Raw genomic sequence first — 142,623 nt, forward strand, 5'->3', positions numbered from 1 at the left:
GGCGTAATAAGGGTGAGCTGGAGGTTTTGTATAGGCGCTCTTCTGTTTGGAGAAAAAATACTCTAACACACTGAAGTGTATATTTAGGTGCTCTTTCAAAGCATAATGCCATGACGAGTGGCCTTTCGGGAAAGACAAGACGCGGTGTGCTGTAAGGGAATAAAACACGGTGGAAGTGTCCTTTCAGAAAAGAACACGAGCTGCTGTGTTCTATAAAATACCTTTACGATGGCCATTATGGAGAAGAATAATGTGTCCGTCGTGCAGGCTGGCAACTTGGAAAGACCTTTGGAGTTGTTGTTGGTTTAGAGCAGATAGAGAAGTGTTCTTTACTCATAGACTGAATCCAAAGCTGCAGCAGCAGAGCACAGGGAAAACTTCAGCCTGAGAATGCTGAAAACGTCAATGAAAGCTGGAAAATCTGCAACACAAATCATTTCAACTCGGAGTCAGTGTTCAGAAATACTCATACTACCCCAGCAGCAGGTTTCCGTTTGTGGGGACGTTTCAGCACCCAGGACAGCTCCACTTGCGAGGCAAACAGCAGATCAGCAGCGACACCCAGAGGGCGGAATATAGAATACAACAACAGGAGTGTCATCGTCCTCTTTTGAGCCTCGTTTTGACTTATAGGCCACGGATCATTTTAAAATAAGATGCTGCAGACTAACAGGTTGACTTCATTCTAAACTCCAAACACACATCACCGGGCAGTCCATAGTGAGTAACTCTGAGTTTACAGCAGGTAGTGGCTGGATTGGCCCTTTCAGATGAATAACAATAAGATTTTTTTAAAGATGGAAATAACCAAGTAAACAAGGAAAAGCAAGGAAAACAGATATCAGCAGATAAGGTTCTTCTGATGCTTTATGATCTGGCACCACGAGGAATTCTAGTGAGCTTCTGGAAACAAACAAATAAAATCTGGCACCATTCTTTAGACACTTGAGCCATTTAATTTATTATTACTATACCATTTGGTTTATTACTTTATTTTATTATTATTTCTTTATCATTTATTTATTTGGGGGGGGGGGGGGGGCGCTCCATCCTAATGAATGACAGACAACAGCTTCCTCTGTTGCCATAGAAACTGCTTTTGCTTTGCTTTGTCTTGGCTATATCTGTTGCTGCTACGCTGGCTTTTGGCCCGCAGACCAGTTCGGCTGGCTCTGCTGACATTACGAGCCCAAGCTGACATTTAAAATTCATCACCGGTGAGATCACATTCACTTACTGTAAAATGACAGCATGACAGGCCTTCTTCTGACTGGCTGCAGAATGCAAAATCCCAGCAAGGGTTACCCATGACAGACAGCATATTATGTGTCTGTGTGCTTATAAGAGCTAAAATGATGTTTGTTTTATGCATATGTCATTCATATCTTTTTATTTGGAAGCAATATGTAGATGCAGCTGCACAAATGAGCAAAGCGAGCACGGATTTGTGCATCAGCTGTGATTCAGGTATAAATAATCCCACCTTTGCAGTGTCATGTTGGGGTTGAACGGCAAACACAGCGAGGCTAACAGAAGAAATCATTTCTTTATTTAAGAGGTGTTGGTTTCTAAGAGAAACAGCAGCATTGTGTCTTGAGTTTGAACCACATGGTGCAGCAGGCAACTGAAAACACCAGCTGAGAAAATGAGCGCAAGGAGAAAAAGGAACAAAAGCATCAGAGAAGAATATTAGAAGAATAACAGACAGGGAGGCCGTGCTTAAAACCTCGGTCTGTTTTGCATTTCTGGCACATAACAGAGGACTTGAATGTGCAAGAAGACATTTGGATAGGCCTGCAGAGCTCTGGGAGTCTGTTTCGTGGAGGGATTTAAGCAAATTACATGATATGTACATGATAAACACTGTCCTCACAACTGAGCACGAGCAGCTTCGTCCTGTCATCGTGCTGTTTTGGCGCTTTTGGAGTAGTTTAACCTTGCCTGACTTCATGGGATTTTACAGAAAAGGAGTCACTCCGTCTGAAAGTTATGTTTGAACAATGATTGTGAAAGAAACAAAATTGGTTTCATAGACATAGCTATGTGGTGACATAGGCCTGCAAATTTTGACAGTACTGTTTTTGTCTTGTAACATGGTAGGAGAGAACAGTCCTGATCGCATTTATATTGTTAAAATAAAAGGCAAGCTAAATAATAAAACATCCACCATTCACATCAGCATAATGAAAATGAAATAAAGATGAAGATGAAGATAATTACAGGGTTCCACACCGTATTACATAATTTCTCAAATGCTAATCCTTTTTTAGAAGACGCCCTCTGAGTATTAATCATTGGATTTCCCAGCTTAATTCAGGTTCAATTCAGGTGTTCGTTCATGAAAAATCCTCAAGGGGACATCACAATCCCAGAATCTGGACTCTTTTATGCTTATGCTTTCGGATGGGAACGACATGGTGAAAATCAGACTGAGGGAAACTACTGGTTAATAAAATACTGTAGTTCATACAAAGCAAACGGTTTTTGGAAATATTAACTTTGGGGCACATTTGGAGAAAGATTTATTGACCTGTATTTTCCTAATCGCAAAAAAGTTTCTACTTAGATGTAAAGATTTCCCTCATAAATCAGTGCTAAACTATCTTTGGCTCCACTTTCTTTTAACCACAGAGACCCTCTTAAATATCTCACATCTTCTTTTTCATTACCTCTCTTTTATTTGCTTTCTTCTTCTTCTGGGATTTTTATCAGCTACAATAAATATCTTCTTTTGATTTTCTTCTTGTCATAAGCCATCATCTTCTCACTGACCCCTCCGTCTCCGCACTCTCCACATACAGCCTCTCTCAATCTATCTAACCTTATCTTAATCTCACCATCTTTTCTCTCTGTCTGTTTACTTGTCCCTTGAGAATCTGCTTCCACTGCTGTTTCTCTCACCCTCCCACTGTTTGGTTTGGACTTGCTCTGCTTTGCTGAAAATTCACAGAAGCAAATGCCCAAGGGCGCACACACACACACACACACACACACACACACACACACACACACACACACACACACACACACACACACACACACACACACACACAAAGTCTTAAAAGTATTATACCAAACACCGAGTTAGTATTCGATAGGGATCTATGCACCTGGGGAAAATGCAGAATGTTTTAGGGTATTGGCAGAAAATCAGATGTATTAAGCTTCATATTTGTGATCATGAGATTCAGTCATAGTGAATATATTACATCTTTTTTTCCTGGTGTCTAGCAGGGGAAGATGTGTGGGAGAAAATCAGGGGACTGAGTGCACAGTTCTTCAGCCCACGTAACTTTCTTTGCTTGCTGAGTCTCATTCAAGGCAGCGCACATACCCGAAGCACTAAAACATCTCCGTATATCCAGCGCCCTTGTGGAAATATCCAGTAATTATTACCGTGATTCATGGGTTTCGACACATACTTAACGAAGGTGTGTGGGCTTAGCGTTGTGCCACTAGGTTAAACCCAGGGCTTTCAGGGTCACAGAGGCAGTATACTTCATAAAAGAGTGTGTCACCATGGTAACTCATGTTGCAGACCTAACCTGCTTTGGTGCGGGTTAAGTGTGAGATAAGAAACCACTATATATAAACCCTGCTGGAAAATTGCTTCATTCCTAGAAGACCCCATGAACCTCAGTGCACGGATAAGAGGGCCTTTAGATTTTTGAGGCCACTTCAACACTTTGACTCTCCCTGACAAGGATCAATGAGAGGCAGACATTTTCCACAGTGGGAGCTTTATATCTTGCTTTGTTTTACCTGCTTTCAGCGAGCAATTTTAAAGCAATTTCATTGTCCTATAGGTCTCCATATAATCACCGTTGTTGGCTATTTTCTGACTTGCTCAACTTATAAATATTTCCATTTGTAAAGGTGTTGGAAGCAAGTTATGAATAAATCCAAATGGTAATCATATATAGTATTATCTATGGATCTTATACTTAGATGTCGTGCCTGTGCTAACATGATTAGTGCCTCAGTGCTGTCTCTCAGTTTTGATATAATTTCTCAATATCAGCCAACTCTTCTGTCTGCCCGTTGTACATGCCATGCAGGGGCCTGTCCTGTCATGATGGTTCCTTTGGCATGTTTAGGACTACTCAAGACTTGTTTACTCTCTGCAGTTTGCAAGTGAAAGGATAAGTTCTATTTAAAAACAATCAGACCTGATTCTCGTATCAAACACTCCACTCTAGGATATATTTGCTACATTCTAATATCTACACCACTTGTAGATTATTCTTCTTATGGTAGAATTATTTATTCCAATCATCTTTATTGAGACTCGGCATGTTGAACTGTTGTTGGAAAAGAGACCCTGAATGTTACAGGGTGTCATTAGTGAAGGAGGTAAATTTGAACCTTTGATTCTAAGAAAGGTCTATCTACAAGCTTTTAAAATGTAGGTATATACTCCCTTTTTAATGTGACTGGGTGGGTTTTTTCACCTAAATCACGACAAGACCTAAAAAAATCTAAATGTCATGAAATGTCACGCGTTATTTCTTTTCGTATGTCAGCTTTATCTGCACTTTTTGAAAGAAGGTTTAAATGTTTGCTCTTACAGATATATGTCCAAATAAAGTTATAGGTTGAAATAGTTTTTTAAGGTCTATGAAAGTATATTTTAAAAGCAGTTACACTGCACATATATCACATTTTTCAAAAGCTCACATACATAGCTGCACATTGCTAATCTGAATGAAAGTGAACAACACAGAGTCTTACGGGCTTGTGAAAACGTGTTCAACATGTTTCACTGCCAGTGATTCTGAGTTCATGTCAGAGCCACGGTCTTTTGACACTTTCTTTAGTCATTATTTCATTTAAATTTTTTATTACTTCTTTCCAAACTATCATCCTCATTTCTAGCACCCAGTGATTTATTTCCATTAGTGGGGGTTTGGTCAAATTACTACTCACAAATAGATCCCCTGCTCAACAGAGACATAAATGTCATAACTCCCATAAAAAATTGTAAGTGATACATAGCGCTTGATGCACTGATACTAGTGTTGAGCACAAGCAAAGCACCAGTCTTAATGGTCATTTATACAGTTCCATCAAGAGTCAGATCCATTAAGATCTGAATGACTGTGTATGTCATAGCAAATAAAATATGCATGCAACAAACACAGTGGAGGAAATAATTATTTGATCCCCTGCTGAATTTGTAAGTTCACTCACTTGCAAAGAAATGAACAGTCTCTCATTTTTATGGGAGTTTCATTTTAATGCAGAGAGAAAGAATATCAACAAAAAATCTGGAGCAAAAGAAATTAGATAAAAGTTTTGAATTGATTTGCATGTTTTTGAGCGAAATAAGTAATTGATCTGCTACAACACAGCCAGCATTCTGGCTCCCAGCACTGGCTGTGCACCGATACAGCTCACAGATTCCAGTCAATATCATTCAATTGATTCCTCAATTTAGATACTTCTGATCACAACTCGTTTTGTGTTATCTTTACAGCCCTGGTTTCAGATCCAGTCCCTTACCTTTTTTGGAGTTTGCATAATCTTCCTGTGTCTGCATGGATTCACTCCAGCTACTCCAGACATGTCCTCCAAACACATCAGGTTAATTAGTGATTGTAAACTGACCATAGATGTGAATGCTTAATTAGCTCTCTTAATATGCAGTGGGTCTACCAGACCCACTGCATATTTAGTATCTTAAAATGTTTAACTTTGTCGCAGTTTCAAGGAGTACAGACCATATTATTAGATATTTTATCTCTGTTCGGGCCCAGCACCTCCTGATCAGGATGATTTTCTAGGTTCCTTGGAGCCTGCTGTCCAGGCAACCAAAGCCATGTTAACAAGTCCCATGATCAAGAAGCGGGACTAATCAAATTTGACTTGGAAGACCATTCCAGTTTCTTCTTATCAAGATTAGCAGGAAAAACACCTGGACAACATCCAGGTAGGTAGTACTGGGCAAGTCCCCTCACCCACATTGGCTCCAGCTGACCACCACATACCTATTGGGTAAAACCCAAAGGATTGGGGATTAGGACATTTTTTATGAGAGAGCTGAGGCAGACTTCCTGTATAGGGGTTTTGCAGGCCCTGCAGATTGACAGTGTGATAAATGATAAAGCAGTTCCCAGACAGGCAGAAGGCAAAATATTAGGGAATGTGTGGGATCAGACAGGTGTTGGTGCTTGAAATGGAGCAATGCTGTGTGTGAAAATAGGAAGCAGGATGACAAAACACAGGCATGCTATAAACACACAAATACAAACAAATACACCCCCTCCCGTCCAGTGTGTCAGTGGGACCGAACGCCTTACTATATCTTAAAGTGAGCAGTGCCATATTCCCACATTACACGATGGGAGTCAAGCACCAATTTCCCCTTGTGAGTCACCGGGCGGTTAGCCAGAATCCCTCCAAGGTTGGCTAAAAGTCTTGTTCCATGAACTCCTCCCACATCAGAGTTTTGCTACAGCTACTTCAAGAGCTACACTCAGCTTTCATAGTTTTCTTACATACAACATATACATGAGCACTTTGGAAAACCTTAGTTTCAGTTTCCGAGGATTTTGATGTGATTACTGGCCAGATTTTACACACTTCAAACATATTTATTTCATTCATATTTCATGAACTGATTCTGGGCATAGGTGTGCTTTATACATAAAGGTGCTGAGACTATAGGTCATCTGCATTCATGCAGTAAAGTGATATTTACAGATCACTATCACTGTCAACTCCAGAGAGGGATTGACTTATAAATGCAGTTATGTTGGGGAGTTGGCCCTCAGGATACAGCATGTCTCAAACTGTAACATGAGGAAAATCCCAAGTCAAACAGGTCTGAACTTTCTGAACAGTGGTTTTTCTTTTGCCATCACTTGAGTTTGGTGTCAAAAACATTGAGACGAAAATACTGGGTGCATGGTGCTTTACTGTATGAAGGCATGATTCGGCAAAAAACAACTTTAAAGCCAAAATTCCTTCTCTCTGCTCAAACATGTTCACTGCATCTGCAACAAAAGCTGCTTCTTTGGCATTTGCTATTAACTCCATTGCATAATGCATGTTACTGACTGTTCTCCTCTTTTGGTTTATGGATGTTTGGTGTATGCTGCCATGATTAGAGGGAATTTTAAGGCCTTTGCTATAATTTTCAGTTAGATTTTCTAAGTACATCGGTAAACTCATTCAGGTGAGGATACGTTTTGCCTTGGTGTGAGTGCGAGCTGAAACATGCCAGTGCTCATTAAGTAGCTGTGAATCAGTGAGTAAAGGTATTACAATATCAGACAGGCTGCTACTTGGTTGGTATTAAATAAAAAAAAGCCTGATAAATGATATTTAACTTAACCCTTTTTATTATAACATGAAACAAAGTGGAAAAAATGAAAAGTGAGTCCTTTGGATACTCTGCATCACCTTCTACAGCCTGTCTTTGTTAGGCTCTAGTAAGCAGGTTAGCTTGCTAACTAGCTTCCAGTGTTCTTCCTTTACTGGCATGACAACCATTAAAATAAAACCTTTCTATATTATAACTCCAGAGTCTCTGCTGTCAGCTCACTTTTACATTGTCTGGGTCTGTGCAGCTGCAAGACGTTCTGCTGCAACACCCCCAAAAGCCCCAGCTGTCTTCATCTCCAAGCTGCCTGAGATGCTTACCTTTGTATGTCTGACGCCCTCCACACTCCTTGTGAATTTTATATTTCACATCTATACTGACTCTCACAACTACCCTTTGCTGCAGAAATGTCACTCTTAGACTGCTTTAGCATTGGTCACCATGTTTAAGACCCCAAAGATCACACACTGGAAGGATATAGCCCCTTCCGACCTGCACTATATTGACCTCGCTGTCTCTGATCATCATGCCATCTTTTTCTCTGTTACTGTTCTCCCGCCCAGTGTCAGGTGTATCATCGCATACAGGAACATAAAGTCTCTCGCAAGTCACTGGGCTTGGCTTGACCTCTGACCCTCCAGAGCACAATGTGGAAGGGCACGCTACGGTTCTGTGTTGTCTCTGTGCCTTGACTCTGTGGTCCCTTTAAAATCACAACAAATCCAAAATCTCAAACTCCCATCTTCATCCTGCTCTCAATTCCCAATATGAAGGCCTTTGGTTTGGGTTAAATGCACCTTCATCCACAGAAACTATACAAAAAAAACCTAGTTTATAGGTGTTATTAATGAATATGCTCAAGGCTGAAACTTCCCCTCATGTTTGCTTTCCTGTCTCAAAGTGTTTACTGAACTTTTAAAACATTCGTTTTCACTTCATTAAAAAAAATGTATGCGTGTCCTTAATTTAAATAGATGGAATGTATTAATATAGCACTTTGCTCATCTCATCCATGATGGCTGACACTAGAATCTCGTGGCCAAGATTCCAGCTCAAGTTATGAAAGCTCAAAAGGATTTAGACAAATACAAACCCTGATCTCAAAATAAAACAAAGACACTTGCCACATGTTGAGGAAAAAAGACATGATGAGTCTTTGTCAGCGCTGTGGTGAAAATCGCCTGAAATGCATTTGTTTTCCGGCACATTTCTTCACTCTTCTTCCAGAGAATAACGGTTTACATTTAAATGGGTCATAGCGATACAGACATTACAAAATCCTTCAAACTTAAATTAAATCACATGATTGTAACAAAACAGTGTCTCCTGCTATGAAGAAAAAAAGTAAGGTGTGTTGACTGTACTGTCTTTTGCTCTGTCCAGTTCACCAGTCGCTATATGTGGTGTACATAGTTACGCCAAATATAGTCTTCTCTGTCATTTCCATTTCTAAAGGATAGAAGTTATTAACAATCATTCAAGATCAGGTCTCTGGATAGATCAGACCTTGTGAAAATATGAGTTTCTTTTGTCTGATGCTTGGTGACATACATGTACATCCTAAACGTAATTATTTGTAATCACCAAGATTATTAACTGAAACTAAAACCAGAGGTGAAACAGCATTTAGTTAAGTAAATTGAAATAAAGTAAAATAACTAAAAACTAAAAAAAAAGTAGGAAATATTTCCTTCAAGTATCACAACTTCCTCGATGAAGCATTGATAGACACGATGTTGTGAGACTGGATGTTTACAAGTCTGCGATTCGACTGCTTTTAAAAGGTTCACTGTTTTTATTGTAATACCTGTGCTTATTTTCTTTTGCCTCTGACATATCCTCCAAACATTAATAATTAAAGTTATAAGGCGAGTAAACACATGAGTTTAAGAAAATACCATTAGCCAATGATACGTTTAGGGGAAAACATGATATAGCTCTGCGTCCAGCTGGTGAGCTGTCCAGAGTGACCTGTCCCCCGCCTTTTGCCCCATGGTAGCTGGGAAGCTGATAAGCATAAGTGAGAGCAAATGGATGTATGGATGGATGGTTGGACACATAAACACATAAGCACTCCTGCATTTGCTCAATTAGGTGGGGATTTGATATATTATCAATCAATCAATCAATGAATCACAAAAGAAGGGTAAAGCCAACCAGTTCAAAAAAGATGACTGAAAACTAAATAAACTAACTGTAAGAGTTAGTATTAAATTTGTTCCCCTAGGTTGTTTTCTTAAGAAGAGAAAACTCAGTTTGTTGGAGCAGGGCATGTCTGTTCATGTTGCTGAGTAAATATGATACCCTAAGCTGAAGTGTCTTAACAGCAGAGAATGAGGCACTGTGTGTTCCTTCATTCTGCCCGTGTGCTCTGACACCATAAAACAGAGTCAAACTAAACGCCACAGACATCTACAGTGGATCAAAGACAGCAGGGTGGTACGTATAGATAGACTTGTTTTAGCCCATGTAGTAGCTCTCTGTGCTTGGCTTTTATCTGATTCCTCTCATGTAAAAAACATTGATTTTCATGCAGGTTAAAATGATGGCTTTCTTATTTACTGAATGGAGACATGTTACTGCCTTGGTTTCTATTTTCTGGCTAGCTGCAGCAGAAGGTAAGTCTTTGTTTTGAGTTTTGAACAGTGCTTAAAAAGAAGTCCTCACGGGAACTTTTTTTTTTTTAAGATAAGATAAGACTTTATTGATCCCACAACGGGGAAATTTTTGCGTCACCTCAGCTCAAGTACAGATATATGAAGGAAATACAAAAATACAATTAAGTACAATCAATGAAAAAAAGTAAGATAATACACTATATACAATGGTAGCATACACAGTATGTGATTATGGATATAGTTGGAAATAGGGAAGACATAAACTATATAGCTTGGAAGGTCATGGAAGGTCCATTATGCATGAAACAGTATAAAGACAGTATAAAAGCCTTCCACCTCCAACTGAGGTAGTAGACTTTACTCCATAATATTTGTCTCTAAGTCAGTTTCCTGTATTTCTGGTAAACTATACCAAACTGGTCTTCTTGCCAGTGAATACAATAAAAATGACCCAATAACTGAGGACGGTATTTATCAAAGGTGTGATCAACCTAATCCCATTCATGCTGTTGATATTGCGGAAAATACTTTCCTGGCATATGGAGGCATTTTGATAACCATGTCTGGGAGAAGAAGAGCATCATCTGCAGATTAGCAACTAACTTGACGGCTGACAGTTTTTACGATGTCCTGTAAAATCTGGATCGTAACATTATGTGTAGCATCCTTGGAAGTATAAGTGAATGCAACTTTTCTGCAGAGCCTCAAGAACTGACAGTAGTTAGCTAAGCTTAGCTTGATGTCGATAAAACACAGTTAAACAAAGCTAGTCTGACACATGGTAATATTCTGCAATTACAACAAAAAATAAATAAATAAATAAACTAAGTGTAAAATTGTGTCTCTGGGACATCAGCCGAGTACATTTTTGTGATCTAATATCAACATAAAGTCTCTATCGTGCCTTTTAGTGACAATAATGAATATGTTAGGTTTCAGATGAACAAGATTCGAATGCAGGATTCAAAGAAAAACTCTATTCAGGTTGTCAGGAGTCCAGAACAGAAATCCAGAATGAGCCAAAACAAACATCAAGCAAGGATGGATACGCTGATGCTCTGACAAGGGCTGAAGAGAGACGACTATTTAAACACAATGAGGGCTAATCAGGGGAAGGGGACACAGCTGGAAGAAAACTAGACACAATATAGTCATAAAGACAAAACATAAGTGAAATTAAAAGTAAGATACACAAATGCACAAAGTAAAACAGAAAATACCAGGGGAATTACACACAAAGATAAGAAACCTCAAGCAGAGAAGACCCAGGGGCAGACTAGACTTATAAACTGAAATGCAAGAAAAACACAAGAAACCAGATATAAATAACTCCAAGATTAGCAATTCAAAATAATGTAAAATATTAATAATATGAAAACTCAGCTTAATGATAAAAAATCAAAAACGAGAGCATGACATTTTATTTATTTATTTTTACAGTTTTTAGTGGGTGGATATTATCTGTTTCACATTATCGACTAACAATTAATAAATTCAAATTTTAAAAAATGAGAATGAGACGAGAGAAACACCCTTCAGCCATGTTATGAGTGTTGATGTTTGTCCATCAGAGGGCACTCAGCAACGTCCCTGTTAGCAGTACATGAGCGCAAGTAAATAAGTTAATACACAAAGGAAATGTTTGGAGAGTCTGTGTCTGAAAAGAAAAAGAATTACTGAATGACAAATCACCAAAAATCAGTATTTGGAACAGCTAAAAGACAATTAAAAACTATTAATAACAAAAATCAAAAGAATAAAGTAAATAAAACTAAAATTACCAGAAAAAAACCCACATTCTGTCATCCTGTGCACTCAGAGTCAGCAGCTGATTTATTAACTTAGCATCAAAACGAGGAAAATCCAGTTGTGTTTAGTAGCCATTCAACAACTCTATTCCTTCAGCTGCTTATTTTATAGTTTATAGTTTTTATTACTTTTAACAGGGACATGTAATAAAGAGGTATCTGTTCCTTATCTGTGCTAAGCTAAGCTAACAGCCTGCTGGTCTTAGCTATCCTGGTACAAACTTAAAACAAGAAAGTGGCTTAAATTTAGCATTTACAAAGTCACAATCCTAAATCTTGTTTCCAGGCAATACTTCGATACATTTTCCTGAAATCCAATTAAACTCTAATCCAGACAGTGAATTCCCACTGAAGACTATTTCTAGTAAATATTTTCATTATAAATAAGCACTCTTTTAAGGATGACAATTATTAACTAATTAAAACATTGCTCCTGTTAGCATATTGAGCTAAAACATGGTAAATGGTAAATGGCCTGTATTTATATAGCGCTAGTCCCTAAGGACCCCAAAGCGCTTTACATATCCAGTCATCCACCCATTCACACACACATTCACACACTGGCTAAAACATGACTAAAAACGTTCAAGTATGTAACTTGAACAACTGATAACACTATGTCCTCTCTCTCTCTTTGGTATTTCAGCCAACCAGAAAATAGAGTTGAAGACTTTGCCCAACATCACAGCACAGCTTGGACAAAATGTGACACTGACATGTGAAACCAACTTAGATTCATCAAGTATTAAGCACTTGTCCTGGTTACTTCCTAGTAAAAATCAATCTATGTGTCAATATGATTATGGAAACACTGTGCTTGAGAACAGATGTGAAGTAATAAATGGGACTTCACTCGTCCTGAAACTCATCAACGTAAGCCCAGCTGATCAGGGATCATACATGTGCAAGCTACGCTCCAAAGTGGGAACACGAGAAAATAACTCTACTGTTACAGTCCAAGGTGAGCTCACTTTAAATAGGTGGTAACAAATTTGTGATTTCTTTTTATTCATTCTAAGAGCCTTTTGTCTTTACAGAGTCTTCCACAAGTTCTCCAGAGGACATCTCCACGACTCTCGGTCAACCGGAAACTCCTGGATCTCACAAAGCAAATTCAGGGTCAGGAAATTTGGTGCAGTCGATGTATATAATGGTGGGAATCATCATAGTGAATCTTATTATGTATTGTTAATGGAACAGAAGTGTCCATTTCAGAATTTTATATGACTCGTTTTTAATGTGAACAGCTATAAGTTGCAGGTGGTCGTGCCCCGGAAGCTCAAAAAGAGAATTTTTGAAATTCTTAGCAAATCTTTATCTTGAGAGAAGGATTGTAAAATCACCGTTTAGCTTAAATCTGGACTAATGAAGTGCTGAATGTCTTCATTTAAAAAATCACAGCACTGATTGCTGAAAACTCCCCACTTGATGGCAGCACAGCATTTTCTTTCCCTTGTCATGTGAAGCAGAGGCACAGTACACTTGAGCATTCGGCAGGAGCAGACTGAATAACTTTTATCACAAGTATCTAATTATTCCAGAAAACATGAACAGGTGAATTCACAGGCAGAAAAATCTCCACATTGCAGAAAATCCAGCTTCATTTTCACTCTTGTTTTACTGGCAGTTTGATGCTGACTGTGAAAAGGAAGGTTTGTATGTCACACCGCCACAGTCACATTTACTCAAATACTGCATAGAATTATTTGCTTGTCTGTTAAAAGTCATAATGTTATGTTATCATTTTTTATTTCCATATTACATTCAGCTCACAGTAAATGTGTAGTGATATGTACTCTAAGCTAATGTGCAGTGGATGATGTTGAGTCTTGCTTGGACACTGGATTTAGGGGGACTTGTATATAGGGTTGGAACTTTTTTAACATTTTTATTATACTACGCTTAAAAAACCGTGAAATGCTGTAAATGTGATGAACAATGTGTAAACCTTTTGAGAATAAAGCAACTAAACACCCCCCTGGTGCATTAGCATATTTGACTTGACATACCGTACACTCCGACTGTGGGTGTACATCTGCTGCTGCGACGCACGTGTTTGCTCTGCTATCGTGTGACTGCATGCGAGAGGTTTGTTTTGTCTTACGGGTTTCTCTGCTTGGTGGGAAAAGACAGAAAGAGCATTCTGTTTTCAAGCTTTTTATCTTAATTTCTTTTCTTCCTTCGACTTTTAGCACAAGAGCAGGAGTTTCCACTGGAATCGGATGAGTCTCAACAAATAACAAAAAGCCATTAACATAATATCAGCAGTCAGTGAGGAATGTTACATTCTGAGAAGTTACGTAAATAATAAAAAAAAGTAAATATGCTTCACAAAAACTCTCAATCCCAGGGCAGATATGTCAAAATAATAAGAGCTGATGCTGAGCAGACACGCAGCACAGATTAGTTTCAGAGGGGAGAACACAGGCAAGAGATAAAAGGCTTACTTAAGATCAATGAGACAGCAAAGCAGGCAGTAGAACTTTTCAATAAGTGCGAGTGTGTGAACACGTGCGTGTGTCTGATCAGGTACTCAGTGAATACAATCTATAGCTTTCATTTACATCTAATTTTTCAATGGCACACTTTGGGAAATGCAAACACAGCTGTGGATCAGCATGCAGCAGCGCTGTGTGTTCTTTAATCTACAGACTGATTTTGTGGAAGGCTCACAGAGGCAGAGGGAGAGTAGCTTAGGGAAGAGCCGGAGTCAAAGGGAATGGTTTCATGGAAAAAAACCCAACAACAATTCTGATGAACGCAGATTAGTGTCAAACAAACTTTAGGCATGTAAACTGCCTTATGCACTTCTCGTGAACCAGTTAGGTGCTGGTGTGTGGGAAAAAACTTAAAACTGCTCTTTCAGAGGGGTGTTCAGGCTTCACCTCACGAAAATCACACAAATGATGTTGTTTTTGTGTGCGTGTGTGTGTTTGTTTTTATAATAGAGGTACAAAGAACAATGTGTTGTTCACTTAAAAAAGTTTTAATTTTTTATTTAATGTTAATGCTTTATATTTACCCGCTGTTATTATCAGGAACATTTATATGCAAATGTATGTTCTCAGTCAGGGGAAGCTTGCTGGCATTTAGGCTGAATGTCCAGATACACAGAAAATTATAAATGTCATGTGTAGGTGTGTGTTTGCAACACGCCGCAATCCACAAAGTCATGAATGATGATCATCAAGCGATAGATAGATAGATAGATAGATAGATAGATAGATAGATAGATAGATAGATAGATAGATAGATAGATAGATAGATAGATAGATAGATAGATAGATAGATAGATAGATAGATAGATAGATAGATCAAGCATTTAAAGCACTTTTTAGTCACAGTAATTTAACATAGTAACAGCAATAACTTACTATACTATTTTTAGTAGCAGTATATAAGTTGCTGCTGCTATAAACCAAACAGTTCCTACCGCTGCAGGTTCAAGTCACTGTCAGGCATCCACAGAGTGGTTTTCAGTGACTATCTTTTCTCTTTCTGAGAGCAGCAGTCACAGTAAATTGTTAGATTAAAAAACTGCAGGCGACATGCTGGACATCTCCAACTACTCAATGAAGTAACCACCATTCATGTGCACGTTCTTTGCACCCTGTTGTCTGCAAACTCATGTGGTGGGCAGCATAATATCGGATCACAGCTGCTTGCAGAATGAAAGGGAGGAAAAAGCCAGTGAAACAAATTTGCTTTTAGCAGCAGTGCTTACGGTCAGCTCCAGCAGACCTTTAGAAACTGTGAGATTACTCTTTGGGTTTGCAAAACACAAGAAGATTAATTTGATTGTCTCACTATCAGGTAGAACTCAGTTTCCATGGTGATGCAAAGGCACTCAAGTCATGAGAGAAGTATATTGCTATTTCTCTAATTCGTTCCTTTTCATCCTTTGCTGCAGATGAGTGAAGCCTTCTGAAAGCCCAGCAATTACATATGCTTGAAAAGCTCTTAAATTCAAGGAGCAGTATTTGAGCAAACAAAGGTGAAGCTCATACAAGTCTGGGCATTATTTTGTAAGAGGATCAGTTACATTTACTTATACAAAGTCAGGTGTAGTTTAAGAGTCAGGCTGTACACAGTACAAGGATTATGGCTTTGTATAGGGTACTCTAAACTGTATTTTCTCGAACCTGTCGACGCTTGATCTTTTATTTTCACTTTCTTGCACTTTGCTGAAAACAATCGACAGCAGTGCAATTTAAACTTTATCACATAAAATACGGTGGAGCTGTTTGATGGGAGGTTGACCTCTTTTTGAAATTAGTTCCCTTTCAGTGCAGTGGAGGTGAACCACCCCCTATTGATAAACATCCTTAGCTTTTCATTGGCTGGAAGTTTCACGTCTCTAAAGTACTTTGGGTCATCTTGTGTTGTTTAAATGTGCTAAAAGCTATAAATAAAATAGACATCACAGTCATCACACAAGAGTGTTCAACGTGTATGTTTGTGGCTTTTTTCATTTCCCAAATATAATATATTTAACACAATTTAGTGGGTTACAGACTGAACTTAGAAGATCGAAACACAGTATCGATCCTGCACTTGTATCGATCTAAAACCTATACCAGTGCTGATATTGATACCACTGATACTTGGATTGATCCATCTCCATCTACTGGGGCAAAAAAAAATGTGGCCCACATGAAACTACCAAAAGTTATAGTTCCTTATATATCCACTTGAGCCTGTCTCCTAAAGTGAGTGAATACGGAGTAATTACATCAACAATTAAGGGCCTGACGACTCTGAGTGACAAGTGTGTGCTGTTTCATCCTATTCGGCTGTACTAAAAGAACCTCTGTGGAGTCCGTTATTCAGTTTTCTCTGTAATTACTTTTTGTTTTAAGCCTGTTTTATGTTAGCTAAAATTAACATCCTTCAATAATATCTCTTTTTTCCTTGAATTATGGATGCACTTTACTAATCGAGCGAGCCACCTACGCTTGCGTTGACTTGACTGTCAACATGCTCGATAAAAGCTTTGTTCGTTTTTTACTTTAGCTGATGTCTGACTTGACTGTTAGTCATATTCAGTTATTCTAACAGCAATAAATATTCGAATGCTATTTTTAAAAACAAAAACAGATTGTAATAACAAATTACCAAAATAACCGTTTCCAAAGCATTCTTGTCAAATGTTACCTGTCAGAAGGAGAAAATAAGATCCAGATGGGCAACCCAACTCCCAAATCTTCTAATTCAAATATTGTAGTGGATAGTATCTGATGTAGCAAATCTAAAAGAACTACACCCGTCAGTTTAATTCTAAAGTCATTAATAACTTGAACCAAAGCTGTTTTGTTTTTGTTTTTTTTTTGGTTTCTTGTCAAGCCAAAAAAAGACTAGACGGATTTTGATCATGTTTGCTGTTGTAAGCAAAGTGGCCAGGTAACCTTCTCCCGGACTGCCTCGTTTTTTGGGGGTTTTGTTGTTGTTGTTGTTTGTTGGTTTTTTCAATAAAGAAACAGGAGATTAGAAACCAATCTGTAACACTAGCAGCCGGATGTAGGCTGGACTTCTTTACAAGTGGCTTTACAAAAGAGGATTCCAGCTAACAGGAGATTAAAGGTGTGGCAGAAAAATACCAGTTTATACTTACAGAGGTGTACTTACAGACGTTAGCTACATTTTCTAGCTATCTATCTAATAAGTTGTTACAAAGTTACTAAGTTGCTAAAGCTACAGCCCCATAGACAGAGGCTCCATCATTGTAAACATTAGCTGCTGATGTGTTGGTTATTTTTCAAAAATTTATCTAAATCATTCACAGTCAGCTTGTGTTATCATATATTAGCCCGATGTTGCTTCACCCTACGTCATAGGCACAGTCAGGGCTGCTTAGAGGTGCTGAAGTGACAACATTTGATGACATGACGATGGTCGCTGGACTGGTTGAACCCAGATCTGCGCCCACAGCCCCTCCTTTATCCTGATTCTTAGAATAGCACGCTTCTCCAGGAGCGTCAGTGGTGCATGTTATTTACTCTCTCCCAAGAGATCACAGACTGTTCACAATCACTCAAACGTTGTGGTATTTCTTAACATCTAAACATTACGCTTGAGCAAACCATTTGCATGGAACACGGAAGTCATGTACCTCCTAAAAACATATTTATTTTAGTTCTGACTGCATCAGCACCTGTCTCTCTACATCATCAGTCATGAAATATTGAAGGTATATTCAGACAGGTGGAAAATTAAAGTGCCAGATTTCAGGCCTGAATTTTCAAAACCGCAACAGTAAGACAACCAAATCTACAGTACTTTAAGTACTAATTAAATTACCTTTGCCTTTCGAATGCACAGAAATATCACAGTTCTCTATCTCAGACTCTATTTTGTTAACAGCTTTACGGTCCAGGATAGCGAAGGCGAGGTACACCATATATGAGTTGCCAGTCTATCATAGGACTAACGGAGTGTAAGACATCCTTTTCCTCATCTCCTCCCACGGCCAATTTAGAATCAACAATTAATCCATTTGTTCATTCACTGTGTGTTTGGACTGTGGAAGGAAACTGGAGCACCTAGGAAAAAACCCACGCAGGAACACGGAACATCCAAAGGTTGAAAAAAAAATGATGAGATGTTGAACTCCATTTAACTCCTCCAGTTTTAGGATAGTGATCATGAACCACTTTCATGGCTCATGGATACACTTGAAAACATTTTTACTGGGTCGTCATAGTTGCATAAGCAAACAGGTCTAGATGTACGCTGTTTTTAATGTGCATCAATTCAACTACAGAACAGAACATTTTAACTTTGGTGGCTAAAAAAAAATCCATTTGACGATGATTGCAGGTGATATTTTTTATGAGTCACGGTGGAAATTTTGACATAGAGGTGAACATAATGCATCATCAGTAAAATGCTTTCGCCTGCAATTAAAAAGATAAGTGGAGCACAGCTGCAGGGCACTTATTTTATGTAAACGGTGGTTGCTCAGGCTCCTCCCCTTTTTTCCGTCTGTGGAAGAATCCATAACTTACACTTGCTGCACAAATTACAGGCCTACAGAGAGCAATGCGGGGGGAAATGGCAACACCAGCAACATAACACAAACTCTAATAGCTATTCTGCGCATTGCGCGGGACTCATCCAGTGACATTAATTGGCTTGATCGGGGAACGGGAATGTGTTGCGTGTCTGTACAAGTGCACGCATAAAGTTTCTCTTCCTCTCAGAGTACTTCGTCTCCCTATTGCTTAAACTGTGTCTTCAAAATTGAGCACAAATCAAGGGTTCAAAATGTGTAAGGCAATGACCTTACCGGTAATTTCAAAGATGAAAAAAACCCCATTACAACTGACTTTAAAAAATGTTGTTAAATCTTTGTGGAAACCAAAAACTGGAACGTTACTATACTTGTGGTGACCACCAGGCCTTATGGCGACAAAATGCCTGTGCCCTTGAGTTTAAAGGCATTTTTGAGACTCAAAATGTGGTTTTAGTGTCAGGGTTACAATTAGCTTATGGTTAGGGTTGGGCTAAAGGTTAGGGTTATTCATTCATTTTTGATAGTTAGGGTTAGGGTAAGTGGATAGGGAAAGCATTATGTCAATTAGATGTCCCCACTAAGATATGAAAACATAACTGTGTGTGTGTGTGTGTGTGTGTGTGTGTGTGCGTGCGTGCGTGCGTGCGTGCGTGCATGCGTGCGTGCGTGCGTGCATGCGTGCGTGTGTGTGTGTGTGTGTAAGAAGATATGTTCCTAAGACCACTCTGTATGAAAATGTGATTTTTTAAAGTATGCTAACTTTACTGTAAAACTTCATTTAGAATTTCAATTACTCGTCCTCCTATCTTTGTAAACACAGTACACTGCATATAATACACCTTGAAAGCATGTAAAATATAATTCAGGCAATTACTGTAGATAAATTATTTACCATTCAAGGAATTTGTACCTGCAGAGGTTTGAGGAAAACAAAACAGAATGGCAGCAATGCTAAAGTAAGCTGATGACCTTAAATGAACACACAGAATTCATTGTGTGATTCTGAGTCAGTCGGTCGACTGGTCACTGGTCACATTACTATCCATTATCTCGCTGCATTACACAGTCAAACAAAGCCTCGAGTCACGTGTCCTGGAACCCAAACACAGACTCCAACCACTACACCTTCTCAACGAGGTTCACGACACTCGAGAGTTTTCACACTTGTGCTTTGAAAACAGAGGGTCAGTGTGTGTATGTATGGGTGGGTGGGTGCTTTCCTGTGTGTTTGCAGAGTGCAGCCGGCAGCCCAGTGACATTAGGACCTAAACTGGAAAAATCAGCCAGAAGTTGAGAACAGCTGAACTGAGCAGTGAAGAGACACATGTCAATGTCTGTGTGCGCCATAGCATCAATCCCCAAGAGCTACACAGCTTTTAAAAAAGAAATGATTTTATAGATAGTAATCACTCAGTATGTGATTATATTTTCTTTTCATACACTCAGAAGTTTGATCTAATATTTTTTTTCTTTTTATCATGAGCAAACTTAATAAAATCGGAGATTTTTCCAATGGCACTTTGATTTCATGAAAACCTTTGACACTTTAAAACAGCAAAACGGAAGCACTGAAGCATTTACAGAATTTGACCATTTTTTGCAGGTCCCCATCGTAAACAGAATAAACTATTCAACTGTGATGTTTACATTCAATGGCCACTTCATTAGGTACACCTGGGTTGGCTGCCTATATCTCCGTCAGTATAGAGCAAGTAAGGTGCTGGAAAGATTCCTCAGAGATTTGGGTCCACATTGATATGATAGCATCACACAGTTAGTACAGATTTGCACATCCATGATTTGACTCTCCTGTTCTACCACAACTCACGGGTGCTGTAATTAATTGAGATCTGGTGACTGTGGAGACCACTAGCACTTTATATAGCCTCTGTAGAAATTATCCACACCCTCAATTATCTTAACTGCACTACTGTATAGCTCTGTGTAAATAATCATTCTGTACATACGATAATTTTTAACCCTACAACTGTTTACAACTTGCATAGTTCCCATTTCTGTATAACTGTATATCTCAGATTTCTGTAAAGTTATTTCATATTCTGTATAGTTTTTCATATTTATATCCTGTTCATATCCTGTACATAGCTTACAGCCTGTACATACTTATAGTTATAGAATATTCACAAAATACTTCATACCATGTACCTTATAACATACCATAATAGACCCATTTCTGTAATATACTTACATATCTATATTATTGCTAATATATATTGTAATATATCTATATCACTAAAGCACTTCTGGATGGATGCAAACTGCATTTTGTTGCCCTGTACCTGTGCATGTGCAATGACAATAAAGTTGAATTCTATTCTATTCTATTTTAATACAATGAACTCACTGTCATCTTCAAAATCACTCTTTGAGATGATTTGGTCATTAGGGGATGGCCAGCAACAAAATGCTATGGTGTTTATATGATGCTCAGTTGGTGCTAAAGGGCCAACTGTAACCCGCACCATTACACCACTAGGCAGAATGGATACACGCTTCCATCTTTACATCAGATGCTGACCCTACCATCCAAATATAAAGCAAAAATCAAAACTAGTCAGACCAGGAAACATTTTTCAGTTTTTTACTGTCTAATTGTGGTGAGCCAGAACCCAAATGTAACCTCAGCTTCTGGTCTTAGCTGACAGAAATAGCACCCAGTTTCCTCAAGGTTAAACATGTTGTGCACTCGTGGATGCTCTTCTACATACCACCAAGGTATGGTTTTTCAAAGTCAATTAAATAATCTTTATTTCACATTGTAATTCTCAACTTGAACTTTGGGTTGTCTTGACCATGTCTAAATCCAATCAGTTGCTGCCATGTGATTGGCTGATTTGATATTTGCATTAACAAGAATTTAAACATGTTTACCTAATAGTGTCCAGTTTCCCTAATTATAGAGAAATTTTGTGACAAAAAAATTATGCATTTTTAAATTTTACTTCATTATCATAAAATCGTGACTTAAAACTAGAAACAAAAAAATGGCAGTACTGGTAGAATCTTCATCTATTTGAGTCATGCTGATGCAAATACCACCAAGGTCACTCAATGCTTGGAGTTATCAGTACTCCAAGAATGAAGTCACCTTGAAGAAGGCCTTGGGAGGCACAATGCAAATGCAGGGCTTTCTAAAAAAAACTGATGAGACAACATGTTTATCTTTCACGCTGTAAAATGTGCTTAGAGACTGGAAGAATCTTACATCGGTGTGGTGATTCACGGTAGTTCCCAATGAGATTTATTATTCAACATTTCCCCCAACATAGCTTGTTGCATAAGACACTAATGGATGACTGGTGAGCGGGTCATTGATGTCACTTCAAATTTGCATAGTGTTTAGTTAGATAGCACATAACCCTGACTGAAGGATGTATATCACCAGAGGGAGACAGAAAAAATATCTAATTGCAAAAACAAAAGCTTGGCTCACAAAAGCGCCTAATGTCCACAGATGCTAATAATCAGCTGGAGAATTTTAACCTTGATTGTATAACAGATTCACAGTTTTTTGGGGTATGCTTTTCAGTCCTGTAAAATCTCTATAAACTCTTAACCTGCTGTTTGAACTGTCAAGCTGTCAGCGTCGCTATGCTCATGTGTCCACAGTAAACTCTTCTAACAAAATGTTTGGAGTTCAATAAACTCATTTGGTCTTCTATGTGATGTTATCGAACAAGACAGGAGAGTCGTGCTTTCGGCTGCACCAGCACTCCTGCTGGTTTAAACCACAGCAAGTAGAAGTCAGCAGAATAAAAACCTCCGCATGCAGTTCTGTATTCTGTCTGTGCAAAGAATAAATGAAAGGTTGCTTGTTCACCTTTCACAGGAAATAAAGTTTAGATGAAACATGTATATATGCACACTGACTTCACCAGAATCACAAATAGACAGTTGAGAAACCTGCCCTTAGTTTTATGTGATAATACATAAAGATGAATTTGAAGATTCTCCAGCATTCACTCACACGGCATTCAGTGGTGGCCTATGTGCAGTACCAATACAAGAAATTAATTCCCCTTGCGGTGTAACATCCTGATAGATCTAAAGGTCAAGTGCTTCTTTGTGCAACATTTCCAGAGCTTCCCATATCTATTCTGACTCATTTTTATTGCTTCTTCTATATGGCTTCTGCCGGTAAACTGCAAGCACTGCCCGTGCTTTCAAGGATTGTACATTTAGATAAAGGTTTCACAAGCAGCAAGAGAGAATAAAAGGTAAGCTCTTCTCTGTGTGCGCATGTAAATACATTAGAACGGGGATCTCAGAATCGTATAGCGCACCATCATGCTGAGTGGGCCGGACTACTGGACTACATTTAATAACTGAGATGTCATAATATAAAAAAGTGCTTTTTAGGACACAAGTAGCTGTCAATCAACTGCAATTCATGGAACACACAATACATCACAGTTGCAAAGAGTTAAATTACTGACTGCATTAAATGAAAGATGTGAAAAGCTAATAATGCGCAAAGTTTTCAAAGGTTTTTGTTAGATTGAGAAGAAGAGAAGATTTTGAGTTTAGTAAATGCAGAAACTAGGCTGGGAAGCCTGACTGTAACCACAGAAGAGAAATCCAACATCTGGTGAACTTTTCTTTAATTTATCCCCATGACAGCTTCAAAATCACACTCACAACTCGAATTTTCACATTTAAAGAAAAGGGTAACAGCAATGTGAGGGGCTGAGCTGGTTAAGAAGAAAGACTCAGTTATAGTTTTGATTACAACCTTGGTACTAGTTATTTTGTATTTTTGTACAGCACTTACATAAAAAACAGACAAATGGGGGTTTTATTTAAAATTCAAAAATAAGTCACTCAAAATTTAACTGAATAATAATAATGGTCCCTTAAAAAAGGCCAAGTAAACAGAGCTCAAGTCATAATGCCAACTTAACATAATCAAACTGTGCGTTGTGCATGTCCCAGCTAATGCTTCATAAACATAGCTTGGTTTTGTTAACGTCTGTTATTCTAATAAGCAGCAGAATTAATCAGAAATATGACGTCGAATTTTAATAACCATCCAGACAACATTTGATTATATGAAAAACGTGTAAAATGTAAAGCAGCAGCATATGCTATTTTTATACATATATCTTCAGTGGGACATACATATATATATTTCACATAGCATGTGAAGCAGGTTTAACTCCATCTTCCCTCTGAACAACTTAATTTTGCATTTTGCAAATTTCATTAAATTTAGATTTCATATGTTTCCATGAACCAGAGACAAAACTCAAAAGACAGGTGGAGGACTCCCTTGAATGTGAAAGTCTCATATTTATATTGGGAACCTAATTATCTTTTTTTAAATGAATTATTTTCTGGCTTTGAGACCTCAGGACATATTTCACTTTCAATCCTGTGTTTAATTAAATTTATCACTTTATTAATAACTGAAACTGAAATTAGTTTTGGACTTGCAGCACTAATGAAAAGGTCATGTAGCTTAGAGCTTAATTATCCCATAGTTGTCAGAGAGTAGTTTCTAGCACTTTCTATCAGTAATGCGGGAGCTTAATAATGCTTTTCACAAAGATCAGTTTTCTAATCTTCTCCCTGGTGTTTTAATGATCTACTCTTAGTTTATAAAAAATCGTATGCATTTTTTGAAGCATAAATATATTTCTCTGCTCGAATATCAGTTATTTCCATATCTTTTGTATTACATATTACTATTCAGAAATCCTTAAAATGGCACATCCATCTTTCCTAGTTACATTCCAAATTTATAAATATGTTAATATTTCCAAAGTTGTTTCAGCAACAAATCTCTTTTTTCAGTTTATGGGCAATGTAAGCTTCAAGTTTTATCATACTGTAAACTAGATTTAATGGTTACACTAGATTAATGGGTTTTAACCTCTAATGGCCACTTGAGGCTCCAAAAGGAGTCAAATCTCAAATAAAAAAGTTTGCAGGACTAAAAAGCATGTGATCTGGCCACCTTGATCATGAGGCGTTCCAACACAGGCAGCTGTCAGGGACTCACCTCCTGCACTGTGTTTGTGGTGGTGGCGTTGTTGGATCCTTTTTCTTTTCTTTTTTTTATCTATGGTACGATCGTTATAGTAAAATGACCATAAACTCAAGTCAAGCCTATAGTCCTGTAAAGGACCAGAAGTCTTTTTGCAACCCCAGATCTTACCACTGATGGGCTTCAAATATAATTCAGGTGTAGCGCACTTCTACATTGGCTTCATTTTCCAAACCCATATATTTCCATATTTTATACTGTGTTTGCACGCCACCCCAGTATGAAACATACCGACACATTAAAATTAGCCGTAACAGCAGAAGAACAAATTCTGAACATGCATCATTGAGAGACGTGAAGGTGAAACTTTCAAAAGCTCATTGATCAAAGCACATTCCTTTACAGGTCTCTACACGCTGAACATGACAGAGGTCAAGAGTTTCAGGCCTGATTGAATACCAAGCTTTTACGACCCTTTCATTAGGCGGACACTTAAAAGACTCACATGGTTTGTCGCTCAAGTCAATCTGGTTTGAGAGAGAAACCATTAGAAGACGTGGCCTGCTGTTTATATGTTAAACTGATCTCCCGAACACACTGAAGTCAGTTTAGGTTTAGAAATAGCATTAGTTTAAGTGACCTCTTTAGTTGACATCGGGGGGGATCACAGCTAGAATGGAGAAGCTCTGCAACTGTTGCTGCAACCACCACTAAGAAGCTTCACCTAAAACAACCCCACATACACTCTATGAGCAGCATTTTAAAGAAAGCTGAATAAAGTTTGAAATGAGAAACTGGGTCAGGAATACATAAACATTTACAGCAGCAAATATCAAGCAGGAACAAAACTGCCTTCACACACCAGGGTGCTCAGAGGGGGAAAAAAATCGATGCAGATTCTGAAAATAATTGCACACTTTCACTCGGAGGTCACTCTAATGCGATATTCTGAAGTTTCAATAAATCTAGTTATTTTCTTCCCTCTGTGTCCCCAGTGCCTACTGGCAGAGCATATAGTAGTTTCTGGCTAAAAAAGTAACACATATTTAAAAATATATATATAATATATATAATTCCAGAGGTTTTAAGGAGGTGTTGTTTAATATAGCAGCTACTCTAAACTCAACACTTTTCATCAAGTGCTGAATCCCGAAACCTCCAGCGAGAAACCTGCACACAATCCTTCAAATTAAAAAGATGTTTGCCGCAGATGGTCTTCTGATGCTTTGGACACAAGGGACAAAAAAAGGCTTAGGAGCTCATAACCTCACAGTACTGAGCACAGAGGAGCATGTCTGAAAAGGTCTTGGCTTATGAAATCTCTCTAAATCTCATTCTGAGATCGTGTTACCACCCTTTTAGTTAACTCGTTAAAGTCAAATGTGGGCCACCGACTCGCACCTGTTTAATCAGATTAAAAATTCTGTAATTCCTCAATAACCTCCATTACTGTGAACTTAGAGTTATTTAACTTTTTAATAGTTATTCTTTAAATAACAATGAATAATCTTTGCTGAACGGTTATTAATGGCATTGTGATCCATTTTCACCCACTCTTTGGATATTTACTGAACTTGATGTGTTTATAATTTTGTAAATTCTGCATTATAAAAGGTGAAACTGATTTCCACTGTGGATTTGCAATTTTAATGGCTGCTTCAGTTTAGCCACCAAAACTTATACTTGGACGTTTTAACAAAAGAATATCATTTGGCTTAAAATACAACCGTTCACATGTTGTAAAATGACACACAAATGATATGCACTGCAATAAATTGCTCTTATATGAAGCATCTGCGGTGAAAGTGGCATTGGTGACAGGTGCTCCATGGCTCCGTTGCCAAAGGATACCTTGTGTGTGTCTCTGAGATATCAGCGGCTTCAGCAAAGCTCCAGGGTTTGATGCATTGGGAATGAAAACAGGGACAATGATCAGTAATGATAGCTTTATTAGAAAACAACAATCATATCCAGCGATCAATGTAAAGACTTAAAATAATATAAAGTAAAGTGCTTTGAGTGCTAATGTCATTAGAATGTAACTGTTATTGTCTTGGTGCAGTACATACAGTACAGGGTGGGCCATTCATATGGATACACCGTAATAAAATGGGAATGGTTGGTGATATTAAAGTCCTGTTTGTGGCACATTAGCATATGTGAGGGGGCAAACTCCTCAAGATGGGTGGTGACCATGGTGGCCATTTAGAAGTCGGCCATCTTGGATAGAACTTTTGTTTTTCCAATAGGAAGAGGGCCATGTGACACATCAAACTTATTGGTAATGTCACAAGAAAAACAATGGTGTGCTTGGTTTCAACGTAACTTTATTCTTTCATGAGTTATTTACAAGTTTTTCTTTGTTCACAGCCATTGACATGTCGAAGAGGTTAACACGTGAGGAGCGGATCGAAATTGTGTTGATATCTGGTGAACGCAGTAACCGGGTCATTGCAGCAGATTTCAATGCAAGACACCCTACGAGACCACCCATCTCCCATGCTGCAGTTAGCAAACTGCTTGCTAAGTTTCGTGAAACTGGTCGAACATCCCTTCGGCGGATATTAGCTACTCACAAATGGCACCCTTACAAACTCCAGTTACTGCAGCATCTCAACGAGGATGACCTAACACAACCACCGCTATTGGTCTGACACTAACCCACATTGGATGGATCCCTCCAAGACTGTTGGAACAACAAAAGTGATGGTTTAGTGTAGTATATGGGGTACAACAATAGTGGGTCCATTCTTCATCAATGGAAACCTCAAGGCCACTGGATATTTGAAATCTCTACATGATGATGTGTTTCCCGCTTTATGCACTGAAGCTGGCACGTTCCCTGAGATTTTCCAGCAAGAGGGTGCACCACCACATTATGTGTGCCAGGTCCGAGCATTCCTAGATGAACAGTTTCCTGGAAAGTGGATTGGTCATCGTGGGCCAGTTGAATGGCCCCCAAGGTCTCCCGATCTGACCCCCTTAGACTTTTATCTTTGGGGTCATCTGAAGGCAATTGTCTATGGTGTGAAGATACGAGATGTGCAGCACCTGAAACTACGGATACTGGATGCCTGTGCTGGCATTTCTCCTGCGGTGTTGCTATCAGTGTGTGAAGAGTGGGAGAAGAGGGTTGCATTGACAATCCAACACAATGGGCAGCACATTGAACACATTTTATAAGTGGTCAGAAACTTGTAAATAACTCATGAAAGAATAAAGTTACGTTGAAACCAAGCACACCATTGTTTTTCTTGTGACATTACCAATACGTTTGATGTGTCACATGGCCCTCCTCCTATTGAAAAAACAAAAGTTGTATCCAAGATGGCCGACTTCTAAATCGCCACCATGGTCACCACCCATCTTGAGGAGTTTGCCCCCACACATACTAATGTGCCACGAACAGGACTTTAATATCACCAACCATTCCCATTTTATTACAGTGTATCCATATAAATGGCCCACCCTGTACAATCCTTAGCACACAATATAATCCTTAAGTGATTCTATGATTCTATATTTCTAAGTTTAATTTGCATATTAACATTTTTCTGAATATGCAGAATTTTCATATACTACCTGTAACATTATTCTTACAAAGAAACTTGGCTATTTTCTCAGGAGAGTGGCAGGTATTTCTGGGCAATATCTCTATATGGATTTTATTGTTATCATTATTTTTATTAATTAATCTTTTTTTTTTTTAAAAAAGCCTGAGTCACTGCTTACAAACAAATTCAGAGAATAACTGAAGACAGCTGTCCTCTGTTGTCATCTTCAATCAGAGGGACTAAATTGCAAAATTATGATTTTTTTCCCCACATATAATGTTTTTTATATTTCTCTTTATTATGTGCCTTATGACTGTAACATGAACAGTTTGTGAGCTTACTCAATATAAAAAGCACAGCGGGCACTAAATGTACTCATCAGCTCACTCCCTGTTGTCCAGCTGCCTTCACCTTTCAGTGCTGAAGGTTGCGTAACGACATCCCAGTACACCCAGTCCAAATGTTATTAGCTGTTTCTCAGGATGTTCAAAGATTTGTTGTTGAGTGCATGCAAACACATATTACACACACACACATGCACGCTTGTGTGGATGCCTGCCATCCAGTGGGTTTTTGTAATGCTCACTCAGCCTTGCAGACATCTGATGCATACAAAGGCTCACCTTCAATTATTGCTAACCTTGGCGGGAGAGACATAACTGCCATTGGTGCCTTGGCTGATGTTGAAAAAGAACAATCAAAGCGGCACTGACTAATTCCTAGAAAGTATGAGTGATTCAGAGAAAAAAATCATTAACTGGATGATATTTTAGATATATCCATGTACAGTAGAAAAATCATAATGATACAGATGAGAGCTTTTGCCTCATGGTAAACAATGATTGCTCAGTTGCTGAGCAGACCTGCTGCTACGGCGAGATATAATGAGACCGCTCGCCATTTGGTATGTTGCTTCTTCCCCTTCCACCACCGCACCTTTCATAATCCAGGACATGCTGTTCCAGAGTCAAAGGACAGTCAGAGGACCTGTAGCCAAAGTTAAAATCCCAAAAGCCACTGAATGAAAAAGATGGATTAAGAGAATGATGAGGTGGAGGTTGGTGTATGTTTTCTGTTCTTTTTGCTGGAATATGTGAACGGTAAAGACGTGTCTGCAATCTGCTGTAAATAAGGTGATCCAGAAGAATTTAGGAACAAATTAAGACAAAGGAGACTGATCGTGCTGTCCTGGAACAATAAAAAATGAATATGCATCTATGCTCTGAAAAAGCTTTTGATTTTAAAATAATTCAGATATGGTCATATTAGGTAAGTATCCATCAAAAAATGCTCTGTCAGATCACTCCATTGCCGTGGTCATTATGCATGTGTGACGCTCTCTTTTGTTTCAGATGGATGATGGAGCAGTATGTGCGACCAACCCTTTGTGTTACCTGTATGTCAGTGTATGCGTTTGTTTAAAAAAAAATAATGACACAGTGCATCAATGTTGAAGCCCTGAAAGAAACTGGTCTGAACAATTGTACAGTTCCTGCACACAAAAACTAAACCAAAAAAAGCTTTAAAAAAGCTGGACTGCTATTACGATCATCCTGGATATCGATCAACTTCTTCTGCAGAGACGATCTTATCCCTCAGGTTCCCTCAGGAATTCCAACTCTACAAAATACTGCGGGTGGTGCCAACAGATCAAATGGTGCCACTCTGCAGGAAATAAAGAACTGATTTACCTGCCCATACTTCATACTTATAGTGGAGACACTCTTAAGTTCACACAGTATTTCAAGGTCTGGAGATCTTGATTGGACCATTGCAGCACCTTGATTGTTTTCTTTTTCAGATATTCTGTTGCAGATTTGTTCCTGTGCTTGGAATCATTGTCCTGTTGCATGAGTCAATTCCAGCCAAGCTTTAGCTGTCAGACCGATGGCCTCACATTTGATTTTAGGAGACTTTGATATACAGAAATCTGAATAGTCAGCTGAGTGACTGCAAGGTGCCCTGTTCCCGTGGGTGCAGAACAAGCCCAAATCATGACCCCTCCACCACCATGCTTAACTCTGGACCTCATACCAACTGTTAAGTACCAATAGGGAATAAGTAGCACAGACACAAAAAAATGTGCTAACATTCAGCCTTGTGACCTACAGCTACCTTTTACCTTTGGGTATACAGCACTGGAGTTATATGACTTTGGTTTAGTACCACGGATGAATGTACTATGAGGGCACATCTTCTTCAGAGACTGGATAATTTGGTATGAGGTATTTGTGCTGATATGCTGTGTTTAGTTTTTGCAACCTTGTCTGCCCAAAGGACATCGCCATATATCTTTTATTTTGTGTATTTCGTCTGTATAGGATAAGAGCATGCTAATCAGATTATGCCAGTGCCTGACTGGTATTGATGTGGCAAGTCTAAAGCATTCAGATCATTGGCTTCAACCTGAGGATTGCACCCTATATATGGAGACAAGATGACCGCCACCTGCTGAGGATAATTTGCCTCCCTTTCACTCAGCCAGCCACAACGGTGGTTATGTAATTGGAAGTTTGATCTGTGTTTAGAAGGAAGTAAGTAGGGGTGAGCTACTATTTTTTTTCTAGGTGTTCCTTATATTTTTGTTAGACTAAGGAGGTAAGCTGTTGAAGTTTGGTTTGCTACATTTGCACAGGTTGGCTGAGCTTGTGTTAAATGGTGCAATTTATATATCATTTTGGCCTTAGCTCACCCTGATGTTATCTTACACTCCTCTGTTTGTGAATTCACTGAACAATAAATAAAGTTGTTCTTTTTTTCAGCTATATCAACATCTATATCGTTGCTCCCATCTAAATTTATATTGGCTCTTACTACGAGCAGTTTTTTGGTACAGGTTCTGGCATGAAGTGCAAACTTTGCAACTGTAAGTACAGACTACGTACAGAGTACGTGCGTATCCAGCAATGGCACTGGACCAGTGTAGTGTGACAAAGAAACATCTTGTGAAACATGACAGTTTGAGTGTTTGACTGATGGGCGTGTCAATATGACACACCCTGCTGAACTAACAGTTAGAAATAAACAGATAGGCATTAGATATATTATGTACCTTATGCAACTATTATATTATACTACTTATGCAACTGAATTAATGCTCCTGATACCTTTCTCAAAAACTGTTTTGGAAGTTAGGGGAACATTGGGTAACATCGCTCTAAACTGTAACCTTCATTTTGCTTTGGACAGTAAAGGCAGACATGCTGGGCAAACCACAGTTACATGTCAAAATAAGGGTTTTTTTCTTCTTCTTCTTTTATAGCTGAATAATATCAGAGTAACCAGTGTACAAAAATCAGAGTTGCTTAACAGAACACCAGATCCTGTGACCATATGAAAGGCCATGTGCTCAAAAAACAAATTGTTCCTTCCACTGTGACAGTCAGTCAACAGAAACCAACGCCTCCAGGCGACCACCAGCTCAATGCTACATCACTGCTGGTGCTGCTACTATTCTCACATCTGTATCTAACATCCGAGAAGCCTGGAGTGGATGTTTAAAAAAGCAAACAAAAGTAAATCATATCTAAAAATGGATCATGCTGAAGAAAAACAGACCAAAATAAAGTTACTGTTCACGGTCAAGACTATAAATAAAAACTACACTAACTTCCCCAGCTGGTTTGAACTCTCGAATTTAGCATTTTATCAGTATTTTGTTTTTTTAAGCTAGAAATGATCAAAGCTGCCAAAACAAAGTTATGCATCCACAGAATGGAAAAGCCCAAAGACCAAAGCTATTTTTGCACCAATACTCACCAATGAAGTGAAAACCTGAGCAGAGAGAGACATTGCATTCCATCTTTAGAGAAATATGATCAATATGGACATCTAGTCTAAATGTAGCATCCCTAATGAATAAAAGTAAGATCATAAACTGTACTTAAAAAGTATTACAGTTAATATTTATTGCAAAAGAGAAAACGGTGACAGTGTGCTTGTTTTATTTCCTGAATTAGCCAGTATATTACTGGTTATTAACATTCCCCTTTAAGTAGAGTGCAGTATGCATTACAATCATGATGTAAAATCAGTAAACTCAAAAATGACATGAATTGACAATTTATTTTGGATATTTAGAGTGAATTACACAATCCACATATTCTTTTTCAGTCATTCTGTTGTGCATTTGCTGCTGTGCTTGTGATCATTGTCCTGTTTATGTCCTAATTAGAGTCAACCTTTAGCTGTCAGTCATGTGTCCTCACAAGAATCCTTACAATTGAGTTTATGGTCAAAGCTCATTTCATCACACCTCCACTACCGTGCTTCACAGTTGAAATGAAGTGTTTGCACTGATATGCTGCACTTGATTTTCTCCAAATATGCCGCTTTGCATGTACAAACATCTCCAGTTTCCTCTCATGTTTCCCAAAGAAATTTCTCCAGAAGTCTTGCAGTTTGTTCAGATACAACTTTACAAGCCTTAGGACTTTTGGCAACGTTTCCAAACAAGCTAAAATTGTTCAATCTTTTTCTAACTGTCCTGTCATGAGCTTCGACATTTAAAATGCTAACTGAGGCCTGTAGAGTCTGAGATGTAGCTTTTGGGGTTTTTTACTATTTCTCTGAGCGTTCCACAGTCTGACCTTGTGGTTAATTTGCTGGGACATTCACTTCTGGGAAGATTGTGTTAACAGACAACTGAATGCATTAGACTGGCACACTGTGAAAATTATGCCTTTATAGAGGTGCTCACGCTTGCTGATTATCAGTTAATGATGTGCACTTCATTATCACCAACTGGCTGCTAGTTAATTCTTTATACTGCTTCTTATGGAAGCAGTAAGGTTGTACTGAATGCCACAGAATCCTGTGACTACTTTCTTTTTCTTATACCAGTAAATTTAAATTACAATACTTCAGTGAGGACAAATAAAGTCAAACAGTGTTTATTTACAGTGATTTATATTTTTCATTATTGCTCTGTTCTGAGATCTGTGAAGAAGATAAAAGACCATCAGTACCGAACAAAGCAGCGATCAGGTACAATAGATGTGAATAAGTCAGTCACAATATTAGAAGGACAAAAATGGGTAGCAAAGCAGCTTGCATGTGCACAGCAACTTTTAGCAGGCTAAAACAATTTAAACATTATGCTCCATATGAGACTTGCCTATTAGACATAGAAAGCTGATCTGTCAGAACTGTGGCTGATATCGACTTTGTAGTTGCCTAAATGAACTCTAGAAGGCAGACCAAAAGCCTTAAATGTTTTTTCTGATTCTGGTGCTACAACAACTGAGTATTAAGTCTTTTATGTTAGAAGAAAAATTCCACTTGAGTGTGAACAATTTATAGTATAAACTCTTTTACAACAAACTTTTAGCAAAAGATGAAAATGATTAACCTCCTTGCTGCAAAGGGAAGTATTATTTTTCAGATAAACAGATGTGTTGAGATATTTGATGTTGAGCCAGCAGTCAGGAATGCTTTCTGCACTGCACACAAAAACTCTCAGTGAAAGTATCTCAGTATCACCTTTTTTTTCTCTTACTGGACTTGATTTACATGTATCTCTGATTGGCTGGTGCAGGTTCAAGATGGAGCCACTGCTCCCTGCTGATTGGCTGGGAGCAGAAGGGGGCAGGCAATGTGTGTAAATAAATGAGCAGTGTAGCCTCACAGGCAGACTCACATGCCAACCACTTCCCTCTTCATCATTGCCATCAAAACACCTTCCAGGCTAAGGATCCACAGCCAAAGAGGAGAAGAATAGAGGGGTGAAAAAAGGCAAATTCTTCCTGTTACACAAAGAAGCACATCAAGATGTCTATTGAAGTGAAAGAGAAGACAGAGGTGCGTCTGGTGTTTTTGGGAGCAGGTGGAGTGGGAAAGACAGCCCTCATCCAACGTTTCCTCAAAGATACCTTTGAGCCAAAGCATCGGCGTACAGTGGAGGAGCTCCACAGGAAAGAATATGAGGTGGGGGGTGTCAAAGTCACTATCAACATCATGGACACCAGTGGCAGCTACTCCTTCCCTGCCATGCGCAGGCTCTCCATCCAGAACAGTGATGCCTTTGCTCTGGTCTACGCTGTGGATGACCCTGACTCTCTGGAGGCAGTCAAGAGTCTGCGGGATGAGATCCTAGATATCAAAGAGGACAAGTACACACCGATTGTGGTGATAGGGAACAAGATTGATCGTAACAATGAGCGACAGGTGTCCAGCGAGGACGTGGAGTCCACTGTGGAGTTGGACTGGAACCACAGCTTCTTGGAGTCTTCAGCCAAAGACAACATCAATGTCCTGGAAGCTTTCAGGGAGCTGCTCCAGCAGGCCAATCTTCCTAGTCGGCTCAGTCCAGCACTGTGCCGGAGGCGGGAAACCTTCCCCAAAGACAGCAACAAACGACCTCCTATGAACAAAACCAACAGCTGCCTCCTCTCATAGCGATATTGAGATGCACAAAGGACAAAGTGAGACTGGGGGGCAGAAAACTGTTGTAAATAGATTTAAAGTTCCTTGTTTGCAAGGGTCAGATTTGGACAGAAGCAAAACAAGAAATGCTGTTATACATCTTAAGCTTCATGTGAGACACTGAGTCAGTAAAATATTTGTCCATCAGTCTTGTAAGCACTGCAGTTAGCCCCACAGAGGCACTGACAGCACAGAGATGCTGCAGCGAGGACCGACATGTGATGATGTAAACAAATACGACCTTAAAGACAGTGTGGAATGTGGCTGAGCTCGAAAATACTTACTGTGAATGTTAAAAATGTAAGATATGGTGACAGTGCAGAGCTCATTTTACATACAAATATATGATAATGTTTGATTTGGGGCCTTTATGTTACTGCTGTTTAAAAAAAAGTGCAATAACTGTGAAACCATATAAATGCAAAAGTGTTTTTGTGTCTGCATATGTCAGTTTTATGAATCAAGTGAACAACTAAGGACAAATTTAAACTTTTTTTCTTGTGAATGCTTGTGCAACCTGTTCTACAGCTCTTAGAAGATTGTTTGCAAAACAGCTAACATTTAAATACACAGAGCACATTCACTGCTGGTTCTCTCTACTTTGATGTTTATTTATGTGAGTTTGTCTTAAAGAATAAGTGCATTGCAAATCTGAGCATAAAGGGTTTTTTTTGTTTTTCTTTTCTTATTAATGTGGTATTTTCTATTTATTGTGACACCACAAAGAGCCACAAAGGCATGTTCGATGTATTTATTCAGTGCTTATTTCAAGTTAAATAAAAGATTTGAATTTAATCCTGTCTATCCCGACTATTTTATCTTGTTTACTGCTGTGACTTTGTTATTTGACAGAGCAGCAGAGCAGACAAACAGGAACGGTATGAAAGTTACTGTATAACTAGGGGAAGTTTTCACAGTCATAAGTGAAAAGTTATGAATCTAAAAAAAGCAAAAAATTAAAGTCTAACACGTGAAAACAGGTGACCATTAAATAAATAAAACAACTTTATTTTGTATGTCCTTAAAAAGATTCACACTGCACAGACCTCCTATACTGTTTCTCTTATAATAAGAATTCAAATCAATTCAACATCAATCCATCAATTTTCTTCTGCTGTCCTGATTCAGGGTCTGGGTCTCTTTATTCCAACCAAACTGGTGGGGTGAGACTGTCTAGTCTGTTGGCCCAGTTATCACAGGGCTAATGGTGCAGAGACAGCCACTGCCACTCACATTCACACCTACAGAAACTTTGACCTAACATGCAAATTTTAGTACTGTAGGAGGAAAGCCCAGGCGCCCAGACACTAATTCTTGTTGCACACTTCAATGCATTTGTGGCAAAACTTACAGACAAACTATACCTCCCTTCTAGAGAATGGGGCTGGTCTAACCAGATCTGTAAAGGTTTTTTCATTTGTTTTTTTGTTTTTTATAAGACGGAAATGTAAAAAAAACCTGCTGAATGTCTTACAGTTTGTTCCTAAGACCCTAGAAAAGTTATGTTGGTACTGAGTGGATTAAATCAACTAATAGGATCGCTTGGTTGGTCTTTAACACAATCTCAACGGCACAAGCTCTGTTTTGTGCTGCATTGCCCTCTGGTGGTGCACTTGGTGATGTGTGCATTGTTTGATGACTTCACTTTATTAGGTACACATTGTGAGTACTGGTTTGTACCCCCTTTCGCCTCGAGAACAGCTTTGTGGCGCAGATTCAACAAGGTGCTGGAAACATTCCTCTGAGACATGACAACATCACATAGTTTCCCATAGGTGATCTATTGGATTGAGCGCTGGTGACTGTGGAGGTCATTTGAATACAGGGAAGTTGGAAAGAAAAGCGTCTGGACTTCTTTGAGTTGCTTGAAGACGTTTCACCTCTCATCCGAGAAGCTTCTTCAGTTCTAAGGGTCAAATGGTGGAGAGTCCCAGATTTAAACCCAGTGGGAGTTTCCTCCCAAAGAGGGACAAAGGACCCCCTGATGATCCTCTACCTAATCACATGAGCCAAGGTGAGAAAGCGGGTGTGGCTCACACCTTGGCTCCTTAGACTACGATGACCTGGATGACTGAGAACCTTCACAGACATGAATACAGGGAACCTATCATCATGTGCAAGAACCAGTTTGAGATCATGATAGTTTTATAACAAGGTCTGTTTTCCTGTTGGAAGCATCTGTCAGAAGATGGGCGCACAGTGGTCACAGGTAGGCCGTGGCGTTTCAACTATGCCGAAATATGGCAAGAAACCTTTACACCACCATGAACTGTGCCAAATCTAGCCTTATTTCATAACTGACAGGATGGCACTAGTATGGTCTTCTGCTCCTGTAGCCCATCTGCTTCAAGGTTTGACATGTTGCACGCTCAGTGATGCCCTTATGCACACCTTGTTACTGTTCCCTTCCTATCAGCTCGAGGCAGCTCGAGGCAGTCTGGCCATTTTCCTCTGACGTGTGGCATTAAGGTATTTTGCACCCAGAGAACTGCCGCTTGCTGGATATTTGATGTTTCTTGGACCATTCTTTGTAAAGTCAAGAGATGCTGCACAGGAAAATCTCAGACCAGCCCGTTGAACATAAAAAAACAATTCTTAACCCTGTTAAAACTTCAGCAGGTCATCTTGAGTTAATGCCACGTCACTGTCTGATTAGATATTTGTGTTAATGAGGAGTTGAACAGAGACACCACTGACTATGTCTCCAAAACCTCCTGAAGTGCAAAATAAAATCTAGTTACTAATTTTATTATCTGAAGTAAAATTAGTTACTGAGATTAAATCTGGATGAGTAATGTCTCACATGTTTTGTTTAGCTGGATTTTGTGTCTACTGTGTATACTGAAACATGCAACAAAAGCTGATAAAGAGGTTTTCATTCCAACCAAACTGGTGGGGTGAGACTAAAATCTAATCCACTGCTTCAAGAAATTCACATGATGACTTGACTAAAGAGCTTACTCCAGATGGTTCTCTAATTCTCCACTCTTAACAATGGCAGCAATGACAGGACAAAGTTGCCTAATAAAGCATGATAAAGTATCATGCTATTTAATGTTCACTTTTCATGTTCTCTAAAAGAACTTCATACACATTGTTAGCATTTCCTGACTGTTAAAAGGCAACACAGGCTTAGAGAAAGAGACAAAAAGGTGCACTTCCTTTTTCCAAAAATGCTCAGATAAGGTACATTGTTTCCTCAGAATGAGACAAGGAAGTGATCTGTAATTATCAGATCTTTAGTTCCTCTTAGTGCCTTGTTTAAACTCACAGCTGCCTTCAGCTGCTCCACTGAGATTCACAAACCCATCTTTCTCAGCACATGGACGAAGACCCGGGAGGGGGGACCCCTGCCTTTTAAAACTCAGGTGCGATTTAAACCTCTTTACTTAGGTTGCTGGCAGAGCACAGGGCTCAGCTGTAGATAAGGGTAAAGGAAATGCAAACTACTCAGATAGGATTACTGCTACTATAGCAACAAGTAGAAAAGTCTGATTTGTGAGTATGACCTCTGAAATCCCTACACTGCCTGGCAAAGTGTTTGTCTCTGCTCCTAGACTTGGTCCAAGCTCCTCAGTGCTGTTTATATACCTGAGAAGTTTTGAACAAGTATAGGATCTCTGACGTCCACATCAGGTGTTTTTAAGGAAGCGGTAAGACCTAATGGCAACTGCATACTGGATCTTTATGCTAACATTTGAATCACAGTGCATGTTAAAAGTAACTGAAAGCCTTCTCATAAAGCTGTATTCAATTTTATATTTGTCTCTGCAAGATTGTTTTAGCAGGATTCATTAAATATCCAAACCGAATACATATAAAAACCCAGAAAAGCAACGAGAAATCTGGTTCTTTGTAGCCAAAAACTACAAATGGAACAAAATGTTAGCTTTTCCTTGCTGAAATAGAACATTTGGACTTCAAATGTATCTGTAATCTTTAAATCTCTCTGATTCTGACAGATCAGTTTCTTTTATTACATATTAGTTGAATTCAAAACTAAGGCCCACAAACCAAACCTGGTACTTCTTAAACTTTAATCCAGTCCCCATATCCTGTTTTTCCAATAAATTTTGTTAAGCACCACAACCTATAAAACTAAACAGACATTTGCACCTCTACAGCATCAGTAAACTAGCTGCTATGGAACAAAAAGGAAATTCTGTGACTATTTTGGTTTTCAGAGAATCCAGTTTGATTTCTGAATCCACGTCCTTCTTTGGAAACAGTCCTGGACCACAAAGGCTTCAGAGAGGTTCTGAAGTGAAAGTGATGGAGCTGTAAAGGGTAATGGCTATGCCATATAGTACAAACAGTCTACATAAGGTTCATAGTCAGGCAGTATGTCAAGAACACAGCTAAAGATTGATTTTCTTTTTTTTTAGAACTTGTTTAATGGATGTTTAATGTTTAATGGACGCCCCATTGTGTTAACTGATGTCAAATTCAGGCTTGTGACTTTATAAGCTATGTGGTAGCCTTTAAGCAGAAATGTAATATGGATGCAATTATTTAGCTTGAGTGTTATAACATATGTTATAAAGCTAATAAGCGTTTTTTTGTTTTTGATTGATGCAGCACAAATTAGATATGATTTTCATTACATGGTGCAGCCTTTAGAGAAACAGAACAGACTCAAATAATCTAGAATGTATAGATAGATAGTAGTTTAAGGTGCACATGTTTTGCAAAGGGAGTTATTCAAATAACTTTTTTTTTCTTCACAAAAGTGGCAGATGCTGTGGATTTAATTAATTTAATTAATAATAAAATTCCTTATTTGGTAGAGATGAGGCAGAACCAGAGGCAATGTTTTTTTTAATTTCACAAACAGTGACAAACACAGTACAGTCTGACAGAAAGGTGGGGTTGGGATGGGGAGGGGTTCAGGGAAACGGTAAATACAGAGGATTTCTGAAACACGCTGTGGACAGAAATTTGAGCTGACATGGTAATGGCATTTTTACCCAACTCTGTGCACAAGAGTGCCCAACCTTATCAAATAACATCCAGCATCTATAGCAAACCTAAATGATAAGATAAAACGAGCACAGGTGTACAGTACTGCTGTATGGAAGACATTCTCGAAGTATTAGGGTGTGCGCACACAACAGTAAAACATCTTCATAAGCACAAGAGCAAATAATTGTGCATTGGCTTCTAAAGTATATTTCCCTGAGCAAAAGGCTCAAACAGCATAGAAAATAAAGTCATTTTCACTCAACCTTCACTCTGAAGTTTTCCCAGAGGCCATAATCACTTGGAGACTAACATCAGAACTGTGCTGCTGTGTCGCAAATCATCTTAAAAATTAGAAGGCAAAACAAATGCACAAACAGGGGACACCTTACAAAGATGTCAGTATGTTGCAAAACTGTCTATCCAAGTCAAGGCTTCAATACAAGCCATCTAAAGCACAAATTATCTGTACTTTTAATTACACAGAGAACAATATTCACCTTCATCAAAGGCATTCAACCAAACCATCGCAGCTCCCTGCATCAGTTGGCAATAGTGTGGTGCACACCTCCCTTTAGCTATGTCATATGTAGTGCATTGTCACAATCAGGTAATAGTTAACGGCATTTCAGTCGATTAATAAAGCGAGAATATGATAAAGGCTCATTTCGCCCACAGCAGCTTGCAGCGGTGGTATGAAGCCATTCGCTCTTAACTTCCTGCTGAGAGTGCAATACAACAAAAGTGAGTGACATTTTAACCTGTGGTGACGACATTCAAAAACATTTTCATTTCCCCAAATATTTCCACAGAAGATGCAAAGAAAAGCTGCATAAAAATGATCATTTGAGAACTACAGTTTGTATACTTGTTCTTACTCATTAGATGAAACATGCCTCGTTCAGTGCAAAGAAATCAGTGCCTGAGCAGCCCTGATCACAAGACCTGGCAAGGTGTTGGTTAGTAAAGCCAACAAATTCTTGCCAGCTCTTCTCCTTTGCAGATTAAGCTCAGTCACTAGACAGGAGGTACTGTTAGAGTATGACAAAATAATACCAATGCAAAGCATCTTTTGTTCAAGTGAAATGAATGAGAGCAGCGAGACGTGCCTTAAAAAACTGAAACAGGTCTTGTTTTTTATAATATCCACGACACGCCCGAAAACGTATCAGTTTTTAACAAGTGAAATATTTTTTAATAACTTCTGGTAAGAAGATAAATAACTTTGGGCAATTTATAGAATCGCTTCAAATGACTTACATTGCTTTTTTTTTTTAACATGTATAACACAGGAAATTATGACTTGCTCTCTATCACTGACAACCTCTGATGCCACTAGTCATCCACAGTGATGTTGCGGAACAAGTAAGCCATGGACTCGCCATTGTGGATCCTGCGGATAGCCTCAGCTAATATCATGCTGACATCCACAGTTTTGATCTTTGGACACTGCAGCTTCTGTACTTCATGGGGAACTGTGTTGGTCACCACAACCTGAGGACCCACAGTAAACACAGACATTTTATACTATGAATATATTATTTGTAATATTAGTTTGACATATAAGTAACAGAGCTGCTTTAAAATGACTTGAAACGCAAGTATCCAAACATGGGCATGCACTTGAAAAAAAAAATGAAAAAAAAAAAGAAGAAAGGGGTGTGTGTGTGTAAGTTTTACTTTAAAAAAGGGACAAGTCAGTAAAGACATAAACTGGATCCAAAACATAATTAAACACTTAAGCAATACTGCCATTGACTCAGGTCTGTTACTTAGATCTCAGTTTTGTGAAAGACAGATGTCCCGAGTTCAAAAAGAGGACAAAATACTTGTACAATGAATAGAAGATCACAGGTATAGTGTTTCCTAGTTGGCATCCCTGACTTTTCTTTCTTTCTTCTTCGTGCAATCAATCAGAAAAGTGCAAGAGGCACAGGATCAATATTCTGATTCTGTTGTTTGAATAACTTATTTCTATAATTCTTAATAAATGAGCACTGCAGCAGTTTAGGAAACAGCCCCACACTGAGTTTGCCACCTTCACACTCTGCAAACTTTTAAGATAACATTTGTTTGTTTGTTTCCCCAATAGTATTAATATCAAAGTAAAGCAAAAACTTGAATCTTGACTCTGTAGGATAATTTAGTGGCTCTGTTATGCTAACAGAGACATGGCTTGGACCCACTTGTCTCTTTTTCTACCCTGATAAGAATGGTTGTTTTTTCATCCATATGATAAGAGGAGTAACTGAACAATTTGACAAGTATGAAAATAATGTGAATAAGCAGCTGTGGTTTTCACACTTACTAGACATCGACCCAGATGAACACAATTCAGATTTTGACTAATGTGTTAGACAGCACTGGAATTATTGAAGCTTTTCTGGTAGTACTACAACACTTTGCTACAGGGTGGCTATAGTAGAGTAGCTAGAGCAAGTCATTAGAGGGTTGGTGACTCCAGTCTGCACACCAAAGCATTAATGGGAAAGATACTGAAGCCTGAGATGCATTCATTGGGGTGCAACTGTGTATGAATATTAAATATAAAGTATGAATAAGTGCATGAGGCATGTATGTTTTAAGGGCTTAGGGTAGAAAAGCACCAACTACCAGTCCTTTCACCAGTATGTGGATCAAGATTAAAGAGACTAATAGATCAATTAATAATTAATAGATCTCAGATCTCACTTGTTTGTTTTTAATAAGTCATAAATGTAGAGTAAACTGCAACTATTGTTTTCTAGATAGGTCAGAGGAAGTGAAAATGAAAACTTCTATTCAGCAGGTCATGAAACTCCTTACACAGTACAGGGAAAAAATGCCCACTACGAGGAAGCATCTCGTTTTACACTCTGTTTACAATGAACAAATGATAGCCCGTAAAAAAAAGAAAAAAGAAAAAAAAGACCTTTTACCACTTCTCCTTTAGCTTGTGTGACAGTTTCGTTCAAATACATGAATAACCAGTTCTCGCGTGGGTGGGGGGGATCAGTCCTCACCTCATCAATGGCTGATTCCTCTATGAGACGTGGCGCGTCAGCAGAAAGTAAACCATGTGTGGCCATAATATAAATTTTATAGGCTCCTCTCTCTTTCAGGATCTCGGCAGCAGCGACAAAGTCTCCTACATCATCTATGATGTCATCCTGTCAGAAAAAAAAAAAAATACAATCTGTAGTTAAAACTGCATCTCCCTTTTTCTTTGTGTTTTTTTTCCTATGATTATTGGTGATATACTTGCGGCACTGCTCACAAGCAGTGTAATGATATACAAAATATACAAAAACACTGTCAACAAGAAAAGATTAGGAAGTGTCAAAACTCTCACATTGCTCATTGTTCAGAAAGATAACTGGATCATATTTACCATTAGAATTAACTTCCTGCTTTTTGACTATGCACAAAGAACAAATATTGATCAAACAAAAAAGAAGAAGTTAAAACTTTGTTCCCGTTTTAAAAACAAAGAAGGGATAGCGTCTGTATCATAAGTGCTGGGTACCAAATGATTCAGGAGAAAAACCAAAAGATCCATTATACCCCTACTAATCACACTCAAAGACTGAATTTGATCATCTTGTTGGATATTTTACTTGATTCTAGGGCTGTTCATATAACGATATATATCAGATGACGATATAAAAACATCTAGTTTCATTTTACACTATCGTTTGTTTCGTGGTGTCGCAAAATAAACTGTTTACAGTAATATTTTTTCATCGTTTTGATGGTCACTGTAGTGGCTATATTAATTTCTTAAAGTTCTCTCTTTCTCTTATATTTAATATAACCACACTACGGACGGACAAGCGACTGTTTTTGTGCGTTGTCATTAGCAACAACGACGGTAAAACCATCGCGTGTCAGCTTGTTTATTTTCCATATAAACCTTTCACAATAAAGCTCAAGATCCTGTTGAGGCTTTTCAAAATAAACCGAATCACCTGAAAGAGTATGCAGTGTTTATAGATGGGAAGCAAAAAAAAAAAAAAAAAAAAAAAGAGTCGCCAGGTGCTAAAAAAATAAATAAACTTTAGACTCAAACGTTAGAACAGGCTTTTCCTCGCCCGCAGCACGCTGTGTAATACATACTCTGAAGGATTAACACACATCATCACCATGGACTTGCATCAGAAGGAGATCCAGGGCTTCTTCAGCTTTCCCGTGGACAACTTGCGTGCCTCCCCTTTTTTGATTCAGTACATTCAAGAAGAGGTAATGATCCCTGTCAGATCTCTGCTGTGTGTATTCTAGTGACCTGTGGATCACTCAGTCCGTTACAACTTATGTCTAAAAATGTATAGTTTCATACATCGGTTAAAACACTCGACTCCAGGTACACGACGCCCAGCTGGAAACACTTCACATGTTTCAAATGTTGCATTTTTGTTATTTATATCGTTATCGGGACAATAGATGTCTTATATCCGGATATGAGATTTTGGTCATATCGCACAGCCCTACTTGATTCTATCATTATTATTATTAGAAGATTTTTTTTTTTTTTTTAATGTCAGTTTTCCCATTTTTTGGCTTGGATTAGATCTTTTCACATCCTTTAAAACAGAATTTGATAACTTACAACGAATAAGGAAAAATAAAAAACAAAAATATGTAGCAGAAGATGAAGAGCATACGTAACCAAGTAAAGTAAGGACAGTGCAAAACCAGAATTGCAAAAACACTTGGTGCAGAATGCACTGGATAAATAGACACACCTAAAGGAAGTGACTGGCAGACAGTAAGCATATCACACTTCAAAAAGAACTAGCCAATCATTTTAAAGAAAGCTGTAGTGTTGCATTGGTAGATTTTATCAAGAAAGAGGGCTGAATCATCAGCTAAAGTTAGCCACGGAAGCTAATGGAAATGATAACTAAGGAAGGAGAAGCAGAAATGACCTACCACGATGATGGCAATCCTTCCTCCCACATCCCCAACCACAGTAATGGGAGGTTTCTCTTTGGCCATCATTACTGGAAATGAAAAGAGCAGTTTGCCCATGAGAGCACTTCCAGGAAGTTATGCGTACAGTTTCTCACTTAATCAAAAATAAATCTCAGTAGATTGGGTAAAATGGGTTGAGAAAATTGTTTTTCGATTTAAGCTCATTTTCACTCCAAATCATTGTTTTTTCCATTGCATGCTGTGAATGATTCGTAGAAATGCTGCATTCAATTTAAATTTCAAATGCACTTGATTACACTTTCCCTCCATTCTACCCCTCCTACCCCTAAAAGATTAAACTCAAATGGCAAACATAGTACAAAACATGCCATGCAAAGATCAAATGGCCTAAGGGTTTTCTGCCCAGAATACCCAATCAGAAGACAATGTATACAACCGCCTTGACACACATGTTAGGTTGCCAGGCTGTGGCAGGCATGTGGCAGCACTCTGTATATGAATCAAATAAGCACCACACAGTCTTATTTCACATGGGTCAACAGTGGCAAGCACCGATGAGGGTTTCTTCATCCACACTTGCCAGTGTTCTGGGATCAGTCTTCAGTGGAACATCAGTGCTGCTACTTTTACATGCACGCCATAATTTTCCACCCTTTAAAAAAAACTTACAGTGACTTGGATATAATTTATTTCTATTAAGAAAAGCTCTGATTATCATCAATACTGTCACTGCATCAGTGCTGACGTCCACTATAACACTTCTGGTCTCACATGATATATCACATATCGCTATGTGTTAATAAAACATGAAAGTGCTTCATCTTGTGGCAGATCTTATCATGTCTCTAATTCTCAACTGATGCATTAAAAATTATCCTCAGATAAGGATTGATGCAGTGTACTTAAAGTGGAGAACCATCAGTAACACTCTGACATGTAACCCAAATCAAAAACAGCTGTTTTCTGATTACAGGTATGCATGTAAATGCAGTCATTTAGAGGGTTTTGAGGAAACAATCAACTGATAAACAATCAGCCAGCCAAGCCGATTGTGCAGGAAAAGTATAAAGCAGCAGAGAAAGGTGGAGGCATGCCTTGCAGAACATTTTGCTGAATACCGTGAGTCCCACAGCATCAGAAAACCTGGGAGTGTCACATTCAGTCTTTTATTGCTATCAACCAAAAACAGCAAGAGCCATGTTGTTAGCGGTACACACACTTAAAATACATTGTCTCGACAGTTTGTTGATGTGCTACAACATTGTCCTGAAAAATGTCTGCTCAGAGGTTTCTGAAATTAATTTCAGATGTCTAAAACGTATTGATACTTTGAGTTATCTGTAGAAAATGTTAAATCAACAGGTTGGCATGCCCAACCTGTCCAAACGGCCTAACAGAGTTAAAGCTTTGCATCACATTAAATATGCCACCCATCAGATCAGCCAGTAACCCATATACAGGAAGTCTGGACCGGTTCTTAGTGTAAAGGGTCAGTGGCTCTGAGCCTATGGGTATTACATAGTTTTGGAAATGATTTGAGCGAAAGGAGATGGGGTACATCCTGGTTTGTGCTTTGCCCTTGCTAAACTGCTTCAATAAAATATCCTGAATTCAGAAGTCTAAATTTCAGACATTTCTGTTTTAACTCTTTACGTAATCTTGTGAATAAGCAATAAATCTTTTAATACTTCTTACATGTTACCCTCAGGCCTTAAAATTAACAGATCCCTGGGACCTATATTCTTTTCCTGGCCACCAACGTACAACCTAGCAAAATTACCAAGAGCAAGCATCACAAGAGGAGAGCTGCCATTAACCAGTGTGGCTGACAAATGGTACTTAACCTACAAGGCTACTCAGCCAAGCAGGATAGACACTGGGAGCACCACCAGCTCAAGAACCAAGGTCTGCATTATCTGTTGGGAGCATTGCTTGGAATCAAAAACATGGTCCCTTTAAAAGAAAAGCTGGTCCAGACCTGTAGGAGTAACTGACCGATCCAACACTATTCAATAATAAAATAGGTTATCTGATCCAGCATATTAAAACTGCTACGATTATGCTATATGCTATAATTCACTAACCGTCCCATTCACAACATCTTTTGTTCCCGTCGCTGGATGTTAGATTTCAAATGCATGCGTTACTGTTTTATGACATGCAGTTATGACCAAATGTTAATCAGGTTTTTAAGGGCGGGTTTTTTATGGGTGCACAATGTGTTGATTGGCAAGATGAGTCCAGATGTTCAACTACAAAATAAAAACAGAAAGAATGTTTGGTATGGTTCTGGTTTGATTTATGGATTTGGAGTTTAAAAAACAAAATAAAGTAAAATAAAAATCAGAACACAACAAAAAAAAAAAAAAGAGGGTTTTGACCATCTTGTAGAACTAGCTGTCTGGAGTCACAGAAATGTGGCATAATGCAAACAGTATATCGAAACTGAAATTAACTGGTCTTTTAATTCGTTTGAGCACTAATCATCCACTTTGTTTTTACAGACCTGAATCCAGACTGTATTTTCACAAGATGCAACACAAACCCTTTGTTTATACATGCAAATTGAGGAACCATTTGAAGAGGAATCATTTCATAGTCAGATGTAAATTAATTTTACGGTCGTACTTGGAAGTTCTATGCCAGGGAACGGAGCTTGTTGTTTGCCTGCTATTGTCAACAAATAAACACCACGTTAAACACAAATGCACAAATATTTGACACGACACAACACATGACGCCAGGACTTGAAAAATCCTCTGCTCGGCCTGACGGGAATTTAAAAAGCGACACAACAAATCAGACTGATTCTAATAAGAAAAATTAAGGATGAAGCCATTTGTGAGTTGCAGTTCCAAAAGAGGATTTTTTAAGTCAAGGTTAAAAGCACAACGCTGTTGGTTTTTTGTTGGTTTTTTTAAACAAAATAATCAACTAAATATTGGACACAAATTTGGAGTCATTTGCCAACGACACACTTATTTGACATTACTTCAGATTCAGAGTTAGCACTATAAAAGCTTCACCCAGTCACATGTATTCGCACCAAAAAAAAAAAAAAAAAAACCAGAAAGAAAAAAAAAAAAGATAAAATTAACGTGGCAAGAAACAAGCAGAAGACTGCGCTTTTATGATTACATTGTAGTTTACACTTTGTAAGTTAGGAACTGCAGCTTGCCGATGCAGCATGAGTCAAAGTAGCTCATCTGTAGAAACGAAATCATGCACTAACAAAAAATAAATAAAAAACAAAAATCAGTTACTTGCAGTATGGCTGATGGTATGAGTGAGAAACGGCAGAATCGTCAGCTCAAAACAGGTTAGCATGAGTAAGAGCTGTATTTTGTCTGTTTTCCCACAGAAGACATTTTAAACTGCTACAGTAGCTAAAACACAGGTGAACTCTACCATGACTGCATCCCACTGACTTTGATGCTGTTGCGCATGTTAGCTAATTGTCATAGCTTCCTGTGACGCTTAAGCCATCATTAATAAACTCATCAATCCACCTGTGCTTTTTCTGCTTCTAAATGTCTGCTGTGAAAAGGTCTGTTAAATTATAAATACAATGAAGTGCTAACATTAAAAATTCAGACAACTGAAGAGTTAAACTAGGAGAAAATTCTCAAAGAAACAATAAATAATGCAAATCATCAGTGCTGGTAATATCTATGGAGCACTTAAGCTACAAGAAAAATTATAAAAATTAAACATAAATGCTTTTCATATGGGTTTTCTTACAAGGAAGCTCCAGGCCTGTGTGTCCTGTTGTGTTGCGTACACATGGTGGGGAGTGTCTTCCATCAGCCATGTCAGACTCTGAACACTGAGCCTCGCCGTGGATCACAGCCAGACCGAGACGCAGTCTTTCTGCATAGGACTGAGCCCTAAAAATAGTAATAATAATAATAATTAACAATTAGTCAATAACAACATTATTATTATTACCAGTAACAACATGTATATATATGCACGTTAGTTATACATATGTATCTAAATATGCATGCATAGAATAGGACAGAAATTATTTTTGCAATATATATCTGATGTAAAGATTATCAGAAATTATCAGTGGTGTATTGCATCAGTTACCTTTTAGCTGCAGCAGGGGACTTTGCCACAATGATGGCATTTCTGTAATCAGGGATCTGGCAATAAAGAGTGAAAACAGTTTTGTTAGACTTATTGATGGAGTTCTGGACTGAGTGATCCACAGGTCACTAGAATACACACAGCAGAGATCTGACAGGGATCATTACCTCTTCTTGAATGTACTGAATCAAAAAAGGGGAGGCACGCAAGTTGTCCACAGGAAAGCTGAAGAAGCCCTGGATCTCCTTCTGATGCAAGTCCATGGTGATGATGTGTGTTAATCCTTCAGAGTAAAAGACATCAAATAATCAAACTCAAATAAAGATTCTTTGAACAAATCACAGATTGAGGTTTTCTTTTTTGCTATTTTTACCTGCTTTGGCTAACATGGAAGCTAACAACTTGCACACTATTGAGCCCCTTTTTCTCATCTTGCACTGCTTGCTGTAGGGGAAGTAAGGAATAACTCCAATGATGTTCTTTGCACAAGAGGTCTTGAGGGCATAAGCCATGACAAGCAGCTCCATGATGGCTGTGTTCACATCCCTGATTGTAAAAAAAAAAAAAAAAAAAAATCAGATGACTCTGTTTGGTGATAATCTAATAACCTTTTTAAATGTTTGGCACATCCTACTATACTCACCGTGGGATGGTCTGGATAATGAAGATGGTCTGTCCACGAACAGATTCTTTTACATCCACTCGAGTCTCTGAACAGAGAACATACTTCACCAATACTTTTTAATACACATTTGTTGTTTATTTGAGCAACAGAACACGGGATGTTGTACATTTACGTCTCATGACCTAAAAACTGATGAAATCTTGTAGCTCTATTACATGAACAATGTGCTATTTTTGATGGATTCCATTAATTTCTGCAACAGTCGTGTCGTATTAATATCCATGCCCTACTCCACAGCAATCCTGTGCCAACAACTTTTAATGCAACTATCAGGAAAGCTCTGCTTTCCCTAATGAAACAGACAGTGGTACAGATACTGATAATCTGAGCTAAAATGTCCTAGATCAATTTCTTCATTGACCATTCATACTACACCAAAACTAGTAAATAATTGATAAACACATCAATAACATAAAAGTTCCTGATTTTCCACTATCTACTATAGAAATGTGATTCAATGGGACTACTGCAGGAATAAAATAGGAAGTTTTCTGTTAATTAGCAAAGGCTTTCTATTTTATAACAACAGGACAGCCTGTTCGTGAATAACCAGAACTCTTCCTGTAATTTTACACATTATATTCTAACAATTTAACTGTACACGACAAACAGTCGTGCTGACAGATTTCTTTCGTTACAACAGCAGCATTTCTTTATCTTATAGAAAAATGAACCATGTTATTGAAACTACATGTATTGATCTTATATTAAGATATGTCAGGTATTATATAAGCTTAAACTTCTTTACACTGACAGTAAGCAGTTTTGCTTGTTCAGATTCAAGGTCAAACTGGGCTGTAGTGTCCCATGATATAAAATGAGTTTGGCATCCCTGATCTAGAGGATACTTCTATTTATATAGCACCAAATCACAACAACAGTTGCCTTGGGGTGCTTTATCTTGTAAGATAAAGACCCTACAATAATATAAAGGAAAGTCCAACAATCAGATGAGCCCCTAGGAGCAAGCACTTGGCGACAGTGATCATTGGGAGTGAGGTATTAAAATAAGAGGGGAAAAGTCATGGACAAGCTGTTTATAAAGTCACTTCTGGTGAGAAATCAGCTTATCAAGCAGAACAAATTGAAATACCAAGTCTGAACTGAACTTACACCTGTCCCTGAAAATTGCACTTACATTATACATTTAATAAAAGGAAAAATTCAAATACCAATCTGAAACTGACCATTTCGAAACAACAAATAGTGATTAAAAATATCAACTACAGTAACTTTAGCACACAATCTCTAACTACCCTCACCTACTTGTGTATCAGATCACAAGCCTACATTTCAGATAAAACCTGACCAGAAACATTTGGAATAAAATTGCATATAAAGCCATAACACCCTGCTCACCTCTGTTAGACTCCTGGAAGACCACAGACTTCCCCAGCTCCACACCCAGACGCCTGTGAAACATGAGCACAACATGGCAACCTAATGGTCATCTGCCAGCTGCAGAGTTTCAACACACAATATCAGGCTTTCACCACACGACTAATTCATTCATCCACGCATTACAGACCACACTCACTATGCATGGTAAAGTGTCAGCAGTGAAGTTTTTCCACAATTATCACCGACCAACAACCTAAAGAAGCACTATTAGTGGCATTAAATATTAACTAGCAGTCAGTCTTAACACTAACGGTTCAAAGCATTACTTACTCTGTTATTTTCTTGGCTAATTCTGTGCATGCTGCAGAGGAGTTTGCAGAAAATACTCGATAAGCACTTTTAGCGACATTCATTCTGGTGTTTAACTTGACAGGCACTGTCAACAGCTCAACCTTATTCCTTCTAACCACTTAGTTTCTTGTCCTTTTTTCTCTGACGTAGTCGTTAGCTTGCTCGCTCGCTAGCTGGCTCAAATTAGCCTGCTAGGGGAGCGGATGTACCTAGTGATGGGACGTTCTGTATCGAGGCTTCGGAGCGTGTGTCGAGTAATGGTGGGGGCGTTTCCGCGAAGCGCGTATCGAGGCTTGCTTCATTTATGGGAGGAGCTGAAAATGATGACGTTCGAAGCCTCGCTGCCCGGCTGTACCACGTGACTGGTTCATGAAGTGGTTCGAACTTTGCCGCGAGCTATGACAGCGATATAAACCCCTCAGACTTCATTCAAAAATGTGGGTGTTTGATGGAGAGTTGCGGTTAGAGAGAGTTTGGAGACCGTTTGGAGGTTTATGAGAGTGAGGAGAGAAAGTCAGGAGAGAATGGAGCCAGCTAAGAAGAGGAGGATGTCCTCCCCTGTGAGGGAACATTTTGATCTTATTCCTCCCAACAAGGTATGTAAATTTCTACAGAAGATGTATTTTCATGATACTGATGGTGCAATACAATTTATGTTAAGCTGTCTTTACTTTTGTACAAGGTGAAGTGTTTGCTATGTGCCAGGGAGCTGGGATATAACAACAACACCTCATCCATGCTTAGGCACTACAGAGCTTTGCATGAGAATAAGGGGAACACCGATTGTGGAGCAAGACCAGGTGAGCCATCAAATGCAATGATAATATAGGATGCAGTAATGTTACTAAATGATATAACAATATTATACAACTGTAATAAGTTACGTGTGTGATATTTATATTTGTGCTTTGTTTTTATTGTCTTTCCTCAGGAGAACAATCTCAAATAGATGAAGACCTGGTCAGCATGGTGATTGAGGACTCACAGCCATTTAGCATTGTGGAGGACAAAGGATTCAAAAGACTTGTTAAATCATTAAATCCTAGCTATGTTCTCCCCACTAAAAAGGTCGTAAAAGCAGTGAAAATTTAGTTTTTACAGAATAAAATGTGAACAGGCAGGACTGAGGCTCAAAGCCTCAGTGTGTAGCTGTCCATACCTCAACGTTACAAAAGCACAACTACTGTCCACACCCCAACCACACCTCACCTCACAGTAAATGATCATTTCCATTTCAAGCATTTCCAAATAATCATTTCCCATACTGCCACTATAAATATACACAGTATACTGCCATCACTACAATATACATGTTTTACACACTCCTTTTGTTGTTGACATTTACAGGCTGTGTGCAAAATGCCACACTCTTCAAATTCATGCCAGCTATTATTTTTACGTCCAGTAGGTGTCCTGCTAGAGCAAATGAAGCTTCATGAAGCTTCGCGTTGGGGTGAACCAATTGGATGAAAAGCTTCAGTGCTTCATGGGGCTTCATCTGCCCATCACTAGATGTACCCAGAATGACCGTCAGAGTGCGGCACAAAGTTAGCTAAAACATAGCAGTAAAATAAGCATTGCTTATTTTGGTTTGTCAAATTATTGTCGCAGTTTTCGCCGGAAGTCTACTGACACCTGCCTCTCTCTCAGGTAGCAATGTAGCTTATAATGTTAACTACGGAATCCCCGTCGGGTCAGTCTTAACCGCGGATCAAAAAACATAAGTTCAGTTGTACTGAATGTCAGACGGCGGTTTTCTTTAGGGATACTAATAATCTGGTAATAATTTGGTTAACCAAGAGATTACATTTATTAAGCAATAGTTTAATAACACACTGAAAAATATTCTGTTAAAAAAGTAATTTATTCAGAGCCAAAATATAGTTGAGCAAAATGTGAACATAGTCAAGTGACTAGATGAACTCGTCATTTCATATTATTGCATATTGTCTATGTAAGATTATATTTTTCAGTTTTTTTAAACACTTAACTGTTTTGGCAGGCCAAGTAGGTTAAAGCTTTAAAAAAATTAATTACGGAGTTCAATTATTTACTGTACTACGGTCAAAGTAGCATAAAATATGTGTACTCCAGCAAATTTACAAACTTTCTAATTGAAATAATAATAATTCATATTATTTTATATTCATATACTACAGGTTTTTAAATTTTGGTTAATATATGATATATGAAATATGTTGTTGTCATAGATTAATCATAGTGCGATTGTCAGTCACTTAAGATGAGATGACCATAGTTTACTGCCCAAACTAAGATAGCGAACTGTGTGAAAGAAAGCAAAAAGAAAATAAAGACACTATAAAGCGTTATTACCACAACTGTCCAGTAGATGCCACTAACGCTGTACTGACTGCAGTTACAGCAGTTATTCTTTTGGATGATAATATTATTGTTTTTCTTAAGAGGGTTAAAGGTTTGTGAAAAAGGGTCTGAATTTACTGTGGGTGTGAAAACCACTAGAGATTCAAGGAGTCATGAAGTGTTTACAGAGGTATGTGGATTTGTCTACATAAACCTGTAAAAATAAAGTTTTTTGATCCCAAAGTTTATCCACAATTATACTCTGACCTGGGGCCACAGGTCACAGCATGCACATGAACAACATACCATCCTTTAATTATGTGGCTTCTTGTACACCTTACAACCATGACGGGATGCAATATCTTGTAAACCACTGGTTTAATGTGATGCTTATAATTACTGTTATAACTTGTAAGACAGTGGTGGCAAGGCAGCCATGGTGGTGCTGATCTTTGGACAATGTAAAGGAGCAAATGTAAAGCCCTGACTGTACGCTTACACGAGGTTGACGAGTAGCCTACACGGTTAGGATCGTGCGCATAGTCATGATCTTGACGAGCCAGCTTGAAGGTCACATGCCTGCATTATAATGAGCTTCACACATGAACTGATGGTGCATGTGTCACGGCCTGGGCTCTATAGCTCCTCTTCATACCCCCCCGGCTCCAATCAGCATGCACACCTGTGGCTCATCATCTCATCACCGGAAGCATCACTCTGCAGTCTCTCTGACAAACCATTCTGCTTGAAGCACTTACCCATCACCTTGTTGTCTACCTGCCCAGCTCAGGCCACTTGCTCTGATTGCCTTCAGTTCCATTCTGTTGCCTGCCCAGCTCACTGCGTGTCAAGTTGTGTCCTGTGTGCTCTGCTTTTGATCACGAAACCCAGATCTCATTGTAATGTTTCTCACTGCACACCTTAGGAGCAATAATTCCCCGTCTCCCGTGTTACACTATCCCCCTGTTCATTTCCCCTGTTTAATTGGCACTGCTTCTGCAGACGGGGTAAGGGAAAGCTATTTGAATGGTTGGTTATGATACATCTACCTTAAGTCTACTTTTTTTTTCACCAACTTGAATGGCATACTATCAACTCTGTCAATGTTTAACGCAGAGTTGTACATTGTACCTCCCCTTGTAAGACAGTTGATATTACCTAAGTCACAGTGTCTGGTCTTGTGTTTGCTCTCCTCCCATATTTACCTCCCAGATTCCAGGCTACCTGGGTCCTGGTTGGCCAATTCATTATAAAACAGCAATAACAACTTACTCAAGCTTTTTTTTAACACATGGAAGCGATATATCCTTATACTGATAACACCAACCACAGCAAAGCTACACATGTTTGCTTTTGAAGGAAGAAAATGAAAAAGTTAAAGCACAAAACACCTTATTATTATTAATATTAATATTGTGATTTTTATCTATGCATTTATTTTTTCATTTACATAAAGGGAGCTTGTGAGAAATTCAATATCATTCCAGGTTATTCTCCTGGAAAGTCTGCATGAGGGACTCTAGAGGTAAAACAAGTTAAGAGTGCACCTTTATCTTATTTTACCATGCTGACATTACACTGTATCTGCGCTCACACATTATGTGCATGACATATCCGGCTCCCTTGCTTGGGATTTGTTTCTGATCTCATCGTATTTTCATTAAACACCACCTACAAAGGTGAGGCGGGCAGAGGGAGAGAAGGGGAAGAGAAGGAGGGAGGCAGGGAAGGGAGAGTGTATAAAGAGAGAGTACAGAGGCTCCTCCTCATTCGCTGCTGCGTGTGTTTCTTGTGTGATTTTTTTTTTCCTAGCCCGTTCTTCACTCACACTCTCGCTCAGCAGAGATTCAGAGGTCGGGAGCAGAGATTCTCACAGGGACAAGGGGTGGAAAACAGGAAACTGCTTTTCCCTTCTGCCACCACATAGGAGACACAAACAAGAGGAAAAGACATCAACAACAACAACAACAACAAAAAGGTACAAATTGTGTTTATTTGCCTGAGGGGGAGGGGTGCTCTCATCAGCCCTGCCTTCTGCATGTGCTCAGCTCACTACACACTGTGTTTCCAGATGGAGAGGACGCAGGGAGACGGAGAGGTGGACCACCTGGAGCGGCCAAGCCCGCTGACTGACAAGGAGAGGGTGATGATCCAGGCCTCCTGGGGAAAAGTCTACCAGAACTGTGATGATGTCGGGGTGGCCATACTAGTCAGGTATTTCCTTTTCTATGTATGTTTGAGGAAATATCTAATTCACACCAAAATAATAAAAAGAGTACTGTGAAAAATGTTATCTATAATTAACAGGAATGTTATATTTGAACTATTTTAACATCCTTTTTTATGGCTATGCATCTATTTACTCACATGCTGAGTAAATATAGCACAAACAGTGTAATATCACCTATTTTGAGACTTTGGTATGAAAGTTCTTTCCATCTTTATTATATAGTTCACCACACGTAAGTTAAGGTTTGCCTTTTACCCCCTTTTACCGTCAGCGCACCAGCAGGAGCCAATAAAAAAACAGCTGATGCTTGTTTGTTCCCCTGTGCAGACTTTTTTTTTTTTAAAAACTTGCTTCCTCAAAATCCAGGATACGCTCAACTTCAATGAGCTTGCTGACTTTTACAGGTTTTACAGTCATCTCTTTAGATGTGACGCTCTCTTAATCCTGTTTGTTAAGTTGTTAGGGCAGAGGTCAAACATTTAAACCCCATCTGTGCCCATGAAAGGGGCACACTCCCTCTCAGAAGAGGTTCTGATTGAATGCCTGTATAGAGGGCTTGGCAACCTATGGCAGCATGACTCCATCACCAGCTGTAAGACATTTAAAATCCTCCTCTTTTCTCTATCACAGTGGATACATACACAGCAGGTATTCAGTCTTTCATATATTTACTACATCATATTTTATTGATTTGCTGGTTGATTCCTGCACTTACCACACTTTCATTTTTTCACATTGAAAGTTAAGCAAAGCAAATGTTGCAAAAATCATCCATGTGCAGGGATTTCGCAGAAGTGTGACGGCTTTGAATGGAATTCTTGTGTGACGATGCACGACAGAGCATGCCTTTATAATCCGTTCTGACTGCAGGAGGTGAAAGTTGAGAGGGAGTGTAATACTGTATTTATACAATCACCATTAGTAATGTAGTTTTCACAGATTGTTGAAAAGATGGAATTTAGCTGCTGCGCTTTCCTACAGAAACAGAACATAGTATAAAAAAGTATTTAAAATATGTCCTTTCATATTGTCTTGCTTATATTCCATCACTAATTTCCTGCGACCTTCGGGAATTTGATTAATAAAGTCCGATTGATATCCGTGTCCTGGCAAAAGTCTCCTTCAGCCAGCGAGAAAAGATCCTGCCACCGTGTCCAACTTCAAGCCTAACGCTGCAAATCCTTCAAACTCGTCGGCTTTATGGTCGTCAGATAGGATCTAAAGTAGCAAATCTCAGCGCTCTGTCTCTGAAATGAAAAACTTTCTATCACTTCAGCTCTTCATTTAGTCTCGAAATAAGATAAGGAAGGATTAAGAACCAATGACCATATGAAAAACTAATGAGGCTATTTATATGCAACCACAGGTCACATGCAATTACAAAGACAGAAAGATTAAACAGCACGGTTCATTATTTTGCTCTGGCACTTGCAGAAGCCCATACACCCAGGATTGAAAAATGAATGCACCGCCTCCCAACCTCCTTCCCTCAGACGTTTAAGTTCACGAGTAAAACTTAAATATCGAGCCATATGTTGCAGATCTGACAGTGTAAATCCGCACTTCCTTTTTCTGTTAGTTGCTCTACAGACAGGGAGGAGATGGGATATCTCGATCCGATAGCCAAAAACCAGATGCTTTGGCCCTCTTCCCAGACTGTGGGAGGGGGTAAGTTTTTAGGTTCCTCATTGTTAATTCACTCTGATACTTCTGAGTGTCAAAGAAAACATCTTTAAAAGGACTATTTGCTGTCTTCAGAAAGAACGCAGCGATATTAAATTCTCGACCCGGAGCTTAAACTGAGATGAGAAACTGAGTATTCCAACATAAGTATAACTTCGTATCTGTCTTTGCTGGAATTATAATTTCAGTGTCACTCAGAAAGAAAAGGAAGTATCAGGTGTGATCATAGCAACCTTAGTAAGCATGGAATACCCACACCCTCATCTGTAATAAGCATGTTACTTTTTTTTGGAAAGTATGCAGGATCATGTTTTTTTAAGTCCTGACAGGAACCAGAGCAGAACTAGAAACATCAGCCAACAGGTTCCCAAACGAGGAGCGGCGAGGGTGGGTGGCTTGAAAACAATGTGTATGAGGAGACAGGTTTCATGTTCCTGATATTAATTTTGTCATTCCATCCCAAGGAATGGGTAAAATAACAAATATTGACATTGATAACAGGACTGGAACTGTTTTTCTTTAAAAACAATAGAGTTATTCATCACACTGGGTTTTCAGGTACGAAATAGGGATACGCATATGTATACTACCTTATAAGTTGAATGGCAAAGGGCCTTAAACTGCAAATACAATAAGAAGTCTCCATCCATTCATTTATCAAAGCAAAAACAGTTATGAAACAGAGAAGCTCCCAGAATATCAGAGTTAGTGCACGCTTTGGGATTCTTTATCTGATGCTACAAGATTTACTTTCCTTCTCCAGTGTGACATATTAATTGGTTTGGAAAGCAAAGGAAGCTATAACTTCATTTATGATGATAACTATTTCATATTTAGTCATTTAGTCAGTATTCCTCATTTTTATTTCATAAACCTAACCACAGCTGTTGTTTAGTACAACAGAACTTGTGAAATCACTGTGTAAAGTATCTATTTATTCAGCTCTTTGCCATGATCACAGCTCTGCAGCTGGACTCTTCCCTTTAGGTTGTAAATCCTTTGCAAATATATGGAAACCACACTGCACAGTATCAGTTTAATGCAGTTATTTTACACTAAAAGTATGCAGCACCCTTATACATGCGCTAGTGTTTACTCGTGTTATCTTGCCAACTTGACAAGGGAACGTGGGTTTATAGGATGAGGCTGCAGGCAGAAGGAAGATGAGAATAGTACAGCAGTTACACGTATGTATATATATCGTATTTTTCATTTAGCACTCCTCCTTTGCAGATTCTTTGTCAACTTCCCCTCCTCCAAGCAGTTTTTCAACCAGTTCAAGCACATTGAGGACGCGGAGGAGCTGGAGAAGAGCGCCCAGCTCAGGAAGCATGCTCGGAGAGTTATGAATGCCATCAATACACTGGTGGAAAACCTTGACAACTCAGATAAGGTGGCGTCGGTGCTGAAGCTAGTGGCCAAGGCCCATGCACTCCAACACAAGGTGGAGCCTGTGTACTTCAAGGTAAAGAAAACAGTGCGTGAACAGCTGTGCAGAAAGCACGCTCCAAGACATTAGTAGAAAAAAAAACTGTCTTTCATTCTGCACCATGTGCTTCTGTAGAGTCACATATTTACAGTCAGTCAGTTTAATAGGTTAGCATAAAATGATCAATAAATCATTTTGCATTCACAGGAAATGATACAATGTGAGACAAATGTGATAAATGTCAAGCATACGACGCATGTCATCACCCCCAACCAGTCATGATGGCCGCCCCTCCCTGAGTCTGGTTCTGGTAGAGATTTCTTCCTGTTAAAAGGGAATTTTTCCTTCCCACTGTTGCCAAGTTCTTGCTCAGAAGGGATTGGTTGATTGTTGGGGTTGTCTCTGTATCATTGGGTTTTTACCTTACAGTATAAACCACTTTATATTATGTTCGTCATTAAACTCCTCTTTCCTGCCATAATTTTGTGACTTGGTTTTGCTCCCTCTCCTTTGATTCTTTTATGTTTTTTCTCTAGCATGTAGTTTTAAGCAGATACATAATGCACAGTCAATTGTTGTGAGCTCGTGAACAGAAACCAGCTGCACACCGTTTAATATGATGCACCACGCAGCTGTTTGGACCAGGAAACCAGATTAATTAGCTGAGAGCGCCAGAGACTGCTAGCAACCCTTCCCATCTGAGATTCCTTTGATTCAGTATTGAAACATAGAGTTATATGAAAAAACTGACACTAAATAAGAAGATAAGAGACAGCTAGTGTATTTGCAAATTTGATGAACAGTTCCATACATCAGACCAAAGATAACAAGCACAACTCAATCCCTTGCAGTCTGTATATTGTACATATTATGCTTTCGTTGCTTCAACTGTACAAAAACCCGAGACTGGGGGTCAACATTTTCAGGGAAAAACAAGTCAAAGCGCTCCATCAATGTCCTGAGCACATTTGTTTGTGTCTTACTCAGATTCTGAGCGGTGTAATCCTAGAAGTCCTGGGAGAAGAATTTCCAGAGGTCATCACACCTGAGGTGGGCGCAGCATGGACAAACCTCTTGGCCACGGTTTACTGCAGTATCTCTGCCATCTACAAGGAACTGGGCTGGGAAAAGCTCTCAACCTCGACTGGTTGAACGTTTTAAACTTGGACTACCCATATGGAAAAGAAGTAGTAAAATTTTCTTAGAAATATACACGCTCTCTAATAGTAAAAGTTAGTTTTATATACATACATATCGTAATACTATGATTTACTCATGATTGTGTCCATTTTCTGTTTTTCTGGTGTCGTAGTTTGAATTTTTTTTAATGTTGCATGAGAAAAATGTGAAATGGCCACTTTCATATGTAAATTGATGGTATAAAATATAAGCCTTGAGAATTACACATATAAAACAAACATTTACTCGTTTTTTGTTTGGGTTTTTTTTAATTTTCTATTTCTTTTCCACATAGGCAGGCATGCGGGGAAACCTTCTGATTTCCAGGCTTCATAGGACATTAATCAGTTGACTCTAATGTGAGATACAGCTTGATGTAATCTAAGATCATCATGGGACGTCCACTCTTACGTGTGGTTAGTAAAGTGGGTTTCTAGTGTGTATAAGAGAGGGAGAGACAGAAAGAAAGAGAGGGAGAGAGGGAAGAATAAAAAAAATCAGCTCACCTTCTTACATTTGTACTCTTGTAAAAAGCTAAACCATTAAAAGGAGAGAGAGCAAAGAGGAAGAAAATGCAAACATAGACCCACCAGTGGACTAGAGGTCACATTTGACTTGGATGTGCCTTCTGCTGAATGTGTATATCTCGAAACAGAAATGTAAACAGCATTCTTTCTAAACAGTATGATGTCTTTCAGATGTTTAATCTTATCAGTCTGTATCCACTTGTAGCCACTTTATTAGCTCTTAAGTATACGAGACGTTTTTACATTTTTACATTTAAATGTGGCGATTGTACATTTTTCATCATGGCTCACGTTTGTATCTGTAATTGATTCAATTTTCAAATAAAAAGAAAAGCCTCTGTTTATCTGCTGCTCCAATGTGACCCTCCTGTCACTACACACTCGTGGGCATACCGACAAAATTACACCTTTCTTTTCTATTCCTTGCCCCACTGCTCCCTTATTCTGTGCTTGAGTCAGCAGTGCTAAGTATAAGTGGCTTAGCTGCCGACAGTCCGTATTTATACCCTCATTTATCCCACTATGTGCTCTCTTTTCATAATATATTGTAGGAACACTGGACTTGGCCTGCGGAGAAGTCATTAGAGGGTCTGGTTTTGGTATATTTAGAAGCAGTCCCATGATATGTTCTAAACATTCGATGTTTCCCAAGTTATGTTTGAGCACAATAATATTGAACTAGATAATCCACTTATAAAACAATGTAAGCTGATTGGTATGTTGATCTTTAGGCTCATGTTGCGAAGCTACCCTGTTGCCCCCGTTACATAATTCTGCCTATCCTCAACTGAAAAAAAGACAATATACTGATGAGATGGATTTAGCATGCTGTGCTAATGACATGGTGGTAAGGGTGGGCTGTTTTTAGAACAGCAACTCACAGCATGCTCTGTTTACCTCGTAGTCCTGCCAGCGAGATCTAACCCCCCCTCCTTGATCCTAGCTAATCCTCCATGGTAATCTCCCCAATCATGTGTGAGCGCCAAGGCAGGAATAGTCAGATTGTTACACCACAAACTCTGCCTTTTACCATTCAAGCCTTTCAATGGCGGAAGACGGTTCAGTGCTCTGAACCACCAGCGTTCCCAAGGCAGGAGATCCTTGGGGTAGAGCCATGTGTACGACTATGATGGTCCTCACCACCATTGCTCTCATCCTACGACAGAGGTTCTCCAACAAAATCAAACCGTGAGTCTAACTTTATAAACCCCCATTTGAATTTTCACATCTAGAAATCTTGTTTTATTTTTGCATTTAACCCCCTCATGTCAGTATTTGCTTTAGCAAATGCCTGAAAGAATAAAGAGGAAATTTACTTTGAGCCATTGGAGAAACACATTAAATAGCTCATTAAATAATTGACACAAAAACTATACTTTTAGCACATAAAAGCCATATCTGTTTCATATGAGGGGAACAGCGTGAGAGACTGGTTTTCATTGATTCGAAATCAGCCATGTGATTATTTTAGGGCTTGCTTCGAGCAACAGCGTGGTGGATTAAGTGGCTGGCTATGTAACGACAGTGTATTCCAGCTTTTTTTAATGGAGACATGAATGGAGGAGGAAAAAAATATCAGTGCTCTTGAGTTTATGGCTACTAATTGACTTTAAGTGCAATCATCTCAGGCCCCTGGCCCTGCTTACCCACTCACACTGCAATAGCAAACAACGCCAACGGCTACAGCACCATGGAGCATGGCAGCATCTAGCTCACTATTAAGACTGAAAAAAGCAAACAGAAATAAATGAAACAGGAAAAACTGTGCGCACATTTTCCATCATCCAGATCTCAAGATTTTATCATGATAAAAGTGTACATTGTGCTCTTGTTATGTATCACCTCCCACAGGCAGAGAGAGGAGTTTGAGGAAGACGTGCCATACATGAAGAGCAACGGAGCAACAGAAACAGAGAAATGACTGGGTAAGAAAACGCAAACAAATGACCTGAAGGGAAGCATACTGAGAAAATGCAACACCTTTTCTTCAAATTCGAGAACATGCGAGCGACAGATTAAAAAGCGGCAGACAACAAGATCCGATGGCTTCTTTAGTGCTTAGCGCTGGCCAGGTTCCAAAGTTTTAGGATTTACAATTCCCGTAATTCAACTTACAGCCCAGGTTGTTAAATGCTGTTGAAACTGTCAAACATGCATGTCATCCTTCTACTGGCCTGACATGAGATAACGTCCACTGGGTGTTGTTATTGCAGCCTTGAAAAATGTTCTCTGTTTACAGGTTGTTAAATCGCAGCAAACCTCCAGTGCTCATTAAAACACTGTTTTTAATGAGGAATCATTCAAAAACGATCAGGATTTTCAAGGAAGTTTTCAAAATCCTGATCTTTTTTGAATGTGCTTGTGATGAAGATTACACAACATGTTTTGTTCTAGGATTTGACAGTGTTTATACAGTCAGTTTTTAAGAATCCAAATCACACTACAGAACTCAACATATGATATGTACAAAACATTTTTGTTGTAAATCGAAAAGAAAACTCAATTCATTAAATAAAAACATTACAACATAAGACCAACACACCAAAATTGAGAATCACGACGGGTGACGGAAAGACAGGCTGACAATTATGAGGAAATGGTGTGTGTGTGTGTGTGTGTGTGTGTGAGAGAGAGAGAGAGAGCGAGAGAGAGAGGAGAGGTTTACAAAGGGGCTTCAGACAAGTGGAGAAAGTGGAGCAGTGGAGCATGTTGGAGAGGCACAGATGCATAAAGAGCCAAGACGCCTGCCCCACATTTGGCTTTTAAGTACTCACTGCTACACTGCTAACACTAAATGATTCAGAAGCAGAAGAAACAATGCACCATCTCTTTAGAGGGTTATTATAAATACATTGCCTTCCTGGAACCGCAGTGTTAAATGCGAATGTGAAAGATCGCTACATAAAATAGTAAACCTGTGCCCCACTGCAGGATGGAGGTTTCATGTAGGTCACAGGCCACCTTAGGAGAGCGCTTTTATGAGGGCAATTGGATTTAGCTGAGTCAGGATGACTATTCCTTCTAAATCATTATTGGCCAATGCCATTCATGACTTTGCAACTAACAGCATTTCAGCACCAAACTGTGTGTTCGCAGTGTTTACAGTTCCAATTGCATAAGTGGAGGAATTGTTTTCCTCTCCAGTGCAGATGGACAAAGTCTGAAATGTCATTGGCGTTTTTTTCTGAACTTCCAGCCATTACTTAGAATGTCATTAGCCATTGCAAACCGGAATTGTGAGTGGAAAACCTCTTCCCACTTTAGTTTATTTTAATTTAGTTTGCTTATGTGTGTCAGATACACCGTGTAGCATTTGATTGCAGTAAATTATTGCCTATAAATAAACTCTCTTTAAAATTTGCAGTGATGTCACGCGTTTCAAAATCATTATAGGATCATTTCCAACAGGAGTGAACTGAGGCACGCACCCTCGGTTAGCTTTATCACAGGAGATAATGAGAGAAGTCATAACTTACGTGCATTCTGACACATTCCTGAGTCGATCTAGTCTAACGTGTGCTGGATTTGGGCTGTTCAGTCTGTTATGATAGAGGAAGGAAAAACCCCACTGATAAATCAATTCTGCAATAAAAAAGAAGAAAAAAAAGAAAACATTCCGACATTTCTGACATTCCAGACGCGATATTTTAAACATAGATTGAAAGATCTGCCAGATCCTCTGTCATCTCTAGAACACCTGCAAACGCTGTGCTGTAGTGATGAAACTGAAGGAGGTTTCGTAACTTTTGTAAACCTTCGAAAGATGCACGAAGAACAGAGATGCCTGCCTCACATTTGGCTTTTGAGGACTCACTGTTACTACGCTAAATGATTCATGGGCAGAACAGCAATCCATCATCTCTTTGGAGGGGTAGTATAAATACATCACCTTCCTGGAACCGCACTGTTAAATGCCGGTGTAGAGGAGCTTAATAAAGTAGTTGACCTCCATAATGAACCACAGCATGTTAGCTTCATGAATCATCTTCTGGAGACAGCTGTTTTCCCACATCATTCATGACTTTGCATTTAATATTTACATTTTTTTCCCAATTGCTTGCTCATCCTCCCCTGCAGATGTCATTTGTTAAATCTTAAGTTGAATAAGCCAGAAAACAAGTCTTAATTTATTTTGTGCTTCTTTTTTTCAGTGGCCTCTTGATGTCAACACTTGTTCCACTGATGCTACAGGACAGACTTCATGTAATCTTCTTTGTATTCTCTCAGTGATCTGATTCTAATTCATCTGCATTTGGCAGCTCACAGTAAGGCTCCCACCGGGAGTGAAAAAAATAAAATAAAATAGAGGGCTACAAAAACAATGAGGCTTGTTTTGATCATGCCTCCCCCCTATCTGTCCAACAGATGTTCGTTTTACTGAAGAGGAAACAGCAAATGAGTGAACATGGGTATGTTTCAGCTTGGAAGATGAAACTGGACAAAGGCTGAATTTACAACATTGCTACTACTGCTGTCTGCTTTAGAGTCAAAATGTATCTTTAGCTTGTGAATTTGATCAGATTTCCAGGGTTTAAAGTAACAAAAATGTGCCTCCACACAATAAAATGCCACAATGTTCTTCTCTGATTGTCTGATGTTTTGCTTTGACATATAAAATTATTTTCCATAAGGAAAAACAATAGAACAAAACATTTTCATACCCTCCAACAATATTACATTTTAAATCTCGCGAAATGTATGTTTCATTCACACATGGTGCAAGTAGCTTCTAGACCAGAGAAGTGAATCCAAGGCCATTGCCTTGGAATCCATTGCCTTAAAGCTGCATTCTTTCTAGTGGCCAGCAGGGGGCGACTACAGTGGTTGCAAAAAGACTTCTGGTTATGTTCCTGTGACCACTTGCAGTCAGCTGCCAACTTTAAACTAACTAACAGGAATAAGACGGCAATAAAACAGTTTGTCACTGAATGGGGTCAAGTTAGCAGTTACGTTCAATCTGTTTGTGATCAGCTGTGATAAATCTGTGGAATTACATACACAGAAATTCAATTTAACGATTAACGTTCAGAGTTCAGCAAAATTTTCTTCAATTTGAAACTGAAAATTTACAAATTCCACGAGAAAGTGGGAGGTAGTTACTCCAGGACTGGCAATTTAACTGCAAAATAGCATAGGTGCTCACTATATTTGAGCATAATCAGCTATGTCCAACCAGCTAATAACCACCCACATGACAGATGAGTTGTACTCATTGGAACAGACTGGCACAGACTGATTGCAAGGCAATTATTTGCAAACTTTTACCAATTTGTAATTACAGTCTGTGTGGTTTGGAGCATGATTGCTTGGAGACAGGTCGCCTCTCACCAGGCAACCTGTTCAATCGCCTCCTGATCAAAAGTAGTCACTCAGAGGTTGAAGGTGTTGCATGCTCGAACTACATGCAATCAATTGCTGAATGTGAAAGAATTCAATGTCCTTACCAGGCAACCCCAGTTTTTTTTTTTCCTTTTTCACAAGAAGGTTGGTGTCCTGTTTTTACTCTATTGTTACAGAGCTGTTAGAAGTCCTCAGCTCTCTCACTCGGCCACCGACGTAAACATTTTACTGATAACTTTATGGGTTCAATTAGAAGTTTAAAGTCATGCTGAATAAAACATGAAGTTCACTGTTTTAACATTATTATTAAAATGCTACCAGTTGTAATTGACTTTGTTAGCTGAAGGGCGTACACTGTCCTCGGTTTTATTGTCACTGCCACCCCTCCTTCATGAGCTGCTAAACTTTAGGCTTCATATGGAGTTCACTAACCAGTATGACTACTTACATCTTTTACTGTAAATAGTCTCATCTCACACTATGGTTAACCGTAGATTACATAAAAGATGGACGCCTGTTTGGAGGCCTGAAAACAGCTAACACCACTCAGGGCTAGCTAACTTGGTGAGCAAAGTCCATTGACATGCTAATTTTGGCTATTGGAAAACTAGGCCTAAAACAAAATGTTTTAACGAGAAAAACTGAACAACAAACTCCATTATATTTTAGTGCAACTGAATGCTGATCAAGACCAACCATCCATGCTCCCATGTTTTGCATAACTTCAAGCCTTAGCAGAATTTTAATGGGAACATTAGAGCAAAATTCACATGTCATGAATACAGAACTTAGCTACAGTGGCCCAAATGGTTTTTGCAAAAGGCTGTAAACATATTTATATCGGTGGTAAAACTGAGCATTTTAACATGGTGTATCTGCAGATCGACTCACTTTTGGAGTCAGGCTCTATTGGCTCAACCAAGGAAATGCTGTGCTCAGCACTTCTGCGTTGGCATTATTTTTCACCCCCTAGACTGCTGCTTGTGATTTTCTCAGGAAATTAATCCTTTCACATATTTTAATTAAACTGATTTTTTACTTTATTTGCAATCAGTTCTTGTGGGGGTTTTTCTCCAGGAGAAGACTGCAAATGTAACACTTTCATGGGTAAATCATAGCATGACACATACATTTTTTTCCTGCTTCTTTTCCATATGGTTTGTGTTAAATTGTTGCACGCAGAGGGCTAGACCTTTGGCAGGATGCATCTCAGCATTTCACAAGTGGCCTCATTTCTTCTGAAGTATTGAGTTTACGTCATATGTTGCACTGTATGTGGCATGTAAACATTAAAGCTTTATGCTGTTCTCCCAGAGGAACACCAGCAACTAAATATAGCATTAAAAGGCATTTATGCTCTGCTGTGTGCCACTGAACATCAGGGAGGCTTCTCTGTCATATGCACTAATAATAACTGTTTCATACTTAGGTGATTTATTAAAATGGTTTTCATATCATACAAGTATTTATTTTCCACTCGGTCAAAGTGCTTTTTTTTTTGCCTTCTATCAACATTTAAAATGTCAGCTGACATTACAGTAAACAAAGCACTCCTGTAAAGTATACCGATCACATGATATGCACAGCAGATAATTTGGAAAATAAATAAATTGTTATTTGCACACTTGTTATTTGATATTTACTTTATCAAAGGCAAATTGCCATAGATTATCACTTGTGTGCATTAGTCCGACAGTCTCGACAAAACTGCAGAGTCAAAATGAGGCCTGTCCACATTTGCCAGCAGAGGAAGGAAACCTGTCTGTTAACAGCTTCTGTCTGACTCACCAATTCAGCAAAAATGAAACAATATCGAGCATGTACAGACTTCATGCGCTAAAACTGTTTTGATACTACAATGAATAGGAAACAAAATCAGGTCTAGTTGTATGTAACTCTGTAACACGATGAATGATGGCTTTGAGGAATGTGCTTACTGTAAGACGACAGTCCTCCTGCACCTTCAAACACAGTCCACACAAATCATCACAGAAAATAAACTTTACAGTTCAAGTAAATGTTAAACATTAGATCAATATTGGAAAATGCCATTAAGACATAAAGCTCACATTCAGCCATTGTCTTTTATTTATCCATTTCAGAGCTCATGGGAGGGAGAGAGGCGGACTGAATTCGAACCCAGCGCTAACCACTGCACCTCTGTTCCACCCTACATGAAAATTAGTATTATGTATGAGCACATATGCATGTATAGCTTCAACACTGTGGGACAAACTTCCCTTTGCCATCAGAAAGGCACAAAAACTCAGTTTAAAAGGCTTTTAAAAATCTACTTGTAAACTTTTAAAGATGATTACCCTTTTTTTCATTTTTTTTTATAATGACTTTTATAAAATTTCAAGTTTAGGTTAAACGTACTCTTCTAGTCAATTTGCAAGCTGTTTCTGAGAACAGAAAAGGCTTTAGAATATTAATAGTATTAGTAAACTGATTTTAAAATATTACTCAGCTCTGATTTGCCTTGAGTCATTTTCTAAGCTTTGATGCCACCTGCTGGTAAACCACTTTGGCAGACCTCACTAAGCAGGCCCAAGCACTTTGGTTAAAAATACCAGCTCATGTTCAAAACGACTAACTTTAGTGTTTTTAGACAGCACAAATCAAAAGCCTTTTTTCAAACGCCTTTCCCCGAAGGCTTCCTTGAAACTACTCTACCCATAATGCACCTCAAACAGTAAACAGGAAACGTATGTTTTGCCGGTCGGCACGGTTGTGGCACCCGCTACTCCAGCACTGAGTGGCCCAAACACCGAAGCTGGTGGTTTACTGCTTATTTTGTATGTAGCTACATTTAATGCTAATCACAAGCCTAGCGCTGGAACACTAGTTAGCTTTTGTTTGCAGTGTAGCTAAGGTGCAACCCTCTGTGGAAATGGGTTGTGTGGGGGCGGTGCGATTTGTTTTTGTTTTTTTTTTACCGTTAGTCTGCTGGCCAACTTTAAGATGCTAAACGCTAAACACAACGAGCTGTATGAATACGTGACTATTTAAACCACAGTAATTAAGACGAAAGGCTCCAGTCGTGTTATGTTCTTGACAAATGCTAGCTAGAGTAGCTGAGCGGTTGCCAATAGAGACAGGAGGCGCTATGTGTGTTCATTTTATGCTGCTCTTAAACCCAGAGCTGCTAACAGTGACGATGAAATGATAAATAAATAAAAAATGGCAGTAAAAATGTATTCTGCTCGGTTCTGTTGCACTGTTAGCTTGATGACTACCCTTACACTGTAAACCCACCAGCACAGATTGAACATGGTAAGTCAAACTGTGCTCTCCCTCGACATTTTTTTTTGTATTTATTCATTGACGATGTAACGGGGTTTCATAATCTTCGAGGATCATTTCATTATCATTCACTTTTTTCATGATTATCTGCTAAATTAATAAACTTATTTTCACTGCTATTTTCAGGCTACAAAGCCGAAGGGGAAAGCCTCGAAAAGTAAGTTAAACTTGTGCTATTTGAATCCTACTAACTTTCCTTCTTTTTTTTAATTTTTAATTTTTTTTTAAATAAACTTTCAGGAGTATCAAAAATAAGGCCTGGGGCCCAGAATCAATTCGACAAAAAAGTTTAAACGGTCTTGTACCAAGTAGTGATTTCCGATGTTTCTGTGTATTTGTTTTAATGTGTAATGTATTTGCTTATATTGAGTGTAGCTAACATGATTTATTAAGGGGTTATGTATATAAAATAAATAAAAACGCAGTGTCTTTATATAACTATTATTTTGTATTTGTTGCAATTTCTGCTCCTTTCTTGGCCAGATTACTCTTTAAAAAGACACTTTTAATGTCAGTGAGACTTAGCTGGATAAATAAAGGCTTCTATATAAGTTAGTTTGCCCAAAACTGATTGCAGCTTCTACCTTGTGACAGGAATGTTGTTTGTGGCTCCAAACGACTTGATAGCAATCATGAAAGATATGTTTGACAGACAACAAGTCATTTACAAGAGTTTAAAAATGATGAATCTCTTTTGGTACAACACTGACCCGCTGGGTGGCTTTGAACAATCTAAAGCACGGCATAAAATTAGACTTTTAACTGATTTACAGCTTGATAAAGACCTCTCCCATGGTCATTCATACTACACCAAAGTAATTAAGTAATATATAGACAATTAAATGGCAGAAAAGTTAAACTTTTGTACAGTGACAGTTAGGGGAGTTTCACTGGTCTGGTCCACTTTATATTAAAGTATGTTGTATCTGGCACACAATTACATCCTTGTCCCTCGTGATTGTACCTCAGCAAAACATTGATTGTAAAATGATAAAAGCCTATTTCTACATTAAAATATAACCCAGTGTGTGTCTGTCCTGCTGATCCAAAATCATTGGATCATGAGATGTCGTACCACGACAAATACAGATATAGGCAGCAGCAGTAGTATGCCTCTCCTGCACCTTGCTGAAGTTGACTGTATACCTCTGTTGCTTTTCTAAGGTTCATTCAGGGATGATTTGCTTGACAGCTTGCTTGATGATGACAGTAAGTGAGCGCAGTTGTGCTGTTTTATCAGAATTAGTGTCTATCTTTATGTTAAAGTGTGTCATAATATTTTCTTGAATTAATTTTCCAACTAGAGCAGCCAGTAAGGACGAAAGCATCACACGATGGACCTATGTATAGGTAAGTTAGAAGGAAGATTTGTGAATTGCAATGTGCCAGCTGTAAATTATTACTCCTCTTCATGTTCTGTTTTCTTTTCCTGCTCATCTGCTACTGATTATATCTTCAGCACGCTAGCACAGGAGATAAAAATGGATGGTGCGGACACTGAGGTATGTAGGATAATATGCAAACTGGGTCATATTCACCCCGTTTTTTTTTCCTTTTGTGTTTATTTTGTCTTTTTATATTTTCTTTTGTCCAAGGACTCGGATGTGTCAGCGGCTGATCCCGGCGACATACTCAAGAGCATGAAGGTGGGTCATTAATTGAGGTTGCGGCGGCAAAGATAAAGTTCACACTGCACGTTTCACTTTTCCTCTCTGTCCTCGTGCAGGACATGGACGACATGGACGCTGACCTCTTTGCATCAAAGAAGAAGCCCAGTTCGGCTCCCGCGCAAACAAAGCCACTTGTTAGCGAAGGACCAAAGAAAGACTCTGCTGTGCTCGAGAGTAATGCAAAACCAGAGGGAGCAGGTAATTCAGTGCAGAGTGTTCTCGCATAAATTACTTTCTCATTATTAGCTCCACATTATTACCAGCTTTGAAGTTTTACATTAATAGCAGCGATCAGAAAAAGGCTTTTGTCTGCCTTTGCTTCCCTCAGATGAACCCACCAAAGAGGGGAAGAAGCCGAACTCTGCACCTTTATCCTCAGCGCGGAGTTATAAGAAGTTCACCTTCTCTGGTAAGCGAGTCTCCCCCCTCCCTGTCGTGACATCCGCTTCCTTGACTGAGCTTTGTATAAATGAACATGGTGCAGATGTGTTGTTGACTTGCAGCTTTGCTTTGTTTCTCTCAAAATGTTGCTTTAACTCAGACAGTGGTGGTGAGGATGAAGGTGTTGCTCAGACTTCGTACGCTAAAGGTACATTAGTGTGGTTGATACGTGTTTAGTCCTGTACTTGCAGTTAAGTCACATCAGTGGGTGCTTGTGGGTAGTATTTAACAGTGGAGGTGTACACTGTAAAATGTTTGCTATTCCAAATCGAATCAACAAATCTGGAAGTATACGGAAGGAATTAGATTTGCATACGCTGACACCCAAGAACAATGATCCAACTAGCAGATGGAATTGCCCTTCAGTTATTCCAATATTATATCTATACATGTAAAGGGGCAAGTATAAATAATAATTTGAACTTGTGCCTATGGATAAAGCTCATATATCCAAACTTAATGTCACAAGTTCATCTGCTCTCTTTAATTCTCTCTGCCACTGAAGTTTGTGGTGTCGTCAGAAGTAAAATGTTGTTTTTGACGGTGACTATGAACTAAAGCATAGAACAAATTACAATTAAAGAGATTTTGCTCAACAATGTTCAAAAACTTTGAGTGAGCAATCGTCAGAGATTGTTGACAGACATGCAAAACACCTAAAACAACTGATTTCTGCAAAGAAAAAACTAGATTCTGTTTGATCTAGCTTGTGTACACTTACTTTTTTCACAACAGACTATTTATATTTGTATTTTGTTCAATAAATGGTAAATGGACATGATCAGAAATATTACCCAGGTTGACTGTGAGTTCGTGTGAACTGTAGCCTCAATTTCCTGTTCTTAGCTGACCGAAATCACACCCAGTATTGTCTTCTGCTGTAGCCCATGTGCTTCAAGGTTGGACAGGTTCACTCAGAGATGCTTTCTGCAAAACTGGGTTTTTCAAGTTATTTGAGTTAGTGTTGCCTTCTTATCAGCTCAAAGTAATCCGTGTGCTCTCATCTGATCTCTAGCATTAACTACTCTAGATTCAAAGTCACTTAAATCAGCTTTCTTTCCCATTCGGATACAAAGTTTGAACTTCAGCAGGCCATCTTGACAACATCTGCCTACCTCAATGCACTGCCATGTGATTGGCTGATTAAATATGTGTGTTAATGAGCAATTGAAACGTGTGCCTAACAAAGTGGCCACTAAGTGTATGTTTCACAACTGGGAAATGTGTCAGTTAATGAATCCAGTTCAACAAAGTACAGTTTCAAGTTATTGTATTGGTATAGCAGATAAAAATAATAATAATAAAGTAAGTATTTAAGTGTTTTATTGCCCTTTTACACTCTGGGGCCCAAATCCATTATTCATAATATAAAGACTCTTATTTTTTGCAGATCTAGACGACCCCCTGGATGATTTGCTTCCAGGTGACTCAAAGCCTGACTTGAAATCTAGCTTCTCCAAACCTGAAAAATCTGTGCCATCTCCTTCAGCATCTCCCATTCTAAAGAATGAAACGAGTAAGCCTTAAACTTACCAGGATCCTTTAGTTTCCTTTCTTTTTTTAAATAATTGCCAAATGCTGAAGGCTTGTGTTTTATTCTTTGTTGATCAGCTAAGGCAACAAAGAAAGGCGAGCTCACGTTTGAGGATGATAAGGATGACCTAATGGATACACTCGGATTTGACAGCAATAAAAACAATCCCAAGAAAAAAGAGACACCGCTTTGGTCTCCCAAGGAAAGGTAACAACTCTGTTTTCACTTTTTTTTTCCCCTCTCACTCTCGTTGTTGTCCTTATTTATAGCACTCAAATGATGAATAATTACTGTGGTATTGCTTTGGGCTGCAGCTAAAAACATAACCAAACTCTGACTTTACAGACTTTACTAGCCTCAGTCTGGTTTGTTAGCCTAGCTGCTTTTGTGCGTCACCTCTGTTCCCTGTTGCTCTCAGAGCCGACGCCCCTCAGAGACCTCGTACCAGAATTGATGAGATTCTGGAGAGTTTCACGTCACCGCGTCTTCTGGAGCGACCACCAACGGGCGAGAGGAAGGACGAGCTTCAGTCTCAAGAAAAGCCGCAACAGGAGAAGACGTCTGCTGGGAGAGGTGATAGAGCACCATAGTTTTGTCCTTAACTTGGCTGTAATTAAATACTATCTTAAAAAAATGAAGTAGCTAATCGTTTTCCCAACTATCAGAGCCTCGTTTAGATGATGACCTCACATTTGGATCCTATCAGCCCACACTGGGATCCACTTCTGAAGGGCGTCAGTCTCGTAGACAGTCTGTCAGGTGTGCCCAGGTTTTGTTATTTACAGTTTGCTTCATGCCTACAGCTTTCAGCAGGACAGAAGTAATCTTTTTTTTCTTACGACCAGATTTTCTACTGAGGACATGAGTGTGTCTACGCCAGAAAAGAAGCCAAAGCCCACCACTCCCACATCTTCTCGACAACGCAACTCAGCTGACTGGCTGGGCCTCAAGACAGAAGATGAGCCGGTCTATCTAGAGGAGGGCATCGATAAGACAAAGAATCCAGCAGAGGCTTCAAAGAGCCCCTCGTCTCCTTTACTGGAAAGAAAGCCCTCATTCACTGGTAGCCATTCCACATCTGTTGCAAAAACACCAGAAGAGAGCTCAGCCCCCGCTGACAATACCATTAAACAGGCCAAGCCTGAGGTTTCTAAGACCCAGAGGAAAGAAGGGGATGATGAGGATGACTGGTTAGCTGGGGCACTGAGCAGGAGGAAAGCTCTGTCCGCGTTAAACACAGAGGCAAAACCATCCAAGCAGGAAGAGTCTTTCACTGACTTCAGTGTTAGGTACGGTGCAATTTGAAGACAATAACAGAAATGCTACAGAGACAGAAAGAGCATGTTCTCAGTAATGATTGATAACCTGATCTCATTTTTAGTAAACAAGTAACGTCACAAACTCCCAAAAGCAGAGAAGACACGCTTCCTTCAATCAAAGAAACGAGGTAAGGGGTTTGTTGTGTAAGTCCATTAAATCCATGTTAACGTTTTGGCCCTTTTTTAAAAAAAAATGTTCCTTATATTTTATGTAGTGACACTTTTCCCGGACGCCTCGGTCCTGCTGCTCATTCCACGCCTGTCAGAGAAGAAAGGTCTAATCATGGTAGCTATCCTTCCATCTTATTAAAGTCACTGATTCAGATTGCCAGCAAATTTGCCCAATTTGCACATTTACAGCAGAAACCCTTTTGACCACTCCTCTCACACAATCATACTAGTTAATGTTAATCATTAGGCTGCTTCCCGTATACTTAAAAAAGCCATCTAATACCTAATCCTACCTTGTATCACATCATTTTAAAATAGAAATAAGTCATGAGCTCATATTTTTTCTAAACCGTGTCTTCCTTTTCTCATACTCTCTCCTTCTGTAGTTAACGAGTATACACCCACAGGCGAGTGTTACCTCCCCTCCACCTTAGCATCATCCCCACCAAACCCACTCCATCCATCAGCTCTTAGTTCGCCTTATCATTCAGTTTACTCTGCTAGCGATACTGATCCCTTGTTAGCCTCTGCTGTTAGCATTAGCCAGCCTCAGCTTCAGTCCAAACCCCACCACTTCCCATCCAGTACAAGATCCAAGGTGCTAACAGAGCCCACTCAGGCTTCAAATGAAACCTTGCAACAACTGCCTTTGCCCAGCCCCCTGTCTGCTGCACTGCCCGGCACAATGTGGTGTAGGTAATCTCAGGGAAACGAGTCAGTTCACTAAAATACCATCAGATTTCTCTCCAGTGCCTTAATATCAGATGTAACGCCTCGGTGTGGTTGTTACTCATGTTTTTTTTTTTTTTTTCCTGCAGATCCGCAGCAAAATGCAACGCTAAACACATCAGCTGCTTTCCCACAACAGGTACTGTTACCTTCATGCATCAAGGCTGACATAATTGTAATAGATATGTTTTACCTCCACCAAGGAGGTGATGTTTTTGGCACTGCTTCTGCGTGTACTTGTCCTTCTGCCTGTCTGTGAACACGAAAAAATGAAGAAAAAGTCTTATAACTTATAAAAGTGCAGTGTGTATTGTCAGCATATAGAAAATGCTGTATAAAGATTTAAAATAAGTCACTGTTGACCTTTACGTCATAATCTCAAATTATTCATGTCCAGTTAACTGCAAATCAGTACCTATTATCCATTACCTACGCCTACATAACAAAGGCCTGCAGTTTGTAGAGCAGTAAAAACAAGTGCAAACCTCTTTAAGTACGTTTAAAAAGAACAAAGAAAACAAAATGAGCGCAGAGGAACTACAACACCGTTCCCTTTGAAGTAAATACCACCCAAAGACAGGTTTGTAGTCTCTGAGTTTTTCTTGTTGTCGTTTTTAATGCTTTCTTCTTTGGAACAGGCATCATTTTCAGCCGACAGTCTGCAGCAGCTGCTTCTCCAAAACCAGGTAAGGACCTCCTCACTTCCAAAGACCTACTAATGGATGTAATCACCAGATTCATCCTTTGGTTTGTTTTTAATTTGGCTACTTTTTTTCAAAGCTGATGCAGACTCAGTTGCTGGGCCTAGGCGGTGTGGTTGATGCGGGACTCCTGCGGCGACTTAAAGAAAAAGAACAACCTGCAGACTATCAAGCTTTACAGGCCCGCGTCATCCAGTTGGAGGGACAGGTATGTCCTCATGTGGTGACAAGAAGGATGTGAGGTGTGATGGGGGGAGCATTGTTACTGTATTTTTTATTTTTATTTTTATTTTTTTTTATCTTTAAAGTTTATCGTGTCATCATTCAGGTCAAGACTTTGCAGCTGGAGCGAGACCAAAGCCAAATGATACTGGAGAGCATGCAGCAGCGGCACAAACAGGATATGGAGCTCCTGGAGAACGCACACAAGTAGTCCATTCCTAGACCACATCAATTTATCAATTCAGTTTAGCACATGAAACTGTGGAAGTCTTCTACATACATGTGTCTGTAACCCAAGTCTCTCTGTGTATTTTCAGAGGTCGTGTGAAACTGCTCGAGGATTCGGTTGCCCAGCGGGAGACTCAAGCGCGACATGAGTGCGAAGACCTGATGGAACGCCTGGCAACGGTAACGCGAGCGGCTGAGAAGGAACGCTCAGAGCTTCAGGCTCAGTACCAGCGGAAAATGGCCCAGGCCCAGCAGGAAAGAGACTGTGAGGTGGAGAGACTCAGAGACCTTCAGAGGTAAACGTAGGAAAACCTGTTTTATGGCAGCAGGTTGACTATGAAATGAAAGCAAGAACAAATTTTCTACAGTTAGCGACAAATTTACTGGCTGTGAAGTTGTAGTTTCAAAAGACAACACCATAGGAAAGAAAGAAAAGAAAACCAGCCTTCTTTGCTTTATTGAAATTGGTTTGGGTTTTGGGATTTACTCAACTAAATTATCCAGATAACTCAGTGAAATAACTCAATAAGTCTCCAAATATTTAGTTTTTTATCGCAAATAGATGACTTTATGGTTTAGTGTATATTTGTTGCATTGCTGCTCAGAAAATCTATCTTGGAGATGAAGAGAGACTATGAGGATCAGATCCACAGGCTGAAGAGGCTAAAGGAAGAAGAGATCGATGCTGTTACAAGCGCAACATCTCAGACCAGGTAAGAAAATTCCCAAAAAGTCTAATTGACAGTCACATATTTAATGTTTTTGCTTCTTTTTCTTTTGTGCACGATATCAGCGCCAGTGCTGATACATGTAGCAAGCTTTTCGTGTATAAAAAGTTTTAATTCCACCGCCTTTGTCCAGGTCCGTGGCAGGGGTGATTGAAAGGATGGAGCAGTTCTCCTCACGGCTTGGAGAGCTTTCCTCTCGGGTGGAGAGCACGCACGAACACACCGCTCACGGCCTGGAGCAGGAGGCACGGCACAGAGACGAGCAGCTTCGAAGTATTTTACACACACACACACACGCGTGTGTACTTTGTACAAAATGGGTCAAGATGCAGATTGTCCGAGAACACGATGGCTTAATGTCATTCTGTGTGTGTGTGCGTGTGTGTGCGTTTTAGCAATGCAGGGTCATCTGGCCCAGCAGCAGAAAGCCATGGCAGAGGAGAAAGCGTACCTGAAGGACATTATTTCCAGGATGGACACTCAGCTTAAAGAGCAGCAGAGACAGCTTGAGAAGGTGATTATGAGAAATGACAGTAACAGACCAAGATCATACACCAGGACCTGCTGCAGTAGTGCATCAACGAAAAATGTCATACTTTAGATCTCTAAACATTCTCTTTGCATATTAAGAAATATTGCAGTATCATTTTTACCTCACATCAAGAGTCAACTAAGTATTTGGAATTTGTAGAATTATGGCCGAGCGCTTGATGAACCAGTAAGACTAAACATGGGCGAACGAACAAAAGCGTGGTTCATGTTTAATTGAAATCATAACATTAGAAGTAGCTGCGCAGACTGAGAAGAACAAAAAGACAGAAGATGGTCGTCCTGCGTCTGCAGAGCCTCACACAGACAGAAAGTATGCACCAGACGTGCTTCCCAACCGCACTGAGCTGATCTCCCAACTGCCAGAAGCCTCACATCCAAAAAAAACTGCTTTTAATGCTGAAGAAATAAAGCCCAAAGCTCATTTTGATGTACGATGTTGACAAAAAACATGCAACCACAGTCATAAACAGTGGTCTTCTGTCCTTTGGCAGGTTCTCTAAGATGCTCAGAGCATCCTACTTATTCATTTTTAAGCTATATTTTATAAGTGTGAGGAAAACAGCTAAAAAACCACCTATAATATAAACTGACCTTCTTCTCATTAAAGACTGAAGATGCCATTTAATTTTGCGTGCTTTAGGAGCGCTGGAAGATGACAGCAGAGCAGGCCAAAGCCGAGTCGACCCAAAGAAGCCTGGAGGAAGAGCGGTGTGTCCTCACCACGCAGATCAGCGTGGAGCGAGAGGAGCTGGAGAGAGCCAAGGTGAGGCCAACGAACATCTGCAGCAGCAGCGCAGGTGTTTTGCACCAACTTGGCGCAGCTTGACCGCCACTTGCTTCTTTGGCCTTTTCTGTGTTTTCAGAGCGCGTTACTGGAGGAGCAGAAGTCAGTGATGCAGCACTGCGCGGATGAGAGGAGGAAGCTGGCGGCCGAGTGGGCACTCTTCCACGCCCAGGAGAAGCAGAGGCATGAGAGGGCTGAGCGTGAGGTCAGCAGTCTGTTGGAGAAGAGGGAGGGCTCCATCATAAGTCTGGCACAGGTGAGCTTGAGCTTAGGTCAGCTCTTTAGCCCACACAAGTCGTGAAAAGGCACAAAAAATGTAAAAACCTTTTGTAGGAGCAAGCTGACTTGAAGCTTCGCACGGCCGAGCTGAAACAGAAGGAACTTGCTGTGGCACGGGAGCGAGAGGCTCTGGAAGAACTTAGAGAAGAGCTGGACAGAGAGAAAGAAAGACTAAGCAGCACGGCCCTGAGACTCAAAACACGAGCCCAGGAGGTCGAGGCATTCAGCAAGGTAATTTCACACTACACCGATCCCTGTGTGTAGTGTGTTGGACATGTTTTTTGTCCAGCGTGTGTTCATATTTTCCCTACACCGTGTTCTTCACAGCTCGCGGCAGAGAAGTATGAGGAGGGGGAACGAGCGTTGCAGGAGGCGAAACGATTGGAGGCGGAGCACGAGGCGCGACTGAGAAATATTCACACCCAAACAGAGCACCTGAGGCAACAGGAGCAACGGATTTTAAAGGTATGTGTGTCACTTTATGAAGCACATAAATGAATGAATGTGGTGGTTATCTTAACACTTGTTGTTACAGGAGCAAATACGATTAAGTCACCTGCATAAGGATACACAGAGGCTGGGGCAAAACCCTCCTCTTACACCTCTACCACAAATTATTGCCCCCGTTTTACCAGGTGAGGCTGAATGTTGGTCTTCTCTACTAGCTTAAAGTAACACATTTTCTGCGATCTCTAATTGGCCTTTGTTACTGTCCCTACAGACTCAGTTTCAGAGCTGCCTGCAACCCTAAATGTTCCTCCTCCAGTTTCATTTACCAGCTCTCAGTCTATGGCACTTCAGGCCAATCTGGCTCTGTGGAGATATACTGCAGAAAAGGTGAGCACATTTTTAGTTGCAAATGTCAACTATCACTAAAACAGAATTGACAAACAGCAGCTCACATGCTCTATTTTTCCTTACATGTGAAATTTTTACCCTTATTTGATCCTAAATTAAGACACAGGTCTGATTGTTTGTGGATGTTTTTGGATGAAGTCTATTTCAGTGAAGCCAAACACATCTTCTTCCCACCACCCTGGCTCCAATTCCACATTCACCTCTGTGCAGAAGTAGCAGCCAATGTGTGTGACTGAGTAATTGGCCCAAAACCTGCCCAAAGAAATTGCACATCATAGACTTCATGGCCTCTGTTTATTTCTGTACAGCAGCGTGCTATACTTACATTTTTAATGTTCCTTGGGGTGGCTGTGGCTCAGCAGGGTAGAGCAGGTTGTCTTTTAATTGGAAGGTTGTTGGTTTGATCCCTGACTGCTCCAGGCAGCATGACAAAGTACCCTTGGTGCTCAGGTAGAGTAGAAAACCAGTCTGTTTACCACTCTTTTGAACACAAACGTCTGCTCTGGCCAAACAAAATCAGAATGGGCAGCGACGTTTGGAAGGTTAAAACCAGCCCAATGCTTTCCTATTTCCATATTTATCAATTTACTGACCTAAAATTAAGAAACCTTCAAAAAAGTGGGACTGTTCTATAAGGAGAGTTCAGCGTATCTCTCCATTATCTGGGTCCCCTTACCCCAACATGTGCAATTGGGATAAATAGTCATGCAAAGCTGGTTATCAACCCAGGGTTTCACATGGAAAGGGTGGCATTGAGCATCTGACCAATAGAACCCTGGAGTCACCAGGACAGTACAGGCCTCAGTAGCAAAGACAGCAATTTTCACATTTAAGAAACCTATTAATCCATTTAGTTTTAAATTTATCCTAGACAAACTGAAAGAATATATAAACCAGTACAGTCTATTTAAGATTTTAATAACAAGTCTTCAGTTATTCATTGCATTGAGGTTTGTTCATATCTTTTATTTTGGTAACTGTTGCTAAACTGTTGGTGGGAAAAATGGAACCACAGCAAACAATCCAAAAGAAATGACGTCAGATAAACACAAGTGTTATGATCCAGTACAGGCTTTTATTGCACTTTGGAAACTCAGTCAACATGAGGCATCACAGTGCACACAGCTTTTTAATACAATCACTATTTGGCCAGCAATGCTTGAAATCATTTGTCAAGAATTCAAGTGTTCAGATTTTTGACTGACTGGATTTTGTTTTTCTGCCCCCAACAGGACCGTGAATACCTACAAGAGGAGCAGTTCTTTCTAGAAAATCTGAAAAAGAAATCTTACAGATCTTTCAGCACAGATTGACCAACACATGCTGGGCTTTCCTCCCAGCACATATGGAATCACGTTACTTTCTATACTTCAATTTTATAACTCGTAGTTTTATTAAAAAACACGTTTCTGATCCAACATGGTTTTCATCTTTCATAAAGACAAATACTGAATTTAATAGTCTCCTCTGGCATCACACTTGAGGTTGGTATTCCGTCCTTCCACAGCAGCTCAATCTGCAAGTTAGAAAATAAAATAATAAATAAGACCGTAACACTAAATTACAACATGATCAATACAATATTCAAGAAAAACTTTGCTATAAAAACATCAGCAGTCAAGCCTCAGGTTACCATGACTCCACACTTGAGTTCAGACAGGGATAACTTGTATCATCACTGGCTTGACTTTAAAAATCACAACTCTTGCATGATTTACCTGCTCAGGACCTGCTGTCTTCAAGCCCAGAAAATCTTCATCCTTTCTTCTGCTGCTACAGCACCTGTACCAGGAAACAACACGTGGATGACCGAGTGCTCAGATCACACAAGCTGAAAGCAAAGAGCTTTGCAGATTCTCAGAACAGCTTTCTATCGTCAGTTATCGCATCAGACGGCACTTCCTATGCAGCAGTTTTCATCACTGAAAAAGTGGCAACAGAGATCACAAGATCCAGTGCAATACAAACCTTTTGACTGTGGTTCCTTCCTTAGGCACTCAGTGGAAAGGAGAACAGATGAGCCACGAATCTGCAAAAAACACACGTCATCAGTGAGGATCCATCAGCAGCATGTGGGTTTCACAAATAAACACAGCAGCTCAGATACCATGGCTTTCCACAAGGTTTTGTTCTCTCGGACAGGGATAACAAGTTCATCATGTGTACTGCACTGACACAAATGCATACAACTGTTAACCAGTTTTACCTTTAATCAGGAAATGAAACTTCGCCCTGTTGCAGGCAGACAAATGAATCCCTCTGCATCATCCAAACCTGTATAAGAAGTTAAATCAGTGATTGGCCGTAACGTGACACAAGCAACATAACATGGTTCGTCAAAAACGTAAATAATCAAACTTATCGTGCTTCTATTCTACGTGCCAGTAAACATGATGCATGTTTCCTTACTTAAACGAAACGCTCATTCTACCACTTTCTGAGTCCTCGACTGCGTGGACTCACTGCACGTGTTCACCCGGATAAAGAGCAGCTAACAGCTAGCACACGCGCACAATTAAAACTTCCACATATTGCGGTCTCATTAAAAGCTCCTCAAAGTCTCACCTGCTCACGGTGGGTCACCAGCCGCAACCTCAACATGTATACATGAATATAATTTAACAAAAATGAACTGCATGGCGAGAGTCAAGAAAGCTGCTTGCGCGTATCTACCGCCTGGAGAAGAAGACCGGAAATCTCGCGTGATAACGATTTTATGTGTCGTACGCGTCACATGCCACGTGACCGTGATTGGGTGTGGTTGAAAAGTTGTTTTTTTTTTCATTGTTTCTCGCTAAAAATGTGTAACAACCCAATTACCATCCATGGTTATTAATAATAATAACAACAACAATAATATTAATAAAGCTAAAAACTAGCTGGTGATATTGTGGTCCGCTTACGGTTACTGTGTAAAACGAGGTCATGTGATCACATTGTCTAATGTTCTATATTTTTGAACTTTAAAACATTTAGTTGCTATTTATTGTCGCAGATTCTTATCAATAATACTAATAGAAATAAAGTAATAAATGATGTTTGGTTATAGATTTAGATGACCAGCAGTATAAAGCTGGTTAAATGAGCGAGTTACTCGTCATAAATAGTTTACTGGATGCTATACTTTTTCGTTATAAATGCTGGACTTTTACTTGTAATAGAGTATTTCTATGGACTGTAGTATATGTTTACTTATTTTTTCATTTTACTTGAACACTTCTTTTACACATATACGCTTGTGCAGGGGCAATTTTCATGTAATAAACTATCAAAGCACAGGATCCTGACAAGTCTGTTTACTTCTGGTGTGTCATCCAAACATCTGTGACTTCATTCAAGCAGGAAAAAAATAAAATAAAACAAAATAGGAGACATCGCCTGTTGAATTTTAGTCTGGAGTTTGTGAGTCAAATGACACGCAGTTAGTGTCTTAAAATGGACCTACTAGTTTTAAAATATTGTGTAAGACTTGGTGTCACTAGATAAAATCTGCTGCACAGATAAGGTGCAAAGTGTTTCATAAAGTGTGAGAAGGAGACGCGGTTGGGACGGTTCGTTCTGCGCTCTCCTCCAGCTCCATCACTGCCATTCCCCTTCCCAGTCACTAGGGAGAGACTCTGAACTAAGCAAGCTGCTGTTATTACGCTTAAAGGGTCCCACAGCAGGCTGGTAGAATCAGAGTGTGCACCGCACCGCCATCCGCTCACCGGCCTCCGGGACGCGTCGCACTCTCCGTCCGGGATGGAGAAAGACGCCTGTGATCCGGACCCATCCCGCCAGCGGAATGGGTTCGTGGGCGTGCTGTACGGGGAGTTCACCGACATGCTCAACGACAGGGTCCGCTACTCGGTGAGCTTGACGGAGAGCGCCCTGACCATTCAAAGAATCTCCTCTTCACCCGGCCGGACTAAGGTGGTTTTTAACTTGACCGACTGTGTCGGCTGTCGGGCGTACAGAGGGCCGGACAGCGCGGACGTCGGCGCTTACTTTACAGCCTATTTCTACCCGTTCAAGAGGCGCTGGATGAGCGCCGGAGTGACCCGGCACAGAGTGGAGCAGTGCTTTCGGGTCGCACTGGTCCAGGACCCGCTCGCCAACCTCCAGGAGGCTGAGAGGTGGGCTCATGCCATCAGAGATGCTTCGGCGCGCCAGGCGCCCCGGAGAGACGGTGAGTAAACGCACGGGTCACACGTGTGAAGCCTGAGATTCAACTTTATATTGTAAAATAAATAAATAAACTATATGTAGCAAAAAAAAAAAAAAGGCGAACGCTGACAAATTTTATGTGCAGATGTTAAAGTATTCAGTGAGGTCAGGGGTGTGAGAAGGCCTTTCTGGCTCTCAGAAAGAGCCTCGTGCACAGATATCCAAAGCAGAGATCTCCAAGTCCCCGGAAAAAGAAAAAACAAACAAACAGGTTTGGCATAGAGGAAACACATTCCACTTGCTACTGTAACCTGTTCTACCTGCTGTGAACGGTTAGCAGTTAACTGCTGTCCCATTCATGCATGTAGCCCATGGTGGTGATTTTTGTTGGATATGAAGCTTCTTTTGAAAAACACACACGCATAAAAATGATCACTTAAGTAGTTGGATTTTCAACTGATCTTCTGTCAGCAGAGGCTGTAGCTGCTGTTCATCCTTCCATATTCGCGCTCAGTAAATTCCCACTGAGAGTTTATTGTTGATGGGTGGAGGAAAAAAATCACATCAAAACAGCGTCTGTTTTTCACCCAGCTTTGCAGCAGCCTCGTCTAATTAGGCCTCGTCATGTCTCGCTCTGTTTAAAATGCAGACTGTCCTCAAGTTCCTTTTGTCTTCCGATCTCATTATCTCCTCTGTGCTCCAATCTGGTATACAACAACAGGATAATTAACGTGAATACTGTATGAGAAGAGTTTATGCGCCTAATTATCACTATCACTCATTTGGGAACTGATTGGTGATACTTGCTGAGGATGCAGGGCAGAACAGTTTTGGTCTCAAAACCCGATTCTGAATCCTCTTTGTCGGTCCGGCAATATCTCTTCACACCAGAAATATGAAAAGAAGAAGCGGATATTTGAGTGAGCGGTGACTAATTTGGAATGTTGAAGTGTTAGGATATGTAATGAGGTTGCCCTCCTGCAATAGCAGCCTCCAGGTGTACACAGCACACACACACACACACACACACACACACACACACACACACACACACACACACACACAGACTGGACGCTGTGATACTGCAAATTGTGACATCGATCTGATACCAATATAAATACAGGCCTGGTATTATCATACAATACTGATACCAATATTTTTGACCCATAAAGGCCGTTTGTGTTGGGCAGAGCAGTGTGTCATGATTCATGAGATGAATCATCATCAATTTGCAAATTCTGAAAACATTTATGATTTTTACCCCCCATTATTGTGAGTTAAGACAATACAATACACCTTTTAGCTTTTCATGTATTTTGAAACTGTTTTTTTTTTTTTAAACCTAAGATGTATATGTGACTGTCTTTAAAGCACTTTTGGTCAGCTTTTGTTGGTTAAATGTTCTTTAGGCTATAAATAAAACTGACTTGGCAGTCAACAGAAAAAAAGTTTTTATTCCCCTGTTCAGTTCAATGGGCTGTATACTCAATTTAGAGGATGGAAACTAAATATCGATCCTATTACACTAGTATCAAACTAATACTGATACCAGCATTGGTATCGACACTCTCCATATTTGGATCGTTCCACCCACTTCTACTGTGTGATGAGGAACATCCAGCCTCCCTCTGCTTCTGAACTGTTTATTTGCGGCAGGCAGACAGATGGTAAGCTCAGGGTAACTTGGTTGCTCACTGGACTCCGCATCAAAGTGCTCCAGCCTGGGAGCATTTCAGTCAGACATACTAATGAACCGGCTCAGGCCTCTAACAGTTTGTAGCCTTTTATTCCTAGCTTTCTTTCACTTGTCTTCTTCTTTTGAACGCAGCATCTCACGCGATGATGTGATCATATCATTAATTCTTAAGCTTGTTTTAGCGTTCCAGGTCCGGTCGAGCTAATAAAAGAGCATTTAACGGAATATATTATGTGCTTTAAGTGAATAATGTTGTACTAATGATGTTGCAGAATTGCTGCTTGTCACAGAGGAAGCAGGGGAAGTCAGAGTGACTCACTAATCCCCAATAGTGTATTTACCCCCTGAGTTAATTGCATGCCATCTCATCTGGGATTGCAGATGGAAAGGTTGGATTAAACGTGCAACCACTGCACAAGATTGGTATTTAGGCAGGGAGTTATCACGGTGACACACTTACACTCAGATATAAAGTGATTTAAACGTGTAATCTAATCTATGAAGGTGTAATTTACAGTGAGGCTGGAACTCTGCTAATTTAGCTACTGTTCTGATGTCTATCACAGTGGTAGCGTCGCAGGGTTTTTTATCCTCACTGTGGGTTCACTGGAATGAATGCGCTGTAAATAATGAAGAGCACACACTATGATACAGTCCTGCTGCTTAGAAGATCCGCTGGGAGATTGCATGCGAAAGAATGAGATGATAGTTACTTGATTTGACTTATCTTACAAGCGCCTGCTTTTTTTTGGCTACTAGCCGTATCCTTTTTTGGCTCTTCGGATATCTGATAGAAGGCAGATTGTAAATTCCACTTTTTTTTTTTACATGACATGTTTCCTTCTTTCCTTCCTGCTACACCGGTACATCATCAATGAGGATTTGTCTTGAGTTACTCCAGAAAAAAGTGGGGCCGCACTTTTTAAAATCTGCAAATAAGCTTCTCCAGTGGTGATGTGAGTGTGATCCTGGCACCCACTGTGTCTGCTATTTAAGATGAAGAGTGCAAAAGAGAAGGAGAAGAGGGTAGGAGCTACGAGTAGTGGTGTGCCATACTGCAAATGTTGGTATCAACCCTATACCAAATAAATACAGGGACTGCTGATACTGATACAATACTTTCACCGTATAAAGGCAGCTTATGTAGGTGTGTCATGACTTTTAAGATCATCATCACTTTGCAGATTCTGAACTGATTTTAATGACCTAATTTGACCTAATGACCTAATATTGAATTTACTTTGGGTCAGCCTCTGTGGTTTAAATGTGCTATGGACTAGAAATAAAATAGGCGTGACAGTCAGCAGAAAAAGGTTCAGGTATTTTTCAAAGTAGGTATATTATTTAATTTAAAAAACAAGACTATTTAACACAATTCAGTCAGCTTAGAAATGACGTATCGACTCTGTTGCACTAGTATTGTTCCAATATCGATACCAGCACACTAGTATCAGTATTTGGATTGATCCGCCCACCTCTAGTGCTCTGCTACCTCAAAAGCAACTGTTTACTAGAAGCTTTGGGGTCAGGTGCGCCTGTCATTGTGTGATCTCCCATGGGGCCCTCCACTGAAGCAGTCATGTCTTCCTCATTGAAGGAGTCGAGAGCTAAAAATGCGTCACGAGAAGACCTCTCACCCCGGCCAGCATCTCGGTCCCCCTGGAGCTTCTGTCTTCTGCTCTGTGACACATGGCTGTGATGGGCTGTCAGCCGCTGCCACAGCGGGCACTGGTGTTTGTACTCTCTGGATGTCTTCTCCTCCTCTCCAGCAAACACTCGCCCAACCTTGGAATGCAGTGTGTGTATGTGTGTGTGTGTTGGCAGATGCTTCTTTGCTGCCTGAATTTAGTGCTGCTCCTGAACAGGAATGCTCTCAGTAAATAACCCACATATTTGTTTCTGTTCCAGGAGTTTTCATTCAATGTTTTCATGTTTTAACAAATCCCACCTGTGCTGCCGCTTGCGAAACTTAGAAGCACATTTTGTCTTTATTTAGATTTTTTTTTTCCTTTATAGACGTACACCTTTTTGGAAATGAGGTGGCAGATTCTCTCTGTCAGCGCGACACTTGTTAGTTCTGACACACTGTCATTTCCCGTCTGCCTGTCACCTCGCTGCCGGTGTGTGTTTACCCACTCGTATCTGTGAAATGCACACCCTGAAGATTTTGTGGCAGGATGATGCCTGCAGGTATCTGACTTCACATCCCAGACAGACTTCACATTCACATTCATATAACCCCTATAAGTCCCTGTCATATGCACAGGTGACACAGAGGTCAGGGAAGTAGAAATGTCTGGGAAGTTGTCGTTTTCAGAAATCTTCTTCAATGTGGCCTGTATGTACTGTCTGGGTATGCCTACTTAAATCAGCCTCATTTTATGGGCAATTTCCCAACGTATACCATGCAAATCTTCTGAAATTAGAGTATAAATTTCACCAGCAGTACTTACTAAAATATGAAAACAGCAGAGCACAGGATTACTGATATGCAGTTTTTAAGGAAAGAAGTAGCTTACAAAATTAATGAGCTACTCTACAAGACAGGAGACAAGTAGTTTTAGTTACCATTACTGCTGATAATACTGCTTATCAGTGCTGCTGTGCAACATGGGTTCAATGAGATAACATCAAAACACAGAAAGAGAAAGAAAATCTATTTTTTTCATTTTAATCTGATAAGCTGCATGTGCATATTTCTTTCTCCCACCGTAATCTCAGTTTTGTAAGAGACCCAGTTCATATACACTTGCAGCCACTTCATTAGGTACACCAGTTAAACTGCTTGTTAATGCAAATATTTAATCAGCCAATTGCATGGCAGCAGCTCAGCATATGGACATAGTCAAGTTGGCCTGCTGAAGTTCAAACTGAGCATCAGAATGGGGAAGAAAGACAATATACGTGGTTTTCAATGTCGCATGGTTGTTGGTGTAAGACGGGCTGCTGCTGATCTACTGGGATTTTTCCTACACAGCCATCAGGGTTTACAGAAAATAGTCTGAAAAAGTGGAGCAGCAGTTTTCTGGGTGAAAATTTTGTTGATGCCAGATGTCGAAGGAGAATGGTCAGACTGCTTTGAGGTCTGAGGGAGGCACCCGTGCCTCAAATTAGCATTTTTTACAACCAGAATATGCACAAGAGCATCTCTGAATGCAGAACTGAACCTTCAAGCAGAAGGGCTACAGCAAAACAGAAGACCAGACCAGGTGCCACTATTATTAGCTGAGAGAAATCTGAGGCTACAGTTTGCATGGGCTCACTAAAATTGGAAAAGAGAAGATTGGAACAATTTTTGCCTGGTCTGATGAGTCTTGATTTTGATTTGCGGTATTCAGATGGTAGTGTCTGAATATGGTGTAATCGGCATGCAAGCATGGATCCATCCTGGCTTGTATCAACCGTTCAGGCTGGTGCTGGTGGTGTGATGGTGTTGGGGATATTTTCTTGGCACACTTTGGGCACCTTAGTACTAATTAAGAATTGTTTAAAATACCACAGTCTACCTAAACATGCCCACCACATTTCAGCCACGTTAGCAGCCTGTGACTCTCAAAATTGCAATTCTGTCATATCACTGTCACATATGCAAGAATTCGTCACCAGGCATGTTTTTACATATGTTTTGGAACTGTCCAGTCATATCTGACTTTTGGGTCTTTGTAAACGCTGTGCTATCTGATGTACTTGAAGTTTTTTTACACCTCAATCCTGGTCTTTGCCTCCTTAATGATACCTCTGACATGTCATTAAAATGAATTCAACGCAAAATGTTGCAAGATTTCTGCACCTTGCACGCATCATTGTAGATGCTAAACACTTTGGCATTATTATTGCAGACATATTAATGTTCTGATGATAACATTTAGCTTAAAAAAACCCCAGCTTGGCTCTTTATTAGCTACATTAGGTTATGTTATCTCAATGCTTGCAGTGATTCTCAATTAGAACACATTCATGAAGATCTGAGAAAATCCCTGCTGTAAATTAATGCAGCAATGGGCAGTGGGTTTGTTTCAAAGTAAAGCTACACAGGCTAGAATGAGTTAGGTGGGGGACTGAACACTGTTTCTTTCTTTTGTTGCATTATTCTATTTGAATCACTGACAAAAACTCACAGGTGTAATAAGCATAGTTCAGGATGAGCACATCTTTTGCTTTATGTGTCATATATCCCAGTGTGAAAAATGCTAAAGGTGTTTGCTTTAACAAACAAGAATGCCTGTGTTGGGTTTGACCCTTTTCAAGGGTGTCTGTAGGTATTGAATGGGATGATTTTCAGCCCTGCAGACTTGAGGGCAAAAACCCAATTTGAAAGCCCTTTCACTATCAGCAGCCATTTTCCACTGTATTCTGGAAGTATAGATAGGACCTTTGTGTCTGGATGCCACATTGTGCTCAGATTCAAGTAAACAACAATGCTAACCCTGTGTGACTGAATGGAGGCACAGTTTGGCATGCACCTGTGTTTTTGCCCTCTCACCTTATTCTTTTTGGCGGGTTCACACCTCTTTCTCTGAGATATTTTCGTACCGTCACTGTTTCCTGTCATCACAGGCCATATAAAGTAGAGGATGGCAGTAGCACAGACAGGTCACAGACCTGGAAATTGAGGTTATAAACTATCAAGAGGACAAATACCCTGACAGTTCAGCCAGAGCCAACAGATAGTGAGTCAAAACAAAGACGGCAAAAGCATTTGCTCTGTCAGTTCTAAGGTTAAAAACGACAGCTGAAATTACTAAATGATGAGGATCTTTTTTTTTTTTTTTTACATCTGTCACATTTTATGATTCTGAGAAACTTTGCTTGCCCGATACCGAAGGCAGTATCATCTACAGCCATGTATTTATGGCAGAAATCAATACCGGTTCTGCTCTCCGTGCCCCAAAATGGGATGATGTTTTTGTGCTTTCTGATTCATTTGATATGGTCTCTGGCGAGTCTGTGTGTGCTCTAAAGGTCAGGAGCGTCTGCTGCAAAATCCAACTCGAGTGGGGGAAACTACTCTGTAAAAGCTGCAAATCCTTTTAGTTGCAACCAACAAGTATTTTACAATTAAATCTGCAGTAGGCAGAAATCTTTTCCAGATTTCTGCCTACTGCAGATTTAAAATTAGACAGCTCTCCTCCCGCAGCTCTCTGTTTTAAGCCCCCAAACAAATGAGCATGGGCTAAAAATAATTAGCTGCCCTGGGATTTAAAACCCCACTCTCACTGGTGAATGTCATTTACTTAACCCATTACGCTACCACATCTCCTGCGCTCTTTCTCTACATTTCACTTTCAGTTTTTCTGCAACTTTATATTGTTCCTTTAATAAGCTTGCAGAAGTCTAGTTCCCTCTCAGAACTTTCAGATTAGAATATGATGAAAAGTTGTAGTTAAGATATTGCAAAGTCCTGTAGTAGCCCTTACTACGATCATTACTTTACATTTCGCAGTTGATTTTTGGCATCAGGAGCAATGTGGGGAATCATTGTCTGTCTACAGGATGCACTGTCATGTGGACAATCTACTATAACTTCATCATTATTCTACTTCTGACAGTGGTTATTTTGGGGGAAAGGATGTTGAAGATGGAGCTGCCAAGCAAGCAGCGTTTAATTTTTAATTATAGTTATTGTCGGGGACTTTTTTCAATCAGAACTAGAGGCGGGACAAGGTTGGAAGTGATCCAATCACAATCTTGTGAAGGTTAAATGTACACATTTGACGTGAAGTGGTACAGCTATATTGTTTTTTTCTTTTCTTTTTTACCAATTAGCAGTGGTGTGCAGTTTTTTTTTTACCAAGTAAATACAGGGCAAGTGTTGCCAATACCAGTACAGGTGCTGATACTTTTAATTTGTAAAGGCAGCTTATGTAGGGGAGAGCACTGTGTCACGATTTAATCATCATCAATGTGCCAAATCTGACCAAGTATACCAATGCTGATACTGGTATTTGACAGCTAGCATCCACAGTGCACATGTGCCCTTGAGTAAAAAGGCAGAGTCCCTAAAAACCTCAGGAAAATGGATATTCTCATTCCATTAATCTGTCTTCTCTTGAAAGACACAAGCAACAGGAGGATTTCCCTCATGGGGACGACAACATGTCACGAGTTGCTAATAATACATGGTGAGATCTCGAATGAGAAGCATCTGTAAGCCCTCTCTCTTTGAAGAAAGTAGCATGTCACATTAAAATGAAGCGTTGTCAGCCTGAATGGCCGTGCCTTTACTGCCTCATCCTTCTTTTTTTTGTGCCAAAGAGACCCTGAGGGAAAAGGCTGCCCTTATACATTCTTTAAAAATCCTACTCCTTCATCTCTGTCCTCGCCTTCACTCACATCCACCTTCCTCTGCCTCTCTCAGGTGTGGCGTATATGGAGGTGCGTCGGCCTTGCAGAATCATGATGCTGGTGAATCCTCAAAGCGGGCGCGGACAGGCTCTCCAGCTTTTCACCGGCCACATACAGGGCATGCTCACGGAGGCCTCTGTTCCCTACACGCTTGTCATCACAGGTCAGTGGATTTCACGCACTCGTAAATATGTTTTCCCTGTGCAGTTGGCTGGCAATGTTCTCAAGGTCACCTCCATATGAAAATATCAGATTGAAGTCTTTAACCCCACCGTGGACGATCATTTAAAGAACCTGCCAATTACACACACACGCACATAAGTTGACATAACTGCACTCTAAAACAACTTTTAATCTCTGCAGGAATTATGCATTGCCTGTGTGATCACAAATTTACAAACCACATGTTCAAACACGAGTATGAGCAGGCACTCAGGCACATGTGCAGTGATACGCATTTAATATCTCTCTCAAGCTGCTCCATATTCCATATGAATTGCTTATGCTTTTTGTGAATTCAAACAGTGTTGCGTTGGTTGCTGTCATCAGAGGCTTTAAGCTCAAAGTGACCTCCCTCGGGATACCAATAAGCTGATAAAGAAATATAAAAAGGCTTTAATACCCAAACATATGGAATAAAATATAAGCACATAGACTCATTTACCCTCCTGCCTTTAACTTTAACTATACAAAGTTTGATAAAGCCTTTATAAGCCTATGTCAACCACTGGTTTATAAAATCATGTTCTAAAGCCTCAAGCCGCTATCATGTGTTTACCAGCCAAGCTAGCAACCTTGGCAGCAACCTGCATTCATATATTTTGTTTGTACGTTGCATAGATGACTCAACAAAAAATTCATTGCAGCCAGTGGATATGTGGTACAATCCTACCCACTCCATCCATTAATCCTTTACATTGAAGATCAAATAAATCATCAGCATATACAGCATTTACAGTTAAGACTGCATTTTATAAATTACATTCATTCTTTGATTTCCACATGCACGGTTCACCCGCATGCAATGAAAGCCTGTTCAAATGTGATTGGTCAGTAGTACCTGGTCTACAAACAAAGTACTAATGGAAAGCAGAAAGCTCCCAGTGGCAATAATGTTGTTCCTTACTACAGACTCTCCGTTTTCATATGTATGTAAGTGTTTATACGGACTGCTATTTCAGTGCCTTGAATTAACTGAGTTGAAGCTCAGCAGAGAGCTACTGGCTACAACTGTGTCAGAACCGATATTTCATGTACCTAATAATGCATAATTTAAGCCTTCATCAAATTTTGGTTAAGGAAAAGAAGAAGTCATCTCCGGTACCACTTTACACAAAGTTATAGAGAGAAAAATATTTTTTATATCAGCTTGTCTTTACTTCAGTCATAACATTGGCCAATTTAATGGGAATCTACCACTTGTGCCAGCCTCTAGAACAGGGGTAGGCAACTCGAGTGCCAGTGGCCTGCAGGTTTTAGATGAGTCCTTGATCGACACTGCTAATTTGATGTCTAAATGACCTCCTCAACATGTCTTGAAGTTCTCCAGAGGCCTGGTAATGAACTAATCATCTGATTCAGGTGTGCTGACCCAGGGTGATATCCAAAACCTGCAGGACACCGGCACTCAAGGCCTGGAGTTCGACACCCCTGCGCTAGAAGTGAACTTCTCATTAGCGATCGTGATTGACTACAATTATGTGTTTGATAACACTAATTGGATTGATCATATCTCAGAACAACCCTGAAAAGTCCAATGAACTCATTGAAGAACTAAGAAAGAAGACTGTAGATTTTAAAAAGTTGGGAAGGTCTCTTGGAGCCATTTCTAAACAACTGCAGATTCCAAGATCATCATTTCAAACAAATGGATAGGAACAACCCAGTAACCACCTAGGATTAAACCTGCCATGAACTGGGAACTGCTGGAACACCAGTGTCACTGTCCACATTGCCATGGACTGAGAGAGTGCCAACTAAGAAAGAAGCCCCTGCTCCAAAGTTGACATGTTCAAGTTCCGATGAAACCTGCAGCTGTTTACATGGACAAGCCTAATGGCTTCAGGAGAAAAGTTTTATGGTCAGATGAGGCAAAAAATTAAGCTGTTTGGCCACAACAAAAGGCGTGTTAGGAGAAATAAAGACGAGGATTTCAAAGCTAAGAACAGTGGTAATTTTAGCATCAGGTTTTGGGGCTGATTTGCTGCCAGTGGTACCAGTACATTTCACAGCGTGGATGGAAACATGAAGAAGGAGGGCTACCTCCAAATTCTTCAACTTCACCTCAGATCAGCAGCTAGATGTGTGAAAATTGGACACAGCTGGGTGTTCCAGCAAGACAATGATCCCAAACACACAAACTGGTTTTGGAATGGATAAAGGAGGCTAACATCTTCAGGCTTGTGAACTATGCAAAAGCTAAGTCCATGCCAGGTAACCAACCAATTTAAATGAACTCAACCAGTTCTACCAAGAAGAGTGGTCAAATGTCCTGCCAGAATTATGCCTGACGTTTGTTGCTGGTTAACAAATCATTTGGTAGAGGTGTAATTTGCTAAGGGACATTTAACCAAATAGTGGGGATGTATGTATACATCTGGGCAAGAATGCATACTTTTGACCCTGTATAGATACAAGAAAATCCTAAATAACTTCCAACTTTTGCTCCTAATTCATGCTTTTTAAACTCGCCAAAGATGTATGTAGGTTTCAGTTATTGTGCAAATGTACTGTTTATAAGGTTGGGGCAACCTGCAGTCAGCTGAGACTGAAGAAGTCACTTGGATGAGTGACGAAATGTTTCTCCCGTTGAAAACGCTACGTCCAGATGAACAGAATGAACCTTTTGGGATATGCTGTAAAATCATTCCACGCTGGAAAAAGAGCAGTTCAAAGAAATCATTAAAAGCCCCAAATTATCATTACATTCGTGCCCATGATTAGTGTATGTGAACTTCTCACCACAACTGTAAAAGCACTGTCTTCTTATTCAGTCCTGGAGGTTACCACTTGCCTCCAGCCAAACCCTGCTTGACAGAATCAACAGAAGCAGCTGTTGCTTCTAGCATCAGCTTGGTAGCGTGTAGCTCAATGTGAGATGAACCACAACAGCAAATTCAAAAAATAACAGGACAGGCTCTGTGTTTGTTTATTTGAGAGAGGCTGCTGATGTGTACTCATTATACAGACCTCTGGGATTCAAAGGAAGGCTGGCAGCTGGGTGGGGAGGTAAACAGACAAACAACAATAACTAATGTTAAACAGAAATAAGGTGGGGGTAGGGAACACTAAAGGGCTTCTTTGGTCTGATACAGATTAACTGGCATAAACCATTTACTGGGACAGGTCCTTGATGACTGTATCACACTGCCTTAGCCTGAGGAAGGACAAGTACCAGTGGAGGCACCTCTTGTGTCAGCATGTACCTTTTACATACTGTATGAAGTGCACCAAGTTTAATCTTTACCCAGCTTAACCTCAGAAGGAGGCACACGAAGGTGACACAACTTGGGAACAGCTGTATTTAAAGTGGAATTTACTGAGGATTTTAAACAGAGCAAAATCTTTGGTAGTCGTGTGCAGATGGTGGAAAACTCAACAGCGAGCGTGCCAGGTGAAAACTTTGTGGCACCTCTGCCGTCAGGTTTAAGGCTGTATGCGTGACAGCGACCTCTTGAATAAGGAAGTGGCTAGGAAGTAAAGCATCAACTCCCTCGGCGGGCTCAAGTTGCTGAGTCAGCTGTGCAGTGCAGTTACTCCCTCTGCTTCAGTCTGTCAACACAGCACTGCATCAGTGCCTCGAGCCTCCCCAGCAAACAGCAAACAAACAGCAGCAACATGGGGAGCACCGCTGGGGAAAGGGAGACCCAAGAGACTTTCCAGGCATGGGGGTTGTGGGGAAGACAGGTAAAAATTGAGCAAAGTGAAAAGAAAAGACGATGCCACTGTTTTTATTTCCATCAATAGATCAGAAAACAGTATTTCAACCATGATGTGAGCGTATCAGTGTTTGTTAATTTCATATCTGCCGTCCTCTTTTACCATGCACGACTTCACTGCGGAGTGTCGGCTGGCGGGACGGTAGAATTTGATGCTGACAGGATGAGCCCCCTGCAGAGGGACCTACTCAATGATGCTGCCAATAAAACTAGGCTTAACAAATAGCTCAGCGCATTAACCAACATTCATGCATGCACACACACACACACACACACACACACACACACACACACACACACACACACACACACACACACACACATTCAGATATTTGTCAGTCACAGATGTTTGCAGGCTGGCTAAAGCTGCCTTGGAGCTGTTGAATAGCCACTGGATGGGCTAATGTGATATGTCTGCCCTGATAAGGGGAAATTGAATCTCTTTTCTGCCTAATCTCCCTGATCCTACCCCAAAGGCTGGCGATAAAGGGGAGCATATTTCTTTCACTGACCTTGCCCTTTTTTTTATGTCTTTGCTACGTCCTGCATTTCACCGCACTTTCTGCTTCGTGTTTTACTTCTCGATCTCCTCTCGTGTCTTCCAGAGCATCAGAACCACGCTCGGGAGCTGGTGAGAAAGGCGGACCTGTCGCAGTGGGATGCACTGGTCATCATGTCTGGAGATGGGCTGCTGTTTGAGGTGCTTTAACTTTACTTGGCAAGGACACAAGTGCTAATCAGCTGCGGATGAAAATCATACAAACTCTTACAACCCTGCCCTATTCTCAGGAACTTCTTAGAATAGGACTATAAAAATTTAATTTGTTCTCAATCTTGACAAAAGAGCTGGCACCAGATAAATAAAAGCCTTAATTTTTTCTGTGGATGTTTTTCAAGCTATGATGTAGAATATAAGTAATGTCAAGGTTTTTCTTTCTTTTTTCTTTTTTGCTTTTGATTCTCTGATTCTATAAATCTTCCACCGTGGTACCTTTATGTTTCCTGGAAGCACTACACTTAACACAGAACAGCTGTAACTATGAGAGAAACACTTTTTATCAGAACTTGCAGTCTTCCACAGTCACTACTTTCTATTTAGAACCACAGTCTGATTCTGCTCTTCTATTCTTCTTGCTTATTCAGGTGATAAATGGTCTTATGGACCGAGAGGACTGGCAAGAGGCCATTCAGATCCCTCTGGGTATTCTACCAGGTGGCTCCGGCAATGCCCTGGCTGCATCCGTCCACCACTACTCACAGTGAGTTGATCCATTAATGAGTCATTTAAATGCATGGGCTAACAGTCCAAAAGATAAACCTTCCTCAGTTTTGGAAAAAAAAGACAATTTATCTCATGCTTGTGTAATTATGCCAAAGGCTGACTGGGCACATCATTTCCTCAGGAGAGAAACAAGACTTTCAACTGCTTTGCTGTGCGGCAAGGTCATTTCAGGTTCCTCCAACTCTCAAAGGAATGATGTAATGGGTTTAAAAACTGGCACATTATGAGTGATTATAGTCCAGAGTGCAGCTGGGGAACATGTTGACCCAGCACATGTTCAAGGTGTCATCTCCATCTGCTGGTTGGTTGTTAGCACAACATCAAAGGGGCGAACAGAAATATACACTAATGAGTCAAAACATTATGGCCGCCTCTGACTAACAAGCTGTTGGGCCTTCAGTGCAGCTCTGACCTGCTGATTCATGGACTTATAACAAGATCTGAAGGTCTGTAGGTGTAGCACTGAAACTTTGAAGATCCGAAGTTTTGAGATCAGACTTGATCAATGACACCCTCCAAGACCAAACTGCCAGTTCAGTAGTTAAATGTTGTTCAGTAGCATGCTGTTGCTACAGTAATATCAGCATTATGTGCAGCAGTGAGTTTATTTAATTCATTATGTGTCTATTTGTGAGCATTTGTAGTGCTTTAGCTCATTCACACATTTGTCACCCCAGTTTTTGGGGTTCTGTGTTTTTAATGTTAGTTTATTTTTAATGGAGAGAAAGAGAATATCAACCTTGCCTGAGGACATGGTGGTTGATATTCTGTCTCTTAAAATGAAACTACCATAAAAGTTAGAGACTTTTCATTTCTTTGGCAGTGAGTAAACTTACAAATTTAACAGGGGTTCAAATAATTTTTCACCCCACTGTAGTCCCATGTAGTAGTTGTGAAATTGAGGCTTACCTCATGATCTCTTAAACAACTTTTCAGGTCACCTCCAGCATGGAATGAGGAGCTTCTGTTGAGCTGTGGTTTCATGCTGTGCAAAGGCCTGGTTGGCCCTCTGGACCTGGTGTCTGTCCACCTAGCCTCTAAACAGCGCCTCTTCTCGTTCCTCTCTCTGGCCTGGGGCTTTGTGGCAGATGTCGATATTGAGAGCGAGAAGTACCGCCACGTCGGAGCTATCCGGTTCCTTATGGGCACCCTGGTACGTCTGGCCTCACTCCGAGTGTATCAGGGCAGATTAGCATACCTTCCTGTGAAGGAAGCACCAAAACTTTCAAAAGGGAGCTTCACAACAAACCACCCACCCTCCACACCTCAGCACCCCTCACTCTGTTCTTCACTTCCTTGTCAGTTTATCCCCAACACTTCCCCAAACCCGAGCTCTCGCCATGGCACGAACTCAAACCACAACACTAGAACCAACTCTTCCAACAACGCCATCACCACCAAGAGGCCTCAGATCGAGAGTGACACCAAGACAAGAGCCCCTGTAGACTCTCTGCTCCCTGACCTGGAGCAACCTGTCCCAGACACATGGACAGTAGTCAAGGAGGAAGACTTTGTCTTGGTGCTGGCTATTTACCAGTCCCACCTGGCTGAGGACCTGTGGACAGTCCCTGGTGCAATGGCAGATGATGGTCTGATCCATCTGTTCTACGTGACAGCAGGAATCTCCCGGCCTGCCCTTTTGCGTCTCTTCCTTGCCATGGAGAAAGGTGGCCACTTGGCATGTGGCTGCCCCCACCTGGTGTATGAGAAGGTGAAGGCTCTGCGACTAGAGCCCATAACTCCACAAGGCATGATCACCGTTGACGGAGAGGTGGTGGAGTACGGGCCGGTGCAGGCTCAGATCCACCCCGGAATAGCTAGACTCATGCGTGGATGAATTTGGAGCATCGCAACCTTTTCCTGGCTGTAGAGCTTTCTAGATTGGCCTTTTATACTCAGTGTCAATTTCTTGATCTGTGCTGGGTTTTTTGTTTTTAATTATTTTATGTTTTTTCAGAAGTGCCAAAGACATTTTATCAGCCTCTGTAAATTTCTCTATTTTTCTACTGAAACAACTTGTCCTATTTTTATGGATCTCCGTCCCCTCTTTCTCCAAATGTTTGATTCAGGGTCAAAGCCATGGATGGTTGGTCTTGCTGCTGGCTGGTCCAGGCTTAGGGAAATACGGAGGGATTATGTGTCTGTGTGAGTATGTGTGTGTGAGTGCATAAGAGAGAGAAATCTTTATGTATGTTTGTGTGTGAGATCGTGCATGAGAAGCTTTAGCGGGTGCTGGCGGAGGAGTGCATTGTGCTCTCTGCTGTCAGACCTCATAAGCATGGAACACGTGAAGAGAAGCACATTTCCCCTTCCTGGGAGACTCCTGGAAAAAAAAAATCAAACACACCGCTTGTACCCAGTGTACCACACCAGACCAATAATCTAACTCCTGGGCATCGCCTCCCTCTCAGCTTCATAGAGAGGAGATTTCTTAAAGAGGAAATGTAAATCTACCAAGGATTTCGCATTAACGGAGCTTTAATCTTTGATTAATGTGTGTTAAAAAAAGCAACAGCGAGATCTTGTCACATTAAGCTTTATCACTCTATGATGCCCACTCCATTTTCTTGAGCGTGGAAGCATTCATCAGCTGACAATGCATGAAGTGCTGGCAAGGTAGACAGAAACCCGGCCACCTGAGGTTACACCTCCACTGCTGGCTGCTCCTTTTCCTCTCCTCCTGTTCCATCTACAACCACCATGGATCTGCCTCTGCTCGCACGCAGATACACACTCTCACTTTCTTTCCCCCTTCCCCCTCCTCCTATGCACACACACACACACACAGATACACACGTACCCTTACATCTCTGCAGCACTTAGCGAGGGGGAGGTGCATGGTCTGCCACTGTGCATATGATCCCTACTCCTCTTGCCGTCTTAAGATTGTACTCATTCTCTCCCTCCCTCTGTTAACGAGCCATCAGCACCTAATGTGTCCTTAATATGAGGCTTTACATCTGTAAAACCATGCTCAATAGAGAGCCTCTCTTTTTTTTACTCATATGAAAGCTTTTAGGTGGGCTTCAAACACATATTAGACTGGTTGAAACACACTTAAATGGAGGAAGTAGGATTTCATTTTGAGTCTGTCAGCATTGAATATTGAGAGGCGTGCAATCAATGTGGGCAAAAGCTCTGCTCAGCTGTGTGGCCTTTCCTCTGGCTGTCAACGCAGCTGTGATGAGCATTAGTGTGCTGGAGAAGTGCAAAATGTTAGCATTATTATCCGTGCCCTCTCCACACACACACACTAGTTTAAATTATAAAAAATAATCGTGTTAACAGAGCAAAAGAAAAGATAAATGCAGATGCATCTGCTAAAAAGAAAATCACATGTAATGCTGAAGGTGAAAATATGTAATGTCGACAGGCAGGTAGAGATCAAAATTCTGAAGATCAGCTGCTTCAAGGTTTTGATGAATACATCACTGTCATCAGTGAAATACAGTCGGTGTGATGAGCTGAATTCGCACACCAGTTTCTGCTGCTTCTGGGGGTTCCATGAGTGATGGACCCTTTTTCTTTCTTAGAGTCGTAATGAAAATTATTGGGCAATGGCAGCCGGCCACCTGGACACTGGCTGAGACTGCTACTATTAGTTACACTGGGGTGGCCCAGAAACTTACGTCTCCATTTATTTTTCTGATAACACACATGCAGAAGTGCACCACCAGGAAACAACAGCTGCTGAGAAATGCTTCAAAAAGAAAAAGCATATTTTTTTTTAGTTCACTCTGTTCAGTAATAGACACAGTAATAGTAGACACATATAGTTCCCAAATAGGCCACCCCTGGCCACCACTTGGCTCCACCCCTGCAGTATATCATAGGCTGGATACCAGACAAAATGGTGCCTCATATGTTTGGATGAAAGCTGCACAGTGGTAATTACACTGGGAAAAATGAAATAAATAATTGCACGAGGGACTCAGGTGCTCTGCACATGCTCCATACCTCATAAAAACATACAGCTCTTCTATATTTCCTAAATCGTATGAAATTGCGCACATCAAATCCAGAAAACAAAATCAGCTCATGAGATGTTTATATTGGATCGTATTTTAATGATTGCTTATGAAGAGGGTAAAAACAATTCTTTAGTCCAGCCATCCTCTGTGTACATCACGTGATAAACACAGAGGATGGCTGATTTATTTATATAGTTTAGATGGATTATTTAGGACATCAAAATCCGACTGAATAATGTTTAAATACAAGTTAAATGTATCTTTAAAAACAACCTAGACATTTGAAACAAAACCCAAAAACAAATGAATTATTAATTTATTGCTGCTGTTATCTGTTTTATGATAAATCCTATAAGTAAATAGCAGTTTAAAATATAGCGGGTGAGGAAGATAATATCAGAGAATTATAGGACACTGCAGAAAAGGAGACAAACCTCTCTCCCTAATAATACTTTTACAGTCCTTTAATGAACTGCAATATACTTGAAGTTGACCTGACTCAATATGCATATTTTTGGTTTCCATCTTCACTGCAGTGCCGATCTTTTTCCTAATACTTGATTTTCCGTGCGTTCCAACTCATACCTGACATGCTGTACCTTCTACCCTTGCTGTGTCCTCAGCGATGCTATTCAGGTGCTTTGAATGCATTGTCACGCTCTCGAGGGTGCACTCCTGACATTGCTGTCGCCCGCCTGCACTGTTCATTATTAAATGTACATCTCATAAGGGTAGAGATGACCTATGCAAATGCCTTGTCATGGCTGCAGATAGTTGGAGTGAGGGTTCCCTCTGCTGGACCATCACTGAACATCGAGTGAAGGTTTTATCTGTGATAGTTTCTTCTTACATTATTCAATGCAATCTACTGAAACTACCACCTGCTTCCTGCTTTTTTAGATTTGCAGTGATGATTATCGTAGGCAGAGCTCAGCTGCAGAAGACATTGCATTCTTTGTTGTTATTAAAACCGAACATCCAGCTTATTGTAATGAAATATTGGGGAAACTTTTTGATACTTCCATTGAAGCACAGCTGCAAATAATAGCTCATCTCAGTGTAGGGTTTTGGCACACTGCTGTTAATCTACGGTACTATACTGTTGACTTGTTGTACCCTGTTGGCTGCTTGAATGTAACAGCAACATTTTTTTTCTCTATGTCAATAATGTTACAGCATTTTACAAATGATTTATGAAAAGTGAGACTATGAACTGATATTATACAAAACAATGATGTTTTTTTTTTCTGTTCCTGTAAGAATCTGAATATGTTATCCTTTCTGTATCATGTACACTGTACTTAGGAAATTGTCAGTTTGTGTTTCTGTCAGTGCGTCATCCTGCCAAAACATGGTCCTAGAGAAACTCGCAGCAGGAACTACTACGCAGATAGATTTGAGTAGGTGTTTGTCTCTCTGTGGACAGATTGTGTCACCATTCAAGAAGTCAGGACATTTGTAAAGACAGGTCTGGTCCAAGGAAGCATTCGTGTCATGGCTGGAGTGATACACTCACAAGAAAACATCTGGTACATGTGTTATTTGTTTTATGTGATGTTATAAAGTGCTAAATAAGCTTTTAGTGCAGAACATCAATGGTTTAGTGCATTTGAATGTGTTATACTATTTGTGTCTATAAATAAAAAATGAAAAAAATATCTATACATGTGGCACAGTTTTGTAAATTGTGCCAATTAAAGAGCTTTTTATGTAAAATTAAGTAAAAGGAAAGACGTTTCTCTAGAAAGTGCCTTAGTCTTAAGCCAAGACAGCAGTTAGGTGGTGCACTGAAAAAATAAATAAGTGCATGAGAAAACAAACTGTTTACCATGTGAAATCACAGTTTAGCTTTATGAAAGACAGATTTTTTATTTCTTTTCGCATATGTCAGTGTTATACTGAGGCTCTGATCTGCACAGGTTACAATACAATCACAAAGAGTGCAAGTGAAGCGCTTTGACTGACTGTAAATGTTTAATAATGACATATAAGGGTGTTATTACGTCTATTCAACTGGCTGATGACAACCAGGCATTTATCATCTCCTTTTATTTTGTTATGAACTTCTTTAAAAAAAAAAAGACCAATAAACACATTCATATACAAAAAATGCTTTATGTGTTGTTCTCTGATTCATTGAAAAGGTGTCAGGGCTGAGCAGCCGGTGTGGACCCAAAAAGCAGACAGGAGAGCGATGGAACAGAAGTTTGAAAGCCGAGCCATTTATTTGGCTGAAAAAACATGAGCACAAAACAAGGTAAAGCATACAGGGGTGTAAACTAAAACTAGAACCCAAACTGGCAAAACCTAGACTATCACAACTGTGACAAAGTCACATGAACAGAGCAGGAGCATGTGAGAAACTATGATGAGAAAAACATGAACATGACCATGACCTGAACAGAATTATGAAATACTTTAAAACAGACGCGCTAACACTGAAAAAAGGAAAGCTGTGGCTCAATTCAGGAGCTGCATCCTTCAGAGGACCCGGCCTTTGTGTCTACATCTGGGCCGGGTCCTCCAAAGACAGAGAAGGCCGGGAGGCTGTAAAATGGGACAGTCCAGCCTTCAGATTTGCGTTACCACTGTCTCGGTGGAGTTTAATAAACTCAGCCGTCTGCTCCTTGCTATCTAAAATATAACAGGAGATTGGAGTAAATTCTCTACCATCTCACACTTCTCACATCATTTAAAGTGACTTATATATCATGTTTAACCTGAGTAGTGAACGACCGCGCGGGCCTGAAAACGATCCATCCATCCATTCGCGTCCGCTTATCCTTTCCAGGGTCGCGGGGGGCGCTGGAGCCTATCCCAGCTGTCATAGGGTGAGAGGCGGGGTACACCCTGGACAGGTTGCCAGTCTGTCGCAGGGCCTGAAAAGGATGTGCCGAGAATTCGTTGTTCTCGCCAGCTTTAGTGAGCCTTGACCTCTCAGTCACTGATCGAGCTGGTGGGTAACAGACGTCTCCGAAAACGGCAGAGCACTTTTGCAAATATGTGATGTCTTGATAAATCGAGAAGATATTTGAAGTTTACACAGCTACATTCTCACCTCAAAATATCTTAAAAGTTTATTTTCAGGCGAGAAAGAGTCATATTAAAACTCTTTAGCCGTGCTCCTCTGCCATTGCCGCGTTCGACAAGTATTTTTATATTATTATAAAAATATTATAAATACTAATTTAAATAATAAAGTATTGCAAAGAGTAATAAGAGTAATATTAAAATTAAGTAGCCGCTGCCATTGTTGAAAACTGGTATTGGCCGCATTTGGAGCAGCCTTCGAATTGGGACAGCCTTCTTTGCGTCGCTGTGATGTAATCGGCCATCAAATGCAGCCTCCAAAGGATGCAGCCCCTGAATTGAGACACAGCCGAAGACAGAGGACTTAAATATGCAGAAGGGTAATGAGGGAAGTGGAAACACCTGGGGAAACACAGCTGACACAAATGAACAAGACGCCACAGGGGAAGCAAAATTAAACAAACTGAACATGGAAACACTAGAGTTTCAAAATAAAACAGGAAATATAGAAACTGGGACATGCAAGCTTGACGCAAGAGAATGAGAGGGAGCGAAACACCAGGGGAACCTAGATAGACAAGGAGATAACACATGAAAAGAAAAAAAGACTCATTAACAAGGAGACATGGACAATAACATAAACTAGACTGAACTTCAACTAAACCCTAACTAAATAATAACACAAGAACGTAACATATTTTCAATTTAACATAAGAAATCAAAACTAGAAGATAAACTCAAAATGCTGGGTCACCTCCCTAACCCTCTGTTGAAAGTTATTAATATGTGTCCTAAACTAATGTGTTCCTAAACTGACAAATTCACACACTGGCCATGATTGATTGCCAGTATAATAAATGCTCTTGGTCCTCTTTCAACATTTGTAAAACCATCTGTCAGGAACTTAGGGATTATCCTTGATCCTGCTCTTACGTTAGATAGTCATGTTAAATCTCTTGTTCGGTCTTGCTTTTATCATCTAAGAAATATTTCTAAATTGAGCTCTATAATATCCTATACCGAACTGGAGATTGTTATTCATGCTTTTATCTCATCACGACTGGACTATTGCAATTCCCTGTTTACTTGTTTAAACAAAGGTTCTTTGGAGCGTCTGCAGATCGTTCAGAATGCTGCAGCAAGACTTTTGACGAAAGCTTCTAAATATTCACATATAACACCGTTGCTTATGCAGTTACATTGGCTTCCTGTCGAATTTAGAGTCCATTTTAAGATTTTGGTTTTAACTTTTAAGGCTCTTCAACAACAAGCACCACCATATATTATTGAACTTTTACAGCCCTATGCCCCTAGTAGGTCTCTGAGGTCGAGTAGTCAGGGCCTACTTGTCATTCAGTATACGAGACTGAAAACTAGGGGTGATAGAGCTTTTGCTACTGTGGCCGCCAGACTGTGGAATTCCCTTCCTCAGGACTTACGATCCGCTGATTCATTGATTACTTTTAAAAAACAGCTAAAAACACATCTTTTTAAAATTGCCTTTTGCTAACTTTGTTTGTATCTTGTTTGTTTTTTTTATTTTTATAATCTGTTATATCTTGTAAAACACTTTGTGATTTCTATCTAGAAATGTGCTATATAAAATTTTTTTACTTACTTACTTACTCACTTTACTTGATTGTACACCTCATGGATTAGGAATAATCGGGCTGCTACTATATTCACATAAACATATTCAGTTCATCACATGGATATCTTTTGCTTATTGGAACAGTATTTGAAACGGTGCGTACAGGTACAGGTGATCACTTTCATAATTTAAATAAATCCAAGAACAGACCAGCCAAGTGAATGAAAAAGTAAGTAAATGCCTATTTTTATAAACTACAACGCAAAGATTTCTGTCAGGGATGTCAAACATAAGGCCCGCAGGCCAGAATTGACCCTGCAAAAGCTCCAATCTGGCCTTATGAGCGGCATTGGAAAATGTGAAGGACAGCATACATTTTGGACTTTTAACAGTATTTTCATAGGTTTTGCAGCTTCCCCTGACAATAAAGATTTCCCCCACAGTCATTCTTCTCTTTCTCCTCACCTCAACTGGCCTTGACAGATCACTCCCCTTCCCTGAGCCTGGTTCTGTTGGAGGTTTCTTCCTGTTAAAAAGGAGTTTTTCCTTCATTTATTTCTTACTGTTTAAGCCCAGAGACAGACTATATACATTTATACACAAACACACACACGTATGTGTATATACATAAGGCTTTTAGGGACATCAAGAAACAAAAATGTGGATGATGCCTATAAATCTAGAAAATAATTTACAAAGATTTGTATACCACTCTAAAATAGTACATCCATCATTTCTTTGTATTTGGCAAAGACAATGGGGAAATAGATGCGGTGATTTATTGAAATGTATAAATATACATAAAAATACAGTGTGTGAGGCAAAACAGAATTTGTACCACCTTTATTCTTCAATTTGAACTCTCTTAGGCAGTTTTCATGTCATGTCTTTAAGAAGACTTCAGGAATATTTCCCCGGGTCCCAGCACGCTACTAAAATAAAAGGAGCCAAGATTAGACAATCACCGCCAGCCTCCCCTGACACTGACCCTCAACCCACTGCACCACCCCTCCCCTGCAGCTGAGCCACAGACTCCTGCCACATTCTGGTTTTGTATTTTTGATTAACTTTGTTTTATGTATCCAAAATTGGTTATGTTTAGCTCTGTTATTTCTTAGTGTTTGCATGTCTATAATTTCCTCATGGTTGGTATGAGTTTCTTTGGTGTTGTGTTTGTGCCTGTTTATCTTTTGTCTCTGTCAGATTTGTGTGTTGTGAGCCTGCCGTTTGTTACTTCCTGTTTTACTTTGGTGGTCTTTAGTCTCTTGTGTTTTGCAAAGTATTACTTCCTGGCTTGTCATCTATAATTTCGCTCACCTGCATTTCCACCTGTTGCCTCTCCCTCATTAACTTGTGTGTATATTTTCTTAGTCTCTTTCTCTGTTTTTCTCTGTACTCCCTCATTGCTGTCATCCTCCTAGTTGCAGGTTTTAAGCTGCATTATCCTTTATTTCAGGTCGGCATTAAGGCTGCTTTTAACTTTACCTCTCCTCTTCTGAGTGCTGCATTTTGGGCCCAACTCCTGCCTGTCACGCTTCCAACCTCGACACCTTTGCTATTTAGGCACTTTTCAAACAATATATTATTTTTTCTGCTACTTTTCTGTGGTCATAACTTACTAATTTTGACAGTATCCCCAATACAACTGTCTGAAACATAGCCCTAAACCTTTAGCGTCTGCCAGCGTGCACATTGAGCAATTATGTAGGACAGCTTTCATTTATTTTTGCATTATCACTAAAGTTAGAAACATATTGTCTTTCACTGACGCTGAAAAGCTAGTTCCTGCATTTATTACTTTTAAACTAAACTATTGTAATTAATTATTATTATTAGGTCACTCACTACAACTCCTTGAAAGCCTTCAGTTGATCCAGAATGCTACAGCAAGAGTACTCGCTGGGACTAAAAATCTTAGATTTACATCTTAGATGACCTTATTATCCTAGCAGAGCACTTTGCTTTCAATATGTCGTTTTCAAATGTAGACTGGGAGGCAGAGCCTTGAGCATTCAGGCCCCTCTTCTGTGGAACCAGCTGGATTTAGGAGACTAACGCTCTCTCCATCTTTAAGATTAGGCTTAAAGCTTTCCTGCTCTGATAAAGCTTTTGTTTTATCTCATTGCCCTCTTCTCTTTCTCCTAATCTCAACTGGCCTTTGAAGGTCACTGCCCCTTCCTGAGCCTGGTCTTTATCCTTGACTTCATTGTTGTTGTGAATTGGCGCTATATAAATAAAACTAAATTGAATTGAATAAGGCATGTTGCTGCTGATTTTCAGCCCAGTTCTTGTGTAATTTGGCATACCTCAGATTTTTCTCTGTCTTTTCATTCTTTAAAAACGGCTTCTCAAAAACCAACCAATGTTCTCTCTACGCTGGCACTGGCAGAGAAGATTTGGCAAGTTTTTCATGTGTGGAACGGACTCTCACAAATGCATTTTCCGTATAAATGTGGCACTACTTAAGTGGAAATAAACAGGGTTTCAAACAGTAAAATTTGTATCACCAAGAAGTATTGTTACAAGAGAAAAATAATTTAAAAAAACACTAATTTCCTTGATTTTTATGTTCACAGTCACCCTCTTTGAATTGGAGTCACCCTCCAATTCAAAGAAATGGAGGTGACTCCGAACTAATGGGCAGTATTGTTTCCTCGACACTTCTCTTTGCAGCAAAAAAGTCACCCTCCATTTCTTTGAATTTGCACTATGACAGGATTTATCTCCTACATCCTTTTATAAAATGCAGATGTTTGCACTCAAAATTCTGTTGCATAAGAGTAGTGAATCCCTCTTCTCACATCTCTAATTCCTCTTCTCCTGTGTACCTCCTGCCAAGGATGCCAGCAGAGGTGGCGAGGAACAGACACAAGGAGAGCGGAAAACATTTAAACAAGTGAGACATCCTCAGCACGGAGCCTCGTTTTAAAGCGATGTCAGTCCAACACAGCCGGGAGCACAACTGTGTCACAGCTGCATTTTATGTCAGATGTAACAGTGTTGATGACTCGCCTTACATATCGGGCTACTTTGAATTACATTTAAACACATGATGCAAAGTCACAAGATGTCCTACTTTTTTAATCAAACACACACACAGTGAAGGGCAGAAAGCTGCTGATCATCTCAACTGAAACAGCATATGAATGAAATCGATGAGTGTTTTTAAGAGTCCTGCTCCGCCTTGGTTGTGAGCCATGTCTACGTTATACTTGAAGGTAAAAATGTTCTGTAAAGGGTACACCTGTGCATCTTCAACCACAGCTCCTCTCCTTTGTCCTCTAAATGCATTAAAAGATTTGAGATGGCCTTCATTGTGATGCACCAAGATGAACTTCTGAGTCTCAGGCTAGAGGACAGAGAAGACACGTAGCTGCAAATTAGAGCTGGGGAAGGGCTAAAGGGGATCAGGGTGCTTTATATTTCAAGGTAAAGACCCTACAGTGATACAGAGAAAACTCCAATAATCAGACAAAACATTCTCAGCAAACACTTGGCGACTGTGGGAAGGAAAAACTCCCTTTTAACAGGAAGAAACATCCAACAAAACCAGGCTCAGGGAGGGCCGGCCACTGGCCGAAACAAAAGACACACTGTGGAAGAGAGCTGGTGATGAAAAATAACTAGCAAAACTACCATGTCCTGCTTATTTTAAGACATGCAAAAATATCAACAGTAATCATTTAATGATATTATGTTGAAAGTGACAATGCCAATAACTTTCTGCAACTGCTGTTATTCATGATAACACCTTATGCAAATAAATAAAAGAAACTACTCATATCTGCCATTTATATTCATCAATATTAAATTAACATTAATTAACATTTAAAGCATAAAACCTGCTTATTGGAAACTAGTCTGGTCATTTAAAAAAACCTTGCAGATTGGCAGATTGTAATCTTATGAATCCTCCAATTCCTCTTTGATCTCTCTTTTAATCCCAGCTCAGAGTAAATGGATTTGGTTTTGTTTAATGCAGTAACAGATAAGCATGTAATCTGCTCACATTTATACAGCACTTTTCTAGGATTACTGATCACTCAAAGTGTATTTAACTACAAGTCCCACTAAGTCCAAGTTCATACAGCACTTCATTCTATGCACTGTTAATGTTAAGGCACCCTCTGACTTCTGTGTGACCTCTCTTCCTTATCTGCACCATACATGATCACTTTTATGTCCTTTTAGTGTTAAACTCTTTGAAAATTCCTCCCACAATCCTTCAAAGACCAGCGAGTGTCTGTCTCTGTGGGAACCTGGGCAACTATAGAGGGAACATAGACTCAAACTCCTGCCTTGATCTCTGCGACTGCTGTCCCATAAAAAATACACATAGACAGGATATGTGCAGTTTCAGAATTGCCAAAAACAAACTATTTTCCCTTGATTTGACCCACGCTGTCCGTCTCAATACATACAGGTCAAATCTGTATGGGTTTTTTTTGTATTTTGACTCAATTTAGGAAAAATACCCATCAAATTTGCGGCTAAAATAATCAAATTTACTGTTGTCAAAAGTCAAAGCAGGTGAAATTTGACCTAAACTGTATGTTAGAGTTGAGAAATTGTATAGTTTACTGAGAGTTTATCAACCTTTATTTATATCCTCTGTTTCAGCAGTGTGTTAATATAACTATTTATTTAAAGGATTGCTATTATACTGGTTGCACACTCACAATGGACTCTGTATTAAGTATCAGTTTAACTACTGCCAGCTTGAAGGCCTGCGGTTCATAGCTGATTATTAGAGACAGGTTGATCATTTAACATTGAAGCATTAATTAACCATAGGACTTCTTTGAGGAGTCTTGTAGGAATGGGGTGTAAAAGACACGTTGATGGTTTGGAGGAAGTAATTACTGAAGTTAACTCAGAAAGATCAATTGGAGAAAAAGAGTCTAAATGAATATCAATGGTGCTGAAGAAAGCTGTAGATAATGCTAAATCTGTGAGATGATTATGAGTAATTTTTTCTCTAATGGTTAAAATTTTATTTGTGAATAATTTCATGTCATTACGTTAAATAAATGGTTGGCTCAATGTGATCCACACAGATATGTGGTCACAATTGTTAAGTGCCGTGATATATGGAGATTATTATGCATGTTTTATTTTGCTGGTTTACTGGCGTGATTTAAATCCACAACGTCATGTAAATTCCCTGTTGCCAGGAGAGTGTATAACACTTTGGACAGTAGAGGGCAGCAGCGTGCTTTGGAAACTGAGTCGGGTGCATAGTTGCCGTGAGCTTTCCATTCTGCTAAGATTAACCAGGCGAACGGCAGCGTGTCTCCTGTGTTCACTTTGTCTCCTGTTTTACAGGATCGTAATCTGGCTGCGCGCCCACCATACTGGGGCCTGTAACATCAACAGTGCTCTGACTTTTTGTCAGCCTGGCTACAGTGTTGAAAAGAGGGTTGTTCTTATTTTCTTATTCTTATTTTCTTCAACCAGTGATGATCAGTAAGATGTTCTAGCTTTACGGAGGGCTTTCTTATAAAGCAGCCAACTATTTCTCCAGGCTAAATGATGATCTTCTGAATTTGTGACACGCCATTTCTTCTCCAGCTTACGAGTCATCTGCTTTAGGCTACGTGTTTGACAATTATACGAGGGAGTCAATTACTTCTGATTTGAGGCCTTATTTTTCACAGGAGCTACAGTATCCAGAGTCATACAAAGTGAGGAGGCAAAATTATTAACAAGATAATCGACCTCTGTTGGAGTAGCAGCCAGGTGCTCTTCTCTGTGTTCCCATACGGTAAAAAAAAAAATAAATAAATAAATAAATATATATATATATATATATATATATATATATATATATATATATATATATATATATATATATATATATATACACATTTAACTATACAAAATGCAACTGCAACAAACACTTATAAGTAACGATACTGTGAATTTGATGTGAACTGCTGTTAACACAATAAAGATGTGATCACTCAAAGATGTTTACTGATCAATAACAAGCAGAGGAATACACACACATATACATATATATAGATATATATACACTGAACAAAAATATAAACGCAACACTTTTGTTTTTGCTCCCATTTTTCACGAGCTGAACTTAAAGATCTGAAACATTTTCTACAAACACAAAGGACCCATTACTATCAAATACTGTTCACAAATCTGTCTAAATCTGTGTTAGTGAGAACTTCAGGTTTGCTGAGATAATCCGTCCCACCTCACAGGTGTGGCATGTCGAGGTGATGATTAGACAGCATGAACATTGCACAGGTGTGCCTTAGACTGCCCACAATAAAAGGCCACTCTGAAATATGCAGTTTGATCACACAGCACAATGCTACAGATGCCGCAAAACCAGTCAGTATCTGGTGTGGCCACCATTTGCCTCAGGCAAATGGTGTGCAATGGACATAGAGTTGATCAGACCTGAAGTTCTCACTAACACAGATTTAGACAGATTTGTGAACAGTATTTGATAGTAATGGGTCCTTTGTGTTTGTAGAAATTTTATTTTAAATTTCAAAAATATATTTTTTTGGAGCATCACAAATACAAAATATATTTACCATATATTTGAAATATATTTTGGCCAGGAAAAATGTATTTTTTTACCGTATGGGAATTGGTACAGGGCATTGAAGATGATAACAGTGGGTGGATGATATCCCTAAATTTAGTTACAGCGCTTTCAGAAAGACATCAACTGTGATGAAATCTACTCCCCATTGTTGTGTAATCAATTATTGTACAAAAAACTCATTAATATCAAAGCTGAATGTTTTTGGAAGTAGTTTTTAGTTTGTTTTTAGTTTTAGCTATTTTAGGGGGATATCTGTGTGTGCAGGTGACTATTACTGTGCATAATTATTAGGCAACTTAACAAAAGACAAATATATACCCATTTCAATTATTTATTTTTACCAGTGACACCAATATAACATCTCCACATTCACAAATATACATTTCTGACATTCAAAAACAAAACAAAAACAAATCAGCAACCAATATATCCACCTTTCTTTGCAAGGACACTCAAAAGCCTGCCATCCATTGATTCTGTCAGTGTTTTGATCTGTTCACCATCAACATTGCGTGCAGCAGCAACCACAGCCTCCCAGACACTGTTCAGAGAGGTGTACTGTTTCCCCTCCTTGGAAACCTCACATTTGATGATGGACCACAGGTTCTCAATGGGGTTCAGATCAGGTGAACAAGGAGGCCATGTCATTAGTTTTTCTTCTTTTATACCCTTTCTTGCCAGCCACGCTGTGGAGTACTTGGACGCGTGTGATGGAGCATTGTCCTGCATGAAAATCATGTTTTTCTTGAAGGATGCAGACTTCTTCCTGTACCACTGCTTGAAGAAGGTGTCTTCCAGAAACTGGCAGTAGGACTGGGAGTTGAGCTTGACTCCATCCTCAACCCGAAAAGGCCCCACAAGCTCATCTTTGATGATACCAGCCCAAACCAGTACTCCACCTCCACCTTGCTGGCGTCTGAGTCGGACTGGAGCTCTCTGCCCTTTACCAATCCAGCCACGGGCCCATCCATCTGGCCCATCAAGACTCACTCTCATTTCATCAGTCCATCAAACCTTAGAAAAACCAGTCTTGAGATATTTCTTGGCCCAGTCTTGACGTTTCAGCTTGTGTGTCTTGTTCAGTGGTGGTCGTCTTTCAGCCTTTCTTACCTTGGCCATGTCTCTGAGTATTGCACACCTTGTGCTTTTGGGTACTCCAGTGATGTTGCAGCTCTGAAATATGGCCAAACTGGTGGCAAGTGGCATCTTGGCAGCTGCACGCTTGACTTTTCTCAGTTCATGGGCAGTTATTTTGCGCCTTGGTTTTTCCACACGCTTCTTGCGACCCTGTTGACTATTTTGAATGAAACGCTTGATTGTTCAATGATCACGCTTCAGAAGCTTTGCAATTTTGAGACTGCTGCATCCCTCTGCAAGATATCTCACTATTTTTGACTTTTCTGAGCCTGTCAAGTCCTTCTTTTGACCCATTTTGCCAAAGGAAAGGACGTTGCCTAATAATTATGCACACCTGATATAGGGTGTTGATGTCATTAGACCACACCCCTTCTCATTACAGAGATGCACATCACCTAATATGCTTAATTGGTAGTAGGCTTTCGAGCCTATACAGCTTGGAGTAAGACAACATGCATGAAGAGGATGATGTGGACAAAATACTCATTTGCCTAATAATTCTGCACTCCCTGTATTTATTGCACAGGTTGGCTCGTTTATATTAATACTAATCTGTAATTTTGACAAGCCCAGTAACCGGTCTGTTCAGTGAAATTAATTAGACAGAGGCTTAAAACTGCTGCAGGAGCAGGTGTGGCAGCAGTCTCACCTTGAGTATGACATTAATATTTGTACAGGGAAGGAACCGGAATTTTACTCAGCTGCTGTAGAGAAGAATATTTTAGCTCAAACCTTTCTGTTTTTTTTCTTTCATAAATTGAAATGAATATTTTGCACTTTGTATATTTTGCTATTAATATTAATAATATTAATATTAACTGTGGCAGGGGTGTGGTCTGCTGCAGTGGAGGCTCTAAGCAGTGGAGTGCTTAGAGCGGTGCCGAGGTGTGGCAAAGTGGGCAGGTATGAGAGCTTAATGTAATGATCTTCTTCTTCTCTGTGTATATATAGTGACGGCAGAGGCGGAGGAGGGGATGTGCTAGGCCAAAGCTCTTTGTAAAACTCTGCAGGAAAACCATCTGTACCTGGAGTTTTATTGTTTGGGAGATGCTGTCTTCATGAACTCAGACATTAAAAAACATGAATCCAGTGCCACTATTTTTTTGCCATTTAGTTTTGGTAGATTTATATTGTTGAGAAATTCTTTAATGGCAGCATCAGATGGATTAATATATAATGTGTATATAGCTTCATAAAACTCTTTAACACATCTATTTATTTGTTGTGGATCATGAGTAATGTTCCAAGCTGAATTCTTTATTGAATAAAGAGTTGTTGTTTTCTTTGTATAGTTTTAACTAGTTAGCAAGGAATTTCCCAGATTTGTTGCCCTGTTCAAAGTTTTTCAAATGCAGCCTTTGCACATGAAATTGTGTTTTCTTAGTAATTATTTAATTTTACTCCAGTTTTAGTTTTCTCAGGTTGTTGATTATATGTATATGAGGGTAGCAAAGGCAGCTTCTAATGACTTACTTGCTATTTACTTATTTATTACTTTCTTATTATTTCTTATAAGAACAGTAAGATATTATCCTCCCCCCAGCATTTCATAATACAGATGGACAGCCAAAACACAGCCAAAGCAACCCAGAGGTTTATTAAAGGAAAAAAGTGGAATATTCTTGAATGGCCAATTCAGTCACCTGAAAACCAATTGAACATGCATTTCATTTATTGAAGACTACACTTCGAACAAATGTATAATATATCCCAAAGTAACATAATCCCTGCAAAACAATCCCATTCATTCCCACCCAGGTCACTGCCTGCACCCGCACACTGTATTTCCACACCTGACTTAAGAGAGTTTGCTGAAAAATTCTTATCCGGTTGTTCAGTGATGACGCGACGAATCCGACGAATCCTACTTCCGGGTCTAAACGCTCCTGTGTTCAATATGACACAATGCTGTGTTCCTGGTTGTTTTAACCAATCTGGCTCAAAACAACAGTCTAAACTGTCATTTTACCGGTTTCCTTGTGAAAAGAGAGAGAAGAGGAAGTGGCTGAAGTTGATAAGGTATGTTACAACTCGTAAGTGAATGAATAAATTTGTAAGATAAGAGCTAGTGGGCTCTTACTTTAGTTAGCTAATATAGCTAGTGATGAACAATTAAAACCCGCTACTAAAAGACAAACTGGCTTTTACGAGTAATTGTACTTATATAGACAATGGATTTTATTGTGTTTTTTTAATACAAAGACGTTGTTGCATTTTTGAAGTCATTTTTATTTCTCCAAGCAAAGATTGAGAGCTAAGGGTCACTTCGCTATATATATGAACCTTAGTTAGCTTTCGACGCTCAGAGGAATAAAAATTACGTCCAAAAAGCGATGTCTATGTAAGAAAATACATTACAATCCCCAGCCTATGTGCCAGTTAATTACCAAAATAAAGACCTAACCAACAAATAGCTAGCAAAGGTTGTCAGTACATATCTTTCTGGTAAGCTTAAAAGCAAATTAGTACAATGATGTGTAAGAAAAGCATCTGGACTTCTTTAAGTTTTAAGTTTCTTGAAGCTTCTCTCATCTGGATGAAAGAAGCTTCTCTCTATTATTTATCTCTATTTTTTTTCTATTAATCATAACTAATGGAGGGCTAGCGTATGATCTGAAATTTCTCTCTGCCTTTTTAAACACTTCCACAGACGTGAAAACTTCACCCCAAACTGCAACTCAAGAGTCTGCAGTTGGCACTTCCCTCAAGGAAAAGCTGCGGGGCCAACAAGATTTGCATGGAACGACGGGAAGTCTTTTCAGTTCCCAGATGACCACAACCCTGTTAGAAAAAAGAAGAAAAAAGAGCAGGTCCCAGCTATTGGTGAAAATCAGAGTGAAAAATCAGATGAGCTACATCCTTCCAACAATGCAGATACACAGACAGCTACTGCAAGTTCCACAAGTTCTTCCCAAAGTCTTCTGGTGCTAGAGATTCAGAATGACATGCTAAGAATAGAGAATGAAAAACTTAAAAAACAAGTAGAGAAGCAGAAGCAGACTTTCTCATTCAGTCAAATATCTGACAATCCTGAAAGGGTCCAGTACTATACTGGATTGCCCGATGCTGCTTCTGTCCTGTTTTTAGAAGCGCTTCTTTCCAGATTTGATCTTAAATATCATTCTGATTGGACTGTCCAAATGATGCCCCTAATTGACCAGTTATTTCTAACCCTGATCAAGCTCAAACTTAATTTTGGTCATGAAGACCTTTCAACAAGGTTTAACTGCAGCAGAGGCACAGTAACTAATATTTTTACAACAATTGTTAGTGCACTGTATGACATTTTGTATGTTGGCATGCTGGAAAACAACATTCCCTCGAGAGCCAAGAATCAAACATCGCTGCCAGATCCGTGACGTCTGACTGAACAACCGGATAGATTTTGAAAAGCATCAAGAAAGGGTCCCCACATGTTTTGAAATTTCCCAGTGGAGTTCTGAAGTGAGTGTCTTATCTTTTCCAGTTTTAGACAGGCCATGAGGTCATATAACCACTGTTTGTGAGTGGGAGGGGCAGCGTCCCGCCACCTCAGTAGGATTGCTCTCCTGGCCAACAGGGAACAGAATGATAATGCCTGTTTTTTAGAGGCCGGTAGAAGCACCTCATTCCCACTGATGCCAAACAGAGCAAGAAGGGGGCCGGGGGCCAGCGTCACACTGAGAATCCTGGACAGGGTACGAAAAACCTCTGACCAGAACTGAGTGAGATTGGGACAAGACCAGTACATGTGGACCAGTGAGGCTTCAGCAGTTTTGCATCTGTCACAATATGGAGTGATTTCAGGGTAGATACGGGATAATCTGGATTTTGAGAAATGGGCTCTATGCACCACTTTGAACTGGATTAAACAATGACAGGCACATAGTGATGTTGTGTTGACATGTTTGAGTATAGAGGCCCATGTTTTGTCAGAGATTGCCATGTTTAAGTCTTCTTCCCACAGTGTCTTGAGCTTGGATGAAGAGGTATGTGTCAAATTTAACATTTTATTGTAAAGTAAGGAAATCAGCCCTCTATTGGTTGGATTGAGTTGTAGGATAGTTTCTAGTAGTGTAGGCTCTGGTGGAGGGCTTGAGCCTGAAGTCTGGGAATAAATAAAGTGCCTGACTTGCAAATATCTGAAAAAGTGTGATGGTGGAAGAATATATTTATTAGCAAGTTGTTCAAATGATGCTAGTTTGTTGGCTATGAATAGGTCCTTAAAGCAAGTTATTCCACTTCTGTGCCACTCCGCAAACCCACCATGCTGGGTAGAAGGTTTAAAGAGATGGTTAGATGCAATGGGGCTGAGAAGGGAGAAGTCACAAAGTTTAAAATATTTCCTAAACTGGCCCCATATTTTTAATGAGTGCACCACTACAGGGTTGGGAATGAAGTTGAATCAAGAGGATGAGAGTGGAGAACAAAGTGCAGCTGGTAAGGATATACTGTTGTCACTATGCAATTCCATAGTGACCCAGTCAGGACAACCACTCCGATTATGGTAAAAATACCAAAACACCAAACATCGTATGTTAGCAGCCCAATAATAAAAACAAAAGTTGGGAAGTGCAAACCCACCCTCAATTTTAGATTTTTGAAGATGCATCTTATTAAGCCTTGGGCGTTTACCCTGCCATAGATAAGATGAGATGACAGAGTCCAGCTTATTGAAAAAAGTGTTGGGAATGAAAATGGGTATGGCCTGGAAAAGGTATAAAAATTTGGGTAGAATGATCATTTTAATTGAATTGATACGTCCTACCAGAGAGTGGTGTCCAGTGGGTAAGGGACCGCTTCACTTGGTTCAGCAATGCACTCACATTTTCTGTGAAAAGGTTTTTATGTTTTTTTGTCACTGTGATTCCCAAATATGTAATTTTTGTCCTTTCAACTCTGAAGGGCAAGCAGGTGAAGTCTAACATACTTGCTTTGCTACTTAGCGGGAAGAGCTCACTTTTATTAAGGTTCAGTTTATACCCTGAAATCTGACCAAATTGACTAAGTAGATTCAATACAGATGGTAGTGAGGCTAAGGGCTTAGAAATAAAGAGCAGGAGATCATCTGCATAGAGCGAGACCTTATGTTCTGTATTGTTTCTCCAAATGCCGTGTACCTCTTTGCAACTGCGGAATGCAATGGCAAGGGATTCTATGGCCAGATCAAAAAGCAGGGGGGTGAGAGGACATCCCTGGCGTGTGCCTCTGTGAAGTTTGAAAGGTTTTGACAATTGGAGGTTAGTTCGTATTGTAGCAGATGGTTGAGAATAGAGTAATTTAATCCATGAAGTAAATTTTGCTCCAAAGCCAAATCTATCAAGGACTGCAAAGAGATAATCGAACTCAACTCGATCAAAGGCCTTTTCAGCGTCAAGCGAGACTACACATTCATCAGAGTCTGTAGAGCTGGAGTAGACTATGTTAAATAGCTTCCTTATGTTAAAATATGAATGACGACCTTTAATGAAGCCTGTCTGGTCTTTCGAAATAATTTTTGGAAGAACTATTTCTAGTCTACGGCCCTGCTCTCTGGTCTTCCTAAAAAGAATATTTCAACTTTACGACGTTTACAAAACTCAGCAGCTCGTGTGCTGACAAAGACCAGAGGGCGGGCCCACATTACACCGGTTTTAGAATCGCTGCATTGGCTCCTGTCGAGGTGAAATATTATTTTACATTCATAATCTATGTTACTATTCATAATCCTTATTATTACTGTTGCATCATTTATGATTTATCATTGTTATCATTTCATTGACACATTTATTGAAACTGGTGATCTTATATTAAAATCTGTATTTCAGGTGTTAGTATAAGCACATAATCTTTCATTGCAGGTGCAACTGTAATCATGTTATACACATATTGCATAATTAAAGGGTTGAAGCTCGGTTAAGTTAATTAATGGTTTGAAGCTACGGGCAGTGCGATGTCTGGCCGATCAATGGAGCAAAGTTCAAGCTGGAAGGATTGCTTATATATATACAATTTAACATACATTTTCTATGAGTGTTTAAGAAAGGAAATAAAGGCCGTGTGCCCTGTGTTATGGATGTTTGCCTGGTAACAGATGACGTAGAGGGAGGTCATGCACTTAGATTAACGACACAGACACATAGCCTGTCTGGATAAACTGATTGCAAGTGTTGTCTAAAGTCTAGACAAGTGTAATAACAGGATGCATCTGGGAGGCGGTGGAGGAACTGAAAAAGGAACTGTTCTGTTTTAGTGACGCGAGTTACTGGTCATCATAAGTATAAATATTACACCCACCTATTGTCAGGCGGGAGATGGAGCCTGATGTTTTGCAGAGCCCATTTTCACCACATATATGTGTTTTAATAAAATAATTTGTGTTGACCCACTATGGACTTTCAGTCGTATGTCCCTTCCTCAAAATTCGAACCATGACACTCCCCGTGTGTTTCAGGATCGATTTTAAAGTTCTTTTATTGGTTTTTAAATGTCTTAATGGTCTTGGGCCTTCTTATCTCTCAGATCTGCTTTTACCATATGAACTCTCGCGGACCCTGAGGTCCTCTGGTACTGGCCTTTTGATTGTCCCTAAAGTCAGGACACATACTCACGGAGAGGCAGCTTTTCAATGGTATGGTCCTCATCTGTGGAACAGCCTGCCGGAGGACCTCAGGGCCGCAGAGAACGTACATGTTTTTAAGAACAGGCTCAAGACCCACCTTTTTAATTTAGCTTTTATTTAACGTTTATTTATTTTATGCTTATTTATTCTATCCTGTTATTCTCTTCAAACTCTTCAAACTTAACATATTTAGAGTGTTATTCCTCCTGTCTATGAAAGCAATAACCTAGGTATTGAAGCAGTCGAACCACTGCTCCGGTGGCCATAGCATAGTAAGCTGAAACCCCTCATAATACTGTTAAGTTTTGAAACTGTATCAGCCACCAAGTCCAAATGTAATTGCTGGAGTGTTTCAAAGCAGAGTCCAAGTATGTAAACAAACAACCAAACACAAAAAAGATGATGTAGTTCAATAAGTACTACTGGTATAACTGAATTATTGAATAAGAACAGACAGAAGGCTACGAGTAGATAACAAAACTCCCCGTCTCCGTGCAACAGGTATTATGTCATTAGCCAACGGGTAGAAGTCAATGAGGTTGTCTCCTTATTTATCAAAAAAAAAAAAAAAGATTATTGAGTTAAATTAAAGTAATAATCAGCATTTCAGTACTATAGCATTCAGACTATATCGCTACACTCGGAGGGGAAAAGCAACGTCTTACGTGGATCCCGACTGCGCCTCTATACCTATATGGAATGTTTGGTACCTGCATTTGGTGCCATTGTTTTATTAGTAATAATTCTTCATGGGGCTTCCGGAGCCTTTGGGAGCCTCTCAATGTAGTGTTGAGCCTGGTCCATCCACGGAGCTGAAAAACTTTCTGGGGCCGCTGGCCTGCGTTATGCGAAGCTGTGCTGGGAGGAGGAGAGCCGGCCTCAGGCCTCGCCCATAGAGCTCTGACATAATGTCCTTCTACTGCGCCCGCTGATTGAGGACCTCGGGACTGTAGTCCTCCACAATTTGGATAGGCACGCCTCGGTAGTCGAATTTCCCTCTCCTCCTAGCTTCTCGGATGATGAGGTCCTTGATCTGGTATCGGTGCAGGCGGATGATCACCAGGCGAGGTGGGCGTCCCATGGGCGGCTTCGCTGCGAGGGAGCGGTGCGCTCTATCGAGCTCCGGTGGAGACTGAAGCATTTCTTTGCCCAATAACTCACAGAGAAGGTTGGAAAAGAAGTGAGTGGGGCACCCACTTTCAGTGTCTTCAGGCAGTCCAAGGATGCGGATGTTCTGACGCCTGCTACGGCTCTCCAGGTCAGTGACTTTGTTCTTTAGCTGGTTGTTGTCTTCGCGAAGAGCGGCACACGTGTTTTCAAGGTCAGCGACACGTTGGCTCAGGTCTTCAGTTGCAAGCTCCAAGAATGAAACTCTCTCGGCCTGTTCCTCTTGGGCTTGTCCTACCTGGTCCAGTTTTGAATCGAGGGCGTTAATTGAGGTCTTAAATTCAGATGCCAACTCATCTCGGTGCTGCTGGAGCAGCGTGGTGATAGCCTCCAGTGTTAAGCTAGCTTCCTCCTTTTTGTTCGCTTTTGCACTCTTAGAAGCCATTGGAAAGGGTTAAAAGTGTTCAAAACCCTAGAAAAGTAGTTACAAGTGTAAGCGACTTAAAGGTGGCAGTTGAAGGGGTGAAACTGGTCAAAGTGGAGTTAAGTTCACCGGAGCAGTTTGTTCCTGCGTCTACTCTGGTCGCATGCTGACCGGAAGTCCTCCACTCCATGTACTTTAAATCTCACTGCACATCTGTCATTCATCTTTGCAGATGCCTTCGCACAACCTACCTCCTCCCCATCTCTGCCTCTCATTACTCAGACTTCAGGCTCCATTCAAGCCTCGATCTTCATCTCCATCATCAATGTCTAATCTCTGGGGGTCCTGCCCTAATCCCTATCCCTGCTGGGATTCCGTTCTGCTGTGATGGGCCAACTGGGTCTAATCACCAAATACCTCAAATTGTATTCTGTACATCAACAAATCACGTTCAATTCCAGACCGCAGCTCTTTACCAGCTCTTTCTGTTTAAAATGTCCAGATTTGAGCACAATTGAGCCCTTCCCTGGTCCAGTTGCTTCCCTCCCAGACAATGGGTACGATAAAAGATGGTGGTCTTTATCGTGTCCTCTAAGAGTTTCAGGTGAACCTGAATAAACTGTCTCACCATTGTTTCTGAGTCCAATTCTGCCTTCTCTGGGATACCTGTCAATGCTGCAGGCCTGGAGCTCGATAACAGTTTCTTTGAGGTTTTAAAATTTTATTGTGAGAGTTGGGTCATTCCCTTTATGAGTGATGTCACTAACTGTAGGTCATGAGTTTTTGTCAGCAAGTGTTTTCACCTGCTGCGAACTGTACTCCATAGACTCTCGCAGAGTTTGAAACTCTATGTGAAGGAATTCCATTTAACAGGTTTGCAGAGCAAAACACAAACTGTTTGTGTGCAGTAAGTCACAGAGAGTGTCTACTACTGTAGCCAAAGGTACAGCTGCTGTAGGGAGAAAAGAACAAAAGATAACTTCACTCACAGATGGAGAAAGTTGTAGGAAAGATAGGGCAAGACAGGAAGAAGAGAGGTTAGATTTAAAGGTAAGATGCTCATGGTCAGAGTTAGGTTACATCAAGTGGAGCAGAGATAAATTTGAATTTAAACTGATGGTACTTAGAATCATTCATTGAATTCCACCATCATACCAACTTTATACCAACTAGCATAAAGATAGTATAAACTTTCCCCTATAAAGTCAGTGTAGGAGATGGAAATCAGCCAAAGCCAAACAGTTTGTGGAATATTGGGTTAGATTTTGTTGAATTGAGTTGTATAAATCCACAAAGAGCACTAAATCAGAGCAGCAGTAGCACAGGTCAGACTTGTTATTCTTTCATTACAACTAAACTTAGGGTTCCCCCACCTCCTGATTGTACTTATTTCTGTTTAGATGTGGATGCACAGTAAAAAAAAAAACAACAACTTTGTGTTCCCATGTACTAATATTATTATATTACTATAGCAAGAGGTTCAGTTAGATTTGCACAAAAATGGCTGGTGGAAATGTCCTTCAAATAGCAACTTTTTACTTTCTTACGTTCTTTACTTTTACTTGAGTAAAGAAGTTGAATCGGAACGTCAAATTCAGAACTCAAAGCCAGCCATCCATCTAAGTAACACCACCTCAGCTGCTGACCTCCTCCCTCCATCGGAGTGTCCATTTTGGTTTCTGTAATGATTTAATTAACAAATGATTGCATGGCATGTTCTGTACTTGATTTTTTTTAAAAAGGGAAAGGCATTAAAATTATTTGTGTGGTGATTTCATAATTATTATTTGGGATGTTGGAAGACTTCTCTGCTTGGTTGCAAACCTGCCTAAATTCATATTAGTTATTAGTTCCATTATAACCATCAATTTAGGTTCTTCTGATATGGTATATTATGTACTACAATGTCATGTACAAGCATTTACTGTATGAAGCTTTCTTTTTTCTAGTCTTGTCAGCCACTCAAAACCCGGCTACCCTGAGGTACCCCTGAGCAAGGTACCGTCCCTACACACTGCTCCCCGGGCGCCTGCTTAGTGGGCTGCCCACTGCTTCACTGAGTGAATGGGTCAAATGCAGAGAAAAACAAGTAATTTCCCCATGGGGATCAATAAAGTATCCATTATTATTATTATTATTATTATTTTAGACATTATAAAAAAGAAACAAGTGGTTAGGGCTTTTTTTAGAACCACTAAAAATCAGAGGACTGTGTTATTATTGAAACCTGATTACTAGAAACAAAGATTATATTAGTTTAAAAAGAAAAAATACTTCAACACATCCTTCTTCCTTTTCAATTATCCAAATTTGTATTTCCATTAGGAAAATTTACTGGCAATTACAAAAGCCCCCCAAAATATTACATTTTCTAATAACACGGATGAGTATTATAAAATATAAGATTTCATTGAAGAAACTTTTAAATATTTTATAGGTACGGTAATTCATGTAGAAAAACAATTGATGCATTAATAGTTTTATTAAGATGAAGAGAGTAAAAGTCTACATTCTGGGGAAACCAGAGTATCTCATCCTAAATAACATACAGTTACTATGTAATTATATGAAAGATAAAACTGGGGCCATGTGTGGCCATCAGTATGATTGGGAAAAATCAAGAAAACAAGTGACATTCAGAATAATCATAACATTATTCAAAACAAATATATTGTCATAGCTTTTATATTCCCCATGCTTGTCATCAATGGGACAGTTCCAAAGCACAAAAAAACCCCCATCATAATGTCTGTTGAAAACTTTATCACAGTCACAGTTGTTATCTTTTGGCATTTTTGGTGTAATTGTTGTTGTAGTTTTACAATGCTGTCATTGAATCACTGTTGTAATATAAAACTGACAATATATATGCATAACAAAAATCCCCAAATAACTAGTTATGGATATATGGATATATATTTCTGTTCATATTATTGCACACTATTACATTTATTCAAGACATTTGCATGATAAGTTTAACAAAAGATAAATATATTTGTTAAATATAAGTAAATATTAAATGTATATTACACTTTATAACTCACTTGGAAAAAGGTAATTGTGTGTTAAATAGTTATCCATCCTCAGGTTTACCCAGACCCCTTTTCTTACATCTGAAACAAATTAAATTTAAATCCCAACTAAACAAGAAGAACAGAAGTAAACATTGACAATAAAAAAAAAACATCCTTTCATAGTTTTAGTGGTTTTCATAGGGTTCCATCTGTGATTTTCCTGTTTAATAATAGATGATGAAGACAAAGAGTCCCAGTACAAGAGGGATTACATTAATTCTGACAGAAGATGCGTTACTTGTTGTTGTCGTGGATTTTTTAGTTGTTGAAGAAATTGTAGTGGTTATTGCAGAAGTGGTTGTTGTCACAAATGTTGTTTTGGTTGTTGACGCAGTGCTTGGATTTGGAGTAGCTGTTGTTGTTGTTGATGATGCTATTGAAACAGGTATTGTGGTCTGAGCAACAGCTGATGTTAGAGGTGATTTTATGGTTGGTGAGGCTGTTGATGTTGTTGGAGCATCTGGGCTTGTTGTTGGGACAGCTGTGGTTGTGGTTGAAGCAGCTGTTGTCATTGTTGGTGCAGCAGTTGTTGTGGTTGCAGATGCGGTGGCTGTGGTCACAGCAGATACTGCTGTTGTTGGAGCAGGTGTTGTCGATGGTGGAGCAGGAGTTGTTGTGGTTGGTGCCACAGTGGTTGTGGTTGGAGCAGCAGTTGTTGTGGTTGGTGTAGCAGTTGTTGTGGTTGGTGCAGTGTTTGCTGTGGTTGGAGCAGCAGTTGTTGTGGTTGGTGAAGCTGCTGTCGTTGTTGGAGCAGCTGTTGTTGTGGATGGTGCCACAGTGGTTGTGGTTGGTGCTGCTGTTGTGGTGGGTGATGCAGCTGTGGCTGTGGTTGGAGCAGCAGTTGTTGTGGTTGGTGCTGCTGTTGTGGTGGGTGATGCAGCTGTGGCTGTGGTTGGAGCAGCAGTTGTTGTGGTTGGAGCAGTTGTTGTTTTGGTTGGTGCTGAAGTGGTTGTGGTTGGAGCAGCTGTTGTCGTGGTTGGAGCAGCTGTTGTTGTTTTTGGAGCAGCTGTGGTTGTTGTTGGTACCACCGTTGCTGTTGTTGTGGTTGGAGCAGATGTTGTTGTGGTTGGAGCAGCTCTTGTTGTGGTTGGAGAAGCTGTTGTTGTTGGTTGCACAGCTGTTGTTGTGGTTGGAGCAGCTGTGGTTGTGGTTGGAGCAGCAGTTGTGGTTGTTGTTGCCACCGTTGTTGTGGTTGGAGCAGCTGTGGTTGTGGGAGCAGCAGTTGTTGTTGTTGGTGGCACAGCTGTTGTTGCAGTTGGAGCAGCTGTTGTCGTGGTTGGAGCAGCTGTTGTCGTGGTTGGAGCAGCAGTTGTGGTTGTTGATGCCACCGTTGTTGTGGTTGGAACAGCTGTCGTTGTAGTTGGAGCAGCTGTGGTTGTGGTTGGTGCACCTGGTGTTGTTGTTGGACTAGCAGTTGTTGTGGTTAGAGCAGCAGTTGTGGTTGTTGGTTCCACTGTTGTTATGGTTGGAGCAGTTGTTGCTTTGGTTTGTGGTGCAGTGGTTGTGGTTGGAGCAGTTGTTGTTGTTGGTTGCGAAGCTGTTGTTGTGGTTGGAGCAGCTGTTGTTGTGGTTGGAGCAGCTGTTGTCGTGGTTGGAGCAGCTGTTGTCGTGGTTGGAGCAGCAGTTGTGGTTGTTAATGCCACACTGGTTGTTGTGGTTGGAGCAGCTGTTGTTGTTGGTTGCACAGCTGTTGTTGTGGTTGGAGCAGCTGTTTTTGTGGTTGGAGCAGATGTTGTTGTGGTTGGAGCAGATGTTGTTGTGGTTGAAGCAGCTGTGGTTGTGGTTGGAGCAGCTGTTGTCGTGGTTGGTTCACCTGTTTTCGTTGTTGGAGTAGCAGTTGTGGTTGGAGGAGCTGTTGTCGTTGTTGGAGCAGCAGTTGTGGTTGTTGGTGCAACCGTTGTAGTGGTTGGAGCAGTTGTTGTTTTGGTTGGTGCTGCAGTGGTTGTGGTTGGAGCAGCTGTGGTTGTGGTTGGAGCAGCTGTTGTCGTGGTTGGAGCAGCAGTTGTAGTTGTTGTTGCCACCGTTGTTGTGGTTGGAGCAGCTGTAATTGTGGTTGGAGCAGTTGTTTTTGTTGGTTGCACAGCTGTTGTTATGGTTGGAGCAGCTGTTGTTGTGGTTGGAGCAGATGTTGTCGTGGTTGGAGCAGCTGTTGTCGTGGTTGGAGCATCTGTCGTTGTGGTTGGAGCAGCAGTTGTGGTTGTTGATGCCACACTGGTTGTTGTGGTTGGAGCAGCTGTTGTTGTTGGTTGCACAGCTGTTGTTATGGTTGGAGCAGCTCTTGTTGTGGTTGGAGAAGCTGTTGTTGTTGGTTGCACAGCTGTTGTTGTGGTTGGAGCAGCTGTGGTTGTGGTTGGAGCAGCAGTTGTGGTTGTATTTGCCACCGTTGTTGTGGTTGGAGCAGCTGTGGTTGTGGGAGCAACAGTTGTTGTTGTTGGTGGCACAGCTGTTGTTGTGGTTGGAGCAGCTGTTGTCGTGGTTGGAGCAGCTGTTGTCGTGGTTGGAGCAGCTGTTGTGGTTGTTGATGCCACCGTTGTTGTGGTTGGAGCAGCTGTCGTTGTAGTTGGAGCAGCTGTGGTTGTGGTTGGTGCACCTGGTGTTGTTGTTGGACTAGCAGTTGTTGTGGTTAGAGCAACAGTTGTGGTTGTTGGTTCCACTGTTGTTATGGTTGGAGCAGTTGTTGCTTTGGTTTGTGGTGCAGTGGTTGTGGTTGGAGCAGTTGTTGTTGTGGTTGGAGTAGCTGTTGTTGTGGTTGGAGCAGCTGTTGTCGTGGTTGGAGCAGCTGTTGTCGTGGTTGGAGCAGCTGTTGTCGTGGTTGGAGCAGCAGTTGTTGTTGTTAATGCCACACTGGTTGTTGTGGTTGGAGCAGCTGTTGTTGTTGGTTGCACAGCTGTTGTTGTGGTTGGAGCAGCTGTTTTTGTGGTTGGAGCAGATGTTGTTGTGGTTGGAGCAGATGTTGTTGTGGTTGGAGCAGCTGTGGTTGTGGTTGGAGCAGCTGTTGTCGTGGTTGGTTCACCTGTTTTCGTTGTTGGAATAGCAGTTGTGGTTGGAGGAGCTGTTGTCGTTGTTGGAGCAGCAGTTGTGGTTGTTGGTGCAACCGTTGTAGTGGTTGGAGCAGTTGTTGTTTTGGTTGGTGCTGCAGTGGTTGTGGTTGGAGCAGCTGTGGTTGTGGTTGGAGCAGCTGTTGTCGTGGTTGGAGCAGCAGTTGTAGTTGTTGTTGCCACCGTTGTTGTGGTTGGAGCAGCTGTAATTGTGGTTGGAGCAGTTGTTTTTGTTGGTTGCACAGCTGTTGTTATGGTTGGAGCAGCTGTTGTTGTGGTTGGAGCAGATGTTGTCGTGGTTGGAGCAGCTGTTGTCGTGGTTGGAGCATCTGTCGTTGTGGTTGGAGCAGCAGTTGTGGTTGTTGATGCCACACTGGTTGTTGTGGTTGGAGCAGCTGTTGTTGTTGGTTGCACAGCTGTTGTTATGGTTGGAGCAGCTCTTGTTGTGGTTGGAGAAGCTGTTGTTGTTGGTTGCACAGCTGTTGTTGTGGTTGGAGCAGCTGTGGTTGTGGCTGGAGCAGCAGTTGTGGTTGTTGTTGCCACCGTTGTTGTGGTTGGAGCAGCTGTGGTTGTGGGAGCAACAGTTGTTGTTGTTGGTGGCACAGCTGTTGTTGCGGTTGGAGCAGCAGTTGTCGTGGTTGGAGCAGCTGTTGTCGTGGTTGGAGCAGCAGTTGTGGTTGTTGATGCCACCGTTGTTGTGGTTGGAGCAGCTGTCGTTGTAGTTGGAGCAGCTGTGGTTGTGGTTGGTGCACCTGGTGTTGTTGTTGGACTAGCAGTTGTTGTGGTTAGAGCAGCAGTTGTGGTTGTTGGTTCCACAGTTGTTATGGTTGGAGCAGTTGTTGCTTTGGTTTGTGGTGCAGTGGTTGTGGTTGGAGCAGTTGTTGTTGTTGGTTGCACAGCTGTTGTTGTGGTTGGAGTAGCTGTTGTTGTGGTTGGAGCAGCTGTTGTCGTGGTTGGAGCAGCTGCTGTCGTGGTTGGAGCAGCAGTTGTGGTTGTTAATGCCACACTGGTTGTTGTGGTTGGAGCAGATGTTGTTGTGGTTGAAGCAGCTGTGGTTGTGGTTGGAGCAGCTGTTGTCGTGGTTTGTTCACCTGTTGTCGTTGTTGGAGTAGCAGTTGTGGTTGGAGGAGCTGTTGTCGTTGTTGGAGCAGCAGTTGTGGTTGTTGGTGCAACCGTTGTAGTGGTTGGAGCAGTTGTTGTTTTGGTTGGTGCTGCAGTGGTTGTGGTTGGAGCAGCTGTGGTTGTGGTTGGAGCAGCTGTTGTCGTGGTTGGAGCAGCAGTTGTAGTTGTTGTTGCCACCGTTGTTGTGGTTGGAGCAGCTGTAATTGTGGTTGGAGCAGTTGTTTTTGTTGGTTGCACAGCTGTTGATATGGTTGGAGCAGCTGTTGCTGTGGTTGGAGCAGATGTTGTCGTGGTTGGAGCAGCTGTTGTCGTCGTTGGAGCAGCTGTTGTCGTGGTTGGAGCAGCTGTTGTCGTGGTTGGAGCAGCAGTTGTGGTTGTTGATGCCACACTGGTTGTTGTGGTTGGAGCAGCTGTTGTTGTTGGTTGCACAGATGTTGTTGTGGTTGGAACAGCTGTTGTTGTGGTTGGAGCAGATGTTGTTGTGGTTGGTGCTGCAGTGGTTGTGGTTGGAGCAGCTGTGGTTGTGGTTGGAGCAGCTGTTGTCGTGGTTGGTTCACCTGTTGTCGTTGTTGGAGTAGCAGTTGTGGTTGGAGGAGCTGTTGTCGTTGTTGGAGCAGCAGTTGTGGTTGTTGGTGCAACCGTTGTAGTGGTTGGAGCAGTTGTTGTTTTGGTTGGTGCTGCAGTGGTTGTGGTTGGAGCAGCTGTGGTTGTGGTTGGAGCAGCTGTTGTCGTGGTTGGTTCACCTGTTGTCGTTGTTGGAGTAGCAGTTGTGGTTGGAGGAGCTGTTGTCGTTGTTGGAGCAGCAGTTGTGGTTGTTGGTGCAACCGTTGTAGTGGTTGGAGCAGTTGTTGTTTTGGTTGGTGCTGCAGTGGTTGTGGTTGGAGCAGCTGTTGTCGTGGTTGGTTCACCTGTTGTCGTTGTTGGAGTAGCAGTTGTGGTTGGAGGAGCTGTTGTCGTTGTTGGAGCAGCAGTTGTGGTTGTTGGTGCAACCGTTGTAGTGGTTGGAGCAGTTGTTGTTTTGGTTGGTGCTGCAGTGGTTGTGGTTGGAGCAGCTGTGGTTGTTGTTGGAGCAGTTGTTGTTGTGGTTGGAGCAGCTGTCGTTGTAGTTGGAGCAGCTGTTGTTGTGGTTGGAGCAGCTGTCGTTGTGGTTGGAGCAGCTGTGGTTGTGGTTGGAGCAGCTGTTGTCGTGGTTGGAGCAGCTGTTGTCGTGGATGGAGAAGCAGTTGTGGTTGTTGATGCCACCGTTGTGGTTGGAGCAGCTGTCGTTGTAGTTGTAGTTGTCGTTGTTGGAGCAGCAGTTGTGGCTGTTGATGCCACTGTTGTTGTGGTTGGAGCAGCTGTGGTTGTGGTTGGAGCAGTTGTTGTTGTTGGTTGCACAGCTGTTGTTGTGGTTGGAGCAGCTGTTGTCGTGGTTGGAGCAGCTGTCGTCGTGGTTGGAGCAGCTGTCGTTGTTGTTGGAGCAGCTGTAGTTGTGGTTGGTGCACCTGTTGTCGTTGTTGGAGTAGCAGTTGTTGTGGTTGGAGCAGCTGTGGTTGTGGTTGGAGGAGCTGTTGTCGTGGGTGGAGCAGCAGTTCTCGTGGTTGGAGCAGCTTTTGTCGTGGTTGGAGCAGCTGTTGTCGTGGTTGGAGCAGCTGTTGTGGTTGTTGGTGCCACCATTGTTGTTGTTGGAGCAGCTGTGGTAGTGGTTGGTGCACCTGTTGTCGTTGTTGGAGTAGCAGTTGTTGTGGTTGGAGCAGCTGTTGTCGTGGTTGGAGCAGCTGTTGTTGTGGATGGAGCAGCAGTTGTGGTTGTTGATGCCATCGTTGTTGTGGTTGGAGCAGATGTTGTCGTTGTTGGAGCAGCTGTAGTTGTGGTTGGTGCACCTGTTGTCGTTGTTGGAGCCACAGTTGTCGTGGTTGGAGCAGCTGTTGTGGTTGTTGTTGCCACCGTTGTTGTGGTTGGAGCAGCTGTGGTTGTGGTTGGAGCAGCTGTTGTCGTGGTTGGAGCAGCTGTTGTTGTGGATGGAGCAGCAGTTGTGGTTGTAGATGCCATCGTTGTTGTGGTTGGAGCAGCTGTCGTTATTGTTGGAGCAGCTGTAGTTGTGGTTGGTGCACCTGTTGTCGTTGTTGGAGCCACAGTTGTCGTGGTTAGAGCAGCTGTTGTGGTTGTTGTTGCCACCGTTGTTGTGGTTGGAGCAGCTGTGGTTGTGGTTGGAGCAGTTGTTGTTGTTGGTTGCACAGCTGTTGTTGTGGTTGGTGCACCTGTTGTCGTTGTTGGAGCCACAGTTGTCGTGGTTAGAGCAGCTGTTGTGGTTGTTGTTGCCACCGTTGTTGTGGTTGGAGCAGCTGTGGTTGTGGTTGGAGCAGCCGTTGTCGTGGTTGGAGCAGCAGTTGTGGTTGTTGATGCCACCGTTGTTGTGGTTGGAACAGCTGTGGTTGTGGTTGGAGCAGATGTTGTCGTTGTTGGAGCAGCTGTTGTGGTTGTTGGTGCCACCATTGTTGTTGTTGGAGCAGCTGTGGTTGTGGTTGGTGCACCTGTTGTCGTTGTTGGAGTAGCAGTTGTTGTGGTTGGAGCAGCTGTTGTCGTGGTTGGTTCACCTGTTGTCGTTGTTGGAGTAGCAGTTGTGGTTGGAGGAGCTGTTGTCGTTGTTGGAGCAGCAGTTGTGGTTGTTGGTGCAACCGTTGTAGTGGTTGGAGCAGTTGTTGTTTTGGTTGGTGCTGCAGTGGTTGTGGTTGGAGCAGCTGTGGTTGTGGTTGGAGCAGTTGTTGTTGTGGTTGGAGCAGCTGTCGTTGTAGTTGGAGCAGCTGTTGTTGTGGTTGGAGCAGCTGTCGTTGTGGTTGGAGCAGCTGTGGTTGTGGTTGGAGCAGCTGTTGTCGTGGTTGGAGCAGCTGTTGTCGTGGATGGAGAAGCAGTTGTGGTTGTTGATGCCACCGTTGTGGTTGGAGCAGCTGTCGTTGTAGTTGTAGTTGTCGTTGTTGGAGCAGCAGTTGTGGCTGTTGATGCCACTGTTGTTGTGGTTGGAGCAGCTGTGGTTGTGGTTGGAGCAGTTGTTGTTGTTGGTTGCACAGCTGTTGTTGTGGTTGGAGCAGCTGTGGTTGTGGTTGGAGCAGCCGTTGTCGTGGTTGGAGCAGCAGTTGTGGTTGTTGATGCCACCGTTGTTGTGGTTGGAACAGCTGTGGTTGTGGTTGGAGCAGATGTTGTCGTTGTTGGAGCAGCTGTTGTGGTTGTTGGTGCCACCATTGTTGTTGTTGGAGCAGCTGTGGTTGTGGTTGGTGCACCTGTTGTCGTTGTTGGAGTAGCAGTTGTTGTGGTTGGAGCAGCTGTTGTCGTGGTTGGTTCACCTGTTGTCGTTGTTGGAGTAGCAGTTGTGGTTGGAGGAGCTGTTGTCGTTGTTGGAGCAGCAGTTGTGGTTGTTGGTGCAACCGTTGTAGTGGTTGGAGCAGTTGTTGTTTTGGTTGGTGCTGCAGTGGTTGTGGTTGGAGCAGCTGTTGTCGTGGTTGGTTCACCTGTTGTCGTTGTTGGAGTAGCAGTTGTGGTTGGAGGAGCTGTTGTCGTTGTTGGAGCAGCAGTTGTGGTTGTTGGTGCAACCGTTGTAGTGGTTGGAGCAGTTGTTGTTTTGGTTGGTGCTGCAGTGGTTGTGGTTGGAGCAGCTGTGGTTGTGGTTGGAGCAGTTGTTGTTGTGGTTGGAGCAGCTGTCGTTGTAGTTGGAGCAGCTGTTGTTGTGGTTGGAGCAGCTGTCGTTGTGGTTGGAGCAGCTGTGGTTGTGGTTGGAGCAGCTGTTGTCGTGGTTGGAGCAGCTGTTGTCGTGGATGGAGAAGCAGTTGTGGTTGTTGATGCCACCGTTGTGGTTGGAGCAGCTGTCGTTGTAGTTGTAGTTGTCGTTGTTGGAGCAGCAGTTGTGGCTGTTGATGCCACTGTTGTTGTGGTTGGAGCAGCTGTGGTTGTGGTTGGAGCAGTTGTTGTTGTTGGTTGCACAGCTGTTGTTGTGGTTGGAGCAGCTGTTGTCGTGGTTGGAGCAGCTGTCGTCGTGGTTGGAGCAGCTGTCGTCGTGGTTGGAGCAGCTGTCGTTGTTGTTGGAGCAGCTGTAGTTGTGGTTGGTGCACCTGTTGTCGTTGTTGGAGTAGCAGTTGTTGTGGTTGGAGCAGCTGTGGTTTTGGTTGGAGGAGCTGTTGTCGTGGGTGGAGCAGCAGTTGTCGTGGTTGGAGCAGCTTTTGTCGTGGTTGGAGCAGCTGTTGTCGTGGTTGGAGCAGCTGTTGTGGTTGTTGGTGCCACCATTGTTGTTGTTGGAGCAGCTGTGGTAGTGGTTGGTGCACCTGTTGTCGTTGTTGGAGTAGCAGTTGTTGTGGTTGGAGCAGCTGTTGTCGTGGTTGGAGCAGCTGTTGTTGTGGATGGAGCAGCAGTTGTGGTTGTTGATGCCATCGTTGTTGTGGTTGGAGCAGATGTTGTCGTTGTTGGAGCAGCTGTAGTTGTGGTTGGTGCACCTGTTGTCGTTGTTGGAGCCACAGTTGTCGTGGTTGGAGCAGCTGTTGTGGTTGTTGTTGCCACCGTTGTTGTGGTTGGAGCAGCTGTGGTTGTGGTTGGAGCAGCTGTTGTCGTGGTTGGAGCAGCTGTTGTTGTGGATGGAGCAGCAGTTGTGGTTGTAGATGCCATCGTTGTTGTGGTTGGAGCAGCTGTCGTTATTGTTGGAGCAGCCGTTGTCGTGGTTGGAGCAGCAGTTGTGGTTGTTGATGCCACCGTTGTTGTGGTTGGAACAGCTGTGGTTGTGGTTGGAGCAGATGTTGTCGTTGTTGGAGCAGCTGTTGTGGTTGTTGGTGCCACCATTGTTGTTGTTGGAGCAGCTGTGGTTGTGGTTGGTGCACCTGTTGTCGTTGTTGGAGTAGCAGTTGTTGTGGTTGGAGCAGCAGTTGTCGTGGTTGGAGCAGCTTTTGTCGTGGTTGGAGCAGCTGTTGTCGTGGTTGGAGCAGCTGTTGTGGTTGTTGGTGCCACCATTGTTGTTGTTGGAGCAGCTGTGGTAGTGGTTGGTGCACCTGTTGTGGTTGTTGTTGCCACCGTTGTTGTGGTTGGAGCAGCTGTGGTTGTGGTTGGAGCAGCTGTTGTCGTGGTTGGAGCAGCTGTTGTTGTGGATGGAGCAGCAGTTGTGGTTGTAGATGCCATCGTTGTTGTGGTTGGAGCAGCTGTCGTTATTGTTGGAGCAGCTGTAGTTGTGGTTGGTGCACCTGTTGTCGTTGTTGGAGCCACAGTTGTCGTGGTTGGAGCAGCTGTTGTGGTTGTTGTTGCCACCGTTGTTGTGGTTGGAGCAGCTGTGGTTGTGGTTGGAGCAGTTGTTGTTGTTGGTTGCACAGCTGTTGTTGTGGTTGGTGCACCTGTTGTCGTTGTTGGAGCCACAGTTGTCGTGGTTGGAGCAGCTGTTGTGGTTGTTGTTGCCACCGTTGTTGTGGTTGGAGCAGCTGTGGTTGTGGTTGGAGCAGCCGTTGTCGTGGTTGGAGCAGCAGTTGTGGTTGTTGATGCCACCGTTGTTGTGGTTGGAACAGCTGTGGTTGTGGTTGGAGCAGATGTTGTCGTTGTTGGAGCAGCTGTTGTGGTTGTTGGTGCCACCATTGTTGTTGTTGGAGCAGCTGTGGTTGTGGTTGGTGCACCTGTTGTCGTTGTTGGAGTAGCAGTTGTTGTGGTTGGAGCAGCTGTTGTCGTGGTTGGTTCACCTGTTGTCGTTGTTGGAGTAGCAGTTGTGGTTGGAGGAGCTGTTGTCGTTGTTGGAGCAGCAGTTGTGGTTGTTGGTGCAACCGTTGTAGTGGTTGGAGCAGTTGTTGTTTTGGTTGGTGCTGCAGTGGTTGTGGTTGGAGCAGCTGTTGTCGTGGTTGGTTCACCTGTTGTCGTTGTTGGAGTAGCAGTTGTGGTTGGAGGAGCTGTTGTCGTTGTTGGAGCAGCAGTTGTGGTTGTTGGTGCAACCGTTGTAGTGGTTGGAGCAGTTGTTGTTTTGGTTGGTGCTGCAGTGGTTGTGGTTGGAGCAGCTGTGGTTGTGGTTGGAGCAGTTGTTGTTGTGGTTGGAGCAGCTGTCGTTGTAGTTGGAGCAGCTGCTGTTGTGGTTGGAGCAGCAGTTGTCGTGGTTGGAGCAGCAGTTGTGGTTGTTGTTGCCACCGTTGTTGTGGTTGGAGCAGCTGTGGTTGTGGTTGGAGCAGTAGTTGTGGTTGGTGCACCTGGTGTTGTTGTTGGAGTAGCAGTTGTTGTGGTTAGAGCAGCAGTTGTGGTTGTTGTTGCCACCGTTGTTGTGGTTGAAGCAGCTGTGGTCTTGGTTGGAGAAGCAGTTGTGGTTGTTGATGCCATCGTTGTTGTGGTTGGAGCAGCTGTCGTTATTGTTGGAGCAGCTGTAGTTGTGGTTGGTGCACCTGTTGTCGTTGTTGGAGCCACAGTTGTCGTGGTTGGAGCAGCTGTTGTGGTTGTTGTTGCCACCGTTGTTGTGGTTGGAGCAGCTGTGGTTGTGGTTGGAGCAGTTGTTGTTGTTGGTTGCACAGCTGTTGTTGTGGTTGGTGCACCTGTTGTCGTTGTTGGAGCCACAGTTGTCGTGGTTGGAGCAGCTGTTGTGGTTGTTGTTGCCACCGTTGTTGTGGTTGGAGCAGCTGTGGTTGTGGTTGGAGCAGCCGTTGTTGTGGTTGGAGCAGCAGTTGTGGTTGTTGATGCCACCGTTGTTGTGGTTGGAACAGCTGTGGTTGTGGTTGGAGCAGATGTTGTCGTTGTTGGAGCAGCTGTTGTGGTTGTTGGTGCCACCATTGTTGTTGTTGGAGCAGCTGTGGTTGTGGTTGGTGCACCTGTTGTCGTTGTTGGAGTAGCAGTTGTTGTGGTTGGAGCAGCTGTTGTCGTGGTTGGAGCAGCTGTTGTTGTGGATGGAGCAGCAGTTGTGGTTGTTGATGCCATCGTTGTTGTGGTTGGAGCAATTGTCGTTGTTGTTGGAGCAGCTGTAGTTGTGGTTGGTGCACCTGTTGTCGTTGTTGGAGCCACAGTTGTTGTGGTTGGAGCAGCTGTGGTTGTGGTTGGAGGAGCTTTTGTCGTGGGTGGAGCAGCAGTTGTCGTGGTTGAAGCAGCTGTTGTCGTGGTTGGAGCAGCAGTTGTCGTGGTTGGAGCAGCAGTTGTGGTTGTTGTTGCCACCGTTGTTGTGGTTGGAGCAGCTGTGGTTGTGGTTGGAGCAGTAGTTGTGGTTGGTGCACCTGGTGTTGTTGTTGGAGTAGCAGTTGTTGTGGTTAGAGCAGCAGTTGTGGTTGTTGTTGCCACCGTTGCTGTGGTTGAAGCAGCTGTGGTCGTGGTTGGAGAAGCAGTTGTGGTTGTTGATGCCACCGTTGTGGTTGGAGCAGCTGTCGTTGTAGTTGGAGCAGCTGTTGTTGTGGTTGGAGCAGCTGTTGTCGTGGTTGGAGAAGCAGTTGTGGTTGTTGATGCCACCGTTGTGGTTGGAGCAGCTGTCGTTGTAGTTGGAGCAGCTGTTGTTGTGGTTGGAGCAGCTGTGGTTGTGGTTGGAGCAGCTGTGGTTGTGGTTGGTGCACCTGTTGTCGTTGTTGGAGTAGCAGTTGTTGTGGTTGGAGCAGCCGTTGTCGTGGTTGGAGCAGCTGTTGTGGTTGTTGATGCCACCGTTGTTGTGGTTGGAACAGCTGTGGTTGTGGTTGGAGCAGATGTTGTCGTTGTTGGAGCAGCTGTTGTGGTTGTTGATGCCACCGTTGTAGTGGTTGGAACAGCTGTGGTTGTGGTTGGAGCAGATGTTGTCGTTGTTGGAGCAGCTGTTGTGGTTGTTGGTGCCACCATTGTTGTTGTTGGAGCAGCTGTGGTTGTGGTTGGTGCACCTGTTGTCGCTGTTGGAGTAGCAGTTGTTGTGGTTGGAGCAGCTGTTGTCGTGGTTGGAGCAGCTGTTGTTGTGGATGGAGCAGCAGTTGTGGTTGTTGCCGCCATCGTTGTTGTGGTTGGAGCAGCTGTCGTTGTTGTTGGAGCAGCTGTAGTTGTGGTTGGTGCACCTGTTGTCGTTGTTGGAGCCACAGTTGTCGTGGTTGGAGCAGCTGTTGTGGTTGTTGTTGCCACCGTTGTTGTGGTTGGAGCAGCTGTGGTTGTGGTTGGAGCAGTTGTTGTTGTTGGTTGCACAGCTGTTGTTGTGGTTGGTGCACCTGTTGTCGTTGTTGGAGCCACAGTTGTCGTGGTTGGAGCAGCTGTTGTGGTTGTTGTTGCCACCGTTGTTGTGGTTGGAACAGCTGTGGTTGTGGTTGGAGCAGATGTTGTCGTTGTTGGAGCAGCTGTTGTGGTTGTTGGTGCCACCATTGTTGTTGTTGGAGCAGCTGTGGTTGTGGTTGGTGCACCTGTTGTCGTTGTTGGAGTAGCAGTTGTTGTGGTTGGAGCAGCTGTTGTCGTGGTTGGAGCAGCTGTTGTTGTGGATGGAGCAGCAGTTGTGGTTGTTGATGCCATCGTTGTCGTGGTTGGAGCAGCTGTCGTTGTTGTTGGAGCAGCTGTAGTTGTGGTTGGTGCACCTGTTGTCGTTGTTGGAGCCACAGTTGTTGTGGTTGGAGCAGCTGTGGTTGTGGTTGGAGGAGCTTTTGTCGTGGGTGGAGCAGCAGTTGTCGTGGTTGAAGCAGCTGTTGTCGTGATTGGAGCAGCAGTTGTCGTGGTTGGAGCAGCTGTTGTGGTTGTTGTTGCCACCGTTGTTGTGGTTGGAGCAGCTGTGGTTGTGGTTGGAGCAGTAGTTGTGGTTGGTGCACCTGGTGTTGTTGTTGGAGTAGCAGTTGTTGTGGTTAGAGCAGCAGTTGTGGTTGTTGTTTCCACCGTTGTTGTGGTTGAAGCAGCTGTGGTCGTGGTTGGAGAAGCAGTTGTGGTTGTTGATGCCACCGTTGTGGTTGGAGCAGCTGTCGTTGTAGTTGGAGCAGCTGTTGTTGTGGTTGGAGCAGCTGTTGTCGTGGTTGGAGAAGCAGTTGTGGTTGTTGATGCCACCGTTGTGGTTGGAGCAGCTGTCGTTGTGGTTGGAGCAGCTGTCGTTGTGGTTGGAGCAGCTGTTGTTGTGGTTGGAGCAGCTGTTGTCGTGGTTGGAGCAGCTGTCGTCGTGGTTGGAGCAGCTGTCGTTGTTGTTGGAGCAGCTGTAGTTGTGGTTGGAGCAGCTGTTGTCGTGGTTGGAGCAGCTGTTGTCGTGGATGGAGCAGCAGTTGTGGTTGTTGATGCCACCGTAGTTGTGGTTGGAGCAGCTGTCGTTGTGGTTGGAGCAGCTGTGGTTGTGGTTGGTGCACCTGTTGTCGTTGTTGGAGTAGCAGTTGTTGTGGTTGGAGCAGCCGTTGTCGTGGTTGGAGCAGCAGTTGTGGTTGTTGATGCCACCGTTGTTGTGGTTGGAACAGCTGTGGTTGTGGTTGGAGCAGATGTTGTCGTTGTTGGAGTAGCAGTTGTTGTGGTTGGAGCAGCCGTTGTCGTGGTTGGAGCAGCAGTTGTGGTTGTTGATGCCACCGTTGTTGTTGTTGGAGCAGCTGTGGTTGTGGTTGGTGCACCTGTTGTCGTTGTTGGAGTAGCAGTTGTTGTGGTTGGAGCAGCTGTTGTCGTGGTTGGAGCAGCTGTTGTTGTGGATGGAGCAGCAGTTGTGGTTGTTGATGCCATCGTTGTTGTGGTTGGAGCAGCTGTCGTTGTTGTTGGAGCAGCTGTAGTTGTGGTTGGTGCACCTGTTGTCGTTGTTGGAGCCACAGTTGTCGTGGTTGGAGCAGCTGTTGTGGTTGTTGTTGCCACCGTTGTTGTGGTTGGAGCAGCTGTGGTTGTGGTTGGAGCAGTTGTTGTTGTTGGTTGCACAGCTGTTGTTGTGGTTGGTGCACCTGTTGTCGTTGTTGGAGCCACAGTTGTCGTGGTTGGAGCAGCTGTTGTGGTTGTTGTTGCCACCGTTGTTGTGGTTGGAGCAGCTGTGGTTGTGGTTGGAGCAGCCGTTGTCGTGGTTGGAGCAGCAGTTGTGGTTGTTGATGCCACCGTTGTTGTGGTTGGAACAGCTGTGGTTGTGGTTGGAGCAGATGTTGTCGTGGTTGGAGAAGCAGTTGTGGTTGTTGATGCCACCGTTGTGGTTGGAGCAGCTGTCGTTGTAGTTGTAGTTGTCGTTGTTGGAGCAGCAGTTGTGGCTCTTGATGCCACTGTTGTTGTGGTTGGAGCAGCTGTGGTTGTGGTTGGAGCAGTTGTTGTTGTTGGTTGCACAGCTGTTGTTGTGGTTGGAGCAGCTGTTGTCGTGGTTGGAGCAGCTGTCGTTGTAGTTGGAGCAGCTGTTGTTGTGGTTGGAGCAGCTGTTGTCGTGGTTGGAGAAGCAGTTGTGGTTGTTGATGCCACCGTTGTGGTTGGAGCAGCTGTCGTTGTGGTTGGAGCAGCTGTTGTTGTGGTTGGAGCAGCTGTTGTCGTGGTTGGAGCAGCTGTCGTCGTGGTTGGAGCAGCTGTCGTTGTTGTTGGAGCAGCTGTAGTTGTGGTTGGAGCAGCTGTTGTCATGGATGGAGCAGCAGTTGTGGTTGTTGATGCCACCGTAGTTGTGGTTGGAGCAGCTGTCGTTGTGGTTGGAGCAGCTGTGGTTGTGGTTGGTGCACCTGTTGTCGTTGTTGGAGTAGCAGTTGTTGTGGTTGGAGCAGCCGTTGTCGTGGTTGGAGCAGCAGTTGTGGTTGTTGATGCCACCGTTGTTGTGGTTGGAACAGCTGTGGTTGTGGTTGGAGCAGATGTTGTCGTTGTTGGAGCAGCTGTTGTGGTTGTTGGTGCCACCATTGTTGTTGTTGGAGCAGCTGTGGTTGTGGTTGGTGCACCTGTTGTCGTTGTTGGAGTAGCAGTTGTTGTGGTTGGAGCAGCTGTTGTCGTGGTTGGAGCAGCTGTTGTTGTGGATGGAGCAGCAGTTGTGGTTGTTGATGCCATCGTTGTTGTGGTTGGAGCAGCTGTCATTGTTGTTGGAGCAGCTGTAGTTGTGGTTGGTGCACCTGTTGTCGTTGTTGGAGCCACAGTTGTCGTGGTTGGAGCAGCTGTTGTGGTTGTTGTTGCCACCGTTGTTGTGGTTGGAGCAGCTGTGGTTGTGGTTGGAGCAGTTGTTGTTGTTGGTTGCACAGCTGTTGTTGTGGTTGGTGCACCTGTTGTCGTTGTTGGAGCCACAGTTGTCGTGGTTGGAGCAGCTGTTGTGGTTGTTGTTGCCACCGTTGTTGTGGTTGGAGCAGCTGTGGTTGTGGTTGGAGCAGCCGTTGTCGTGGTTGGAGCAGCAGTTGTGGTTGTTGATGCCACCGTTGTTGTGGTTGGAACAGCTGTGGTTGTGGTTGGAGCAGATGTTGTCGTTGTTGGAGCAGCTGTTGTGGTTGTTGGTGCCACCATTGTTGTTGTTGGAGCAGCTGTGGTTGTGGTTGGTGCACCTGTTGTCGTTGTTGGAGTAGCAGTTGTTGTGGTTGGAGCAGCTGTTGTCGTGGTTGGAGCAGCTGTTGTTGTGGATGGAGCAGCAGTTGTGGTTGTTGATGCCATCGTTGTTGTGGTTGGAGCAGCTGTCGTTGTTGTTGGAGCAGCTGTAGTTGTGGTTGGTGCACCTGTTGTCGTTGTTGGAGCCACAGTTGTTGTGGTTGGAGCAGCTGTGGTTGTGGTTGGAGGAGCTTTTGTCGTGGGTGGAGCAGCAGTTGTCGTGGTTGAAGCAGCTGTTGTCGTGGTTGGAGCAGCAGTTGTCGTGGTTGGTGCAGCTGTTGTGGTTGTTGTTGCCACCGTTGTTGTGGTTGGAGCAGCTGTGGTTGTGGTTGGAGCAGTAGTTGTGGTTGGTGCACCTGGTGTTGTTGTTGGAGTAGCAGTTGTTGTGGTTAGAACAGCAGTTGTGGTTGTTGTTGCCACCGTTGTTGTGGTTGAAGCAGCTGTGGTCGTGGTTGGAGAAGCAGTTGTGGTTGTTGATGCCACCGTTGTGGTTGGAGCAGCTGTCGTTGTAGTTGGAGCAGCTGTTGTTGTGGTTGGAGCAGCTGTTGTCGTGGTTGGAGAAGCAGTTGTGGTTGTTGATGCCACCGTTGTGGTTGGAGCAGCTGTCGTTGTAGTTGTAGTTGTCGTTGTTGGAGCAGCAGTTGTGGCTGTTGATGCCACCGTTGTTGTGGTTGGAGCAGCTGTGGTTGTGGTTGGAGGAGCTGTTGTCGTGGGTGGAGCAGCAGTTGTCGTGGTTGGAGCAGCTTTTGTCGTGGTTGGAGCAGCTGTTGTCGTGGTTGGAGCAGCTGTTGTGGTTGTTGGTGCCACCATTGTTGTTGTTGGAGCAGCTGTGGTAGTGGTTGGTGCACCTGTTGTCGTTGTTGGAGTAGCAGTTGTTGTGGTTGGAGCAGCTGTTGTCGTGGTTGGAGCAGCTGTTGTTGTGGATGGAGCAGCAGTTGTGGTTGTTGATGCCATCGTTGTTGTTGTTGTTGGAGCAGATGTTGTCGTTGCTGGAGCAGCTGTAGTTGTGGTTGGTGCACCTGTTGTCGTTGTTGGAGCCACAGTTGTCGTGGTTGGAGCAGCTGTTGTGGTTGTTGTTGCCACCGTTGTTGTGGTTGGAGCAGCTGTGGTTGTGGTTGGAGCAGCTGTTGTCGTGGTTGGAGCAGCTGTTGTTGTGGATGGAGCAGCAGTTGTGGTTGTTGATGCCACAGTTGTTGTGGTTGGAGCAGCTGTCGTTATTGTTGGAGCAGCTGTAGTTGTGGTTGGTGCACCTGTTGTCGTTGTTGGAGCCACAGTTGTCGTGGTTGGAGCAGCTGTTGTGGTTGTTGTTGCCACCGTTGTTGTGGTTGGAGCAGCTGTGGTTGTGGTTGGAGCAGTTGTTGTTGTTGGTTGCACAGCTGTTGTTGTGGTTGGTGCACCTGTTGTCGTTGTTGGAGCCACAGTTGTCGTGGTTGGAGCAGCTGTTGTGGTTGTTGTTGCCACCGTTGTTGTGGTTGGAGCAGCTGTGGTTGTGGTTGGAGCAGCCGTTGTCGTGGTTGGAGCAGCAGTTGTGGTTGTTGATGCCACCGTTGTTGTGGTTGGAACAGCTGTGGTTGTGGTTGGAGCAGATGTTGTCGTTGTTGGAGCAGCTGTTGTGGTTGTTGGTGCCACCATTGTTGTTGTTGGAGCAGCTGTGGTTGTGGTTGGTGCACCTGTTGTCGTTGTTGGAGTAGCAGTTGTTGTGGTTGGAGCAGCTGTTGTCGTGGTTGGAGCAGCTGTTGTTGTGGATGGAGCAGCAGTTGTGGTTGTTGATGCCATCGTTGTTGTGGTTGGAGCAGCTGTCGTTGTTGTTGGAGCAGCTGTAGTTGTGGTTGGTGCACCTGTTGTCGTTGTTGGAGCCACAGTTGTTGTGGTTGGAGCAGCTGTGGTTGTGGTTGGAGGAGCTTTTGTCGTGGGTGGAGCAGCAGTTGTCGTGGTTGAAGCAGCTGTTGTCGTGGTTGGAGCAGCACTTGTCGTGGTTGGAGCAGCAGTTGTGGTTGTTGTTGCCACCGTTGTTGTGGTTGGAGCAGCTGTGGTTGTGGTTGGAGCAGTAGTTGTGGTTGGTGCACCTGGTGTTGTTGTTGGAGTAGCAGTTGTTGTGGTTAGAGCAGCAGTTGTGGTTGTTGTTGCCACCGTTGTTGTGGTTGAAGCAGCTGTGGTCGTGGTTGGAGAAGCAGTTGTGGTTGTTGATGCCACCGTTGTGGTTGGAGCAGCTGTCGTTGTAGTTGGAGCAGCTGTTGTTGTGGTTGGAGCAGCTGTTGTCGTGGTTGGAGAAGCAGTTGTGGTTGTTGATGCCACCGTTGTGGTTGGAGCAGCTGTCGTTGTAGTTGGAGCAGCTGTTGTTGTGGTTGGAGCAGCTGTGGTTGTGGTTGGAGCAGCTGTGGTTGTGGTTGGAGCAGCTGTTGTCGTGGTTGGAGCAGCTGTTGTCGTGGATGGAGCAGCAGTTGTGGTTGTTGATGCCACCGTAGTTGTGGTTGGAGCAGCTGTGGTTGTGGTTGGTGCACCTGTTGTCGTTGTTGGAGTAGCAGTTGTTGTGGTTGGAGCAGCCGTTGTCGTGGTTGGAGCAGCTGTTGTGGTTGTTGATGCCACCGTTGTTGTGGTTGGAACAGCTGTGGTTGTGGTTGGAGCAGATGTTGTCGTTGTTGGAGCAGCTGTTGTGGTTGTTGATGCCACCGTTGTTGTGGTTGGAACAGCTGTGGTTGTGGTTGGAGCAGATGTTGTCGTTGTTGGAGCAGCTGTTGTGGTTGTTGGTGCCACCATTGTTGTTGTTGGAGCAGCTGTGGTTGTGGTTGGTGCACCTGTTGTCGTTGTTGGAGTAGCAGTTGTTGTGGTTGGAGCAGCTGTTGTCGTGGTTGGAGCAGCTGTTGTTGTGGATGGAGCA

At 41.4% G+C, this 142,623-nt stretch overlaps 5 protein-coding genes, 3 long non-coding RNA genes and 2 other non-coding genes across 20 annotated transcripts; 6 read left to right on the forward strand and 4 right to left on the reverse strand.

The window, feature by feature from the left end:
- The first annotated feature begins 9,631 nt into the window (after positions 1–9,631).
- LOC113021040 (uncharacterized) lies at positions 9,632–13,726 on the forward strand. Its single transcript, XR_003272256.2, has 4 exons — positions 9,632–9,763; positions 9,861–9,942; positions 12,397–12,711; positions 12,788–13,726. It is a non-coding gene; the product is annotated as an uncharacterized LOC113021040 (long non-coding RNA).
- Positions 13,727–33,959: 20,233 nt separating this feature from the next.
- LOC113020043 (ras-related protein Rap-2a-like) lies at positions 33,960–35,541 on the forward strand. The gene has a single exon (XM_026163711.2). The coding sequence runs from the start codon at positions 34,093–34,095 to the stop codon at positions 34,717–34,719; it is 627 nt and encodes a 208-aa protein (XP_026019496.1). The 5' UTR covers positions 33,960–34,092; the 3' UTR covers positions 34,720–35,541.
- Positions 35,542–39,547: 4,006 nt separating this feature from the next.
- Positions 39,548–52,778, reverse strand: prpsap1 (phosphoribosyl pyrophosphate synthetase-associated protein 1). 2 transcript variants are annotated; one of them, XM_080300940.1, is made up of 12 exons: positions 52,604–52,778; positions 51,065–51,294; positions 50,753–50,805; positions 49,352–49,418; positions 49,082–49,254; positions 48,876–48,991; positions 48,709–48,764; positions 48,358–48,503; positions 47,245–47,286; positions 44,614–44,684; positions 42,708–42,854; positions 39,548–41,199 (listed from the first exon to the last, which is right to left on the reverse strand). In XM_080300940.1, the coding sequence occupies exons 2-12, from the start codon at positions 51,145–51,147 to the stop codon at positions 41,041–41,043; spliced, it is 1,113 nt and encodes a 370-aa protein (XP_080157066.1). In that variant the 5' UTR covers positions 51,148–51,294; positions 52,604–52,778; the 3' UTR covers positions 39,548–41,040. The 2 variants fall into 2 exon arrangements, with proteins under 2 accessions (XP_080157066.1, XP_080157067.1); XM_080300941.1 differs by lacking the exon at positions 47,245–47,286.
- Positions 52,779–55,172: 2,394 nt separating this feature from the next.
- LOC113021042 (cytoglobin-1-like) lies at positions 55,173–60,799 on the forward strand. Of its 2 annotated transcripts, XM_026165436.2 has the most exons (5): positions 55,173–55,385; positions 55,479–55,621; positions 58,554–58,785; positions 59,737–59,936; positions 60,224–60,799. In XM_026165436.2, exons 2-4 carry the CDS (start codon positions 55,479–55,481, stop codon positions 59,899–59,901), a joined length of 540 nt encoding a protein of 179 aa, XP_026021221.1. In that variant the 5' UTR covers positions 55,173–55,385; the 3' UTR covers positions 59,902–59,936; positions 60,224–60,799. The 2 variants fall into 2 exon arrangements, with proteins under 2 accessions (XP_026021221.1, XP_080157068.1); XM_080300942.1 differs by having other exon boundaries at positions 59,737–60,799.
- Positions 60,800–64,605: 3,806 nt separating this feature from the next.
- On the forward strand, positions 64,606–65,042 carry LOC113021043 (uncharacterized). The gene is made up of 2 exons (XR_003272257.2): positions 64,606–64,658; positions 64,821–65,042. It is a non-coding gene; the product is annotated as an uncharacterized LOC113021043 (long non-coding RNA).
- A 3,454-nt stretch (positions 65,043–68,496) lies between these two features.
- Positions 68,497–80,735, forward strand: fbf1 (Fas binding factor 1). Of its 9 annotated transcripts, none has more exons than XM_080300947.1 (32): positions 68,503–68,593; positions 69,228–69,258; positions 70,266–70,310; positions 70,406–70,451; positions 70,561–70,603; positions 70,697–70,747; positions 70,828–70,969; positions 71,100–71,180; positions 71,313–71,360; positions 72,603–72,728; positions 72,824–72,953; positions 73,165–73,319; positions 73,412–73,505; positions 73,592–74,035; positions 74,128–74,193; positions 74,281–74,351; positions 74,623–74,928; positions 75,055–75,104; positions 75,604–75,651; positions 75,746–75,874; positions 75,995–76,095; positions 76,206–76,412; positions 76,722–76,829; positions 76,978–77,117; positions 77,240–77,358; positions 78,037–78,159; positions 78,260–78,436; positions 78,514–78,690; positions 78,787–78,924; positions 78,995–79,094; positions 79,181–79,296; positions 80,550–80,735. In XM_080300947.1, exons 4-32 carry the CDS (start codon positions 70,444–70,446, stop codon positions 80,628–80,630), a joined length of 3,579 nt encoding a protein of 1,192 aa, XP_080157073.1. In that variant the 5' UTR covers positions 68,503–68,593; positions 69,228–69,258; positions 70,266–70,310; positions 70,406–70,443; the 3' UTR covers positions 80,631–80,735. The 9 variants fall into 9 exon arrangements, with proteins under 9 accessions (XP_080157071.1, XP_080157073.1, XP_026021225.2 ...); XM_026165437.2 differs by lacking the exon at positions 68,503–68,593 and adding an exon at positions 68,932–69,071; XM_080300945.1 differs by having other exon boundaries at positions 68,497–68,593; positions 70,411–70,451; positions 70,561–70,747.
- On the reverse strand, positions 80,373–82,027 carry LOC113021045 (uncharacterized). Its single transcript, XR_003272258.2, has 5 exons — positions 81,883–82,027; positions 81,524–81,591; positions 81,286–81,346; positions 81,036–81,099; positions 80,373–80,833 (listed from the first exon to the last, which is right to left on the reverse strand). It is a non-coding gene; the product is annotated as an uncharacterized LOC113021045 (long non-coding RNA).
- LOC113021581 (small nucleolar RNA R38) lies at positions 80,935–81,004 on the reverse strand. Its single transcript, XR_003272314.2, has one exon. It is a non-coding gene; the product is annotated as a small nucleolar RNA R38 (small nucleolar RNA).
- On the reverse strand, positions 81,173–81,244 carry LOC113021582 (small nucleolar RNA SNORD49). The gene has a single exon (XR_003272315.1). It is a non-coding gene; the product is annotated as a small nucleolar RNA SNORD49 (small nucleolar RNA).
- Positions 82,028–82,930: 903 nt separating the features above from the next.
- Positions 82,931–100,064, forward strand: sphk1 (sphingosine kinase 1). Its single transcript, XM_026165444.2, has 5 exons — positions 82,931–83,485; positions 91,518–91,667; positions 96,048–96,142; positions 96,586–96,701; positions 97,661–100,064. The coding sequence occupies exons 1-5, from the start codon at positions 83,059–83,061 to the stop codon at positions 98,559–98,561; spliced, it is 1,689 nt and encodes a 562-aa protein (XP_026021229.1). The 5' UTR covers positions 82,931–83,058; the 3' UTR covers positions 98,562–100,064.
- Positions 100,065–142,623: the final 42,559 nt, after the last annotated feature.

The sequence above is a fragment of the Astatotilapia calliptera genome, chromosome 4 (assembly GCF_964374335.1).
Source record: "Astatotilapia calliptera chromosome 4, fAstCal68.1, whole genome shotgun sequence".
NCBI lineage: Eukaryota > Metazoa > Chordata > Actinopteri > Cichliformes > Cichlidae > Astatotilapia > Astatotilapia calliptera.

Bases quoted from the DNA above. Each gene is read 5' to 3' on its own strand.
- sphk1 (XM_026165444.2), top strand. From the start codon at position 83,059: ATGGAGAAAGACGCCTGTGATCCGGACCCATCCCGCCAGCGGAATGGG. The intron at 83,486-91,517 runs GTGAGTAAACGC...TGCCTCTCTCAG, and splicing joins CCAGGCGCCCCGGAGAGACG to GTGTGGCGTATATGGAGGTG. The intron at 96,702-97,660 runs GTGAGTTGATCC...ACAACTTTTCAG, and splicing joins TCCGTCCACCACTACTCACA to GTCACCTCCAGCATGGAATG.
- LOC113021042 (XM_080300942.1), top strand. From the start codon at position 55,479: ATGGAGAGGACGCAGGGAGACGGAGAGGTGGACCACCTGGAGCGGCCA. The intron at 55,622-58,553 runs GTATTTCCTTTT...CCTCCTTTGCAG, and splicing joins GGGGTGGCCATACTAGTCAG to ATTCTTTGTCAACTTCCCCT. The intron at 58,786-59,736 runs GTAAAGAAAACA...TGTCTTACTCAG, and splicing joins TGGAGCCTGTGTACTTCAAG to ATTCTGAGCGGTGTAATCCT.
- fbf1 (XM_080300943.1), top strand. The intron at 69,259-70,265 runs GTAAGTTAAACT...TGCTTTTCTAAG, and splicing joins GAAGGGGAAAGCCTCGAAAA to GTTCATTCAGGGATGATTTG. The intron at 71,181-71,312 runs GTAAGCGAGTCT...GCTTTAACTCAG, and splicing joins TAAGAAGTTCACCTTCTCTG to ACAGTGGTGGTGAGGATGAA.
- LOC113020043 (XM_026163711.2), top strand. From the start codon at position 34,093: ATGTCTATTGAAGTGAAAGAGAAGACAGAGGTGCGTCTGGTGTTTTTG.
- prpsap1 (XM_080300940.1), bottom strand. From the start codon at position 51,147: ATGAATGTCGCTAAAAGTGCTTATCGAGTATTTTCTGCAAACTCCTCT. The intron at 44,685-47,244 runs GTACGACCGTAA...TTTCATTTCCAG, and splicing joins CCCTGGCATAGAACTTCCAA to TAATGATGGCCAAAGAGAAA. The intron at 42,855-44,613 runs GTAGGTCATTTC...TTTTTCTGACAG, and splicing joins GAAGGATTGCCATCATCGTG to GATGACATCATAGATGATGT.